The 144,179-nt window shown below is 44.0% G+C and overlaps 1 protein-coding gene across 7 annotated transcripts; it reads left to right on the top strand.

Annotated features, from left to right (window-relative positions):
• The first annotated feature begins 74,054 nt into the window (after window positions 1-74,054).
• Window positions 74,055-138,395, top strand: SMCO4 (single-pass membrane protein with coiled-coil domains 4). Of its 7 annotated transcripts, none has more exons than XM_033119058.1 (4): window positions 74,055-74,389; window positions 92,843-92,998; window positions 115,244-115,321; window positions 137,667-138,395. In XM_033119058.1, exon 4 carries the CDS (start codon window positions 137,763-137,765, stop codon window positions 137,940-137,942), a length of 180 nt encoding a protein of 59 aa, XP_032974949.1. In that variant the 5' UTR covers window positions 74,055-74,389; window positions 92,843-92,998; window positions 115,244-115,321; window positions 137,667-137,762; the 3' UTR covers window positions 137,943-138,395. The 7 variants fall into 7 exon arrangements, with proteins under 7 accessions (XP_032974949.1, XP_032974954.1, XP_032974952.1 ...); XM_033119059.1 differs by having other exon boundaries at window positions 74,059-74,389; window positions 137,679-138,395; XM_033119063.1 differs by lacking the exon at window positions 92,843-92,998.
• The last annotated feature ends 5,784 nt before the right edge of the window (window positions 138,396-144,179 follow it).

Below are 144,179 nucleotides of genomic sequence, written 5' to 3'. Positions count from 1 at the left end.
GGCTCTGGTGTAGGCCCACATCAGCCACTGCCTGTGATCAGCCAGAGATTACCTGGTAAGAGCTACAAAGCAACCTGTAGTTGTTTGTTGCCTGTGCTAACACTGGAGGCCTACGTGAGAGGCCACGCTGTGAACTGAGGATATCTGCCATCAGTACCAGGCATGGGGTAGCTCTGCAAAATGCAAGGACACTCTGAGGCTTGCTGCTAGCTGCCAGCTCCCTTAAGGTTCAGCTACTGATATAGCCTCGTGTAGAATGCAAATTGGGTGAGGCAGAGTCTCAGGGAGTCACCAGAGTGGAAAAAGTTGTGATCACCAGGTTAATGTAAATTCTGGTTTGGTGCCAATGCTGAGCCTGGAGCTACTCAGCAAAAGTCTCAAAGCACACTGAAGCCAGTTGCTGCCTGCCTGGGATCTGCGTTGGGTGGCGTGGGGTCCCAGTGAGTCAGCAGGATGGAGCTGCAGAGCTCACCAGACCAATCAGATTTAGATTTGGCCATAAGTGTAGGGGGCAGGCTCAATATAGGAAAGATGGCACTAGCCTGCCGGCTGCACAGGAAGAGGACCCCTCCCAGGGAAAATGCTGACTGTCTTCCAGCCCTCAACCAGAAGCAACACAACTCAGTCTGCCCCCCATATGTCTCCGACACCCCCTAAGTTACTGTTCCTCTGCTGAAACCCAAAGTGAGTGCCTGGGAGTGAAAGACTCTGTATGCAGGCCATTCAAGAGGATGCCTGGGTTTCCTGCCACCTTCTGTCCCACCCAGATGGTTGGAATTCCCACTGTTTTTCAGAGCCAGATGTTGTGGGGGCTCCTCTTCCCAGCACCAGTACTCTGGGCTGGGAGACCAATATAAGTCTGAGGTCCTTTGCTCCTCTGTGGTGAACCTTCGCACTGAGATATTCCTTCCGGTTTTCAACCACCACACAAAGTTTTGAAGTTAGCCAGTTCTGCATCTCCACCCACTACCAGTCTCGACATGGCTTCTTCTTTATATCCTTAGTTATAAAACTTCTGTTCAGCCGGACTTCAGATGGTTCTCCAGGTTGATTGTTCTATAATTTATTTGTAATTTTAATTTGTTCATGGAAGGAAGCAGGCATAGTGTTTATATCCTCTGACATCTTGAATCTCCCCTAATACAAATTTTATACTACTGTTTCTTGTAATATCTTCCAATGTTGGCAGATGCTGTTACCTCCAACAACAATCCAGGAAAAAAATGCATTTTGGGGCAAAGGGGACAGTGGGCATCAATCACCCTTTGTTGGCCTTGCTTCAATCCTTCCAGTCCTTTGGAAAGGAAAGGAAAGCTTCCAATCCTTTATTCAATGCCTCTCAAGAAGTATTTATTAAGTACCTACTATGTATACTGTGCTAATTGCTAAGGACTTATACGTGAATAAGGTAGAGTTCTTGCACACATAGATCTGGCATGATATTAGAGACATTGATTAAGAGATTACAACTATGACCAAAAAACAAGCAAGCAAACAAACAAAAAACCACCTACTAGATGCCAGGCCTTCTTCTGGATGGACACTTTACATCCATTATCTCTGTTAAGTAGATCTCATTATGCCCATTTTACAGTACTGGTATTCAGAGAAATTAGGTTGTGCAGATTTGGGATTTGAATTCAAGTTTGCCTGATTTCATAGTGTAGAATCTTGTGCTATCAAATATGACAGCCACTAGCCATGTGTGGTTATTTAAGTTTCAATTTAAAGCATTACATATTAGATAAAATTTAGTTCCTCGGTCATGCTGGCCACATTTCACGTGCTCAGTAGCCACACGTGCTAGTGTCTACTGTATTGGTTAGTGCAGACATAGGATACTTCCATCATCCCAGAAAATTCTTTTGGTAAGCACTGGTCGGGAACCTTGAAGTGTGCGACTGACTCAAGCTCAACTTCAATATTCTATGCCCAAAGCAAATTTACAAAACCAAGAGTCACTATGACCAGCACTGTTACTTTTCCCTGAGCCGTCAGAAGAGAAGCTTCTGAACAGGGACCTACCCTGGCACCCTCTAAAATATTGCTCACCTTGGATGTAGACATTTGGAGGTGGATTAGTGGTTTTGCTTGTAATGGAATGTGTGGACGATTGAATGAGATAATAAATCACACCCCTTAATGTGAAGCCTGGGACGTAGTAGGAACTCAATAAATGCAATTATGATATTAAACAATGTGGAATGTGGGGTCACAAGGGCTGCATTTGAGTCCTAGTTTATCATTTTCTAACCACACGGCCTGTACAAATGAGTCAATTTCTCCGAACAGAGTTTCTTTAATTATAACATGGAGATTATATCTGAACTCCCTATCTTGGAGGATTGTGATGAAGACCATGAACTAATAGATATCAAAGCACTCTGTTAAGTGAAGTCTTTGAAAAGTAAGATATTATTTCTGCCCTCCTTTGTGGCCTGAAAAAATGATTAAAGTCATAATTTCCTGATGATAACTTGTTTACCTGTGATTTGCCTCTTTTTTCCTGAAAATGGAGTACAGAAGAGATATGGTTTATTGAGCACCAGAATTAGATAACATTCATCAGGCTTTATTGCAGTAGAAAGAGGAAAGAAAGAATTGGGGAGTAGTGCGAGCCAGAATAAACTTTCGTGATTCCCTGACTGTCAGGACCAGATCTTCTGAGACTGCCCAGGTGTGTGTGGAGTGATGCTCTCCTGTGTCTTGCATCAGTGAGTGCAGATAGGTGTCAGGGGAGGGCTCCAGGTGGACCGCATTGAACACCCATGACTGGCCAAGGGTCTCTACATGAGTCCTGGAGAGCAAATGCCTCTGTCCTCTCCTAAACAGAGTTGTCCCCTGAGAACCGCTAGGCATGCAGGAGAATCTATGCACCTTAAATCTAATTCTTTCTTTACCTTACGCAGAAAGACCAGGACACAGGGCTGTGGGGTGAGGGGCAAGGAAGGGAAGATGTGCGGGAAACAAAGAACGGAGGAGATGAGATCGTTCTTAAGAAAAGGTGCAGCTACAGCAAAGAGTCATAGATTATAATACTATTAGCATTACGAGCAGGGAAAAAAAAATCTCTATCCCCTCTGTTGCTATGACAGTTTCGACAAGAGCCAAGTAAAAACAAGGGAATTCCACCTTCCGATGGGAAAGAGTGGTCAGCGGAGACCCACCCTGTGAACGCCCCTGGAACGCCTGAGAGGCCACCCCTGAATATTTTGTGCCCTCATTTAAATATAATCAAGTTTCTTTGTTCTTTGGTGTAATTGCTCTCCTTCTGGGCCTGTCCACTCCCGCAGTTTAGGAGTGTATTCTCCTTCTTGCTTTCAGTAAATCCTCTGCTTGCTTGGTTGTGTTTGCATGGCTTAATTTGTTACGTCCTGGAATGCCTACCCGTGATGTTTACCAAGAACATCCGTTCTCTAGTAACACTTTACATTAAGGATAAAAAGCAATGATCATCCCAAGGGGCCTGAGGTACAGGATCACTTTATGAGGAAGTTTTAGCCCACTTTCAAATTGTTAGGGTAATTCCTCTCTATCCACCTGCAACTCACACTCGTAACCCCAAAGTCAAGCTCCTGCCCTGAATGTCACTTCCCTGCAGTCATGGCCCTGAGTCACCGGGATCATTTCTGTGTTGCCCACCCTGCTTCACTGCCTCCCAGCTCTGATGTAGGTCTCCGCTCATTTGTCTCTCTGCCTGCCCCTCCCCCAGGGCCCAGTCCTCCCGATAGGATGCTGCCCCTTTGTGTGGACAGCAATCAGCGGAGGGCTATGAGGGGGCCGTTTACACACCCTGTCCACTGTCCAAACCCTTTTCTACCGCAACATCTTCACCCAAGGGTCAATGAGTTGGTAGATCAGACGTGACCAAAGAGCTAGCGTAACGAAAGGGAATTATAATAAATGAGGCATGGGGGGGATGGGTCTTAAAAACTCCAAATGACTGTCCTCAAAGTCAATGGGGAGCAAGCGCTAAGTCCCTTCCTGAACAGGGGACCCCTCAGGACAGCACGCCAATTCCTAGCCAGATCTCCATCCTCAGGTGGAGCACATCCTCTTGGAGGGCATACTCATCTTAAAAGCTCCGAAGTGCAAAAACCCGTCACTCTTTAGGGAAAGCCTGCTCTCTACCCTTAGGGGTTTTTCTGGCCCTGAGGTCTATCCCCCATTCCTGGGACAAGCCAGGAACACAGAACTCTCATTAGATCATTTCACAAAGTCTGAGTGGTACAGTCTAGTCTCGAATTCCAGCAGAATTGTTTGGGATGGGCTTTAACTGTCCCCCTTCAAATTCTCTTAGCTGAGATGAGGTGCACTTAGGCCTCCTCAGCCTTCTGAGAGATCCTATGTGCAACTATTAGGGCACTTGGACACACTCACACAGTAACAATGCACAAGCACACTATATAATCTAAATTCATATTGAGGAAATAAAACATATTTCTAACGGCAACGTGGCCCACTGAGATGCTCTCGCTGGTGATGGAGGTGGAATATTATATTATTATGTAGAGTTTTTCAGTCTCTCTAAATTTCTTTTCCTGTGCCTTCTTGGTGTAGAAAAACACTGGACCCATTACGGCCATCTACTGCTTAAAAGCCACCACTTGGTTATTTAAATTACCTTGCCAGAGCTTGAAAATTAAAACTGTTCATTCAGTTGTTACTTTGGGGGATTTGTTAGTTTGCCAGGACTGTTATAACCAAGTACTATAGTCTGAGTGGCTTACACAGCAGACATTTATTTTCTCACAATTTTGGATGCCCCAAGTCTGAGATCAAGGTGTCAGCAGGGTTGGTTTCTTTCTTTCTTTTTTTTTTTTTAAATTAAAGTTTATTGGGGTGACAATTGTTAGTAAAGTTACATAGATTTCAGGTGTACAACTCTGTATTACATCATCTATGAATCCCATTGTGTGTTCACCAGGTTGGTTTCTTTTGATGCCTCTCTCCTTGGTTTGTGGATAGTTGTTTTCTCCTTGTGTCTTCACATCATTTTCTATTTGTTTATATCTGTGTCCTAATCTCTTCTTAAAAGGACACCAGTCATATTGGATTAGAGCCCATCCTAATGGCCTTATTTTAACTTAATTTCCTCTTTAAAGACTATCTGCAAGTACAGTCACATTCTGAGGTGCTGGGGATAGGACTTCACCACATGTATTTTGGGGAAGGAGATACAATTCAGCTCATAACAGGACAAGATTAAATTCTTGAGCTGGGTATTTTTCAGCATGTTGTAAAATCTTTGTACTCTGAAGAGAGGCAGCAGGAGGCACTGTCATCCTCCAATCCTACTGACCCTTGGGGGGGCACAGAAGAGCTGGAAAGGAAGCAGAATTACAAAGTAGGGGTCTACACAAACAGCTAATTCATTCTATATAGTGCGGAGGGACTAACCCTTGTTCCCACTGGCAGGGTGTCACTGATAACCTATTTTCCAAGAATGCAAGGAGATTCCCCATGACTTCTAACATCAATTTAAACCTGAATAATGAGTTTTCCTCTCGCTCTCTTTTGCTGAAACAATGTTCTGCATACTATGACTCCTTCATAAAAAGTTGGAAAGAGAAGCTATTGTGATAAGGCTTTGGAATTGAATGGAATGGACTGGGGCAAAACCTCCACCTCTTGCTCACTGTATACTCCGATCGTTTCACAGACATTTCCTATGCACAGACCATATGCTAGGCATTGTGGTAGGTAGAGACACAGAGATGAATAAGATAAAATTCCTCCCTCCAGGAATCTAGTAGAGGCTGACAGAAAAGGAAATGAATAATTACTGCGAAGCATATAATAGGGGCTATAGTAGTGTTAAATGCAGGCTGCTGTGGGAAGTTTCATTCTCAGAGGGTGGTAATGACTGAGTGAGCCCTAGAAGGTAGAGAGAATGTGACCAGAGGAAGTGAGCTGGGACTGGTCAGGGAGAAGAATGCTCATGGTGGAGGTGAAGTAATCACCTCATATCATGAGGCCAGGAACACCTAACTCAGAGGGCTGTTATAAGAATTAATGGTGAAAAGACATAGTATGTCTCAAGTGTCTAGCCCTGTTCATAATAGGTGCTGACCAAATGTGGTTCAGGAAACCCCTCTCAACCTCTCAACCCTGGTATTCTCTCCCCTAGTTTCCTCTTTGTGGCAAGACTGAGCTCTGCACATGGCAAGTCTCCCCAAGATCAGCGTGAGTTTAGAGTCTACAAAGATCATACTTTCTTTGCTATGGCAAAACTGCCCATATTTTGTGCATTGTAGTTTCAGAGATTGCAAGGGGTTTTGGTCACCTTCCAAAATTTTCCCCTTCCAAAATTTTACTGGAACATAAGGGAGTCCAGTAACACAAATTGAAGCACAATAGACAGCTTTGAGCATGCTGGTGCTTGCACTGAATTATTCTCTGCATAATAATTTCTATCACTGTAATTAGACTGTAATTAAAAAATCACTAATGTTTCATGAGAGCCCACCATTGGATTTGGGGCACAAAGGAAAATGTTGGGGTGTGCTGGTATGGGTGGGGATACCATACACAGGGATCTCTGTGCTGGGAAAAGGTGTCATCCTTCAGGGTGCCTCACTAATAAAAAGTCTTTTTATTTATATACAGAAATAATAAGGCAAAGGAATAACTTTAAGAAATGAAAAAGATAGTGAGGGAAGATAAGCAAAAAAAACCCCTACAGATCACTTAGAAAACCACAGTAGTTTACCTGCCTGCTTTCCTTTCCTGGTTAGATTTTTATCTCTGTATTGCCATGAATTACTAAGTAAAGCTGGAGTCAAAACTGGTTTTCAGTTAGTGCCACATGTGACCCCTGTGTAAACAAGAAGCCACACTGGATTTCCTCAGACTCTTAGCTGTGCATCAGCCCCAAGAAACTGCGGTTTCTCTTTCCAATCGACAGTGACTCTGGGTCTAACAGATCAGTGATGGCAGGGAATTAAAAGTAGGCCCCTGGTCCTGCCACAGAGGGAATCTCCGTATCTCCATGCTTCCCCCCAGGCCTGGCCACCTGCTGGGTTAAGCGGAGCCTGTCCTTGGTATCCCAGACACGTGCAAAGCAGCCAGGAAGGGAACCTGGGAAGAAATCTAGTTCCATTCTCACCCTTGTCAGAAAAGGATTTTTTCCTCCCTTCTCTGAGAAGTTCTGTGTCCTGTGAAAGTAAATTAGGTAGAAAATTACTTTTTGACAAACTTGACTGAAGCTGTGAAAGTCATTCTGCCTAAGTTTGAAAAGTGGTTGGAACGGAAGGGATTTTTTTTTTCTTTTTAAAATAATTATTTCTCTCTTCTTTCCTTTTTAAAAAACAGATTGCCCTGAGGGAAGAATAGGAATTCAGGGAGACTGAGTATTTTTCTGATTTTTGTCTGATTTTGATGGGGAGCTCTGGTCTTTACTTGCATGTCAATACCCAGGGCCCTCTTGGATTTTCTAGGCATTCTGGATAATATGTCAAATCTTCTATTTTGTCTCATTGCAAATGTATCATGTTTATGGATTACATACAAAGGCTTTCCTACTAGTCCTGGGGGAACATAAGCAGCATATTTAAGCTGTTGCATCTATGATTGTTTCTGTTACCTATTTCCAGGTAACAAAGTACCCCAAAACATAGTGTCTTAAAACAGTGGATTTTTATTTTCTTCATTTCTGTGGGTTTACTGGGCAGTTCTTCAGCCCCACGTGGTTCTGTCTGGGGTCACCCATGCAGCTGCATTCAGCTGGCAGATGGCCTGTGCTGGAAAGTCCATGAGGGCCTCTGGCACATGGCTGGCATCTGGGTGCTGATGTCAGCTAGGGTACCTCTGTTTTCCTCCATGTAGTCTATTTCTCCATAAGGGTCTCATCCTCTAGCAGCATAGCCTGGGCTTCCTTATAGCATGGCTGCTGGGGTCCAGCAGCATGAACTCAGAATGCCAGATCTCTTATATGCTTAAGGGAGAGCCCCAGAGCTGGCATAGTGTCACTTCCATCATATTTTGTTGGTCAAAGCAAGTGATGAAGCCAGCCCAATTCAAGAGAAAGGTGAACTGGCTCCACCTCTTGGTGGGAGAATCAACATGCACAACTGAGGGGGGAGGGGGCTGGAATTGCTTGTAGCCATCTTTGGAGACATCTACCACAACAGTAAAATACATCCTGAACGGATGCTTAAAACCTTATTCCAGTAAACTGAAGATTGCCAGTATTACTGAATGAATGAATCCTGGGTAAACAGATGATAATTAAGAATGATTAAAAAGTGTAGCTACTATTTATTAAGCACCTCCTTAATGTGTGCTAAGAGTAGTGTTAGGTGCATTATTGCTATCTTCTAGAAAATAACTCTGAAAAGGTCGTACTTTATACCCATCTTACATATGGGGAAACTGTGGCTTAGAGATCCTGTAAAGCAGGGGTTCCCAGCAGCAAGCTGTGAAAAATGCTGAATGGGGCTTGCCACCTTGCTTTGCTGCCTCCGCTTCCCCCAAGCCGTCCAGCTCGCCTTGACTCTTCACTAGCCTGAGCCACACCAGTCAGACCCCCTGCCTCATTTCCCTACCTGAAGGTCTCTTCTGAAAGTTTAGGCTCCCTCCAAGCCTGCTTTCTGCTCGGGAACAAAAGGTACTAAAGGGCTTTTAGTGAAACTTAGCCTATCAGATATGTTATTCCTTTAAGTTGTCAGGCTTGACTCACCCAGTATAATATTTTTCTTTAAAAGGAACCTAGCTCAGAAAAGTCAAGGGAATTTTGAAAAATTTAGAAGGGGACTGGCTATGTAGCTATTAAATCTTATTATAAAGCTACATTAATTGTAAAATGTGGTCTTAGTACCAGAGTAGCCAAGTGGGACAGAACAAAGAGCTCAGGGTCACTCCCACCTATATAGATGAGTGATTACACCTATAGAGCAGAGCACAAATCAATGGAGAAGGAATGGATCTTCAAAGAATGGTTGTGGACAACCAGCCATTCCCATGAAAAGGCATACAACTAGATCCCTACCTCACACAACACACAAAAACAAATTCCAGGTGGATGAATGGCCGAAATGTACACCGGTGGAGAAAATATGTGACAATATCTAGGACCTTAAGTGTAGAGAAGGATTCCTTAAATAAGACACAAAAGTTCTAACCATATTGAAGAAAATGATTAATTCAAATGACATTAAAATTTCTGACTTCCATGGCGTTGAAGATGCACCTACCCTAGAAGCCAGCAATTTGGGTTACGGGTAGGTCTAGATTAACTCTCATTCACAGGCATGAGGCGAATGCAAGAGGTTGTTACTGAGTCAATGGCTATGATAAAAAAAAAAAAGTTAGAAACAGCCCAATTGTTCCTCGGTAGGAGAATAGAAACAGAAACTGGTTTGTTCACTTAATGTAATAATATTTAGCAGTTAAAATGTATAAAGTAGATTTATATATAGCAAACATGGATGTCTCAAAATCATGGTGGGTGAAAAAAGCAAGGGCAGAAAGCTATGTACAGAATAATGCCTTTTATGAAAAGTTTTAAATGTAGGAAATGACACTGAACATTTTTAATATGACTATTTACTGATGTAGAAAAGCATCAGTACATTTACGGAAGGATACACCAACTTCCAAACAGTGGGAAGGAGGAAGGAAAATGGGATTATGTACTGGAGATTTCAACTGTCTCTTTCTGTTTCTAGATTTTTGTTTTTTCTTAAAAAGAATCTGAATTAAATAGGATGAAATATTAACATGTTCAATGTGGATGAGGGTAACATGTACTTTTCTTATATTACGTATTATATTTTTTATGTCTTAAAATGTTAATGTTTTTAGAAATCCTAAAGAATGTTAGCAAGCCTGTGAGGTGCAGGTCACTATGAAAGATACACTTTGAAGGATGTAGATTGCCTTGGAAGTTGGGGCTTGTGAAGTGCCTGGTGGTCTGTCAGCCTTTCATCCAAGGACCATTTCCTTCTCAGCCCCGGTCCAAAGGAGGCTCTAGCCGCTCTCCTGCTTTTCCCTGACCCACTCACCCAAGGTGCCTTTGGGGACACCCTATGCCAGCAGAAAATGTGCCGAGTCCTTATCTCTAGTTATCGATGCCAGCTACCCAAGTTCATATCTATCCTTTTTTCATTCTTAGACATTTGAAAGCCAGAGATGAATGATGATGATATTGTTGAAGAAGTGGAGGGAGACTAGAAGGCCTTAATCCTTGAAAAACTTTACGTTTTCTGAGGTTGTGTTATGTACATTATTTCAGTGGCTTTTCACATCAAATGTGTAGAGAGAGTAGGAGTTTTTATTTCCATGTTACGAATAAAGAAACTGAGTCATTGAAGAGCTAAAAAAAAACTTGGCCAGGGCATCAAAATAATCAGCGAGATGGCTGAAACTAGAACCTAGGCCGAAGTTCCAGCTGAAGGCTCTACAATAGAATGAATTGAGGGTGATGTGCGGGAATGTAATGCTATGGGTCCCCAAGGGAGCAATAAGAGGGTTCCATCACTGTAGAGGGTTGAATTGTATCCCCCTAAAAGTTACATTTAAGTCCTACCCCCCAGTACCTGTGAATGTGTCTTTGTTTCAAAATAAGATGTTTGCAGATATAATCAAGTTAAGATGAGGTCATACTGGATTAAGGTGGTCCTAAATCCAAGGACTGGTGTCCTTGCAGGAAGAAGAGAAGAGACATAGACACACACACGCAAGAGAGAAGGGTATGTGAGGACAGAGGCAGATTGAAGTGAGGCAGCTGGAGTCAGGGAACAGCAAGAATTACTGGGAGCTGCCAAAAGCTAGGAGAGAGCCATGAGGACAGTCTCTCCTTCAGAGCCTCTAGAACAGGAATGTCCAAACGTTTTTCAACGGTTTTCACCAAGGGTCATATGAGGTAAAATACACAAACAGCCGGGCCACTCACTCGAGGTGAAGTACGTATTGCCTCACCTGGTTTATTTAAGTAAACTAAATATATTTCTGGAATTTGCTGCGGGCCAATTAACAATGGATTGCGAGCCGCAGTTGGCCCGCGGGCCGCAGTTTGGACACCCCTGCTCTAGAAGAATCAATGGAAAAGCAATCAACCCTACTGACACCCTGAGTTTGGACTTCTGGCCTCTTGAACTGTGAGAGAATAAATTTATGCTGTTTTAAGCCACGTAGTTTATGGTAATTTGTTAGGGCTGCCCTAGAAAACTAATATAATAGCCAGGGTATGGGTGATCCCAATGGAGGTGAGAGCTCAGCTGAGACCTGAAGGGCTATGACAGGGACGGCATTGCTAATGTGTTCAGCTGCACATAATGGAAAACACATCCAAAGTGGCTTAAACAAAGAGAGTTTGTTTATTTTCACATAGCAAGAGGTGCAGAGATAAGCAGTCCAGGGCTTATGTAATGGCTCGGTGCCGTAGGGTGCCCAGGCCCTTCCCATATTTCCATTTTACCAGCTTTAACTTCTTGGATTTTTCTCCTCGTGCTTGTTGCTTCATGATTTCAACATGGCTGCTGAACCACTCAGCCACGCAACTGTGTTCCAGGCTGAGAGAAGAAGGAGGAAAAAGGGAGAGTCTTTTTCAAAAATTACTGGCAGGCTTCTATGTAGATTTCAATGGCCAGAATGGGCTTACATTTCATATGGTCCTTCCAGCTACAAGGAAGGGAAGTAGGTATTTGTATTTTCAGCTTTCCAGCCTCTGTAATAGAAGGACACAAATGAGAAGTTGATAAATGGTGTTAAGTGAGCGATTATACAATACGTCTAAAATGCCATCATTTTAGATCAAGTTTTAGGCAACAGACAGCAAGGGAACCCAAATACTAATAGTATAAACACATAAGAGTCTGGAGGTAGGCCATCTAGGGCTGGTATGGAGGCTTCACAAGCGTCAAGGAGGCAGATCCCTTTCATCTTGTCCCCCCCCACCCCCAGCCTTAGGATTAGCTTCCATCCTCATTGTGGGCTCAAAATCCAAAATGGCGGCTGAAGATCCAGACATTAGAGTTTCATTCCAGAAAGCAGGAGGGGTGAAGAGGGGAGACAAAAATAACCAATTGCCCTGCTTTTGAGGAGTCTTCCAATTGGTATCTCCTATTACATCTCATTAACCAGTATCAGAGAAAGGAAAAGGTGAAAAAGGTTGCTTTTATTGAATAAAAACGACGGTCTCAGTAAGGAAGAAGAGATGAATGATATAGAGTAGGCAATAAGCAGCTTCTGCCTCACAGAGCAAATACGTTTCATCTTACGTGGCATTTGTGGCTTATTTGTAGTGATTTCCTGGAGCATCGTGTTAAACATTTTTCTGAGGCAGTGTTCTGGGCTTAGTGGGTAGAGTGCGATGGTTGATTATAGATGTTGATCAATGTCATGAGATTGGGTCGGGGGGGCAATGATATTTATGCACATGACTTGAATTTGCTATTCCTGGATAGAATGAGTTAGCCAATGAACGTTGGGGTTAAGAAAAAACCAAAACAAAACGTGCCCTATATCCCTTCTCTTCCCTTTGTAGCTCCTGTGCCCAAGCATGACGCCTAGTGCCCTGTGGTTACTGTGCAACCACGGGTTGTTGAATGGGGCTCCTCTTCCTTTGGAAGGAGTGAGAGAAGCTCGTTTGATTGTGACAGGGGTGACTGGGGGAAGATGTATTTGTTTGCGAGGGATGGCATAACAACATACCACAGATTGGGTGGCTTAACAGAAGAAATGTATTGCCTCATGGTTCTGGAGGCTAGAAGTCTGAGATCAAGGTATCAGCAGGGTGGGTACCTACTGGGGCTGTGAGGGAAGGATCTGCTCCAGGCTCCTCTCCTTGGGTTGTAGATGGCTGTCTTCTTTCTGTGTCTTCACATGGCCTTCTCTCTGTCTGCCTATGTGCAAATCATCCTTTTCTTAGAATATAAAGACACCAGTCATATTGGACTAGGGCCCATCCTGGTGACCCCATTTTAAATTATTTAAGGCTTTAAAGGCCCAATCACTAAATGTAGGCACAGTGTGAGGTACTGAGCATTAGGACTTCAATATAGGAATTCTGGGGGAGGAGGGGAAGTATTGTTCCAGAAGATGTTTTTCCCCTCTGACTGAACCCTGTTCTGTCTGACCCTTTGCACTGCAAAATAGGGCTGTCTGCCTGGAGTAGCCAGTCTGTGTGTGTGCAGGCAATGCAATAGGTACCGATTGGGTAAGTGTTCACTCACCACAAAATTTCCTTAGTGGCCGAGGCTGTGGCTGTAGCTATGTATCCTCCCTCATTATTACTATTTATTTATTTACTTATTTTTTTAAAAATAGACCTTGCCCTACTGATCATGGAAACGTCATAAGCACACAACTCAGGCTGGGCCAGTTGTAATATACCATTCCCTTATCCTCAGAGATTGATCCATGTAGAGTCATGCAGGTCGAACTAAGCCAACCAGGGCCCTTCCCTGGAAATTTTCACCTACATCTGGAAGAGAGAAGTTCCCCTTCCTTTAGGATCAGTAAGCTAGAAGGCTGTAAGCCCAGAGCAGCCTGTGCCATGCCTTTGCCATGTGGAGAACTTCTACTTGCAAAAAAATGAATGAAGCTGAGATGCAGAAAGCAGGAGAGACAGAGGGTAGAGACAGAGTCCCTAGAGCAGGTGAATCCTCAAATATAGGCATCCCGAAGACCAGTTCCACCCTCACTCCTTCCATGACTGTAGGAGCCAATACGTCTCCTATCTTAGGATAGTGGAGTTGGGCACCTGTCCCTGGCAATCAAAGAACCCAGATAATTGCCCAGTAGATGCAATATAAATACTTTCAGTGAGCTTTCTATCTAATCAATGGGATAACTAACCACAGACCAAATAAACCTTTGATTTGTAGGTTTGTTTCTGTGGGCCCTTTTCAATTTACGTTTCCCCAATTTTTAGTGAGCCTGTTCAGAGCAGTAGCTAGCCGATAGCTCGTGTGTGGTGACTCTCAGAAGAAAGTATGGTACTTTCGCTGAGCAGATTTCTTAGGGAACAGAAAATGGTGTAGTACCAATATTAATTCATACAGAAAAATTTATTATGTAAGTTCCATTGAAATATTTCTAAAGTAAGTAACCTTCCTTTAGTAACCTTATAGCTTTGAAGTTTCTTTCTTTCTATACAGATGTGGCATTCCAGATGAGCTTCTAACAGTGTCCAGCTCATGACTTCCCTTTTTGCTTTCAACTATGTGATATTTAAAACACTTAAATAGCATTTACATTTGAGGGCTGATTGTTAGATATGGTGCCCAAATTATATTTTAAATAAAGCATCCCATGTAAATTAGCATACTTATATCTCTGCTCCCAATCATATTTATAGGAAAACTTCATATTGTGACAAAATGTGCAAATTCCATTCCGGTGAGGAGGTGACATTGCTAGTGGCAGAGGCCATGACCTGACCCGTCTCTTTTCTCACAGGAGATAATGTAGAAACACTTGCCATTGAGGTTTTGTTTGCCCTTTAAAGTTAATGAGTTGCATGATCTAATAATAACTAATTGTACCTTCCTTCTGCCATAAAGCTCTTAACGCATTTCACAATCAATTAGCAGTTCAAGGATGTCATTATTATTGGACATTTTGCAATATGAATATATTCAGTGTTAATACAGAGCTGACTTTCCTGCTGAGCAGCTCAGGATGGGGCTGGGTTGCGAGCCGACCAAGCAGGCTTTGACGTTTATAAGGAAAGCTTTCAATGTCTCAACAGATTACTGGCAAGGTTTCTTGGTCCCTTGCTTTTATTTTTCACATATTGCTTTTCTCATTACTTAAGCATATTGCCCATTAAATCCAGTGCTGGAGCTGAGGTCTGATGTTTTCTACTTTTCTAAGATGCATTGCTGCTTTGCTGCTCTTGATTAGATAAGCTAAATGTGTGTATCCAACCGAAGCAAAGTCCAATACTGCATAATTATCCAGTATATTTGGTTGGCACAGGCCAGCAAGCTAGGTGATTTAGATCAGAATGGATTTTAGGTTAAGGTCATGCTAGAAACCATGCAAGACTTATGGGCCACATCGAAACATTCAAATGCCACCAACCTTGAAAGGCTGTTGAAGCTCTATTCAATTAACTATTTGCTCATAACAATGGGTGACCTGAAAGGTGGCAAAATGATATGGTACAGTTTCCCTAGAACCTTTAGATGCAGACAATGCGCAAGACTGTTTTAGTTTACATGGTATGTTTGTTTGAATCAAACACGAGCCAAATTTAAACAGGTCTTTATGAATCCTCCTAAGGGGAATTTTAAGGTAGCTTGAAAAGTCTTATATAATTTACTTCTGTTATTTGGAGTCAGTGAACTTGACTGGAAACTGAGTATTCTGTCTTATTTGGTCATTTAAATCAGGGAGGGCCCTAGCAGCCTGGGCTGTCCTATAAGGGGTTCCAAGCTGGGATGGACCAGTCGGCTCTTTTCTCTTAGCCAAGCTCTGCCTTCAAGTGACAGAAAGTCATGTTTTAGCAATCAAAAACAGTGCAGCAGGCTAAGTGATGCTCTCCTCAGACCCCCTACAAAGAGATCCTTGTCGTTTACCTTAGAGAGCAAAACAACGACTTTGCAGATGGCATTAAATTAAGGATCTTGAGACAGGGACATTATCCTGGATTAACTGGGTGGGGATTAAATGTCATCATTTGCATCCTTACAAGAGGGAGGCAGAGGGAGATTTGACACCTGTTAAGAAGACATGGTGGCCACATAGCCAGAGATTACAGTGATGCCACCACAAGCCAAGGAATGCCAGCAACCACCAGACAACGGAGAAGCAAGGGATGGATCCTCCCTGAGGGCCCTCGAGGGGGCCAACACCTTGATTTTGAACTTCTGGCCTCCAGAACTGTGAGAGAATGAATTTCTGCTGTTTTAAGCCTCCAGTGTGTGGTAATTTGGGATAGCAGCCCTGGGAAAGTAGTACAGTGAGGTGAAGCGATGTCAGGGAACAGGGAGGAGGATCCACAGCCGAGCCTGGACCTGCCTCAGTCAGGAAGTCTAGAGAAAGCATCCGTCGTCTGGAGCTGGGCTCCCAGGATGTCCAAGACTGATTATTTGAGTCCAATAACGTGAATTGCTAAAGAAATTAAGGTGAATGTGAGACTGAGGTAGAAGTTTTGTGACTTCCTCAAACACGGCTTACACCCGACACTGCAGCCTGTACAGTCTCTCAAATCTGCTGTTGTGTTTGTATTAATATAAAAACCTTACATGCTAATGGTCTGTGGAGGCATGAATTGAATTAGGCTTTCCTTTATCTCAATTTCGCCTTTATCTAATGGAACTTCGTTTTGAGAGTTATTTTCTCTATTTCACTTTTTGGTAGGAGACTTTTTACAGGATGGCTCCTCAAACTGTACAACTGAATTATGAAACATGTGTTTGCAACCCGGCATGTCGCAGGTCATTGCAGGCAAAAAGGAAAGTTTGGCATGCTGGGGCTTTGCCTGGTAAACGTGGGCATACTCCCCCCATTGGGGGCGAGGGCAGCTGGAAGGGTGAGCCTGGAGCTCCACAGAGAGGAACCCCTTGCCTATCCCTGGGCTACATGTGTTTGGATATGAAATAACACGTCTATTGCACAGGGGCTCTACCTTCTGACAAGAAACCCTCAGGGAAGCATCAGGGGTGCTGCTCACCATCAGGAGCTGGAGGGAATTCAGCTGAACAGAACAAAGTGGTTCTGAGGACAAAATGGCTCAATCAAATGAAAAGCAATGTCAGAGCTGATTTCCGAGCGGGCCGCAGCCTGACAGTAACAACCAGGTTCTTATTATTATCTGCGTTTGAACCTTTAGTAGGAGAACTTGACTACCTTTGATACTGTGAGCACAATGTTTCATGTTTAAAGATTAAAGCAGCTTTCTGGCTTGTTAGAAAGAAATCACATGGGAATGGGTTTCACAGCCAGAAGCTGGGCTCCCTGAAAAGGATGTCACTCTGCAGCAAGATTATCTTCCCCTTTCATGAATATCAAAAAAGCCCATGATTAATTCTCTCCATTAGGAGTCCCATCTCCCACTACCGTTATGTTTAAGACTGAAACAATATAGTCTGATTTCCATTCTGTCCTGGGCAGTTTGGACTGTAAGTGCAAAATGTGAAATGTAAGATTTTTTTTTTTTCTTACACATCTTGTCACTCCAGAAGAGGTTATAGTTTGGACATGGCATTAGAAAAATGCGATGGTAATTAAAGACTGGTGTCTTCCCTGGGACTAAAACAGCTCACAGTGCCAAGATTTTGATTGGCAGTATGCAATTAAAAGTTGCTTTAAATGGTTACTAAACATAACAAGTTACAAAAAGGTGACAGAGAGGAACAATTTTAATATATGAGTTTTTAAAAAGTTAGACACATTTAGAATATGTGTAAAACACCTGATTAGACATTTAAAATTAAATCCGTGGGGTATATTGAAAGGGTTATACTCCAAAGTTTTTGTTTTCTTGTTTACATAAAGCAATAATTTAGTGTACTATGTATTTGCAAAAAATTACCAGTTAATATATATACATTTTTAGGGAAAAGGAGAAATTTCGGGACTATAGAAGGATGGTATTTTAGATGATAAATTCTAATATGCTTGAATTTATCCCTTTTTGTTGTACTTATTTAATACAATTAAAATAATTAAAAGTTTTAATTGTTTTAGTGTATGTAAATTATACCTCAATTAAAAAATGTAATTATTGCTCAAAGTGAGTACAATATTATGGTGGGGGAGGAGGAAACGTCTAAGAGAGGGGAAAGGTAACAGCACAAAATGCTTCCTCCTGCTCCCTAAGTAACATTTACACGAAGGCCCATTTATCTGCAAAACCACCTCAGTTGCAGTGTCTCTAGGGAGTTGCCAAAATGCAGAGAAGAGCTTGTTTTAAAGACTGAAAAAAATTAAATTGATTTAATATAGGTATTTAAGAGCGTAATTTAGTTCACACACAGTTTGTCACTGTGAGTTTTGTTTGTTTTTACTGGAAACATTACTCTTGATGGTCAAGTGTTGTCACACAGCAGCCTAGCGGACAGTCCCCCGGTGTCTTTCCTTGAGGAAAGAAAAGTCTGTGAGACTGTGCTTTTTTGGGACTTTGCTTATCTCAGTGTTTTACACCTTATGTCTCTTTGTCTGGTCCCCAAAAGATGGTTTGCAGCCAAAGACGGTAAGATATATCACGGGAGATACAACCTAAGCCAGGCAGAACCGAGTGGGGACCCCTGATGAGCTGCCTTAGAAGATCCGGGAAGGAGCCTTGCCTCCCCTTCCCCCTGCCTGGGAAAAGCCATTGCTGACTCTGGCTTTCCTCTCTTACCTGATTGTGAGAGAAGTCATGAGGACAATAAAGATCAGCTCTCTCCACTTATCTCAACGGAACTGTTACAGCATGAGAGAGACTTGCCCCCCAGGGAGGTGCATACCTCACCTAAGTCATCACAAGACTTTCTGCTCTGGCTGCTTGGGGACAAAGATAATTGGTTTGATTCACTTTTGTGACGTGATGTATGAGATTCACAGACCGTGGAAAAGATAACGCTATTTCCTTGTATGATTATCAATAAAAGCCACCAGTCGGCCCGTTCAGGGCTCCAGTCTCTGGTGACGGCGAGACCTCCTGGCCTTCTGAGATTTAACTGCATTAAGTCTCTGTTTCTTTCTTTCTTAACACCTAACCCAACGCCACCGCTTCCTGCACCCTCACTGCCCGTGTTGCGCTGGACGCGACAGTCAAGCCCAAGGCCACCTGGTTATCCATATCCAGGCCCACAGCTGGGAAAAAGCACTGATGGAATCAAAGAGCACGACTCCAAGTCCAGTAGGCCCTCCCAGGTCCCCTTAGGTGACCGGTCATTTTCTCACAACTGCACTTGCAATGCAGCAGACCCTGTTAACAATCCATGTAACCAGCCATGAACTTTCTTCTTTTTCTTCTTTTAGAACTTAAGGAAAAGATGGAACTTACTTGACAACAAATAAACAGGCATAGAAACTTGTGATTGGCATTATTAATTTCTAAAGGAAAACACAGCACGGCCCTTTGAAATGTCAGGTTGAGAACATTCGACAAATCTGAACAGCCCAAGCGAAAAAGGTTGCTAAATGAGTTCAAAGCCGGCCCCTCACGTCCCTGCCTTCCATTGTGAATTACTTTGCAACAGTGGGAGATGTGGAGAAGATTTTTATTCCTACTGGAAAAACGTGGGCTTTTTGTTCCATCTCGACTCTCAGATCAACTATGGTGACAATTTAGATTACTGTCCACAAGGGACTCGCTGTCTTTTTCAGCATTAGCAGGAAACTCTGTTGTCTCATCAAGCAGCCACGTCACCCATGGAAAAGGCTAGTACTGCTGGTAGATGTGAGGGGACAAAAATGTAAACCATGATCTCTACCTCAAGGAGCACTGAGGCTGCTGGGAAGATTATTCATGCACACGGTGCTTATTTGCCACTAGACGAAAGAAGGAAAGGAGGGATAATTTTGAATCAAACCCCATTGTTTTCCATGTGATCCCTGTTCATTATTTTTTTATGTTTTTATTTTTTTTTTTAAATTTCAGTGCTTTTCCTTTCCATGTCCAGCAGTTCTATTTATTTTCTCTAAGCTGCTGGTTTCTTTCTTGTGTCTTGTTCCTTGCATAAATGGCCATGCTTCTCATTTATTTCCTAATTCTTTTTAAACATTTGCCTGTATATTTCCAACCTGATCATTCTAATATCTAACGTATGGATCTCAGTCTTCTGTCTGCCGTTTCCACTAGCCCTCTCCACACAGGCCTATTTGTCTGTACGTGCTGTGATTTTTGATCGTGGGCTCAATGTTCCTTGGAACTTTATCTGTGGGATCTTTTTTTTTTTTTTTTTTTAAAGATTTTATTGGGGAAGGGGAACAGGGCTTTATTGGGGAACAGTGTGTACTTCCAGGACTTTTTTCCAAGTCAAGTTGTTGTCCTTTTCAATCTTAGTTGTGGAGGGTGCCATTCAGCTTCAAGTTGTTGAACTTTCAGTCTTAGTTGTGGAGGGCGCAGCTCAGCTCCAGGTCCAGTTGCCGTTGTTAGTTGCAGGGGGCCGGAGCCCACCATCACTTGCGGGACTCCAGGAATTGAACTGGCAACCTTGTGGTTGAGAGCCGACTGGCCCATGTGGGAATCGAACCGGCAGCCTTCGGAATTAGGAGCACAGAGCTCTAACCGCCTGAGCCACCGGGCCGGCCCCCTGTTCATTATTTTTAAATTGAGTTACTTAAGATTAATTTACTAGAGTTTCAATGCTTAATTTTTGAAAAAACGAATGACTTAGTATTTTAGTAAACAATAGTTAACTCTTTCACTGCATTAATGATTTCAAGTTTTTTTCAAAATGTGTCAAAAACCCACACACACACAAAAGTTGATATTTTGACTATTTTATGCATTTAATAACATTTGAAGCTTCTTTGTACATACGTGACATTATTTTTATTTTAAACCTTTGTTATAGGGTCATAAATTTACCATTCTATTGAATTTTAGCAAAAAATACTCAAAACATACTAAGTGGCATCAATTAGATTTAAGTATAGATAAATCAGAATCTAATGCCATTGATGACATAAAAAATTTATTACAAAATGTTCCACAATATGGCATAGAAAACATCTTTGTTGTTGATAGTGCAAGTCACAGGCAAACCTATCCAAACATCACAGGAAAAGAGTTTAATACCCCGTAATGAGGGTTTAGAACATCACACCACAAATATCTTCTTTTTTTCTTATTAGTTTTAGATGTACCAAACAACATAATGATTAGATATTTACACCCCTCACAAAGTGATAACCTCCCAAGTCTACTACCCCTCTGACATCGTACATAACAATTACAATATCATTGACTATATTCCCTATGCTGTACTTTACATTCCATGACTACATATGTATTTTTTAAATTATAGTTGACATTTAATATTGTTTTATATTTGTTTCAGATGTACAGCACAGTGGTTAGGCATTTATATAATTTATGAAGTGATCCCCTGATAAATCTAGTACCCATCTAAAACCATACATAGTTTTTCAACATTCTTGGCTGTATTCCCCATACTGTATTTTACATCTCCATGACTATTTTGTGACTACCAATTTGCACTTCCTAATTCCTTCACCTTTCTTTCCCATCCCCCTACACCCCTCCCATCTAGCAACCATCAGTTTGTTCTCTGTATCTATGAGTCTATTTCTTTTTTTTTTTTTTTTCCCCAAGTCAAGTTTTTGTCCTTTCAGTGTTAGTTGTGAGGGCGCAGCTCAGCTCCAAGTCCAGTTGCCGTTGATAGTTGCAGGGGGCGCAGCCCACCATCCCTTGCGGGAGTCGAACCGGCAACCTTGTGGTTGAGAGGATGCGCTCCAACCAACTGAGCCATCCGGGAGAAAAGTTTATGGAAATCTGTCACCTCTGTGTAGCTACTGTTTCTGTAGGTCTGTAGTCAGACATCTAGTGTTAACCATCAGGGTCAACATTGGAAAGAAAAGCTAAAGATCCAATAGGGGAGAGCAAAGATGTCTGAGATAAGAAAGAACGCATCTGCACCTCTGCATCTGTCACCACTTCTAATCTCAATGACCTTCAGAGACTAAGACTGCTAATTCATTCCACCTTGCAAAACTTGCACAAATTCTTTGTGTTATTCTAGGCCCTCTGGGAAGTAGAAGCCAACATGGAATTAACTTTGCAAGAGGCTTTTTAAGGGAAACATCTGTGAAGAAAAATGGAGAGAGAGCCAGGGTAGGAGGGTGGCTGAAAGAGCCATCAGACCATGATAATGCAGGTCTGAGCCTGGGTGAAGGAGAGAGGGAAGAAAGGAAGGTTGGGGAGATCAGTGCAGTTCTAAGAGGGTTCGGCAAGGCCGTCAGGGAGTCCTCAAGCCAAAGGAGGAAGTAGAGCCTCAGGGAAGAAATCACCCACAATATCAATGCTCCAGAGAGGCCAAGATGGAGGACACACTACAGTTTCCATTAGATTCAAAATTAGCAGGTCATTTGTGTTTTTGTGTCGTGTAATTTCCAGTAAGAGGTAGAGGTGAAAACAAATCTGTGCGCATTAAGAAATGAGTGGCAGGTTAAAAAAGATGTAGGTAAGCCAGTGGAGGAGTTTGACCAGCATCAAGAACAAGTGAATGATTTTCAAGAGGAGACAGATTTGAGCAGAATTATACGTCAAGAAGGAGGAGCCAGTGAGAAAAGTAGAGACTGACAATAATAAAAAGAACAAAATTCCTCAAAGATCCTGGAAGAGGTGGAATCAAGAGCTCAGAGGAAGGAGTGGTTAGTGTTAGAAAGAAGACACATATTCTTTTCACAAATACACACTCATCCCCTGCCCCAGGCAGAGGAAATCCTGGCTCCTGCTATAGAGGTCCTATACATTTTCCTTAGACTGATTAGCACCATGCATTTTTACTACTAACAATACCACATAGGCCAATCATATATTCACAAACTAAAAATATAAGTCACTTCACTTTTTACATAGCTTTTGCTCATCAAAACTAACTGCATGGAGCAATTAATGAAGAGAAATATCTTGCAACTCACTGGAGAAGGATCATCCATGGATGTCAGGGTTCTGGTGTTTTATTCCGACATTAAATTTAAGGACATGAAGGCTTGTTAAACTGGCTTTTTATTTGAGGATATGTGGAGTTAGCATATTCTGAATGTCTTCAGCAAGATAATTTAGGTAAGAAAGTTTGTGCATATCTCTCACGCAGGTGACAACATTCCAATGAAATATTTTACAGCATGTAGAACAAAGTCATTAATAACGCAACATCCTCAACAGTCACACATATTTCTTTTTTATAACAAGCATCTTGTTTGGTAATGGCAGGACAGCAGAGTGAATATCCTGCCACATTGAAATTCATGAAGTACAATCCATTTTATGAAATGCACATATAAAGACTTTCTGCTCTACTCTTCCTAAATTGCTCTCTATCCTTATGACTTAGGGATTTGGGAAATACTCGCCTGGTGATAATACTTTAAAATGCATCTCCCTTGCAGTATACCCATTATGTTGATTGAACTGCATAAGAAATTCTTAAAATATAGCCTGCCTTATCTCTATCAAGATAATTATCTGTGGTGGATGCCATGCTCAGAAGTAGGGGGAAATGACTAATGGCTCCAATGGAGGACTGTCCTGGGACTCAGCATCTTTGTAAGAGCAGCGAGGAGTATGTGCTGCCAAAACACATCAGGCAAATCAAAAGATTAGATTTCCTCTCCTTTTGTAAGATGAAAGGGAAAAATGAATAAAGTGCATACACACTATTGCTCTGGTTCAATTCTTTTCTCTGAGTTGCTCTGACAAACCTTGCTTATTGAGACTAACTGGGGAGAAGAAAAGTCTGATTTATGGAATGTTTTCAAAGAAATGCAATTTTAATACTCCTAAATACAAATAGTAACTCAAACCAGGTAGGAATTTGGCCAGGGGTGTATTCTGGGAGGGCCAGTTTCATGACTAGAGCTGACCATGATTTGGAATTAGCATAGTGACTATGTGTGCAGTAAATTGATGCTTTGAAAAGTGCTGTCCTTAAGCACATTTTTTTTTCAATCTTTGATGTTCTTCTTGCAACTTGGTTTATCCTAATAAGTAAACTTTCAGAAATAAACTTCAGTCATGTCCCTGTGTTATGAATTCAAATTTAGTAGGACCTTAATGAAGGAATTATGTGTGTGTGTGTGTGTGTGTGTGTGTGTGTGTGTGTGTGTGTGTGTGTTAAGGCATTTTATTTGTAACCAAGGAAGGAGAAAAAGAAAACACCAAGGTATAGGCCATAATGTCATATAAGTTTTGAGGATGGCAATAAGGGCATCATTTCAAGGGAAGTGAATTGATATATTTTCAATGTATACCATGTTGCAGAAATTGAATTAAACGATTTTTGTATTAGAAACCAGGATTTCTAAATCTCAGTCCAGAAATTCTTGTATTCTAATTTTCTAGTCACCTAATTCTTGAAATACCAAAATATGCTCCCACAAAAGACACAAAGAGGCTTGGGACTTGCCATTGAGATAGAAGAGTAATTGGGGTCACTTAGGGAGCAGACTAAACTAGCTGAAACAAAGTAGATGACCTAGAATAAAGCCAAAAATAAATAAATAAAATCTGCCTCTTTCAAACTAAAAACAACAAAAATCTCTGAAGAAAAATCAAATATTGAGCAAGTAAAACAGATGGCCTAAAATCAGCAAATTTAAAGTTATGCACTTTTCTTATAATACAGCTTCAAGACTCTTCACTCAGAATCGATTTACTCTTATAGTGGGCACAATTTTAACAGGCTTAAATGACTGGTTTCTTAGCCAGCTGGAGATTAGAAGCAATCTGTTCCATTAGGGTGCTGGTAGTGGCAGCTGTAATTGCTAAGAGAAGGAGGAGATATAGTCTACCTACTCTAGCAGACATCAAACTCAATGCCTGCCATTCCAGAGTCTCTGATCTAGAGGATAAAGTGCTTCAATAATTCCCAAGTATACAGAGGGTGGCAAAAAATGTATATATATTTTAAGAAAGGAAAAAAATATATTAAAATTGTAATACCCAATATATACCGATAACAAAAGATGAATACAAGTCTTGTGTATACATTTTTTTGGCACCCCCAGTATTTCTGTATTACAGCATAGAAAAACACGACTCTGAGTAGTCAAGCAAAGATTAATTTATGTCCCATGGACTCATGTTAAGGTGAGAAAAATATCTAAACTATTAAAATATTTTGGAGTAGATTTTCTGTACATTTAAATTTTATTGATAAGGGATATTTCATTTGTGGTGAAGCCAGAAAAAGTTTTCTTTTTCTTTTATTTCATTTATTCTTTTCCTCAATCATTTACTTGTTCATGATTTTTATCCATCCAACAAAATTTGATGTGGCCAAAGTGTTACGACCAGAAGACAATAAGGAAATACTATCATTTCAGATGTCCTGATTTACAATTGATCTGAAGTTACTTATACAGGTCATGAAAAACTCAGAATCCAAATACTGGGGGAATGTTTCTCTGATGAAAAGGAAATGAAAAATTTTAGAGTGTTAATGAAAACTGAACCACAACCCAAGGCAGTTCCTTGGAGAAAATATTGTGACTGAATGAATGTTCCTTGTCATTAGTGTAGATCTTCTGTATGTCAACAGAAAAAAACATTGAGGCAACGTTAAATATTCAAAAGAATAAAAGGGAAAAAGAACAGGGGAGATACAAAAAAAGAAAGAAAAGGAAGAAAACAGACTAAAACAAGAGACTGAGGCTACCACTCAGAGCAATGCAAGTACTTATCAAGCTCCTTCTCAGCTCAGGATGAAATAAACTCCTCAACTGTACCAAAATAATGCGCCAACCCAAGAAGTGCAGACCAGCCTGAACTATGTCTTAGGGCAAAGTTTAGTTTTGCTTGAAAGCTCTCTTTTGAAGTTCAGTTCCACATATACTTTCAGTTCTGTTCAGCGAATTTATCAGGCATTTATTGAGCCTTATGATATGGCAGGCCTATTGAATCTATGCAGTCTGTTAAAATGATCCCTTTTGGAGGGCTTTCTTCCTGGAACAAGTTACTGCTTATCAGCATGGCATACCCTCTAGGTAAACTTTTGTAATGGTTTCATGTAGGCCAGTGAACCTGACTTCTTTTGATACAGGCTTTAATTTGAGCTTCTATTCATTGAACTCCCTGGTTCCATCCAGTGTTATGCTCTTCCCTTTTCATCTCCCCTATCTTCTCCATACCCAGCCCTCTGACCCGATGGAGTGGATTTCCCTGGGCTGTGAGCTTTCTTGATTACTGACTGGTGCAGGTGAAAAGAAGACCTCGGAATCATTGACTCTGCACTCCTTAGTCTATCACTCAATGACCCTGGACAAGTTACTTAATTTCCTAAACCTCAGTTTCTTCAGCTATAAAGTGGGGCTCGCTAGTAACATCTGCTCCAAATGTCTCCGTGAGACTATGTACATGAAACTTTCAAATAATAACGAATATTTTTGAGCACTAGTAGAACGCCAGGCACTTTTCTACATACCTGACATATATTTATCTCAGTAAATCATTAAAACCAACATCAAGTAGAAACCCTTATTATTATCCTCCTTTTATAGAGATGGAAAGGGGGGAGGAGAGAAGGCAGAGATGCTTGAGGTCAGTGGTTATTTAGGTGCTAGAGCTGGGTTTGGGATCCAGTCTGTCAGTTTCCGGAGCTCTGGTTTATAACCACTGTCCAATTGGCAGCCAGCGCAGATTTCTATTCTCTCTTTGAGAGTTCCCTGATGCTTGCCTACTGGCTGCTGCCTCTCTCACAGTCATCCTCTCTGCCGACCCCTACTGGACACTAACATGACAGCACCAGTATTCCCTTTCGAGAGCGGAGGGCTCACTTTGAAGCTTGTGGCTCTGGCAGATGAAACCTGCCAAGAACCACCTCCTCGGGGGTGCCCCCTCTCTCTGCCCCATTGCACCAGAGTAACAATTTCCAGTCCCTGCTCGCAGACTAACCATCTGCAGAAAGGCCCCCAGTTCTGGAAAGCAAAAACGAAACTGTGCAGTGGTCTGGCATTCAGACCCTTCTCTTCCAGTTCTGACCCAACCCACGGAGTAGTCACTTACAGGCGGTGAAACTCTAAGTGGTTTGAAGAGTGATTTCCAGGCTCTAGGTTTGTTAGTTCCTAATAGCTGTTCTCAAGTATTTGAAGGCCTGTGGAGTGGAAAGAAACTTCCTCGGTGTAGTGCAATGAAAAGAAACCACTAGAGGCAAATTTTGGCTCGTTAGAAGGAATACTTTTTCAATTATACAATTAAGCTTGTTTCCATCTAGAGAACTCAGAAGGATGAGTTCTCTGTCCATGGAATTATTCAGGCCCAAGGAGGACTCCTTGTCAAGGGCAATGACGTGTCATCCTTAGAGGTAAGAGCAACATGGACTTTGAAATCAAACAGAGTTTGAATCCCCTCAACACCATCCTAACGGTGTGCATTGGGCGAGTCACTTCTTGCTGCTTTTCCTCATGTATGGAATGGAGTGAGGGCCGGGTAGAGGGTTAAAGGATACAACCTAAGTACAGGACCTTGATTGGTACCCACATTTAGAAGACACTCAACAAATGATGTTTATTTATTTAACCGACACTCATAAAGGCCTTATGTGCTATTCCAAGTGCTTTGCAAATATGAAGCCACTAATTCTCCTGCTAGTCTGAGGGTGTAGTACTACTATTGCATCTGAGTGGAATATTGGATGCAGTGATCTCTCGAGCCCCTTCCCATTCTGAGATTCTATGACCAAGTTCCTGTGATGGCAATGCTGATGACAGATCCAGCCAGGCAGCTCTTTGGGAACAGAACTGGTGTTTCATGGACTGTTTGATTATATTAGCTACCAGCTTTCCTGATTCTAAGGGTCAGGCATTTAGAGGAATGCAATCTCAAGTCTCATAGAGCTCAGGACCCATGAAAAATACTCCTAATCAAGCATTTTTCACCCTTACAGATATGTCCATTGACAAATTCTTCCATTATCCTTGCAAGCACACTCTGGATGCTCTCTTCCTCTTCCACCTCTTGCTCTTTCTCCTCCTCTGTCTCCTCCTCCTCAAAATTAATTGCTGCCAATTACAATTAAATAAGTATTCATTTAATACTTATCTGTGCCAAGATCCACATTAAACTACACGTGTATGTGTGTATATACATACATGTATACACATGCATACATACACACGTTTGAGTCGGAGAGTGACAGGATCTAGTTACACTTTGGCAAATAATTAACTATAGGTCCAGCCTGATCTCACTCAGGCCTTATTTACATAGCTAGTCTAATGTGCCAGGGATCTACTCCTGTCCCTGAGGATCCCTTACTCCCTGTCTGCAAACCCCAGCTACAGCTAAGAAAATAGCAGAGCTGAGGTTTTCCATGTTGACTTCTCATTATTTATAAGCAAAAAAAATTCTATATAATGAAAGGTGATGAAAACCAGATTGAGGTAAAAAGACAAGATGATAAGAAGATAGAAAATAAACATGATATCTAAAGTGACAAATAAGGCCGTGAGAGACCAGGTCAGTACAAACTGGTAATTATGTGCTAAGACTGATGCAACATCTCTGAATTTCTTATACATTAACATTTTGTATGTTGGATTTTCTGTGAGAAAATGCAAGAGTATTTTTCTGGTTCCTATAGAGTTTTGTTTTTAAACCACAGAAACTCCTAGCCCAAAAGGAAAGAGGGAACAAAAGGAGAATCATTCCTTCTTTTATTCATATAATTATTCAATAGTCATGTATTAAATGTTTATTATGGTTAGTTTGGGTACCATAACATGAGAAACATTTGGAAAACTATAAAACAAATTGAAACAAGGGTAAATAAGTGGGCTTTGCTAAAAGGCTAAAGAAAGTTTGGTTGTTTGCTCAAGGAAAAAAATGAGAAATTTATCAGTCCATACCTTTAATTACATGAGTAGTTATTGTGAAGAATAGTGGTCAATTATTTTTTGTTGCCAGGTAAAAAAAATAAGAAAAATAGGTTTCACCTATAGCAAGGAGAGTTTAGAGGCTATAATGACACCTCATTATAGAATTATTAAGAATCCATGTGACTAGGCTGTATTAACAAAGGGCACGGCCTCCGCATGGCTACAAGGTAAGGAAAATGAAAATGAACACCTTGCTTTCTGTTGCCATTACCCACCAGACACCCACACACACTCAATCTCTGTTCCAGCAAGACAGATTATTGGAACTACCTCTGCCAAGTGCCTAATCAGCATTGCTGGACAGTCTCTGCTGAATCTAGATTTGACTCCCAACAGCACACTTCCCAGGCCCCCACTGAGGCAGTGGACAAAGCAACAGACTTGCTATTAGGAGACCTGGCTGGCAGGTCCCACTCCACATGTTGTTTTCCTTCTTTGAACCTCAGTTTTCTCATCTGTAAAATGAGCAAGTTGGTCTTAATGCCAGTGGCTCTCAATCTTCAGTGTAGATGAGAATCTTTATTATTATTGGATTTTTTTTTTTTGGAGGGGTGGTAGAGGGTGCTTGTTGAAAATGCAGATTTCTACCTCCTTCCCCACAGAAATTCTTATTTAGTCTGGAGTGGGGCACAGGACCCAAGAGAGTGTTTATTAGTAAGTATCTGATGTGAGTGATCCTGGGCTAGTGTTTTTATTTGCTTGGGCCGCCATAACAAAATAACAGAGACTGGGTGGCTTAAACAACAGACTTATTTTCTCACAGTTCTGCAGGGTAGAAGTCCAAGATCAAGGTGTTGGCAGGTTGGGTTTCTCCTGAGACCTCACTCCCGGGCTTGCAGATGGCTGCCTTCTCGCTGTGCTCTCACAGGCCTTACTTCTGTGGTCACATCCCTGGTGTCTCTCCTGTGTCCTAGTCTCCTTTTCTTAGAAGGACACCAGTCAGATTGGATTAGGGCCCACCCTAATGACCTCATTTTAACTTAGTCACTTACTTAAAGACCTTTTCGCTAAATACAGTCACATTCTGAGATACTGGGGATTAGGGCTTCAACATACGAATTTTGGTAGATTCAAAATTCATGCCCTAAAAGCCAGGTAATCTCTAAAACTCTATGACCAATGAAAGCTAGATCCTACCTCTTTGCAGGCTCAGCCTCCATTTTGAGACTTCTTCTAGAACCAACGTGAGATTGCTAAACTCCTATTTTTATAGTCTCTACACTTCTCCAGCCAAAGTTACCAACCCTAATCTGGTGACATCTGGCCTTCATCTCCTTGCACTAATTGGTATTACCACACTAGTTATGGCACCTGCCACCCTTCTTCCCCTCTTACATTGATTTCCCATCTGTTATGGCCTTATTTATTTGTTTCCTTATTTCCTAGCTTTCTCCCCTGCTAGACTGCAGAGCCAACCTGTATAGTATATTTTGTTCCCAGCACCACACACAGTGCCTTGCACATAGTAGGCACTCACTAAATATTGATGCATGAATAAATGACTGAACAAGTGAGATGAGATGACCTCAAAGGACCATTCCAACTGTAGAATTCAATCACTTTTTCCCTCTTTATTCTTCAACTGGGATAGTGTTTAAGAGACTTCTTCCCAGCCAGAGAAAATACATAAAATATGTGGAATACTGAACCACAATGATATCTACCTAGAGGCCTGAGAGAGGGGAAGGTTATGCTCACTTGTCATCCTGCCAATGTCTTAATACTGTCCTGGACCAAGAGAGCCTGAACTGTACTACTCAGAGATAGGTCAGGGACAAGGGAGGCGGCTAATCAGCCAAGAACAAATGTCACACGCCACCCATGATGTCTAAAGTCCTGCAGCTGTATCTGCGTGGGCCCACAGCTGGAGTCTGGGTGTGATTATCAAGCTTCCTGCAGATGGCCAAAAGTTCTCATTTATAAACTTTGGGCCTGAGACATTTGCTAGCGCAATGTAAGCAGTTAAGCTTTTTAAATGATAGAATTCTTTTAGGTTGATGGAAAGATGCTGGACTGTGTCAATAAAAGCAATAATAATAATGCAATGAAACTAATGTAATAATGGAAAAATTAAAATATCAATAATAGTTTAAACACAGACTGAGGTAACAGGCAAATTATAATCTCTGATTGGGTTGGATCTACGTACAAGAAAACTAGGTCATATCTTAAGGTTATAGAAAGCAATATTTATAGATAGCTCTCATGTATATTTTCATTGAGGTCCTTGAACCCAGGCTGAGTCTATTGCTTTTTCCTTATATTTTTAAATTTGAGAGCAAGTATTTGTTTCTATATCTGTTCCCTCTACGGGTGGTTCCTTGAAAACAATGATCACATGTTATTTATTTCTGCATCGCTTGCACCTGCTGCACGGCCCTCAAAAATTGTTTACAGAATGAATCACTAACAAGGAGATTTAAATATTATTAACTAGTAGATATTGACAAATGTTTTATGGCAGTCTAGACTGGGACTCACTAATTCTGCTGTGATCATTCTAAAATACCTCATTCTCAATAATTTTATTTCTAAAATTTAAAAAATCTGATATTTGGTCTAAGACCAAAATGTCTTAGAAGGGGGAATGTCAAGCATGTTTGGGAAAATAAAGAAGCCATGAGAAGATACCTGCATGGCCCACCTCTGGGAATGAAAAATGATTTTCAAATTATCCCAAGTCAGGCATAATCAAGAAAGTAAATATATTGAAGGAAAGTCAAATACCTGTAACACCATGCAAAGCATTTTTAAAAATCGTCTCTTGTTCCAAATTATATACACTGTTGCACTGCTCGATAGTGTACATAATAGTAAATTGACTCTAATTATTAATTCCAATAGTCCCATTCACTGAAAAATCAGTTTACAATACAGAGTTATTTAGCTTCCAAGCTCCTGGGGCTATAGCCAAGGACGCGTCAGAAAGGCAGTCATGGGGGATTATTATTAATTATCTGTCTAATTATTCCTCTCTCCCTTCGGAACAGCAACAATATATGCTCCACAACGAATGAGGGCAGGAAGTACTCACTTGTGCCTACCTCACTATTTCAGGGTCCTTCTAACAGAGAGAGTGTCCTGGGTTGGTACTGAGGACTGCTCAGCAGATAACACAGCTCCTTAAGACGTCTTCAGAGCTGCATATAAATTTATGCCAAAGAGGGAGACCAACAGACGTTTTCTGTACAGGAGAAATTGTTCCTCTGTTCTTCACTGTCCCTTCTTCTGGCTACCCTTTCCCCAACTACCCAGAGAAAATATCTCAGGAAAACCTTCCCTCAGCACGAGCTAGTCTTTCCCGTTTTGCTATCAACCAAACTTTTTGTGTGTGCGTGTGGTTGTTTATTTGTTCTGAAACAGCTGGGGGGAGATGTCAAAGGGCTATGAAGCATCCTTAAGTTGAACAAGGTTTTTTAAAAACTGCGGTAAAATGCACATAAAATTCACCATTTTAATCAAAGTGGATAAATTTATGGCATTTAGTACATCTGCAATGTTGTGCAACCGTCACCACTGTCTAGTTCCAGAACATTTTTATCACTCTAACAGGAAACCTCATATCCATTAAGTAGGTCACTACCCATTTCCTCTTCCCCCCAGCCGCTGGCAACCAGTAATCTACTTGTGTCTCTATGGATTTGCCTATTCTGAATATTTCATATTCAATCTGTGGCCTTTTGTGACTTAGCTAGATCCATCCACTTTGTAGTACATATCAGTGCTCCATTCCTTTTTATGACTGAATAATATTTCACTGTGTGGATATATCACATTTAGTCCATTAGTTAATAAGCATTTGGGCTGTTTTCATCAACCAAACTTTTTAAGGGTATCCCCTATACATTATCTCCACTTCCTTAATCTAATGGTATCCGCCTCTGCCCTTATGTTCTGTCAACAACCAGTAATGATGACAGCGATGGTGATGGAGAACTTGGTCTGTTCCAAGCATTGTGCACAGCGGTTTACAAGCATAACTCCATTTACTCCTCATGGTAAAAGGTTTGTGCAGGGTGGAGTAACACAAGAAAGCCAAGCAGAGTGGTTGGGAGCTGAAATCCAGCCCAGACTCCACTGGCTGTACCTGTCCTGAGGGAGAGGCACCGGGCTTCAGTGTGCATAAAAGCAGCACTTCAACAGTGCTTCGGGATAAATATTATCATCATCCCCAATCTACACCTGAGGATAGTGAGAATTAGAATCGGAAAGTATTCCAGATTATACAAGGTCTGACAACTACGCTCGCAGACTCATCCTAGAAAAAGTGCTGCATACCTCATTGCTGAATATCACTACGGTCACCTTCGAAGCACGCCTCTTGGGAAGCTATGCACTCACGCCAGTGCCTAGTCCACCCTTCAAAGCAATTTTGGAACTCTTTTTCTGGAATAGCCATCAGAGCTGTCATTGTATTACCCTTGATGTCCTGAATGTCATCAAAATGTCTTCCTTTCAATATTTCCTTTATCTTTGGGTAAAGAAAGAAGTCATTGGGGCCCAGACCAGGTGAGTAGTGAGTGTTCCAATACAGTTATTTGTTTACCGGCTAAAATCTCCTTCACAGACAGTGCCGTGTGAGCTGGTGCATTGTTGTGAAGCAAGAGCCATGAATTGTTGGCGAAAATTTCAGGTAGTTGTCGTCTAACTTTTTCACACAACCTTTACAGCACTTCCAAATAGTAAACTTGGTTAACTGTTTGCCCCGTTGGTACAAATTCATAATGAATAATCCCTCTGATATCAAAAAAGTTAGTGACATTGTTTTGACTCTTGATTTGAGGGAACTTTTTTGGTCGTGGAGAATTGGCTGACTTCCATTGTGCATTTTAACGCTTTGTTTCAGGGTCGTATTGATACACCCATGTTTCATCACCAGTGATAACAAGGACCAAAACATCATCTTGCCTCTCCGAAAGGTCTTGGCAAACTTCAACTCTCCTTTGCTTTTGTTCATCGGTGAGCTCCTTCAGGACCATTTTTGCACACACTTTTCTCATGCCAAGATTTTCAATTAAGATTTTCCTAACTGTTTCTCTATAGATGTTTATGTGGTCTGCTATGCTTCTCACAGTCAGCTGATGATTTTGATGCACAATTCAACAAAATTTTGCAATATTTTCATAAGTTCTGCTCGTTACTGGCCACACTGACCTCTCTCCATCAGTGGTGTGTTCTCTCCCTTCAGAAAAACATTTGATCCATTTGTACACTGCCGTTTTCTTCATGGCATTATCCCCATAAACTTGGACTAACATGTCCATGATTTCACTCCCACTCTTGCCAAGTTTAACAATCAATTTAGTGTTTGTTCATTGCTCTAATTCCTTCCTTCCTTCCTTCCTTCCTTCCTTCCTTCCTTCTTTCCTCTCACAAATATTCTTTGGGAAGAGGCAGGCATTTAACTCACATGCAGAGCCATTCATAAGTTGGTCGCTCTCAAGGATCATTTTAGTCACTTTGAACTTTCAAAACTCTAAACCTTTATACACTTTGTATCTGTCACTTGTTTTGCCCTTGCTTCTCTGTCTTCCTATTTATTTCTATTTCTTAGAGATTTTCTCCTCTGTGAAGCTTTTCCCCATGAACCCAGGAAGACACAGATGTCTCAAAACCTTTTATTTAAGCCTAACTAGTATTGACCGGTTATCACTTCATTGTGTCTATGAAGTCCGTTCCCCTTTCTAGACTGTGAATGATCTAATGTTATAGACTCCGCCACAGTCATACATGTACCTTGAACAACTAACATGATGGGGCTTAATAAATGTTTACTGAATTCAAAGAAACAGACACATACATTGTCCACATTTCTGTTTATGATGAAGTTAACAAAAATTAATTTAAAAATTCTCCTGCTAGAATTTTTTCCTCTACTATCCTTCTATAATCTTTTATCAATGTCTCATATCACTTACTTTTCCCCCACTAGACTGTAAACTTTAAAATATTTTTGAAATACTTTAAGCACTTGTAAAAATATAGAGAACAATAAAATAAACTGCCATTCTTGTCAAATTTTAGCATTTTTGCTCTATTTGCTTCAGATGTTTTGAAAAATAGATATAACATTTATAGATACAGTGGAAAGCTCCCAAGTACCCCTTCCAAATGCCATTCCCTTTCCTCCATTTCAAAGGCAATAATTCTCTTAAATTTGGTGTTTATTTGCATATTAAAATTGTTTAAATGTTCAATTTCACTAGCTATTAGGGAAATGCAAATCAAAACCACGATGAGATATCAATTCAAACCTGTTAGAATGGCTATCATCAACAAAGCAAACAATAACATGTGTTGGAGAGGCTGTGGAGAAAAAGAAACCCTCATACACTGTTGGCGGGAATGCAGACTGATGAAGCCGCTATGGAAGGCAGTGTGGGGGTTCCTCAAAAAATTAAGAATAGAAGTACGATATGACCCGGCAATCCCTCTCCTGGGTATCTACCCAAAAATTCTGAAAACATTTATCCATAAAGACATTTGTGCTCCAATGATTGTTCCAGCTTTATTTACAGTGGTCAAGACATGGAAACAACCAAAGTGTCCTTTGATGGATGATTGGATAAAAAAGACATGGGGCGGGGACCTGCAGCTGAAGTCGGTGAAGATCTTCTGAGCTCTTGCAGGGATGGAATCCCTGGCCAAATGGCAAATAAAGTTATAGCCCCTTCTCTGGGTGCAAAAAAAAAAAGATGTGGTATATATGCACAATGGAATATTTCTCTGCCATAAGAAAAGATGAAATACTGCCATTTGGGACAACATGGGTGGATCTTGAGATTATTATGCTAAGTGAAATAAATCAGACAGAAAAAGTCGAGAACCATATGACTTCACTCAAATGTGGGATATAAAACTGAAGGTAACAAAGGAACAAGACAAACAAAGAGACAAAAACTCATAGACACAGACAACAGGTTAGTGGTTACCAGAGGATAAGGCGGGGGGAGCGTGGTGGTAGAAGAGGGTAAAGAGTAATGGTGATGGAAGGAGAACTGACCCTGGGTGGTGAACACATAATGCAATATATAGGTGATGTATTATAGAATTGTAAACTTGAAACCTATGTAGTTTTGTTGACCATTGTCACCCCAATAAACTTCAATTAAAAAAAAATCCAGAGCAAGAAAAACAATGCCACACTTCTTAGTAATTTTTTTGTTTTTTCTTTTGTTATCATAAAACTATCTTATTCATGTTAATATATAATGGCTTTATTATTGTTATATTTAAATGAATTAATAAATACATACTTTTTAAAGTTCTCAAAAAAATTACAGTTGACATACAATATTATGTTCGTTTCAGGTGTACAACATAATAATTAGACATTTATATAACTTACAAAGTGATCACCCAATAAATTTAGTACTCATCTGACACCATACATAGTTATTACAATATTATTTATTATATTCTTCATGCTATGCTTTACATACCCATGACTATTTTGTAACTATCAACTGTACTTCTTAATACCTTCCACTTTTTCACCCACCTTCCCCAAACCCCTCTTGTCTGGCAACCGTCAAAATGTTTTCTGTATCTATGAGTTTGTTTCTGCTTTGTTTATCTTGTTCTTTAGATTCCACATATAAGTGAATTCATATGGCATTTGTCTTTCTCTGTCTGACTTACTGCATTCAGCAAAATACCATCTAGGTCCACCCATGTTGTTGCAGAAGGCAAGATTTCATTCTTTTCTATGGCTGAATAATATTCCATTGTATATATATACCACCTCTTCTTTATCCATTCATCCTTTCAGGGACACCCAGCTTGCCTCCATATCTTGAGTACAGTAAATAATGCTGCAATAAACACATGGATGCACATGTCCCTTCAAAGTGGTATTCTGGGTTTCTTCAAATAAATACCCAGAAGTAGGATTACTGGGTCCTTCTTTGTCTCTTGTTATAGCCTTTGTTTTAAAGTCTTTTTTGTCTGGTATAAGTATTACTATCCCAGTTTTTTTTTTCTTTCTGCTATTATTTCCATTTTCCTTAAATAACTTTTCCCTATCCTTTTACTTTCAGTCTGTGTGTCTTTATATATGAAGTGAGTCTCTTGTAGGCAGCATAGGTAGGGGTTCTTTTTTCTTATCCATTCAGCCACCATTTTTTTTGGAGCATTTAATCCATTTTGTATTGAAAGTAATTGTTGATAGATAAGTAGTTATTGCCATTTTATTATTCATGTTTTTTTTATCTTTCCCCCCCTTCTCCTCCTCCTCTTCTCCTCCTCTTCCTCCTTCTTCTTTCTCTAACATTTCTTGTAGTACTAGTTTGGTGGTGATGAACTTTACCTTTTTCTCATCTGGGAAGTGCTTTATCTGTTCTTTCATTCTAAATAATAGCTTTGCTGAGTAGAGTAATCTTGGTTATAGGTACTTACTTTTCATCACTTTGAATATTTTGTGCCAATCTCTTCTGGCCTGCAAAGTTTCTGTTGAGAAATCAGCTGACAGTCTTATGCAAGCTCCTTTGTAGGTTACTAACTGCTTTTCTCTTGCTGCTTCTAAGATTCTCTCTTTGTCTTTAACCTTTGGCATTTTAATTATGATGTGTCTTGGTGTGGGTCTCTTTAGGTTCATTTTGTTTAGGACTCTCTGTGCTTCCTGGGCTTATATGTCTATTTCCTTTGCCAAATTAGAGACGTTTTCAGTCATTATTTATTCAAATAGATTTTCAATACCTTGCTCTCTCTCTTCTGCTTCTGGTACCCTGATGATGTAAATGTTGGTACTCTTGATATTGTCCTGCAGGCCCCTTAAACTCTTCTGAATTTTTTAGATTCTTTTTTCTTTTTGTTGTTGTAATTGGGTGTTTTCTGATACCTTACTTCTAAATCTCTGATTCTATCCTCTGCTTCATCTAATCTGCTGTTGATTCTGTTGATTCCCTGTGATGTACTTTTTATTTCAGTTCTTACATTCTTTAATTCTGGTTCGTCCTTTTTATGTTTTCTATCTCCATTTTTATGTTTCCTATCTCTTTGTAAAGTTCTCCCTGAGAGCATTTAGCATCCTTATAACCAGTGTTTTGAACTCTGCATCTGGTAGATTGTTTGTCTCCATTTTGTTTAGTTCTTTTTCTGGAGCTTTGTTCTGTTTTTTCACTTGGGACATGTTTCTTTGTCTCCCTATTTGGCTGCCTCCCTGTGTTTGTTTCTGTCTATTAGGTAGGGCTGCTATGGCTCCCTGTCTTAGTAGAGTGGCCTTATGTATTAATAGTAGGTGTCTTGTGGGGCCCAGTGGTGCAGTCTCCCTAGTCACTTGAGCCAAGTGCTCCAGGTGTGTACCTTGTGTGTGTTGTGTGTGCCTTCCTCTTGTAGTTGAGCCTTGGTTGCTGTTTGCACATCAATAGGAGATTGATTGGTTTATAGGACTGGCCATGACTACAGTGTGGGCACTGTTGTGCAGGGGCTGACCCTACAAAGCAGGATTCACTTTAGCAGGTTTCTGGTAAAAAAAGAAAGGCCTGCCCACTGTGCCTTTTGGGTGTGTTGTCTGTGGAGGCAACTGAGTGGTGCTCCAGCTCGGTCTGATCCAAAATGGACCACTGGATGTGCTGGTCCCAGGGCCTCCAGGGAGGGGCTCACTGCCGCAGACTGTGCTCTGCCTAGGACCACCTGGCATGAGCCACAAAGCAATCTGCACATGGCAGCCACCTGCACTAAGCTTGGAGGTGCTTAAAGAGACCTACCCACAAACTGAGGCTAGTTGCCACTGATATTGGACTTGGGCTGCTCAGCAAGAGGTATGGGTCCCACCAAGATCAGATGCTGCTTCTTTGGGTTTTGTGAACCTTTGAGAGATTTTAGGAAAGTCCACAGCATGAGCCAAGATAGGCTGTTTGTATGGAAAAGCCGTTGGAAGTGGCTTGGGTTGGTCCTCTATTTGGGTGACACAGGGTCTCAAGGAATCATCATGGTGGGATGATCCATGTTAGCCAGGTTGATGGAAACTCATACAGGGTTTGCATGCTGGGAGTGAGGAGGGCTAAACAAAGAAACAATGGCTTCTTCCAGCACTTCTCTCTGGGAGAAAGCTGCCCCTCCAGACCTCACCTGACGCCAGACAACTCAGTTCCTCCCTATGTAGCCCTGGCACCTTTTGAGTTGCTACCCAAGCACTGAAGCTCAGAGTGAGTGAGTCTGTCAGTGAGTAAGTTTGTGTGCGGGCCCTATAAGCAGAACTCCTGGGACTCTATCCATGTCCCTCTCATTCAGCCATAATCTCCACTGGTTTCCATAGCAAAAAGCTATGGAGACTTCTCTTCCCAGCACTGGAACCCTGGGCCAGGGAGCTTGCTATGGGGCTGGGACCCCTCACTCCTCCAGAGGGACCCCTGTAGCTGAGATATGCCTCCAAATTTTTAATTGCCACATGCGGGTGTGGGATCAGCCCATTCCATGTCTCTGCCTCTCCTAACAGTCTGGATGTGGCTTTTTCTATATATTCTTAGTTATAGGACTTTAGTTCAGCTAGATTTCAGGTGATTCTCAATGATGGTTGTTCTGTCATTTAGTTGTAATTTTGATGTGGTCGTGAGAGGAGGCAAACACAGTGTTTACCCACTCTGCCATCTTGACCAGAAAGGTATTTACATATTTTAAAACCATATATGTATGAATTCATAAACAATTCATAGTACTGTTTTACATATTTTAAAAGTTTATAATACTGCAGATATTTTTCTGCAAATTCGTTTTTGTTTTGGTAAGCATTATATTTTTAGATTTATCCATGTTACATGTAACTCTAATTTAAATGAGTGAGTTAAAGAATATGTACCTTCATAAATGTTCAAGTAGGTGTAGTCCAACTCTGTGTAAGCAGATAAGATGTTATATTGCACAACTAGGATTCTCATAATTTCCCTGCCACATTATATGACATTCCATAATTAGGTTTCCTTCTTTGGCTATCATACAGGAGGCTATGCCACAATACAATTACAGATATTCCTGAAGAGACAATTAAGAATCAGGATTGGAAAACATCTTTCATAAGCTATAGAGGTGGACTAAATCTACAAATTTGAAATTTAACAAGAACAAATATAAGGTACTGCGTTTTGATAAAAAAAAAATTCAATGGTACAAATATAGGATGAAGAGACATGGCTTCGAAGCAGAACATGAATAGGAAATGGGGTGGTTTTGTTGACAAGTAAGCAAGCGTGTGAAAGGAAGCTCCAGCAGAGAACCACTGAGATGGAGTCTGGAATGAGGAAGTTTGGTGATAAAGTGCACTCCACAGGCTGCTTGGACTATACCTGGAAAAGAGTCTTCAATTTCTGAATGTGGAGCATGTTAAGAAAAAAGTAGTGAGACTAGTTGAAGGAAAACGTTACATATCACTTCAAGAAAAGTACTATCAGGTCTTGGCTAGACAACTACAATAGTCTCCTAATTGGTCTTCCTACGTATTGTCTGGCAACCTCTTTCACTCCTTCTCTACACAGCTGTTAGGTTATCTTTCCAAAGGGTATATTTGATGACATCAGATATGAACCTGATCTTAGAACCCTTGAACACACTTATTATTCTTAAGAGAAGGATCAAATACTTAACTAGACCCTGAAAGCCCTCTCTGGTCTGGCTTTGCCCAGCTCTCAGCTCCCCTCTCACCACACTGCCTCTGCTCTCCAGGCTCTCAGTCTCTCCTGTGTCCCAGCCTTTGCATGGAGATCTCTTTGTCACCCTCCTCACTCCTTACTCTGCACTCCTCAGTCTAGGTCAGTTTCCCTTATTATCCACTCTTAAAAAATCTTATTTTTTTCTCCTGAGTCTATTGGCCAATAGTTAGTATCATGTATTCACTTGTGTGATTGATTTGATTGATTAATATCTAGCTTTTGGCTAGATTCTGACTTCATGCAGGCCTGGAGCAGGTATGTCTGTGTTTGCTTTTCCATGTATCTGGACCTTGCTCATAGCAAGTTGTTCAATAAGTATTTGTTAAAGAGTGAATGGACCCCTGGGAAATGGATTAAAGAAATAGATCTATAGGATGATGCAAGTGCCTTTAAGTCTTGGGTCAGAGAAATATTTTCTTTGAACAAGCAAGATTCAAGGACACCATAAATTGCAGAGGTATATGTCCTGTTAGGCCAGGAAACATATCCTTCCCCAAAGGTTAGGACTTGGCAATTCCTGAATCCCATGCAGAAAGCCAGCTGGCTGCCCACACTTTTGAAAACACGGTGATATATTAACCCTCGAAGGCAAAGTCCAAGGACACGACTTTGCTGTCAGGGCTCTCTGCCTGACTGCAGCGTTAATAGCCTGTTCTCCAAATGTGCATTGATGTCAGTGGGAGTTTCTTGTGCTCAGCGAGTCTGACTCAGCCTTCACAGTGCAATTTGGGGAGAAGGATTTGGCCTGAAGACATTTCACCTTTTTGGGGGCTTAAAGTGAAATTTAACCTTTATACTTTTTTTTTTTTTTTTTTTGGTCCTGATGTAATTTAACCTTCATTGCTGTTTCATTTGTATTTCTTCCTATTATTTACAAACTATTAAATAAAAATCTGAATGTGGAGCTGGGACTGGGGGAGGGGAGCCAAATCAAGTACTTTTTAGTCTTTCAACAAAGTTCCAAAGTAGCATAAAGACACAAGGAGAAATATTTTGTCACTTTAGGATACAATAGAGGCTGCAGAATTTAAAATATTTTATGCTGAGAGTGACATCAGAAACATGGCTGTATGAGGGGTCTCCCTTGATCTCTTCCCTTGAAGTTACAACTTGAACAGCTATAATTCAACAAAGGATTCCTTACAAAACACACAAACATATCTGAAGGATTCTTGCAACCAAACATCTGAAGGTGGGAAAATCAGTGTGAACAGGAGAGTAGGGAAGGGAGAAGTGAAGAGACAGGGACCATGGGACAGTGGGGTGCATCCTGGAGCTCACTGTGGTCCCAGGAGAGGGGAAGATTGAGACTGCAGGTGCACTCTCTGTGGCCCCAGCAATCCTGCCTGTCTGATCAACAAATAATACAACTGAACCCAGCTATTGGAGCAGAGACCTCGGGGCAAAGACCAAATACAGAAGTGCTACAACTGTAGTCTAATAGCACCCACTGCCAGGCAGAAAACAGAGCCACAGAGCACAGCCACTTACCACCCCCCCAGAGTTTGCCTCCCCCACACACTCATAGTTCTACCAGTGGGCCCCAGAAAAAAATGATAGCAGTGTCGGATTAAAGAGCAGAATATCTACAGCCCTGAGAACTGGAGAGACAGTCCCTGAGCAGCAGATGCACACTGCAGCTAATTCCAGTGACAAGGGAGGAGCTATATGAGTGAGGTAGTTATAGGTTGTCTGGCCATCGCCATCACTTGGAGCACAACAAAGACACAAACAGATCAGCCACCTCTTTCAGCACACATCACCCCCACCTTTCTCAGCTGATCCCAGAGGGAGCATCCAGGGCTGCTGAGGTGCACCGCTCTGCATCTGGTTGCAGAGGCAACACTGGGATTTCAGAAGCTCAGAACCCCATCACCCACCACAACCTCCCATGGTGCAGTGTGCTGTGACTGAGGTGACCTGGTTACCCACCTTACCAGGAAACCTTCCACTGTGAGAAGCTGGAACAGGGCAAGAGAAAATAAAACACTCCAGTGTTACATTCTGGAAAATGAAAGAAAGACCTTTTCATATCAACCTGCTGCATAATTCACTCCTGTAGGTGCCCAGGAAGAGAAATAATTCATTAATTGCCATGAATAATCAAGGTAAGAAGGCATCTGAAAAAGAAAATAATCTCCAGAAAATAGAGTTAATGACATGGAAATGTGTGACTTAAATGACAGAGAATTCAAGATTTCAGTTCTGAAAAATGTCAACAAGATGCAAGAAAACTAAGATAGCCAGGTTAAGGAACTCAGAAATAAAATCAGTGCACAAAATGAATGTTTTACTGAAGAGATTGAAAAATTTTAAAAAGAACCAAATAGAAATTCTGGAGCTAAAGAACTCAATAAAAGAGAATAAGAATGAAATAGCCAGCTTAGGAAATAGAGCTGACCAGATGCAATAAAGAATTAGTGATATCGAAGGTAGAAATCAGAAAACGATGCAGACTGAATAAAAGAGAGACTTGAGAGTCAAAAGAAATGAAAGAACTATACAAGAACTTTCTGACTCCATCAGTAAGAGCAATATAAGAATAATGGGCATATCAGAAGGAGAAAACAGGGAGAAAGGCACAGAGAGCCTATTCAAACAAATATTCAGAACTTCCCAAACCTATGGAAAGAACTGGATCCTCGAATCCAAGAAGCAAACAGAGCACCTAATTACCTCAATCCTAGCAGGCCTTCTCCAAGGCACATTATATCGAAGCTGTCAAAAATTAATGACCAAGAAAGAGTTCTCAAGGAAGCCAGGGATAAGAAGGCAGTAACCTATAAAGGAAAGCCCATTAGACTATCATGAGACTTTTTAACAGAAACTCTACAAGCCAGGAGGGACTGAAATAAAATATTCAAACTACTGAAAGAGAGAAATTACCAGCCAAGAATAATATATCCTGCAAAGTTATCCTTTAGATATGAAGGAGGAATAAAGACCTTTCCAGATATGTAGAAATTCAGGGAATTTTCCACCACAAGGCCTTCATTACAGGAAGCACCAAAACATATAAAGCTACTACCAATAGAACTAAAGGGAGAAACTGACAAAAACAGAATTATAGTAGGGGACCTAAATACACCATTGACAGCTATGGATAGATAATCCAAACAGATGAGGAAATATCAACCAATAAGGAAATATCAACCAATAAGGAAAATTTCCAATAAGGAAATATCAACCTTAAATGACACCTTAGACTAAACGGACATAAGTGACATTTACAAAGCCTTTCATCCTAGACACCAGATTATGTATTCTTTGCTAGTGCACATGGAACATTCTCAAGGATAGACCATATGTTGGGACACAAAACTAGCCTCAGCAAATTTAAGAAGATTAAAAACAAAATAAGTAGGAAAGTAGGAAAAACACACACATGTGGAGATTAAACAATATGCTACTAAAGAACGACTAGGTCAAGGAAGAAATAAAAAATAAAAAAATACATAGAAACAAATGAGAATGAAAATACATCATATCAAAATTATTGGGATGTAGCAAAAACAATATTAAGAGGGAAACTTATATCATTACAGGCCTATCTCAAAAACAAGAAAAATTCCAAATAAACAACCTAACATTACAACTTAAAGAACTAGAAAAAGAAGAAAAAATGAAACCCATAGTCAGCAGAAAGAAGGAAATAATAAAAATTAGAGGAGAATTAAATGAAGTAAAGAACAAAAAGACAATAGAAAAATTGAATGCAGTAAGGAGCTGGTTCTTTGAAAAGATTCTTAAAATTGACGGACAAACCCCTGGATAGTCTTACTAAAAAAAAAAAAAAAAAGAGAGAGAGAGAGAGAAAATACACACACCAATAAAAGCAGAAATGAAAGAGGAGAAGTTACTATGGATACCACAGAAATACAAAGAATCATACAGGAATACTGTGAAGGACTATATGCCACCAAATTCATTAACTTAGAAGAAATGGAGAAGTTCTTAGAAATACCGGGGGAGCCAAAAAAATGTATACACATGACTTGTATTCATCTTTTGTTATTGGTATATATTGTCTTACAATTTTAATACAGTTTATTCCTTTTCTAAAATGTATATGCATTTTTTTTGGCACCATCTGTATATACCTTCTTAGACTGAATCACAAACTAAAAAACCTAAATATATCAATCAACAGTAAGGAAATTGAAACAGTCATCCAAGACCTCCCCAAAAGTAAAAGTCCAGGACTGGATGGCTTCACTAATAAATTCTACCAAACATTCAAAGATGATTTAATACCTGTCCTCCTCAAACTCTTCCAAAAAACTGAAGAAGAAGTAATACTTCCTCATTTTATGAGGCCAAAATTACGCTGATATCAAAACCTGGGAAGGGTAACACAAAAAAGAAAATTATAGACGAGTATCTCGGATGAATACAGATGCAAAAATCGTAAACAAAATGCCAGCAAATCAAATAAAACAATATGTTAAAAAAGATACATCATGATCAAGTGGGGTTCATTCCAGGGGCAGAAGGATGGTTCAACATATGCATATTGATCAATGTGATACACCATATAAACAAAATAAAGGATAAAAATCATATGATTATATCAATAGATGAAGAAAAAGCATTCGACAAGTTACAACATTCATTTATGATTAAAACACTTAATAAAATGGATATAGAAGGAAAGTACCTCATAATAATAAAAGGACACACACAACAAATTCTCAGTATACTGAATGATGAAAAACTGAAAGCTTTTCCTCTAAAATCAGGAACAAGACAGGGATGCCCCTCTCACCACTGTTATTCAGCATAGTATTGGAAGTACTCGCCAGAGCAGTCAGGCAAGAGAAAGAAATAAAAGGCATCCAAATTGACAATGAAGGAGTTAAAAGGTCACTTTTTGCAGATGACATGACTCTTTATACAGAAAACCCTAAAGACTCTATCAAAAAAATATTAGAAAAAATAAACATATACAGAATCAATGTACAAAAATCCATTGCATTCCTATATACTAATAATAAAATTTCAGAAAAAGAAATGAAAAAAATCAAACAGAAACAATTCCTTTTGCAATGGCAATACAAAGAATAAAATTCAACAAAAAGAATAAATTTAACAAAGGCTGTGAAGGACCTATAGAATGAAAACTATAAGACGTTACTAAAAGAAATTGAAGAAGACACAAAGAAATGAAAAGACATTCCGTGCTAATGGACTGGAAGGATCAACATAGTTAAAATGGCCATATTACCCAAAGCAATATACAGATTTAATGCAAACCCCATCAAAATCCCAATGGCATTTTTTCAACAATAGAACAAAAAAATCATTAGATTTGTATGGAACCACAAAAGACTCTGAAAAGCCAAAGCAATCCTAAGAAAAAAGAACCAGTCTGGAGGTATCACACTCCCTGACTTCAGTTTATACTACAAAGTGACAATAATCTAAACTGCATGATTTTTGCAGAAAAACAGACACACAGACCAAAGTAATAGAATTGAGAGCCCAGAAAGAAACCCACAGATATCCGGGCAGATAATTTTTGACAAAGGAGCTGCAAACATACAATGGAGGAAAAAAAAAGCCCTTTCAATAAATGGTGTTGGGAAAATTGGAAAGCCATGGGCAAAAGAATGAAACTAGACTGCTATCTGTCATCATACACAAAAATTAACTCAAAATGGATCAAAGACCTAAGTATAAGACCTGAAATAATAAGTTGCATAGAAGCAACATACTACATTTATGGACCTTGGGTTTAGAAATTTTGTGAATTTGACATCAAAGGCAAGGAAAGTAAATGCAAAAATAAATGAATGGGACTATACCAAACCTTAAAGTTTCTGCACAGCAAAAGAAACCATTAACAAAACAAAGAGGCAACCCACCAAATGGGAGAAGATATTTGCAAACAACACCTCTGGTAAGGGGGTTATATCCAAAATATACGAAGAACTCATACAACTCAACAACAAAAAAACAAACAATCCAATTAAAAAATGGGAAAACACCTGGACAGACACTTCTCCCAAAAACACAAACAAACGGCCAGCAGATATATGAACAAATGCTCAACTTCAGTAGCTATTAGGGAAATACAAATCAAAACCGCAATGAGATACCACCTCACATCTGTTAGAATGGCTATTAACAACGAGACAACTAATAACAAGTGTTGGAGAGGTCGTGGAGAAAAAGGAACCCTCGTACACTGCTGGTGGGAATGTAAATTGGTACAGCCACTGTGGAAAACAGCATAGAGTTTCCTCAAAAAATTAAGAATAGAATTACTATACGACCCAGCAATCCCTCTCCTGGGTATCTACCCAAAAAATCTGAAAACACTTCTTCGTAAACATTATGTATTCCTATGTTTACTGCAGCATTATTCACGGTGGCCAAGACATGGAAGCAAGCAAAATTTCCTTTGATAGATGATTGGATGAAGATGATGTTATTCATATACACAATGGAATATTACTCGGTTATAAGGAAAGATGAAATACTGCCATTTGCAACAACATGGATGGATCTTGAGATTATCATACTAAGCAAAATAAGTCAGACAGAAAAAGCCGAGAACCATATGATTTCACTCATATGTGGGATATAAAATTGAAAGCAACAAACGAACAAGACAAACAAACAAACAAAAACTGATAGAGACAGAGAACAGTTTAGTGATTACCAGAGGGTAAGGGAATGGAGGTGGTAAAGAGGATAAAGGGGGTTAGTTACATGGTGATGGAGGGAGAATTGACTCTGGGTATCGAACACAGAACACAATATATAGATGATGTATTATAGAAATGTACACTTGAAACCTATATCATTTTACTAACCAATGTCATGTCAATAAATTTAATAAAAATTAAAAATGTTTTTCAACCTTTTATGTAAAACATATTAACCCATAGGATTCCAGAAAATCCTCACCAAATGAGTAATCAGAGCATCATACTTTAATACAAGAAATATGCTATTAACAGAAAAGATGTTCTACCAAGTGTTCATAAAAAGTTGTCACATGAAACCCTAAGTTTCATATGGGGTTCTTTAAAATACAATATAACAAGATATTACAATGTTGTCAGAAATGTTTGCAAAGCCCTCAGAATTAACTACTCCTACCTTAGTGCTCTCTCAATGTGTCTTAGGCACACCTCAGTGTAGTGCTTAGCAGGGTATCATTATACATTATTTAATCAGTTCTTTGCTGAGATTGTGAGCCCCTGGAGGCTGGAGTGCATCTCTTAGCTTTTGTGACAAGCCTAGCTTCCATCAGGGTGCCTGGCACATGGTGGGTGCAGAGAGAACAGGAATTGGAATCAGAGAGCCCTGTGCTCCAATCCTACTCTCATATTTTCAGATTCTTGGAATTTGGCAAATACCTAACCCCCCAGGTCCCATTATTCTGTAAAATGGGGAATCACACCTCCTCACAGATCAGCTGTGAGAATGAAATGAGATGTGTGGCCCACATGCAGTGGGTACTCAATAACCGTCTTATAAAGGACTTAAGAGCTGGGATGCTGGGCTCTGCCTTTTGCTAGCTGTGTGACCTTGGGCAAGTCCCATAACCTCTTTGAGCCTTGGCTTCTCATTTGTAAATGGGAATAATAAGATCTACTCATCAGAATTGTGGTGAGGAACAGATTTTAGACTGTTGGAGTTAATGGACCAAAATTAAACAAAGTCTAGTGACTAATACAGAGTTGCCAATCTTTTATTTTTCCAACTACGAATGTGCCAAAATAGAAACTGTCATCTATCATCACAACAGAAAGAGTATCTTAACACCCAAAAAGCAGGAAGGATCAATTTCTTTAAATGTATGTCTATCTTTTTAAAAAATGCTTTCCAATGTCTTTATTTTAGACTGGTGAAAACTTTCATCTTGTGCCAGAACTAGGCCATGTCCAGACTTTGAAAACTATTAATTAGGAGGATTAAATGAGATGATGTGTGTAAATAGCTGAGCTTAGACCCCGACGCACAGGAAACACTAAATATTAACTGCTGCTCTTTAATATTATTTTTGTCATCATCATAAATTAAAATACCTATTTCCATCAGAAAATTTGATGAATGAATGAACTAAATGCCTACGTTTATAATCTGTGGAACTAAATAAGTAAAAAAAAAAGGTAATGATACAAGTAACTAACCAAAGGCTTTGGAATGAGAATATTATTGGCAAACATTCACTGAGGGCTTCCCACATTTCAGGTGTTCCTCTAAGTATTTTACATGTATGACCTCATTTGCGCTTCCTAAAAATCCCCATTTTTTTTTTTTTAATTGGGGAAGGGGAACAGCACTTTATTGGGGAACAGTGTGCACTTCCAGGACTTTTTTCCAAGTCAAGTTATTGTCCTTTCAATCTTAGTTGTGGAGGGTGCCATTCAGCTTCAAGTTGTTGTCCTTTCAGTCTTAGTTGTGGAGGGCGCAGCTCAGCTCCAGGTCCAGTTGCCATTGCTAGTTGCAGGGGGCGCAGCTCACCATCCCCTGCGGGAGTCGAACCGGCAACCTTGTGGTCGAGAGGATGTGCTCCAACCAACTGAGGCATCCGGGAGCTCAGCGGCAGCTCAGCTCAAGGTGCTGTGTTCAATCTTAGTTGCAGGGGGCAGAGCCCACCATCCCTGTGGGAGTCGAACCGGCAACCTTTTGATTGAGAGGACGCACTCCAACCAACTGAGCCATCCGGGAGCTCAGCGGCAGCTCAGCTCAAGGTGCCGTGTTCAATCTTAGTTGCAGGGGGCGGAGCCCACCATCCCTTGCCGGGACTTGAGGAATTGAACTGGCAACCTTGTGGTTGAGAGCCCACTGGCCCATGTGGGAATCGAACCGGCAGCCTTCGGAGTTAGGAGCATGGAGCTCTAACCACCTGAGCCACCCGGCCGGCCCAAAATCCCCATTTTTATAGATAAGGCAACTGAGGCACGGAGTGGTAATGGAATCTGTCACAGGTCACCCATTAGTAAGTGGTGAGGCTTGAATTCCAGACCAGGCAGTCAGACTCCATCACCATGATCTTCTGCCTCCCAACAATAAAGATAAAATATATAATAAATTCCAATGTAAATGAAGATATTGTATAAATAGAAAGAAGTACAAGATAATTGAGAGAAAGAGCAACAGACTGTGTCATCGACCTAGACGTGAGGCAGCAAAGAGAAGCATTAGAAGATGGGCACACAGTCCCACAGTCATATCCAGTTTGACGTAGAAATGTCATGCTCTAGAAATGTGTCAGATACAATTTTAAGTGCCGCTGAAGAATTTGATGTGTCAAAGGCTTGGCACATCCCTTTATTTTTCTGCTGGGCTTCTCCGGTCGGGTTTTCTGAAGTGTGACATACCTCTGATAGTGATGGTTGGAAGGAGGAAGAAGGAAGAGTCTGAGTCTTGGTTCTGAGTCTTGTTTTCAATCCATGGTGTTGCCAAGGCAGCAAGGGAAAAGTGCTGGGAGAGCACTGTTCCAGCTGGAATAGAGGTGAGAGGCCAGGCAGACGAGGTAGCCTGCTTGCCACTAAATCACCTGCATGGAACCCCGGTTAATGAATCTACGTCCCTGTGAAGCAGCCATTGCTTTATTGCTCTGCCCCAGCTCCATGGCAGGGGCCAAAAGCCAGCTCTGGACATGGGCCTGGACAGAATATAATGAAACAAAAGGTCACATTTTCCCAGAGCCTCACTGCCAACACGTGGCCAGCGCCCAGCAGAAATTGGCAGTAGTGGCCACTCAAACCTCCCTCTAGCCAAAAGCAGAGTAACTCGCTTCTTGGAGATGGTTCAGCCACAGTCATGCCCTGGATTATTCCCAAGCTGTCTCTCCACAGCGGGGACCAGTGGAGGACCCATCAGGTTCCCGGTGTCATGGAAGGGGCTGCCAACTCAAGTTGCTCTGTTGAAGACTGGAGACCTCTCTGCCAGGTTGTTGAGGTTAAGCCTCCAAGGTTCACAGGATGCCAAATCACACAGGCTTTCCATCATCTCATTATTAATCTTGTTTCCTATTAACCCAAACAAACACTTTAGCCTTGGCTCCAGTGCCACTCAGCACAAAATGAGATTCTCTTTGGGGTTCAAAGTGATAGCATTTTCTGTGTTCCAGGCCTTGCTCTAAGCACGTTAGGTGGATTTTCTCCTTCTCACAACCACCCTTCACGGAACATGGCAGGCAAGCATAGAGAGGTGAAGTAACTCAGCAAGAGGCCACACAGTGAGTGTGCTTAGAGCTCAGGTTAATTCCAAGGCCTAAGAGTTTTAACCACAAAGCAGTACCTCTCTCCCATGAAGGCTGTGAAAAGAATTATTATTTAAGTGATAATGTCTCTGTTTTCTTCCCAAATAGATTACAAGCTCCTTGAGGGGAGGGACCAGGTGTTTCCAGAGTGTCTCAGTCAGCTCAGGCTGCTACAACAAATACCACAGACTGAGTGGGTTAAACAACAGGCATTTATTTCTCATGGATCTGGAGGCTGGAAGTCCAAGATCAGGCGCTAGCCTGGTCGGGTTCTTGGTGAGGGTCCTCTTATGTACTTGCATGGCCTCCCTTTGTGGGTGCATACAGAGAGAAATGGCTTCCTCTTCTTACAAGGACACTGTTAATTCCACCCAGGAGGGTTCCATCCTCATGACTTAATCATCTTCCCAAAGCCCCACCTCCTAATGCCATCATATGTGGGGTTAGGATTTCTACATACAAATTGGGGAGGGGACACATTCAGTATATAACACACAGTATTCATCCATGCCTTTGGGAAACATTTTCTGAGCACATATTATGTGCTAGGGACTGTGCTAAGCATCTGCCGGGACAAAGACAAAAACATCATCAGGCCTGTTCTGTGGGAGCTAAAGTCCTATGAGGATAATATCCAGGGAAGTTCATGAGTCATTACAAAAGAACCAAATCTAGCTGGCACCACATATGCTTCTCTAGCAGATCTTAGCAGTTATTAATAGATTATTAACATATTTTATTTTAGGTGCAAGGAACGATAGTGCTATTCTCAGATAAAATACTTAAATTAGCCCAATGGGGGGTGTGGCATAATCAGAAATACATATTTTGTCTTTGTCCTCAGTGCCTGACACAACTCCTAAATCCCTTGGAATTTCCTGCGTGACAGGAGTACTAAGAATGTTTTTTGTTCTAATGAGGTACTCCAGGGGAGCCCCCAGATAGCTTCAGGATGGGGCCTGTTGCCAGAAAGACCAAATGTTGATTAGAAGCCTGGAACTTTACCCCTCCCCCACCCCCATCCCCTCTACCACCCCCAGAGCGGGGAGATGTGCCGGAGATTCCAGTTAATAATCAGTCATGCTTATATGATGAAACCTCCGTAAAAACCCCTAAGTAACAGGTTTTTGGGAGAGCTTCCGCTTTGTTCTATGCATCTTTTCCATATGGCTGTTGCTGAGTTCTATCCTTTATAATAAAACAGTAATAGTAAGTAAAGTGTCTTCTTGAGTTCTGTGAGTCATTCTAGCAAATTATTAAACCTGAGCAGGGGGTTGTGGGAACTCCCGATTTATAGCTGGTCTGTCAGAAGTACAAGTGCCTTGGGATTTGTGATTGGCATTTGAAGCGAGGGCAGTTTGCTGGCACTGAGCCCTTTAACTTGTAGGATTTGATGCTAACACCAGATAGTTAGTGTCAGAATTGAATTGAACTGTAGGATATCCAGTTGGTGACTAGAGAATCAGAGAATTGGTCACTGGTTTTGGAAAATACCGCAGTGGCCTTCTTGAGAGAGCAACATAAATTTGTCCATCATTAAACATGGACCTCAGAAGATACAAACATCTGACTAAATGTGTAGCAGGCTCAAAAGTGCATAAAATTTCATTTTTTATAAATTGTATTAAGGTCAAAATAAGACAGGGGTGTTTATTTTATGTTTTTAAGTTTCTGTCCAGATTATTATAATGGCCTCCTAATTCATCTTCCTGCTTCTACTCTGGTCCTGCTTGAATCATTGATATACGGAGCATCCACTAAGACTTGAAACCCTTTCTCTCATTTAATCATTATGGCAGACCCAGCTCTCCTGCTTTCTCATTTACACAGTAGCCACACTCTTCGCTTTTCTGTTCCACATACTCACAGAGCCCTTTACCACCTGTGCACCTTTGCATTTTCTGTTCCCTGGGCCCAGGATGCTCTTCCTCAGGTGTCAGTGCAAACATCACCTCTTTGGAGAGGCTGTCCTTGACCACCCAATCTAAGCATCTCCCTCCGATCTGATACCTTTTCCTGCTGAGGAGTTCTTGCTGACTAGGACTTATTGAAGCCTGTTGTGCTTATTGCCAAGATACATAGTCATTTCTGATGCCTTCCTTAACTTGGTTCAGATAAAATCAATTGCTCTGTTCTGTACTCCTGTATCATTTGCATTGAAGTCTATTATATAAATATGTATTGGGGCACAATCTTGTGCTGATAAACCCAGGCAGACTCTAAAGCCAGACTGCCTGGGTTTGCTCTTGATTGACCACATAACTTACTGAACCGCTTTGGGCTTTAGTTTTCTCATCTGGAAAATGAAGATGTTAATAGTATTTCTGAAAATACTATCCATCTCACCAGGTTGTTGGAAGGATCTGATGAGCTGTTACATGTGAAATGTGGAGACAATCTCTGGCAGGTAGTAAGGCATTAAGTGTGTTAGCTATTTTCCTGCTCTACTGTGGGTTTCTGAGGGGAAAGGGTGTAGGTCCTTTTCATTTCTGTAATCCCAGAGCCTAGCCCAGTGCCTGGCCCACTCTGGTCCTCAGAGAGTGCTGCCAAGTGAATGGATTGCACAGATGAGGAAACTGAGGCTCAGCGCAGTTAAGAGACATGTCCATGGCCCCATTGGGACATGCAGCCACGGCTCTGTGAGCCCCAGGCCAGCGCTCTTAGGTTGGCCATTGAATTTCTCGGTCGTTGTGGAGTAAGCTATTCTGTCTGTGTGCCTTTATAAGGAAGACTCGGTACATTTAAACTCACTTTTAGGTTGTCTTTTATGACATCTATAAGAATGACATTTCCAGGGACAGAACATTAAAAAAAAAAAATGAATGTAAGTGTAAACTTCTGAAATTACTGTGATTTAGGGAATGGTAGGTGTTATTTTTTCACAAGTTTTATATAATGTGAGTGCATGTTATGGAATAATGTGAACAAAAGTTGTAAATAAACCTGATGAGTATTTATTTCTAAGATAGGGCACGATGGCAGTGCATGCCTTATCTTTCCAACATTTGCAAAATGTGTGGCATTTCTAGGAGCTTAAATGTGAGCTATTTTCTCACAATATTTATTGGCCTAAAGCATGATGAAACAGAGGCATACTCATGTTTCGGAGCTCTGATTTAGAATCTCAATTCCCCAAGTGTGTGTGCTACAGAGAGGCAGGAGGGCAAGGTAGGGTCCAATTTCCTTTGAACTAAAGCCTTTTGTCGTCCACCTGCACATGTCGACCATACCCTCCTTCCATTTGGGCTCAGTTGTAATTTGAGGGGGAATTTAAAGAGCTCACATACATTGCAAGTTAGCTCTGCTGTTGGGTCCACACGGATCTGGGTCCCAATGCCAGTTAAAGGAACCAACTTGTTGATTGCCCTCTCCATGTGAGGCTCTTACATGCTTTATCTCATTTAATCATCATAGGAATTTCACATGTGATGAAACAGATGACCAGAGAGGTTAAGTGACTTGACTTAACCAGATTCAAAACCTGGTGCATGGTGAAAATTCAAGTGCCCGTCAACTGGAGACTGGATAAATAAAAGGTGGTCTATCCATACAGTGGAATATTATTCAGCCATAAAAAGGAACAAAGTAATGAATGATACATGTTCCGTATTAGTCAGGATTCTCCAGAGAACCAAACCAATAGGAGATAGATATATATTAATACATAATATGTATTAATATATAGTATATTAATATTTAAATATTACATACAAGGTCTGACAATTAAGTTCATGAACTTGTGGCAATGATGTTGCTAACCTTTTTTTGATATCAGAGGGATTATTCATTATGAATTTCTACCAAACTGGACAAACAGTTAACCAAGTTTACTATTTGGAAGTGCTGAAAAGGCTGCATGAAAACGTTAGATGACCTGAACTTTTCACCAACAATTCATGGCTTTTGCATCACAATAATGCACCAGCTCACACAGCACTGCCTGTGAGGGAGTTTTTAGCCAGTAACCAAATAACTGTATTGGAACACCCTCCCTACTCACCTGATCTGGCCCCCAATGACTTCTTTCTTTTTCTTTTTCTTTTTTTTTTTAATTTATTCCCAATGACTTCTTTCTTTACCCAAAGATAAAAGAAATATTAAACTGAAGACACTTTGATGACATTCAGGACATCAAAGGTAATATGATGACAGCTCTGATGACCATTCCAGAAAAAGAGTTCCAAAATTGCTTTGAAGGGTGGACTAGGTATTGGCGTTAGTGCGTAGCTTCCCAAGGGGAGTACTTCAAAGGTGACCGTAGTGATATTCAGCAATGAGGTATGTAGCACTTTTTCTAGGATGAATTCGCGAACTTAATTGCCTGACCTCGTATATAAAATAAGGAATTAGCTCAGACAATTATGGAAGCTGAGAAATCCCAAGACCTACAGTCTGCAAGCTGGCAACTCAAGAGAGCCAATAGTGTAAGTTTCAGTCCAAGTCTGAGTCCAAAGGCAGGGAAAGAGTGACGTCCCAGCTTGAAAACAGGCAGAGAGAGACCAAAGTCTCCCTTACTCAGTTTTTTGTTCCACTTAGCCCTTCAATAATTAGATGAGGCCCACCCACACTGGGGAAGGCAATCAGCTTTATTCAATCCATCAGTTCAAATTTTAATCTCACCCAGAACTACCCTCACAGACACACCCAGAAATAATGTTTATCCAGATAACTGGGCACCATGTGGCCCAGTCCAGTTGACACATACAATTAACCATTATATGCTACGCCATGGATGAACCTCAAAAACATTATTCTAAGTGAAAGAAGCCAGATACAAAAGGTTACATTTTGCATGATTCCCTTTATATGAAACATCCAGAATAAGCAAATCCACAGAAACAGAAAGCAGATTAGTGGTTGCCAGGGACTGATGGGAAGGAGAACATGGAGAGTGACTGCTTACCGGTATGGAGTTTCCGTTTGAGGTGGTGAAACTAGATAGCAGCGATGGAGGCACAGCCCTGTGAATGTACTTAGCGCTACTGGATTGTAACACTTTAAACTGATTAAAATGATAAAGTTTATGTTATGTATATTTTGCCACAATTAAAGCCAAGCAGCCTGATGCATCTGCCTTTGAAGACCTTGTTTTTCTCATACAATAGGATGTGCTTCTACCTCGTTCCTGCTTCTCAATCCCTATCTTGTAACTGGATCTCTCTGTGGGGAAACTGCTTGGTCCCCCAGTCCCCCTGTTGCAGGGGATGCTTGCTTTTTAAAGCCACCGTTCCATTTCTCTTCCTTCTCAGAGGCTGTATTGGATTTTTGACTGACGGTGAGAAGCTATGATGTTACTCATCCCAATTTCTGCTTGCTTATGGCTATTGGCTGGCTGTTCCTTTATCTCTCTGTGGCTCCACCTGATATCAGCTGCTTGTCTAAACTCTCATCTTCAGCCTGTCATTGTAGGGGCTGGATTTTCATGGCCTGGTGCTGGGCTGGCTTCGGGTTGTCACATCTCAGGGAACTGGTCAGGCTGACCGGTGTCAAGTGCTGTCAGTGTCCTCTTCCCCACTCACATTCAATCCTTTCTCCCGTAGGCATTTCTTTACTCTCCTACCCTACTCCTGACTTACCTGTCCTACTTTTTGACTCCCTCTACCTGTCAAAGTATCCCCAAAGTGACAATTAGTCCTCTGCAGATACTGAGTGAAAGCTATTCATTCTAGCCTTCCTTGCCCTTCTCCAACTGGGTCTACCTTCCCAGAAAATATGTGGACATTAATCTTTCCAACCTGTGCATCTAGGAGAAATGGTGTAGCAGGGAAGAAGCCATATAATCTAAAACAGAGAAGAACTGAAATGATAGGAATTTTGAACACAGGAGGAAAGAAGAAGAAATCATTACAAATTCAAAGGAATCTGTTTGGGGTCTTACAGCATCTTTGAAATCACAGAATGCAGGAAGCTATGGCTTCCATCCATGTCCCCCATCCCAAGGCTCCTGTCCTCTCCTGTGGGTGCTTAATGCCATTGAACCCCTTCTTCCTGCCAACACCATCCACATACCACCCCGTCAGTAGTCTTCAGACACCTGGAGACAGGGTACAACCTGCTCATTTCTTGAAAAAGTAGCCAGATTTCATTTGCCTTGACATTTCCCAAAGTCCCTGTCTAAAAAGCATATTGTCATTAGATGTGTAAAAGGAAAACAGAGCCCTTTTTCTCTTCCAGCTACAAAGGAAGCAGGCTGCGTCTAGGACAAATGGTGTAACAGGGGAGAAGCCCTGAGTGAGGCTGGGCTCACCTGTGCAGGGCAGGCTGGACAGAATGAGTCGGAGCCCATTGGACTGCCCAGGGCGGCATGGGGTAGGGGGAAGAGAAGCACAGAAGCGGGGAAATGGGCTCAATACTTCATCCTGAAAGAAGTCAGTCTCTTGCTGATTGAGAGAATCAAGCGGTTTCCATCTGTCTACAATATGGATGAACCTTATAATTCAGTGGCATTTCGTACATTCACAGTGCTGTGCAACCATCACCTCTGTCTAGTTCCAATCACGTCTCAGTCCTACCAGGTCCTGCAGTAAATACAAAGAAAAACAAGACACAGTAGCTGCCCTCTGGGAGGATTTGCTTGACAGGGGAGGCAGGAGAGAAGACACAAGCTCCATGTGCAAACGTTCGATGAGCAGTGGTACAATAAATGGGGACTCGGAACAGGGGGAGCCCTAGGATCTGAGAAGGCCTCTTGGAAAAGCCCCACCTGAAAGAATGGGTGAAATTTGGAACGTGAAAGACAGAGGCATTCTAGGGGGAGGCCCCTTGTGACAAGTGGGGGACGGTGAGTAGACGAGCCTGAAGCAGAGTATAGAAATGACCGAGAAAATGTTGGAGAGGAAAGGGGCAGGGAAATGTGGTGAAGACTTGACTGCTTGTGTGACTTTGTATGACCTTGCACCTACTTTCCTCATTCCCCCAGATGGCCATAATAAGAGCCTGTAGTGCTGAAATTCAGTGAGACGCTTGACATGAAGACTTACCCCTATCCTCAGAACTCTTCGAGCCTCAAAAAATGTCGGTTTTGCTTCTGCTTTTCTGGGATGAGCTGCTTGGGCATGATGCTGCAGGCTGTGTGGAGCGGCAAAGGTTGATGAGCAGGGGAGGACTTTCAAAACTGTGACAGGGAGGGAATTATGAAGGTTGTGAAATGCACTTGTGGAAGGTTAATCCAAGCCTGCTCTGACGGAGTCGGGCATGGGCCAAAAGCTCTAATGGGATACACCGAGGTCCCGGGTGCTGGGCGAGTTACTGGAATAAGAAGCCTTTCAGTGATCTCTCAGACCCTGCTTGAGGCAATCAGATCATGTTTGAAATCTTTTCCCGAAAGCTCTCTAGGGCAGTAGGGGCTGCCAATTGCTAGTCCCCCAGGCGGGAGTAGAATGTGTGGGATAGAATGTGAGAAACTTTACCCTGCTCTATCAATCATCATTGCCAGCCATTTTGCGCTCCAGCTAAAATTTAGTGGATATATTAAAACACATCCAGGCACAATAAAATCTAGTTTGAGGTTTAAAATATAGCTTGTCAGATGAGTATTTAGTGCTGTGTTTTAATATGCATAAGTACAAACCAGAATTTAATGTGTAGGTTAAAGTACACGTTAGCAATTTCATAAGTGATCTAAAATCACCATATACACGAGCAACTTGAGGGGAAGAAGGGAATAACAGGAGGGGACAGAGGGAATCAAAATATCATAAAACCGCTGGATCATTTTTCTTTATTCCCCTAAGTAGGGCTTTAAATTCCCAGGTGAATTTACAATGAAATTTCTTCCTACTTGTTATTTTTTGTTATGTTTTATGGAGAGAGAATTCATATAACGTAAAATTAACCTTTTTACAGTGTATAATTCAGTAGCATTTAGTTCCTCAACAGTGCTGTGCATCTATCCCCTATGTCTAGTTCCAAAACATTTCTATCACCCAAAAAGGAAACCCTGCTCCATTGAGCAGTCATCCCCACCACGAAGCACTGCTCATCTCGCCTCCCTCCAGTCCCTCGTTACCTCTAATCTGCTTTCTGTCTCCATGGATTTACCTATTCTGGATCTCACTTTATTTTTAAAATTTATTTATTGTTTTGCTGTTTCTTTCCTGTAATTCATAGAAGCTGTGTGTTTCTCTGGACCACAGGCAACGCCTGTTGCTTTGGAAGAATTCAGAAATTGCAATGCTGGGAGCCAATATGTCAAATTGTTGAAAGGAAGGGAACTAGCTTTGCAGAACCAATACAGGTAAGCCTGGGAGACAGTCCCACCAAGTTTTTCTAAAGGGGCTGTTAATCATTTTGTATTATTCATCCTTTGGAAGTTTGATGAAAGTCTTGGACCTCTTCTCAGAATAATAATTTGAATAGAATGAAGCATACAGGATTACAAAGGAAACTAATTACATTGAGATGCAATTGTAAAATATTAAATTATTTGGTAATAAAATAATATATACATTTATCAATACATTGAATAATAAGATCTAGCTGTGGGTCTAATAACACTATAATTTTAGAATAGTGAGAGGTATAAACTGTATTTTGAGATATCTGTAACACTAATGTGATATGAAAATCCTGATTTCTATTGATGGCAAAGGCACAGGGATGGCTAATAGTATTGTGGTTTGGTGATTACATTAATAATGGAAAGGAACATGAACGGAAGTTAGTTAAAACAAAGATATAATTTTCCCTCATCCAAGTTCATCTACAGACCTTGATTAAGAACCTTTGTTCTAGGATCGATGGTTTCTAACCTATTTTTAGCCATGGATCCCTTTGAGAATCTAACAAAAGCTGTCTGTAGACCATCTCACCAAAAAAATCCCAACCAACCAACCAACCAAACAAACAAACAAACAACCAAACAACAACAACAACAAAACCCCAAACGCAAAAAGCATTTATCTATAAATACAAAAATTATATCATGTTTGTGGAACCCCTGATACTCATCCACGGACGATTTACAAGTCCATGGACCTCAGGTTAAGAACTTCAGTTCTAGATATACCAACAGTCAAGGACCCTATACCATTTAGCATTTTTTGGCTGTAAATAACAGAAACGAACTCTGGGACCAGTTTTAGAAGGTCTTTGTAGCGGAAACTTCTGAATAGTCTTATCTATATCCCATAGTTCAGAAACTCTGAACAGTCTTATCTGTTTCTGGAACAAGTAAGCTCCATCCATGGCCAGGATTTTGATCCTCATCATTCAAATGTCTGAGTGGCCTAGGTTGGGTCAAGTGCCCATTCCCTCACTAGGGGAAAATGGAAACCTTCACGAAATACCTCAGCATACACCTGTATCTAATGAGGGAGAACAATTACTCAGAAAGAATTTGAGGTGCTATTCCAAAAAAAAAAAAAAAAAAAGAAAGAAAAGAAAGAAAAAGGAAAAAAATGGTATGAAAATGATGCAGGCAAAGGAGAAAATAAAGTTTATTTTAGGTCCCATGAAAAGTACTGATGAGTACTGACTTTTTTTTTTTAATTAGAAGATGTACTTTCAGGGAACATTTAAGGATTTCTAAAATCAGGATATGGCTCTCAATATATGTGCTAAAAGCAGCCCTCCATCCTCTCCCCTCCCAGAAAAGTAAACTGTTGTTAAGTCAGTGTTGCATCCTCCAAGTTGAGGAGTCTTAGAACTTGAGGAAATGTGGCCTCACAGAATCAGTCAAAGCCATACAAGCCAGACTCCTTGAAGCTTCGGGAAGCGCTTCCATATGTATGCTCTTCATGGCATTTTCTTTTCTTTTTTTCTTTTTTAAGATTTTTATTAAAATATAACTAACATGCAACATTATGGTAGTTTCAGGTACTCCATAGTTATTCAATATTTGTATACCTAAAGAAGTGATCACCATAAGTCCAGCAACCATCTGACGTCATACCATGCTATCACAATATTATTGGCTATATTCCCCATACTGTACATTATATCCCATGACTTACCCTTTCACACCAGGTGCAAATTTAAACCTTTTATTCCCCTTCACCTTTTCCCCATTTCTAAAATTTTCAATTACAGATGACATTGAATATTAGTTTATATTAATTTCAGGTGTATAGCATAATGGATAGACATTTATATAATTTAAGAAGGGATCCCCTGACTAGTCTAGTACTTACCTGGCACTATGCATAGTTATCACCATATTACTGACGACATCCCCTGTGTTTTACTTTGCATCCCCATGACTGTTATGTAACTACCAATTTGTACTTCTTAATGCCTTTACCTTTTCACTCTGCCCCTCAACCCCCCTCCCGTCTATCACGCCAATAAATCTAGTACCCATCTGACACCGTACACAGTTATTACTGTAATCCTTATGTTATATCCTACATCCCCATGACTACTGTTTAACAACCAATTTGTACTTCTTTTTTTTTTTTTTTTAACATTTTTAAAATTAGTTTCAGGCGTATAAAACAATGTCATAGTTAAACATTTATCATTTATATCCTTCACACAGTGATAACTACCCTCTTCCCATCCACTACCCCTCTGACATCGCACACAGCCATTACATTTCTACTGCCTCTATTCCTAATGCAGTACTCCACTTCTTGTAACTGTGTATATATATATAATTGTAGTTGACATTCATTATCGTTCAGCTTCAGCTTCAGGTGTACAGTGCAGTGATCAGGCATCTACATCTTCCCTGAGGTGGTCTCCCTAATGAGACAAGTGTCCATCGGATACCCTACAAAATCTTTACAACATTATTAATGATTACATTCCCCAAATGGACTTTCGTATCACTGTGGCCACCTTGTGGTTACCGATTGTGCTTTCTAATCCCTTCACCTTCCCCCTTATCCCCACACCCCCTCCCATCTAGCAACTCTCAGTTTTTCCTCTGTGTCTCTGAGACTGTTTCTGATTAGTTCATTCATTTATTATTTTCTCTAGATTCCACATATAAGTGAGATCATATGGTATTTGTCTTTCTCTGACTTATTTCACTTAGCATAATGTTCTCTAGGTCCATCCATGTTGTTGTAAATGGTAAGATTTCATTCTTCTTTATGGCCGAGTAATACTCCATTGTATAAATGTACCACAGTTTCTTAATCCAGTCGTCTACCGATGGGCATTTCAGTTGTTTCCATGTCTTGGCTATTGTGTATAGTGCTGCAGCAAACATGCATAAGCATGCATAGAGGTGCATAAATTTTTTCAAATTAGAGTTTTGGATTTCTCCGGATAGATACTGTGGGGACAGAGCCCCAGAAAGCAGTTTCCAGGCTCTCAGCCTCACATAGATCACATAGAAAGGTGCTGGCTCAGGTAGTAAATGGCCATCGACTGTGATCAAATGGCCAGCAGCTGTGGCTAGTTGGCCGTCAGCTTTAACCAGTGAGCCATTGGCCATGAATATAACTGCCGTGGCTACGCTAGAAAAAAAGGGGGAGCTAGCAAGAAGATGGTGGCTGAGTCTGCAAGCGGCACAGTGAGGGTTGAGAATTGTGTGGCTCCTGGTTCCTGTGTCTCCAACCCAGCCGCCAGTAAGAGTATAGAGATATGACTCCCCTACCTATGGCTCCGTGGGTGTTCCTTTTTGGCCTAGCCATATCCTGCGTTCTTGTGTGGGGAGCGGGACCAGAGACCCTGCCGGGCGCCCCGCACGACACATGGCGTAGTTGGCAGGATATGGTGTCGGCCGAAACTCTCCGGAATGTACTGGAGCAGTTTACACGTATAAAAGCTCAGTTTCGTAAGCAGCGTGTGGTGCAGGCCAAAACCTACCAAAGCATGGTGGAGCGGTTTGTGCATGTGAGAGCCCAGCTTCGGGAGGCCTGTGAGGAGCGACACAGGGAACGGGAGGCGCGGTCTGCCTGGGAGACTCAAGACTCCAGCTGGCACACCACCTTCTTGGCCATGGAAGGCGTTGCCTTAATTTTGGTGATCTGCTGCGGCCTTAGGATCCGAGGGTTGTGGACATCTTATAAGGAGGCCTCCACCCACTCAGACACTTGTCACGGTGAGCAAGATTCCGACCAGGTAGGAATGGAGTCTGACTCTGGGTAGGAGGACGTGTGGCCCCCACACAGTGTGTGGTGTCCGGTGGCCACTGTTCTCAGGAGTTGGACCCCCAAGGAGAGAGAGGAGAGAGGAGGAGACTGAAGGAGAGTGGAGTAGAGTGGAGGAGAGTCGGTTGGTTGGCAGCAAAGTGGACAGCAGGTCGCACGTCGTGTAAACCCAGCGTCCAGTGAGACCATAGTGGTATGACTTCCCTACCTATGGCTCCGTGGGTGTTCCTTTTTGGCCTAGCCATATCCTGCGTTCTTGTATGGGGAGTGGGACCAGAGACCCCTCATGCCGCCCTGCAGGCCGCCCCGCCTGACACCCCGCATGACACATGGCGTAGTCGGCAGATCACAGTCGATGGCCATTTACTACCTGAGCCAGCACCTTTCTATGTGAGGCCGAGAGCCTGGAAACTGCTTTTGGGGCTCTGTCCCCACAGATACCTAGGAGTAGAATTGCTGGGTCGTAGTTCCATTTTCAGATCAATTTGTACTTCTTAATCCTTTCCCCCTATTTTTTTTTAATCTTTTTACTGGGGAAGGGGAACAGGACTTTATTGGGGAACAGTGTGTACTTCCAGGACTTTTTTCCAAGTCAAGTTGTTGTCCTTTCAATCTTAGTTGTGGAGGGTGCCGTTCAGCTTCAAGTTGTTGTCCTTTCAGTCTTTGTTGTGGAGGGCGCAGCTCAACTCCAGGTCTAGCTGCCGTTGCTAGTTGCAGGGGGCACAGCCCACCATCCCTTGTGGGAGTCGAACCGGCAACCTTATGGTTGAGAGGACGCACTCCAACCAACTGAGCCATCCAGGAGCTCAGCGGCAGCTCAGCTCAAGGTGCCGTGTTCAATCTTAGTTGTAGGGAGTGCAGCCCACCATCCCTTGCGGGACTCGAAGAGTTGAACCGGCAACCATGTGGTTGAGAGCCCACTGGCCCATGTGGGAATCGAACCGGCAGCCTTCGGAGTTAGGAGCACGGAGCTCTAACCACCTGAGCCACCGGGCCGGTCCCTTTCCCCTTTTTCATCCACCCTCCCAACCCCTCTTCCATCTGGCAACCATCAAAATGTTCTCTGTATCTGAGTTTGTTTCAGTTTTGTTTGTTTATTTTGTTTTTTAGATTCCATATATTATAAGTGAAATCTCATTGCATCTGTCTTTCTCTGTCTGACGTACTTCACTCAGCACAATGCCCTCCAGGTCCATCCATGCCACCACAAATGGCAAGGACCCATTCCCTTCCTTGGCTGAGCAACATTCCATTGTATATAGGTACTACCTACTCTTTAGCCACTCATCCACTGATGGACACCCAGGCTGCGTCCACATCTTGGCTATTGTAAACAATGCTGCAATAAAAATATGAATGTACATGTTCCCTCAAAGTAGCATTTTGGGTTTCTTTGGATAAATACCCAGAAGTGGGATGACTGAGTCCTCCTATGTCTCTTGTTATAGCCTTTGTTTTAAAATCTGTTTTGTCTGGGATAGGTATTGCTACCCGAGCTTTTTTTCTTTGTTTGTTTCCAATTTCAGGAAATATCTTTTTCCCATCCCTTTACTTTCAGTCTGTGTGTGTCTTCTGATCTGAAATGGGTCTTTATAGGCAGCACATGTAAAGGTCTTGTTTTCTTATCCATTCAGCCACCTTACTTTTTGATTGGAGTATTTAATGCATTTACATTGAAAGTAATTATTGATAGATATGTAGTCATAATATTTTATTATTTATATTTTTGATCTTTTCTTTCTTTCTTTTTTTTTTTCATTGTAAAGAAGTCTCTCTAAGATTCCTTATAATCCTGGTTTGGTGTTGATGAACTCCTTTAGCTTTTTCTTGCCTGGGAAGCTCTTTATTTGTCCTTTGATTCTAAATGATGGTTTTGCTGGGTAGAGTAATCTTGGAATTAGTTCCTTGCTTTTCATCACTTGGAATATTTTGTGCCAATCCCTTGTGGTCTGCAAAGTTTCTGTTGAGAAATCAGCTGACAGTCTTATGGGAACTCCCTTGTAGATAACTAACTGCTTTTCTCTTGCTGCTTTTAAGATTTTTTTCTTTGTCTGTAACCTTTGGCATTTTAATTATAATGTGTTTTGGTGAGTTCATTTTGTTTGGGATTCTCTATACTTTCTGGGTTTGCATGTCTATTTCCTTTGCCAGGTTAAGGAAGTTTTCTGTCATTATTTCTTCAAATATATTTTCAATTCCTTGCTCTCTTTCTTCTCCTTCTGGTACACCTATAATGCGAATGTTGGTATGCTTGATGTTGTCCCACACGCCCCTTAAACTATCCTCTTTTTTTGGACTATTTTTCCTTTTTGCTGTTCTCTTATCTTCTAAATCGCTGATTCAATCTTCTGTTTCATCTAATCTACTGTTGATTTCCTCTAACGTATTTTTCAATTCAGTTATTGTAGTTTTTATTTCTGACTGGTTCTTTTTTATGTTTCCTATCTCTTTGTTGAAATCCTCTCTGAGATCATTGAGCATCTTATAACCAGTGTTGTGAACTCTGCATCTGGTAGATTGCTTGTTCCATTTGGTTTAGTTCTTTTTCTGGAGATTTGTTCTGTTCTTGCATTTGGGACATGTTTTTTTGTCTCCCCATTTGGCTGCCTCCCTGTGTTTGTATCTATGTATCAGGTAGGCTGCTATGTCTCCTGGTCTTAGTAAACTGGCCTTATGTAGTAGGTGTCCTGTGAGGCCCAGTAACACAGTCTCCCTGGTCACCTGAGCCTGGTGCTCCAGTTGTGTCCCTTGTGTGGGTTGTGTGTGCCCTCTGTTGTAGTTGAGCCTTGGTTGCTGTTTGCACATCAATGGGAGGGATTGATCCTCAGGATAATTTGTTTTGAGTAGTGGCCCTGACTACTGTGGAGGAGCTGTGGTGTAGGAGCTGACCTTATGGAGCAGGATTCGCTTTAGCAGCGATCTGGTCCTGCCCAGTCTGTTCTTTGGAGCGTTGTCTCAGAGGTGGCTGGGTGATGCTCCAGCTGGGTCCAAAGCTGTGTGCCAGCCCTGGGGCCTCCTGGGAGGGGACCCACTGCAGGCCAAATTCAGCCACAGTCTGTGCCCTGCCCAGGGCTACCTAGCATGAGCCAGAAAGCAATCTGCAGATGGCCGACACCCACCCTTGGCTTGGAGGTGCCTCAGGAGGCCAAGGTGAGAACGGAAGCCAGCTTTCACTAGTGCCAGGCCTAGGGCTGCTCAGCCAGAGGTACAGGGCATGCCAAAGCCAGATGCTTCTTGTTTGGGTTTTGTGAATCTTTGAGAGATTTTAGGAAAGTCTGCAGCATGAGCCAAGACAGGCCATTTATACAGAAAAGCCACTGAAAGTGGCTTGGGTGGGCCCAAAATTTGGGTGGGACGGGGTCTCAGGGAATCAGGGTGAACAAATGGTGTTAGGCAGGTTGGTGGAGACTCAGATATGGCCCCCTCATGTGTCTGCGCACTGGGAGTGGGGAGGGCTCAAGAAAGAAACAATGGCTCCCACCAGCTCCTCTGTTAGTGAGAAAGCTGCCCCTCCAGCCATGGCCTAAAGCTAGACAATTCAGTCCCTCCCTATATGTCCCTGGTGCCTTTTGAGCTGCTGCCCCAGCACTGGAACTCAGAGCAAGTGCATCCATCAGCTAGTAAGTCCATGCATGGGCCCTTTAAGAGGAGTACCTGGGACTGCAGCCACCTCGTCTCACTCAGCCACAATCTCTACTTGTTTTCACAGCCAGAAGGTACAGAGACTTCTCTCTTCGGCACTGAAACCTTGGGCTGAGGAGCCTGATGTGGGGCTGAGACTCCTTGCTTTTCTGGGGGACCTCTGCAGCCAAGATGTCCCTCCCAGTTTTTAATGGTCACACACGGGTATAAGACTAACCTGTTCCATGTCTCTGCCCCTCCTCCTAGTCTTGAGGTGGCATCTTCTGTGTGTCCTTAGTTGTAGGGTTTTTGTTTAGCTAGACTTGAGGTGATTCTCAATGTTGGTTGTTCTGTAGTTTAGTTGTAATTATGATATGGTCATGAAAGGAGGTAAGCACACATTTACCTACTCTTTCATCTTCACCGGATCCTTGGCATTTTCTTTTAATCCCTGAACTTCTGAAGCCTACTTATTTTGACTAATTTGGCTCTTATTTCACATCAGATGTTTGACACAGTACTTAATGCAGAGATGAAATTCAATACCATTGAACAGGTGTTCATTGAACAGTAGCTAGTAGTCAAACTCTCTTCTAGGCACTGACAGCCTTCAAAAGGAGAATAAGACAGAGCCAGCTGCTTTCCAAGAGCTTACAGCTCAGGTGTAGAGACTGCACTCATGCAGAACCAGGTAAAATACTTACCTAGAGTGCTAATAAGAACTACAAGCAAGGGAGTTAGGAGTTCAAAGAGCAGAATGTAAGTTGAGTGGTAAGGAAAGAACCTGGGCATCCCTGTCCTGTGTCTGTACCTGTGGGGAAACAGGACTTTGAGGACCCCTCCCTGAAAGTAATGAGGCACTGAGAAGTTACAGTCCTGTCCTGGTCATTATTCAAAAGATATGGAAGCCTTGGGTGAGGAGGACCACCTGCCTAATGGGCTCCTCACTGGGTCAACACCCATTCAAGTCTCCGCTTCAAGATCACTTCCAGAAAGGTCTTCCCAGACTTTCCAATTTAAAACTGGGTCCCCTTATTAAACTTTCTAATAGTACCTTGCTTTATTTTCCTTCAAAACACTTAACATAATTTGTGATTATTTTTCTCTCCAATGGTCTGTGAGCTTCTTTAGGGAGAGAAAGAACTGTCTTTTTTGCTTGCCTCCGTATCCACAAAATTGAATACATTGCCTGCACATACACGGTGCTCAGTAAATAATATGTGTGGAGTGATTGAAGAATTAAGTTGAGGCTAGACACCATATCAGTGCTTTCTGATAATGATGAATCTCAGCTGGGACAAAGACACAGTTGATAGGAAACACCTTTTAATGTTAAAAATGTGCCAGACCAAAAGGGACAGCTAGCTGGTACATGAGTCACTGATGAAGATCTTAGGCGTTGTGGATCTGTGAGATAAGATAATTAAGAAGTGTGGCTTTTCACTTTGGAATTTAAAACCTGTAGAGACCTATTTACAACCTACAGAATAAAGGTGAAGCTCCCCAGCTCTGTTCCATCCATGCTGACTGGTCTGCCTTAATGGGACTCAAGGGAGCTTTGGTGGTCTTAGTGTGGTCTTATTTTCTCAAGCAAAACAAACAACAAACAAGCAAACAAACGAAAAAACCACAGAAAAAAAAAAACCAACAAAAAAACCCCAAAGCCCTGAAAGGAGTTAAACGAGCATGAAGACAGGCAAGTTAATGAAGTTCTTATTTCTCCTGAAATGGAAACTTAACATTTATCAGCAGGGAGTAAGAAGTAAAGAAATTAAATTGAAAGCATCCACTAGGGTCTTGGCTTGAGAGTTTGCTTTTAGGTGCTGGCAGCAGGGGTGGAATAGGCCTTTCTTCCCATCCTTTAGCTGAAGACTTAAATTTCACAAAACAGAGGCAGCGAGCATGAAGATCTTGGTTGAACTTTTCATTGTTGCTCTAGTGCTATTGTGCAAATGAAAGCAGAAATCTTAAAATATTTCTGTCATGGAACTTTATGGTTTTACGAAAATGGCAAGGCTACCTTTACTGTAATGTTGAGTAGGTATAATTTTGTTCAAAGTCTTTGTATAAAATATATATATATATATATATATATATATATATATATATATATATATATATATATATATGATATTAGTACCAGTGAGAAAAAGACATTTTTGTTATAATACTTGATGCTTATGCAGTAGTTTTCTCTGAGGAATTCAAATTCTAGTTAAGTGTATGAAATGGGTCGGCAAGCTTCTGGTGGAAATGTAAATGAATGGGACTTAATGCTTTACTACTTCTTAAACACAAGAAATTGAATATTTTCCACTCTCAGCTTAGGGAAGGTAAATTTCATCTTTTTCCTAGTTCTAGAAGAATCATTCCATAATGTTGACCTGGAATTTATATCAGATTTCACTTCAAGTAACACCAACTGAGCACCTGTTGAGGGAAGCATTGCCAAAGGACTTGTTTGACCTATGTATTCAGCTAGGCGTTGGGTGAATTGCTTAAATGTTCTAGGTCTCAGTTTCCCCATTGTGAATCAGGTATTAAAAACAAACAATATCTCCTGTTAGGGTTAAGTAGCTCCCTGTGGTAGAACAGTGTTGGTGACTTAATAAAGATTCACCTTGCCACAAGAACACACACATGCACACATATGTGTGTGTATACGAGGTGTGATAACAAAATACAGTGAATATTTAAATAAAAAAGTTTATTACAGTAAAAGACACATTGCCATTAATCCCCCACAAAGTACTTCCCCTCGCTTCAAACACACTTATCCACTTTCTGAAGCAGTTCTGTAAGTCCTCTTTCATGAGTGTCTTTAGCCGCTATCATGGCTGCCTACATGTCATGAATTGTTTAAAAATGTTTACCTTTCGTGGTCCCTTAGACAATGTGGAAGATCCAGAAGTCGCATGGTGTCAGATCCAGTGAATAAGGTGGTTGAGGACACACCATAATATTTTCATTTGACAGAAATTGCCATACCAGAAGCGATGTGTGACATGGAGCCTTTTCGTTGATCAACAAATACAGTAAATGCTGCTGCCGAGTGCCATCCAAAGGAAAAGCAGGGATCTTCAAAATGGAAAGCAGCATGTGGAACCTTAGCAACAGTGTGTGACAAGTTTCAACTTGTTCAGTGCAGTTAGTCGGGTATGAGCTATGGTTGAGAGAAGGTGTGTTTTAAAGTGTGCCATAAATCATCCTCCGTCGTGACAATGCTTCATGTCACACATTGCTTCTGGTATATGGCAATTTCTGTCAAACGAAAATATCACAGTGTGTCCTCACCCACCTTATTCACTGGATTTGGCACCGTGTGACTTCTGGCTCTTCCCCAAAGTGAAAATGATTCAGGACATCGACGCAGCCACAACAGCGCAACTAAAGACACTCACGAAAGAGGACTTCCAGAACTGCTTCAGAAAGTGGTAAGAATGATGGGATAAGTGTGTTCGAAGCAAGGAGGAGTATTTTGAGGGGGATTAATGGCAATGTGTCTTTTACTGTAATACATTTTTAAAAATTCAAACATTCACCATATTGTTTGATCACAACTCATACATACACACACATACTTGGTCATCGACCAGACCTCAAGCCCAGGGCTTCATTTCCAACAGGACATGTCTAGAGCCATGGCCGGCTCTGTCCTGACCCACAACCAGAATGCAGTCCTGAGCGAAGCTTCTTTAGCTCCATGTTCTGGTCAGTGGAGCTAAAGTGACTGTCAAGAAGGCATGAGGCAGAAAAGGAAACAGAGTCTGGGTGGATGTGACTGAAACAATTGTAAGAACAGTGCGTTGAGGGCTGGTCTACCGAGTCTGAGGCACCCTAGTCGGGACTGCCCAGGTCTATGAGACTGTAAAGTGGCGATTCCTGAGGCCTTCAGATTGCATGGACCAGTAACATCACAAAACCATTTAGGGGAGAAACTGAGGTAGCAAATTTTTTATTTCACCAAAAAAAAAACACAAAGAACAAAACACCAAAAAACTGATCAATTACAATATAATTGATCACAAATATAATATTCACTGGTACAAAAATGGAATCCATTTGCTTTACATTGCTCTAATAAGCTCTCGTTTTGGACCTGACTGGCAGAAACCCCTCCATGGACCTGTGGCCCCAGGCAATGAGCCTGAGACTTCTGCTGTAGAGGCTACACAGCCGGGCACAGGCTGGCCGGGGAGCGGGCTTATGGACGTGCGCCATGATCTTTTCTTCTGACAGCTGCAGCCAGGCTACAAACCCAGTTTCAGTTTTGAGGGTTCCTACTTCAGCAAATGCTCTGAGGCACTCAGCCTTCCCTATTCTAGATTCCTCCGTCCCCTGGCCCCACCCCACCTTGCTTCACTGACTAAATAATTTATCCGTCAAGACCAGCCCAGCGCAGCATAGCACAACATGGCACATCTCTGAAGTACAAGGTAGTGTTTCCTCATTTATCCTGAGTGTGAGAACTTGTTCTTCTCACAGCATCACACAGGGACCCAGCATGGCATGTCTTCCACAAACCTATACTCGTCATATTCTTTGTCTTTTCTCGCCTGTTTCTACAAAGCTAATGTCAAATGGATGAGTCAGAAGAATGACTAAGCCCATATCATTCATTCATTCAATAGATATTTATTGAGAGCCGATTATGTCTCAGTCTCTATACCAGGTGACAAGGATACAGTGGTGGACAAACAAACAATGTCCTGTTTCTCATGCAGGGAGAACAGGAAAGAAACAAACAAATAAATATGTAATTACAAAATGTGATAAGAACAGGAAAAAACTAGGAGTGTCATGACAGAGCATAACAGAAGGAACCTTTAAGAAAAGCTTTCCTGAGAAAGCTAAGGCCTGAGGGGTAATGGAGTGACATTCATTGGTTTTGTCACCTTAGATCCACTTTCTCTTCTGGTTACAATGCCCCGATGATTATCTTTGGGGTCCTACATTCAAGGAGTCCCATTCTTCTCTGGCTCGGGTTGGGCAGGTGACTAAGCTAGGTCACGCTGACTTTCTTTCAGGGCTTGGAATCTTGAGTAGAGTTACACAAAAAAAGAAAATACCGCAGTGGGCAATGTGCTGAGGGAGGGTTAGAGTAGAACCACCCTGCACCAGACCTCGCGGGGCCAGACTGAGTTTGGATTTTGTCTTAAATGTAAAGGGAGGTTGTAAAGATACTTTGAGCTTGGCAGACTATTTTTAGTAGCAACAAATGTCACAAAGGAAAAGCAGAACAATCCAATGAACAGCATGAAGTGCTTTGAATTGTCCACCCCAGTTCTACTCTGAGCAGGCTCCAGGAACGTAGGAATTTGTCAGGATCTTCTAATCTCTCTTAGCTCAGTTTCCTCATCTATAAAATGAGGTAGTGGATTAGCTGACCTCTAACTTCCCTTCTTTATGTAATGTTTCATATCTATGGTGAAACCTTGTCAAACTGGACAAGGTGTCCATCAGAAGTAGTTGATGAAAAAATGGGAGAAATAAACACAACCAATCTGTACAACAATTGTTGTGTTTCAAGGATTTATAAAATTTAAAGAGGCTTAAAAGCCAATATCACTAGCTCATTATCATGTTGGCTGCCAAATAGTACTTGGTTCAGCAACCAATTCAAGGAAGAACTTTGAAAGAAGGCATTCCATAATGTGTGATACTCCCCTAATCTGAGACACAGTAACTTCAAGTGGATGCTTCTTGACAGAAAACACTAATGAGAGTATTGACTCTTGAGTGAATTTCACCGAGTCCTTGCAACTTCCAAAATGCCTACGTGTGATGTGCGTATCAGTCATCTATTTCTGTATAACAAACCACCCAACACTTAATGGCTTAAAACAACCACCATTTTATTTTTCACACTTCTTGGGTTGGCTGGGCTCACTCATGTGGCTGCATTCAGCTGGTGGGTTGGCTGGGGACTGCCGCAGCTGGGATGGCAAGCCTCTCTCTGACTGGGTCTTTCATCTTCAAGGAAGTTAGATCACATTGCTTTACTTTATATACTGCGTTCCAAAACAGGAAGGAGTACTGTACAAGTGCTCATCAAACATCCCTACTTTTGCTATGTTCTGATGTCCCAGTGGCCAATGCATGTGACATGGCCAAGAACAGGGTCAATATGGGAGGGGGCTACCCTAAGGGCGTGGGTACCGACATATGATTCATTTGAGGCCATTAGTGTAACAATATGTGAACTTTCCCTCTTAGACATGGATTGCAAGATATGCAACTTTAACTTATATAAATGATAGTGCGTTCACAAAGGTACAATATACACATTATTATTAATATAAGGAAGCATTTGAAGTCACCTTATTAAGGGACTGAATCCGACATTAAATGGCTCTGCTTGCCTCATAAAATTATTCATTAATTTTTAGTAGTGGCCTTGGGAAGTTACGTACATAATATTTAGAGGAAAATGGCATTTATAATGATAATGAATTAAAGTAATTCACACTGCAATTCTGTCCCAATTTGGAACTTGAGGCTTGCTAATTTCATACTTGCACCCATCCATGCACCCATGCACCCCCAATTCCTCTGCTCTAACAGGTACTTGCCTATCTCATCTGCTAGACCTCAAACTTTTGAGGATAGGAATCTGACCTCATCCAGGTTTATTTCCCTTACTTTCACAGCACCTACAACACTCAGGAGATGTGCCCCAAGTGCTTGTTAAATCAACTAATCAATAGCTTCCTTGTATTAAACACATACACAGTCCAGGGACTTCACTCACAGACTGGATCACCAATTCCCTCTCAATACCACTGATAAATGTTATTCTCCACAGTTTACAATCGAGGGGGCTGAGGTACAGAAAGCCCAAGGTGGATGGACTGAAATTCCAGCCCAGTCCCACCTGATGCCACTTCACTGCTGCTTTATGTGTGGAGCAGGAAGGAGACTGTCAGAACTGAAAAGATGGCCTAGAGAGAGGGGCAAGAAGAAACCAGTAAGAGGCCTGCAGGGGCCCCAAACCTGTTCACTGCCTTGCAATAAAATAAACACTTGTTAATTGAGAGATTGGCCACTGAAACCCTGGTGGAAAACCTGCAGGAGAGCCACTTCTACAGCTCTTACTAAAATCAAGACCAGTTCATTCTTGGGGGTGGGGAGAGGAGGGACTGAAGAGGTCTTGCTCCCAGGGCTGGCCCTGTTGGATAGGTGACAATACCACATATACAAAGAGGTATTATCGTTGTCCTCAGGTTTTGAAAATGTAGGTGGCCATTATTTTACATTTTGTCTATAGTTTTTATTATCTCCTAGGTCAGTAATGTACCAACAATAGCTACCATTTATATACAACAGTATATGCATGGGTGTGTGTGTGTGTGTGTGTGTGTGTGTGTGTGTGTGTGAAGTGCTTTACATACAATACATGATCTCAATTAAGGCTCCCAACAAAAGTAGATTTTACTATTCTTAATTTACAGATGAGGTAACCGTGCCCAGGGAGATCAGTTTTCCCAGCCTTTAAGTGGTAGATGTAAAACCGAAGTCTATTTGACTAAAATCCTGTAATATTTAGCTGTGGGTGTCTTGCGGCTTCGGGGCTAGTGTGAGGTGGGGAATTGTGAATCCCATTTATTCATGCAAAGCTGCGGGCGCGCGCGCGCGCGGTGTGTGTGTGTGTGTGTGTGTGTGTGTGTGTGTGTGTGTGTGATTTACAATAACACAAATCCACGTCAGGATATCTTGAGGCTTAAAAGCCTATTTGGGTGGGGAGAGGCAAAAATCTCTCCTCATTCATTCACTCTTTCGCTCCCTCAAGAAGTATTTATTGCGCATCTCAGGATACCAGGCGGGCGCTACTCTAGCCGCCCTAGGAGAGAGAATGGTGAGCACGAGAGACACGTTTGCTCCCCTAACCACCACCCCCTCCTGATTTTACTATTTTGTGGGCGAAGCAGAGAAACAGGAAATGTCTCAACCCGGGAGGATGACTTCTGCCCGGGCTGCACTGGAGCGGGAGGAAGCGCATCGAGTGGCTGGGTGGTCAGGGCAGACTCCCCGGAGGCGGCGGCGGGCCCGGGGCCGGGCTCGCAGGACGAGTCTCCTGGCTCCGCGGCCCACGCTCGGAAGCGAATTGGGACCGAGCCAGGGGCGGGGCTGGTAGGAGCAGGGGCGGCGGAGGCCGGGGCGGGGGCGGCCGCCGAGTTAGGGTTAGGGCGAGAGGATTCGACTTCCTGGCGGCAGAGGGCGCCTGGCGCTGCGGTCCGGCGTGGCGGAGCCGCCAGCACGGGCGCCGAGAGGACAGGCAAGGCGAGGCGAGGAGCGCGAGCGGCGGCGGCCACTGCCACGTATTCCCGGCAGTGGCGGCGGCGGCGCGGCAGGAGGTGAGCGGCGCCGGCGCCCGCGGGCAGGTGGGCAGGGAGCGGCGGAGCGGGCGGGCGGGCTGGGAGACCCGGCACCCGGCGGGAGTGCGGGCGCTGGGACAGCGCGGTTCCCGCCACGCCGGCTCCGCCTCCGCCTCCGCGCCGGGCTGACCGCTGAGGCCCGGGCGCCGAGCAGGTCCCAAGCGCAACTCGTGCCGGCTCGGCGGGCAGGGGCAGAGGGAATGCGAGCTCGCCCGCCCGCCCGTCGCGGCTCGGGACACGGAATCCCCGCGGCTGCGGGGCCCGGGCCGCGGCCGGGAAAAGTTGGGGCGGACCGGGAGCCTGCGTGTGGAGGGCGGGAAGTGCGGGTGCCGGGCGGATTCGGAGGTCGGAAGGACGCGGGGAGAGGGGGTCCCCGGCCGGAGGCAGGGCGGCCGGGAGGGCCCTATTTGGGGAGGTGGCAGGCACGGGTCCTCTGTGGGCGGGGAGGAAGGGGTGCACGCAGGATCTAGGGCGGGAGTGGACAAGTGTCCAGCCGGGGGCTCTGCGGGTGAGAAGGGAGGGAGGAAAGGAGGGCCCACGAGGGACGAGCCTGGGGGCCGGAGGCCAGCCGGCTGCTGCATAGAGCACTGGGGCTTTGCCTCCTCCCGCCTCTTTCGCTGTAGACCCTTGGAGGGGCCAGGCTCAGAGTTGGGGACACCTCTGGTGTCTGAAGACCCAATTGGGAGTTCCTGTAAGAGGTGGGGGGAGAGATTCAATCGTTGCTTCCTCTGCTGCTTGGGTCGAATACCGCTCCTCCCCGTCTGCCACATTCACCTCCCAGACTGCATGCTTTTGTCCTGCGGAAGTTGAGGAGGGACCCCATCAATGAATGAGATATTTAAGGGTACCAAGGTGAGTCGGAATGGGCTGATATCATAACCGTCGCCTGGAAATGTCTGAAACACACAACTCGGACCACCTACACCCACGCCATTCCCTCTCCAGTACTGCCAGTGTCCGCTTCCCTGGGTTGGGCTAGCGGGTCCCTGAAGCCCAGTCGCACCTTTGCTTACAGGATCTTGGTTATCCTGAAGGGGGTATAAAACATGGCCTTTTATTCTCTGGCTGAGGTTGGTTATTTCCGAAACAAGTGGTTCTGGAGATGCTGACTGCATTATTCGAACAACCTGTAGGGTGCCACTTGACTGGAGATGACTCATGTTGGCTTCCCCCCCGCCACCCCAATAAACTTTGTATTCAAGACACAAGTTTGTCACGTCATGTGCAACAGTGTTAAGCTGGAGACCTACACTGGGGGCCTCTTTGAGCCATAGTTCTAGTCTTAAATATATTAGCAAGGAGTATGACCTTGGATGAATCACTTGCCCTCTCTGGACTCAGTTTCCTTATCTGTGAAATGGGATATAAAGATAGAGCTAGACAGTCTGATAGAGGCAGGAGTAGGTTTCTGAGAGAGACAGATCTATTTCCTTGTGAGATTGGATCAGCCACACTAAATCAACCTCAGCCTATTCTTATGAAGAAATTAGGATGGACTTAAAGGAAAACATATGAGAAGCAAGAATGATTGCAAAAAGCAACAGAAAACCAAAAACTAATAATTGGTACTAGACTTAGAGTATGAATACTAGTTTCATGCAGGCAATTAGTGTACATGGCTGTCCAGCTATTTTTATTATAAAGTTAACTGTGCTTAAAAAAATTACATTTATCTCACCTGTGGACCTGAATGTTTTTTCTTTAAACCAGCAAGCATGGAGTGGATGCTCAGTTGGATGGGTCTTGGTGTAGCCTTGCTTGGAGAATGTCCCCAGAATCTCTCATTGCCAAAGTATTGTCGATTTCCTTCTGTCTGACTGACGTTGCAATCCTTCTACCACCACACTTCTGTCATCTTTTTCATTCTGGCTTAAGTGGTGAACTGATTCCTGTTGCATAAGACATTTCTGAACTTCCCAGGTTTCTTTTTCCAGTGAGTGTAATTAATAGACAAACAATGCATGAGTCGCAGCACATTAAAAATAGCTCAAGGTAATAACTGTCCACTCACGCCTTTTCCCCTGACCTCCTGGGCAGCCTCTTACTTGAACTTCCAGGTCACCTGATGGCCGTCCCGTTTTGGATACTAAGGATTATCACAGAGTCGAAATGACACGGTCAGGTCAAATCGCACATTAATGATCAAGCCATGATGTTGGAAGGAGAGGACGATTTTTTTGTATTTAACTGAATGCTCCTGTCCTGTTTTCTTCCATTAGTAGCTTTCAAAATCCATATTGGGTTCAACCACATAATTTTCAGTAATCTTTTTTGGTCAGTTTTTTGAAAGCTGCTGTTAGTGGCTATCTCTGAGTTTGAGGTAGTGGTAAAATTATATCCTCTCTGACAAGTAAATGCTTGACTAATTAGGTTGAATCTTTAATATATCTGTAGTGTGTGTGTGTGTGTGTGTGTGTGTGTGAGTGTGTTTAAATTTTACTTTAAGGGATACTCAATAAAAGTCATGATGCTAATAATAGTTAATCATCTGAACCCCTTCCATTTATCAGGCGTTGTGAGGTGAGAAAACAGAGTTCAGAAAGGGCACAACTCTGTAAGTGTTACAGCTGGCTTGCACAAGTCACTGATGATCTCTGAAACCAGACAGCCTTCTATAATAGTAAAAAGGAATTCGTAGCTCTTCGACAGGGTTGTGAGGTTAAATGAGGTAAAGTAATGGAAAGGAACATGTACACTGTAAAGTGCCCTCCAGTCCAGGACAGTGTTTTAACGTAAGCAGTTGACGCTTATGAGTCCATGGGTCTTGGTGTCCAGTGGGCCAGGGGGTCCATCCTGAGCCCATTGCCTGACCCCTCTGAGCCTGGCTTCTGCATATGTAAGATCAGAATATTATCGGCCTTATATTATCTGTGAATTGCAGTGGGTACTCAGTGAAGGTTGGCATCTGCCCCTTTCTTTCCTTTTGCCCACAGGCACTTGGAATAATGGCATTGATTAAGTTTTCCAATAGGAATTGTCCTCAAGGGGAGAATGTTTTTAAAATACCCTTCTGTACTTATGAATAATTCTTCCTGCTTTTGCCTTCCCGCTCCAGCCCCCGACACCCAGCGTGAGGATTCCAGGCCCTGCCATCATCTATCAGGTTGGTGCAAAAGTCGTTGCGCTTTTTGCAATTATTTTGACCCTTTAAAACCGCAATTACTTTTGCACCAACCTAATGAAAAGTCTGGAATTGAACGAAACTAGAAGCTAGAAAGGACAGGTCTCTGACAGGAAGGTGAAGATGGAGGAGGTAGCTCGTTTCCCTTCGCCCATTTTTGCCCGGTTTTATTCATCTTGTGGACAAGGAAAAGATACTGAATTTAGGGGGTTTCTAGCTGGAAGGAGGAATTGGGAAAAGTTATAATGCAAGGTGGGAGGACAGGGCAACCATGGTTTGGGAAGAAGATGGAAGAGTTGAATCTGACAGTAAAAGCTGGAAAATGTGGTGTGGGAGAAATCTGTTAGATACAGTATTTGGCTAAGTATAGGCCAATTTCCATCAAGTCCTATAAGGTTCTCTTGTGGGGCTTTGAACTTTCTTTGCTCCGGGCAGATTTTGACTGGTTGTGGTGGCATTATAAATGAGTTTCCATAGTAAGTTGTATGCTGAAAAGGAAATTGAATTCCAAGAGGGTGTTTGTTGTGACTGGTGCCAGAATTTCTCTGAGAATTTTAAGATTCAGTCTATAAAAGTACCACTTAGGTTTTCTGAAGATATTAATTAAATAGGTTTAAAAAATGGAAGTATATCCTCTATGAGCTTTTGAAATGTAATCTTTCTAAATCTTTGGAACAAATGAAGTCCAAAAAATCGTGGAACTATATATTTTAAAAGCATTTCTTCCCAAAGTAATGTTTTCCTTCTCCTTCCAAGTAATGTTTTCCTTCTCCTTCCCTTCCCTCCCTCCTTTTGTATTATTTTCCAAATGAGTTGATTTTGGTGTCTTTCACATTTTGGAAGCCTAATTTTTATGTTTATGACCCTTAATTTTTAGATCTTGAATGTGCCTTCTTTTCTCTTGAGTTACTTCGCATTCATTCCACATGAAGTGGTAGTGCAGCCAGGTGGTGAAGTGCACAGCTGCCCGAGCCAGGTTGGGGATAGGTAGCGAGGTGCTCTGAGAGCTAGACTCTCTACAACTTAGATTTAATCTTCACAGCAGCTCTGGAGGTTGAATTCCCAGTGTAATGGTGTAATTCCCAGTGCACAGAGGAGGAAGTGGGCACAGAAACACATGTGCGCCCACGTCGCCAGCAAGTGGTTAGTCTGAGTGTCAGCCAAGATCTGTGCGACTCCAAAACCTGCGCAGGCAGAGGCCTCACACTCCCTGCCAGGGTTGGACTCTGTCCTCTGGGCTGGGAGTTTTCATTAAGGGAGAGAAGGTTTAGAAAGCTGGCTCCCTGGGCTGTGTGGAGGGTGAAATTAGGAGTAGAGAAATGAGTCCATTAGAGTAATTGACACGAGAGATGACGAAGGCTTGAACTTAAGACATTGAGATAGTGGCAGTGGTGACGGAGAAAGCAGATGTGTCAGGATAGGTAGTGGTTAGTGTCTGCCCCCCAACCCCCGTATTGCAGATGCAAACTGTAGATGGAAAGCAGTCTTTGCAGAAAACAAAATTGTTTCCTTTGGTCTCTTCTGACAGGTAGAGAAGGTAAAACCCGAAAGCGCCTTCCCCTCACTTTGTCTACCCCATGGCCTCCTCATTTCTACCTTTCTAGGAGCATCTAAGAGGATGGAATTCAGGTTCCTCAGACTCCGTTTAGGGAAATGCTGGTTTGAGCATTCAAAGTGGAAACTGTTGAAGGGGAAAAGCCCCCAGAGAAGGAAGCTTCCCTGGGGTGTAGTCTATACCCTGCTGTTTCCTGGTGGACCCAGGAGGTATGGGCCTCAGTTCTGACTGTTCCCCCAAAATTGATCCACCTCTAGGTGTGGGTGACTTGTAGTCACCAAACAGAGGGGCTGGCTGGGAAGTGGGAAGGGTGGTGGGTGAGTTCACAGCAGTGGCCAGGCCTTCCAGGAGGAGGGACCACCTTATCCTGAAAGGTGCAGTCTCAGTAGGGAGCCGGTTCATACTTGGGTGAACTGCGTTCAGAGCAAACGGAGACGACTGGTCCTGATGGCTAGTGTCCGCGTGTCCCTGTCGTAGGATATACTGTTGCCATGTCAATAATATGCTTGTCTCATGCCCTCTCCCCTAGTTAGTGCCAGACTCTGTAATAAACTTGCTTGGGTTTTTGTTTTCCAGATGGCATAATGCCCATGCCCTTCAGATAGTATGTTTTTGCGTGGGTCAGGCCAGTTGATCAGGTTCTGGCTTTATTTGGGCCGCGTCCTCATTGCAAGGAGGGTTTACCTTTACTCTGAGGGTTACCTTTATTGGAATGCCTGCTCCCTGGCTTGCTCGAAAGCCATCTCTGCGCTGAGTCACTGCAGAAGACTCAGCTCCCCTACTTCCTGCTTGATGGTACCCCTTTCCCTGCAAGATGTCACCTCTTTTTCTTGACCTAAGGGCACTTCTTGGCAGCCCGCTAGCTTGCAGGCTGTTAAAGTGCCCAGTGAGTTTGTCTGGCACTAACAGGATACCTGTTTTAATGGAGAGAATTTTTGCCTGGGGATGTTAGCAGTCATGCCTACCTCTTGAACATTACGTCCTAAGCAAAGCCCCTTGTTTTTTTTTTTTTTCTTTTTTCTTTTTGCCTCATGTTTAGCTGCGTGTATGTGCGCATATGTGTGTGTATTTTAATTATTACTGGGAAGCAAAAAAGTCTACAGAAGTGTTACTGCGGGCAAGCAGAAAGAATATATATATATATGTGTGTGTGTGTGTGTATATATATATATATATATATATATATATATATATATACAACCATGGATTTATCTCTCCTTTTTCCACATGTTGCTGTTTTGTTGGCAGAACCATCTGATTTGTGTACTGGTTCAGTTTGGATTTCAGTAGTGAGTGTGAAAAGATGCCTGGGCTGTTTGCCAAAGTGGCGGGACTCGAATGAGTGGTCTTCGGGGCTGCCAGACTTTGCTCTCCCCACACTCTGAGGAGCCTGGCACATGCGCCTTTGTCGGGAAGGTGGAGTTTGGCCAGGCCTTTTCCTTGGCTTCCCCTGGGAGCAGCACTGTTAGTGACAGCAGGTGGCTTTCCCTCTGCTGTGGGAAAGGGATTTCTCTCTTAATCCTGGTTTTTGGTTTTTTTGCATCCTATGGGGGTGAGAGGGAAGAAAGTCCCAGAATAAGTTTAGAACTGGGCAGCTGAAGGGTAGGACAGGTTTGTAACTTCCACAGATTTTTTTTCCAACAGTTTTCCTCACATCCCACCTTTGCCTTCATCCCTGTTAATCCTTCTGTCATCATTGGCTTAGGAATTGGACTTGAACTTTGTCAGTCACTCTTGGGAAGACCTGGGAGTGTGGCACCAAAACTTGTTCGAAACTGGTGCAGCAATTTCCCACCAGAATAAGAACCCTGTTTTGGTGATGGTGGTGGCAGTTTTTAATCAGTTCAATTGCTTTTTTCTTAAATGATGTAGGTAATACGTGTTCTTGCACCCACCCTTCCATTTAAATAGTACATTGTAGTACATAGCAGAAGATGTAAAGTCCTCTTTTACCCACCTCCCTGCTGGGTCCTCAGAGGTAACCAGTTTTAACAGTTGGATGCATATTCTGAAATTGTTCATCAGCCTGTGTAGACACAAATACCGTGTTTCCCCGAAAATAAGACCGGGTCTTATATTAACTTTTGCTCCAAAAGATTCATTAGGGCTTATGTTCAGGGGATGTCATCCTGAAAAATCATGCAAGGGCTTATTTTCCGGTGAGGTCTTATTTTCGGGGAAACATGGTACATACAGTTTTGTTTCGTTTGTAAGCATCAAGCTGGTCGCATCATATATATTGTTTCATTATTTTGTTTTCTCTTTGCACACAATGTATCTTGTAGATGTTTTCATGCATGTACCTCTTCTCTCTTAATTTGTCCACAAAATATTCTATAGTATAGCTAGATCATGATTTATGAGGCTGCCCCCATTGATAGACATATGAACTGATTCCTTGGCTTTACTGCTATATCTTCATATATACATATTGTTCTGCACATATGCACGTGCTTCTCAGGAGTGGAATTGGTGTGTCAAAGGTTCTAAGCTGTTATAGCAATACCCACACTGTGCTTTCCAAGGCTGTAGTGGTTTAAACTAACGGGACTGGATGAGGCTGCCCATGTCCCCATGGGCTGACGTTCTTCTAGGTGAAAGACATGGAGAGCGTTTAGTAGGCATTTCATCGATTACTAGTGAGGCTGTGAAACTCCTCATTTGGCTTCTGGATCTTAGTGGGCGGGTCCGCAGTAACCCTGGAGGATGAGGGAGCCGAGCCCTCCAGGACCAAGCTGTGAGCGTCCTGTCGCCGGGGGTGGCACCATGGCACTGGAAGCAAGTGCTCCTGCTTTCTCATTCTGTCCACTTCTCCCAGAGGTGAGGTACTGCAATACAGCACTTTAATTTTGGGGTGACCTGCCGGAGTATTTCTGCCAACGTCTCCCCCGAGGAAGCAAGCGTGTGTAACCAGCACATTGACACCAGGCTGCTCTGCTCTGCCCTGCCAAGGCAGGGATTCAAGACCGGGGAGAGCTGAGCTGGGAGAACAGTGAAAGATTTCCTGCCGGAAAGTCAGACACTCCTGCTTCTGGAATAGCCTCTGGGAATTTGGTGAATGAAACAAGATTCTGTGTGTGGCGCGCCTTTCCTGTAGCGGTGTGGTTTCCCCTCTTACCTGGCTTGTGGGAAGGGTGTGATGGTTTGTCCCTTAGCCTGGGAGCTTTGGCGAGAAGCCACGGTTTCTGAGAAGGTATCACAGGGGCCTGACGAGGTAGAGGAGGCATCTGGAGGCCCTCACAGATCGGCTTACCTGGGCCGGCCCTGCAGGCTGAGCTGCCCAGTGGGTTTGGGGAAGCTCTGGCTTATTGGATGACAGTGTCCTTTATGTGCTGTTCAGGGGAGACCAGGGAGAAGAGTGACAGAGGAGGCCGGCAGTGTGGGGTGGTGAAGAGACTCTAGGGTCAGGTCCAGCAGGGTTCCCGCTCGCACTCGGCCCCTTATGACTTGGGACTTAGGCAAAGTTATTTTACCGTGTTTCCCCGAAAATAAGACCGGGTCTTATATTAATTTTTGCTCCATGAGGGCTTATTTTCATCGGAAGTCTTATGTTTTTCATGTACAACAATCTACATTCATTCAAATACAGTCATGTCACCTTCTGGAACGCAGTCATAAGGTACTGAATGCGTCCGTCTGGCTGACGGTCTTAACTGGGGCTTATTTTCAGGGAAACACGGTATCTCCCTGGGCTTGTTCCCTCATCTGTAAACCAGGAATCATATTAGTACCTGCCTCACAGGCTGTTGTGAAGACTCAGAGGGTCATGTTTGTGAAGCGCTCAGCACATGACCGAGTAAGGACTCAGTAATTGTAAGTAACTACTACAACCATTTGTGTCCCCTTTTCCTTAATAAATGCTTTTAAACGCATGAATGCACATTACATTTGCTAAATATAAAAATGCACATAATCTAGTAATGTTAAGTGGGGAGGCCAGGAGATAAGGAAGTGTCTTGAGGCAGATTTGGATTTGTTGGGGTGATGGGAGTGAAGAAGGGGTGCAGGCCGGGAACCTGGTGGGGAGCCTCCTGCAGGGAGGAGAGCAGGTGTGATGTGATGTGCTCTCCTCATACCAGTCCTCCTGCTGTGAAATGCCCCCCGGCCCCAAATGCAGAGGACTTTCCCCGCTTTTTAGATGGACTGACTGCTGGGGGTCCGTAGTACAGCCTCTCCCTTTTGTTTCTGGGGAGGCTGAGTGAGGCCCTGCAGGGTGAAGTGCTCCCACCGCCACATGACCAGCTGTCACAGAGCAGAGATGAGGTCCAGATCTCCTCATTCTGCGGCTGTGAGTCTTTCCGTCTTCTCCACATTGCCGTGTGCTGCCCACTTCGAGATACTAGAAAAGAGGACTGCAGAGTGTTAGGTGTTTTGCTAAGGTCTGTCCTCAGGCCTTTGTGAAAGGTCACAGAGGTGAGATCGCAGAGATGTGAGTCAGGCGCAGTCCAAGGTGACGCAGGGCTGGGATTCAGACTCACGCCTGCCCGGGTCCAAAGCTCACGTTCATACCTTCTAACTGGTTATGTTCCTATCAGTGCTGGCCCTGGGGTTGATGTCTGTGCTGATTTCATACACCTGGTCGTTTGTAATTGCACCGCTCAGAGAGCAAGGTCCACACCTGTGTGTGTGTGCGTGCACGTTCGTGGATGACACCCAGTTCATTTGAAGTCCCTAATTTGCTGGTGATTTACCCAAACTGGAGGGCTGAGACCTGCAGGTTGCGTGTGGGGAAGGCTGTCCCCACGACCTGTAAAGCATCCCAGGTCCCCGAGGTCCAGATGGGGAGAAGGAAACCTTGCTCTTGGGAGCTAAGCTTGGTGTGTGAGCCTGTTGTCTGCAGGCCTGGGAGGTGCAGAGCTACTCAGCGAGGATGCAGGCGGCACCTGGGCAGCCTGTATGGCTTGCAGAGAGGCCTGTAACATGAGTCCAGATAATGTGTGTGAAAATTAGCCATGCAAATGTGATAATAGTGGCCTGTGGTGTGAGAAAGATTGCAAAGTCGTGTGTGGAAAGTGCCAAATGCATTGCCCTAAATGTAAGTCAGCGGAACGGAGACTCCACCTTGGCTCCAGAGGTCTTAGAAGCAGCACACATTAACACAAGCCTTGTTTGCCCCTTGGAGAGCAGGTAGACTTGGCTTCTCATCCAGCCTTCACTTCGCAAATGAGGACCCTGAGACCCAGAGGTGAGCTCCCTTGTTCAAGGTCATGGCCCTCATTGAGGGAGAGCTGAGGCTAGAGCCTGCCCTTCCTGTCCCTCCCCGTACACCTGTGGATAGTGAGTAACACCTTATCCTGAGGGCTGGCGTGGCACTTTGCAACTAGAGGAACTCAGTATTATAATGTTTATCAAATGAACAAAGTCCCAGTTCAGTTCTGGTCTTGGCTCTTTTGTCTCTGAGCAAAGTTAGGACATCTCGGTTTTGCCCTCTGTAGGATGGTTGTAGCACCCCTGCCTCTGTCCTCAGCTCATCTTCGTTCACTCAGAATTCATTCTGCATATGTTCATTGAGTGCCTATTTGGTGCCAGACACTTCTATGTGTGGGCATCTCGCACTGAGCAAAAGAAGCTAAAATCCTGTTTCTCCTGGGGTTTAGTTTCTACTGAAGGATGACAGACAATAAATGATTATCATCCATCGTATGTGTGTTTGTTTCCAAGGGCTGCTGTCACAAAGGACCATAAACTGAAGTTTATTCTCTCACAGTTCTGGAGGTTCTGAGGGAATCTGTTCCATGCTTCTTTCCTAGCTTCTGGTGTTCTTAGCTTATGCCAGCCCAGCTCTGGTCTCTGCCTCTGTCGTCACACGGCCTTCTCCCTGTGTCTGTCTCTCTTATAAGGACACGAGGCCTTGGATTAGGGCTCACTTGACTCCAGTGTGTCCTCATCTTAACTAATTACATCTCTAACGACCCTGTTTCCAAATGAGGTCACATTCTTTGGTTCCAGGTAGACATAGATGTTGGGGGGACACTGTTCAACCCAGGACAGTATGTGAGGTGGTGATGACGGCTGAAAAGCAGGGGGAGTGCCAGGGACAGAGGTGGATTTGGGAGGTGTTGCAAGGTGATCGGGGCAGGCCTTGCTGAGAACTAGTGTTTGAGCTTCCTGCTGGAGGACGGGAGTGGTGAAGGAGCTAATGTGGGAGGGAGAGGACTCTAGGCAGAGGGAACCGCAAATGCAGAGGCCCTGCGGTTGGCATGTGCACCTGCTGGAATAGTGACAGGGCATCGTGGTTAAGCTCCTGTGTGTGTGTGTGTGTGTGTGTGAGAGAGAGAGAGAGAGAGAGAGAGAGAGAGAGAGAGAGAGAGCAGGAGGACGTGAGGCCCGAGTGTGTGAGGAGACCAAGCATCAAGTATGTCCTTGCCAGTCTGCGGACTTGGGCCTTTTGCTCCCGGGAGATGGGAGCCGCTGTGTGGCTGTGAGCATGAATGAAAGCAGGACTGGCATGGACTACCCCATTCAGGACTCTGTTCCAAGTTCAGATGGCCATTGCAGAGCTGTGAGCCTAGATACTTTGTAGCAACTGCTTCTCTGCATTTTCTTTTTCAAACATCACTGCTTTGTTGACCCTCCATCCACTGCCCTTTGCTCTGTTCTCTCCTCTAGATGCCTTTTCACCCATCCACCTCTCCACACTTAAACCACAAGTGTGAAAAAGAGAAAGCAGGCAGACAAGCCTGGGGTGGCTGGAACTGCCAGGTTACTCAGCGTGTGCAGCAGCCCTACTGGGAGCTGCATGTTCTCCTCTGGCCATGGGCCTGCCTGGTGAACGCTACACCTATGGTTAAGGAGTTTATCACCCCGCCTGATTTAGAAAATGCTGAGGTCAGTGTGCGAGCTCAGAGTGCTCAGCTCCCTGGGTCCTTCTGTGGATAAAGTCACTGTGCCGTGAAAAGATTCGAGTCAGCTCCCTTGGGCCACGGGCTCCATTTGGCCTTGAAAATCCAGGGCAGGGAGGGCTGTCCAGAAGTACCTGTGCAGAGACTGAGTGAGCTGTTCTGGGGTCCCTGTGCACAGGCCCGTTTGGTAACTGGCCTGCAGAGTTCTATGCTGTGTTGTTCTCTTTTGCCATAAAAACACTTCGGCCTGCGATCTGAGTATCAGTCATTGAAAAGAAGGGACTCGAGACGGTGGCTTGTCCTCAGCGTGGCAGGCCTCATGGTCTGAGAGGCCTGTGCTGCTGTGGTGTGCGTGGTTGCTGTGGGAATTGTAACTTCAGATTCCTTGGCGTGTCAGGGCTGAAGGGAACTCTCCTTATCCGGCTGACATTTAATTTCCTCTTTGGGCCTGGAAAGGAAAGGGCCTGGCGTGTTAGTGATTAGAGCGCTGGAGAAGTGGGCCGTGGGTGGGCTTGCTTTCAGCCTGTCTTCCCTACCTCCACCTCCTATGGTAGTGCCAGGAGCAGCCCCCTGAGGGCGGTTATCTGGGAGGACACTGGCACTGTCATCCTCTGGGGAGCACCGCTTCAGAAGATAAATTATGTGTAAGTGGAGATGGAAATAGAATTCCCCAGCGCCAGGAGCAGCTGCTCTTCTGTGGGATTTCAGGAGTTGCCGTTGGATGCCACTCGCTTATTCCCCCACCCTCCCCACACGAAACACACACCCCTACCAAGTGAAAGTTGTGAAGACTATTCCTAGCTAGAAAGTGAGCATTCAAAATGTGTTTGTGGGGGTGCTTCCCTCTGCACATCAAAAGCGCTTCCTGAGAGGAGCTGCCGTTGGAGCTGCGCAGCCTTCTCTGCCTATGACAAGGAAGTTCTGACGTGGGGAGCCTCCCCAGGAGTCTGTGCAGTCTGATCTTGGGAGAGGCAGAGAGGCCTTGCCCAAGGGGGAGAGCCAGACAGTGCCAAGTGTTCCGTATGACGGCCTCCACGCCTGTGCTTGGGATGGCCCTGGTCTCTGCGCTCACATGCCTGAGCACTTAGTAAATAAATACTTGTTGATGGGCAGGAGCTACTGGATGAGGGCCCTGGCAGCTTTCTGCGGGGCTCCGGAGCAGGCAGCATGTTGTGTGTTAGCTCAGAGCCATGAGAGCTCAGTCTTCTGGCCCCTTGGTGGGGCCAGGCTCATCGTTGTGGCCTGGGGGAGGTCCTGGGCCTCCCTGGGCCTCAGTGACCTCGTCTTTCACCTGGGGGTTGGATGAGCTGGTTCCCCCACCACACCCACGCTCCCCTGCTCATAGTAGGAGCTCCTTGAGGGCAGTGGGACTATGAGGTCTCTGTGCTGTGGAGCCTGACACAAGCAGAGGTTCCACAGAGCTTCCCGGTGGCCATTGTCCTCCTGGGCCAGACACCCCCACCCCACCCCAGCCCACCCCGCAGAGTGCCTATGCCTACTTTCTGCATGAACTTTGATGAGGAAAGGAGGAACAGCAGGTGGTGGGGTATTTGGCATAAATCTGCATCCTGGGCTGGAGGCAGGTGTCTCCAGTTGTTCAACGTGAGTTCCTTGTCCCTGTCTCAAGTTTCATGCAACTTTTTATCCTTGCCTTGAACCAAGTCCGTTTCTTTCTGGATGTTGCTGTGAGAATTGTTTTTGCAATTACTGGTAAGGCAGAAAAGAATGGATCATGATTACAAAATGGTATATCTATTACATTCCAAATTTGAGCACTGCCTATGCATGGGAAAAATACTATAAAGCATTTAATTTCAGTGATTATCTCTGGGTTTCGATATCACAGGAGATTTTATCTTTATATTTTCAGCATTTTCTATATTGATCACGTATTGTCTTTATAATAGAAATTATTATAAGTACTATAAATAATAAATATTTATTAGAATTTAATATGTGCTAGGTATTGTGGGAACTTGCCGTTATGATATCTTATTTAATCCTCGCTATGAATCTGTGAGATCCTTTTTTAAAATACGAATGTTAACTTATTTTTTATTATGGTAAAATATGTATAACAAAATTTACCTTTTTAACCATTCTATATAGTTCTGTGCATTAAGTAAGTTCACTGTGAGATCTTTTTTTTTTTTTTTAACTCCTTGTTCTATAAGTGAGGAAGTTGAGACTTAGAAAAACAAAGTTGCTTGCCTAAGGCCACAGAGAGTGAAGTAGTTCCAGAGGTAGGATTTGAACCCAGGACACCGAGGCTCAGAGAGCAGGGTTCTCTGGTTTGTGGTGGTTGGAGTCATGAGTACACACTGCCCTGAGCTCACCACTTGATTGCAGAAGGGCGGTTACTAGTGTCTGTCTCTCCTTGGAAAATTCTAGGGTCGGGCTTTGTGTATTTGTCAGGGGGGGCGGGGAATGGCCTGGCTAAGGGCATGTGTGGCTGACAATGGGTGCGGCCTGTTGATGGACACCAGGGTTGATGATTTGTGTGCTCTTGTTTGTCTTTATTAGGAGGGTGGAAGTGTGTGGGCTGCTGTGTTGGGAAGCGTTGTGTGTTAGAACTCTCTCCCTAAGGGACTCAGCAGCGGGACGCAGTGGAAAGAGCAGTGACGTGGAGCTCAGATACTCGGCCTTGTTACATCTGTGAGTGCCCGCCCTGCTGGGTGATTCTGCAGGAAGGGTATGTATGAGCTTGGAGTTAGAAGGTTGTGGTTTAGTCCTGGTTTTACCATGTGGTAGACATGCTTTGGCCTCAGTTTCCTCATTTCTAAGTGGGTGATAAAAACGGTTGTGGATGATTACATGCCATGATGTAGGAGAAAAGGGCTAAGTAAACTAAAGGGCTGTCAAGTATATGTCTGGGAGGGGAATGTTGAGTGTGCGGGGGGTGGGTTGTGGAGGAAGCGTCCGAGGCTGACCTTAGAGACTTGAGGAGAATGCGCTTGGATGTGAAGAGTAGCAGATTTGCTTTGTTTTCTTTCATTTTGGCCATCAGCTTGTTTCCTAGCTGGTGAAGTACTCTGTTCCATTGTCCACCTAGTTCTGTCTGTTGGGATGCTCTGGGATTTACTGGAATGTGTCTCTGCCAAGGTCTTTGGATTCACCCTCCCTAAGAGTCTTATCTCCCCGGGGAAATGAATTGTAATGTAGGCAACCGTTGTGTAGCAGGGTGGTAGGTGCAAGTGTGCAGCGACTTTCCCTGGTCTTGTCTCTCTGTTCCTTGTCTTCACAGCAAGTATCAGTCTGTCTGTTTCTATTGTCCGATCTTGAGCAGCCAGGTGTGCGAGTAGGCTGAGCCCTGGGGGACTCGCTGATGAGGGCAGGAGCTCACCTTCTCGAGTGGTAGACACAGTGCTTGCTTCTCTTTGCACTGAGACACTGTGCGCTGTGCAAGACACTGCTGTGCAAGACACTGTGCGTGGAAGACAATGTGCGTGCAAGACACTGTATACTGCACAAGATGCAGCGCTGTGCAGTGCTAGACGCTGTGTGGAATGTCAAGATTAAGAAGACAGAGTCTCCGCTCTCAAAGAACCCACTGTTACGTGGGGAAGATACATGTACTCGGGAACAATTTGGAGGGCGAAGGATAGGTAACCTGAAAAGTGACTGTCACGAGAGGGGTAGCCTTTAGTCTCAATGAATGAAAATGAATCATTGGGGGCTAGTCAGAGGTAATGAATTGTTAGCATGAGTTCCGTGACCCTTTGCTTTTTTAAAACCATGGGAACCAGCTGTTTGAAAGCTAGGATTTCTGTCTAGCTACTCCTAAGATAATTTTTGAGTCATCGCTGTTTTAGTGCACATTTCATCTGACAAAGAAGGCCAGGGGTTCTGTGCAGGGTCCTGCTGGAGTCAGCGGCCCTGCCTCACCATCCGCTTGTTTTTGGCTTTGAGAACGGTACTCGAAGACTAAGTAGGTCATGGATATCTATTTTGAACCGAGTGTGGCTGGGCTGCATGGCCATTTAATTTCCGGATCAAATCCTGTTGGACTTGTTTGCCCAGGAGGTTGGCAGCAAGCACTCTCTGATTGGTTGTGTGGTATATTTATAAAGTGTGAAGAGTGTGGCGGTAACAAGACACTCCTCTATTCCTGTAGGAAAGCCAGTGGTGGAGAGGTTTCAGAAATCTCTGGGAAGCGCGGGAGAGTAGTTTTTCCACTCTGCTTCCTTGAATTTTCTGAAAATTGTTGATCCTCGCTAACTTCATGAAACCTGTTTCTTTTTTAAGGAATCAAATTTAAGTTTTACCCAGAGGCAGTAGGCTTCTGCTTGTGTTAAGGGATAGCTGCCAGTTGCTGATTTACTGTGTGTTGAGCCTTTTCTGTACATTTCTCATTTGAGCCTCACAACCTTGGAAATGGGTGCTGTGTCCGTTTTATAGGTCAAGAAACAGAGTCAAAGTGGTGCAGTAATTTGCCCATAGACCGAGTGTGTAAGTAGCAGGGGCAGCATTTGAACTCAGGTCCTCCTGACGGGACTCTGCCTTTTGTACCATAGCACACTGGTCTTAGGAGCCCTGGAATGGAAGATGTCCCAGACTGGGAATGGGGAGCATGGTGGCAGCTCCTGAGTACGTTCTGAGGTGCGGTGTGGGTGTTGGGGATGCAGACCCCCGACTCACAGGGGCTGGCTTCTGTGTGGAATTGGAGTTGTGTTTTAGGCTCTCACTCTGAGGTAATTGGACCACGGAATTCTCATTTTTCACTCTTCGTTGGATTTTCTCATTTCGCTACTTTTCTGTAGGTGTTCTTGCCTAAGACCTTGGGTGAGTGCAGTGCAGTGAGATAACGTAGGCGGTGATGGAATTATTTTAACCACCACCTCTGTGTGCACCGGCTGTTGACCCGAATATTCCTCCATATTCCGTACACTGTGCCTGCCCTACATTTTTGAGGAGTAAACATAAGCTTTTAGGTGGGCGTTGGCTTTGTCTGCAGTTTCTCCCCCTAAGCTCTTTACAGAGTACTGGCAGTAATACTGCTGCTCACAGTCCTTTCTGTTTGCTAGTGTGTCAGAGTTTTCAGGTGTTTTGCACAGACATTGCCTCACCCAGTACTCCCAGTGAACCGTTGTAACCCCCGTTTTGCAGGTGGGGATTCTTAAGGGATGTCACATCCCTGAGACTTTTAGGTAGCACACCTCAGAGCTTCCTCTGAAAGTTTCATAAAAAACATTGGAGGAGGTGTTTATTTATTGGAAGAGGAGTTGTATTCTGAAAATGAGAGAATGCCTTCTTCAAACCGCTGTCTCTGCTGGCTAGTACGCAGTGGGTTCGCATCAGGAGAGCCCGGACCCATCCTAGTTTCCCTCCAGCCAGTGCCTGACTTTTTACGTAACCTTCCTGAATCTACATCCTATAAAGTGGGGATAACAATAATATCTAAAAGAGCTGTGGTGAGATGTGAATGAGACGATGTGCATAAAATCACCTAGGACTCAATGAATGGGTTACTACTTTCTGTCTTTATTTGAAAACACTGTGACTTGGGGAAAGCATGGATCTCAGCTATAGAAGCAGAGGCCTGAGGAACTCAGCCTTGTTCCTCAGCTTTCGTAACTGATGACCCCTACTGCAAATGCTTCCCCAAAGCAAGAGGCAGAGGATGAAGCCCAGAGAACTCTAAATAATCCTTATTTTAGCTAGAATCTTTCCAAGATTTTCCCACTCTTTTTGCTTTTGGGGTGGGGTAGCGGATGTTTGTCTCCTTTGCTGGGAACCAGAGCCCTGGGAAGTCTGTGTTATCCATGTAACCACTCTCAAGTGCCCAGGTCCAGTAATTTAAAAAATGAAGAAATGTTAAAACAGGATTTTAGAAACAGAGGTATTTTAAACGTGCACATTGGACACATCAGTACTTTTTAGTACACACATGTAGAATGACTATATAATTATCTTGAGATGACTTTTAAAGTCAATTTTGAGGCCTTCTGGCCTTGCCTTTCGGAAGGCCTTTTGGAAAGCATCTGGCAGACTCAGTCTTACATTTTGACCACCGAATGGGAGTCCCTCCAGCCCACCTTCCCTCTCTCTCTTGTTAGTTTGAGACTAAACAAGTAGTTTAGGGCAAGTTCCAGAGGAACCAGGATTTTGTGACCAGTGATTTTGGAATTCCAATTATGTGTGTATTTGTTGTGTGATCTTGAGCAATCAGCTTTACTTCTGGCCTCAAGGAACTGACAGTCTCGTCAGGCCTGGCTAGACCTGGAGTTGTGAGAGTCCTTATATGGACACAGGTGCAGACAAGGGCGCTGTTCTTCAGGACTCGAGGCTTAGCGTGGTGGTGCTGGTGGTGCTGGTGCTGGTGCTGGTGCCAGTGGTGCTGGTGGTGCTGGTGGTGGTGCTGGTGGTGGTGCTGGTGGTGCTGGTGGTGGTGCTGGTGCCAGTGGTGCTGGTGGTGCTGGTGGTGCTGGTGGTGGTGCTGGTGCCAGTGGTGCTGGTGGTGCTGGTGGTGGTGCTGGTGCCAGTGGTGCTGGTGGTGCTGGTGGTGGTGCTGGTCTTGGCCTCTGAATCTTATTGCATTATAAATTAGAAATTTGCAAGCTGTGGTTTTTCCTACTAAAAGAATTGCAAATAGGATTGAGAACTAGGCTTTCTAGTATGAGCTGCTCTCGCCTTGTGCTTCCAGAGTTTAGTTATGCTGTCGGGCACAGTGAGTTTTAAAAGGTACCTGTTTCCCTGTGCGTCTGCCTAGCTTGACGGTAAGCTCTGCAAGGGCAGGGATGTGGTTTATGCCCTGTCATAGCTTTGGCATCTACATGTTGTAGTTTTACGTGGAACACAATTGATACCTACATAAAAAATTTGAAGGAGTTGGGATCACTTAACACGGTGGAAAGAAGGCTGTAGGTGGATTGTAGTGGCAACGGCAGCCATATTTATTTATCTTTTTTTTGCAGAATTGGCTCTTACCTACCAGGGAGCGTTGGGAGCTGTATGGGTCTAGGGAGGCTGAAAGTCCTCTGCTGCAGGCCTATCCCACAAACCAGGCTTGTCTCCCTTACCCATCCCATGCCCCTAGCACCTCTTTTGATGAAAACAGAACCAGGTACCAGGTAGGTGCTTTGTAACAAGCTCAAGGGGTGAATGGTATCATCTCCTATTTTATAAGCCAAGATCTAGAGATCTATTTTATAAGCCAAGATCCACCTAACATGCAGGTTAGTCAGTCAACATTCGAACACACGTCTGCCGATTCCAGGTTCCAAGCCCTTAACTAATCTGATACACTGTCACCTCTGCCCTCAGGACATATCTGGCTATACAAATTTAACTAACCTGACAGGCAAGACACTTAAATTAGATCTAAGGACGAACTTCCTGGCATACGGATATTTTTTGTTTTAATTAGAGCTAAAATGGGGTATTCTAGAGCAGGGCTCTTCAAGCTGTCATCCACAATCCATAGTCATACAGAATCAATTTAGTAGGTTGACACCTTTAAAAAAAGAAAAGAAAAAAAAATATTAGTGCACAACACGTGGTAAGGCTTAGTGTGTGTGTGTGTGTGTGTGTGTGTGTCCCAGATCATGATGGAAATACATTTCTGACCCTGCGTCATGGTCGGAGATGTCCTAGAGAGATAGGGATTATGGTTTAGATCAATGGTCTAGATTGTCAAGTCCTTTGGGGGGCAGGGGTCTGTTTTCCTTTTTATGTTCCCTCTGCCCTTAACCCAGTGCTGAGTACATAGTTGGCCCATGGGTCTGTCTGGGACAACCTTAGACTGGAAGAAGTCAGAACATATCCTGCACTGTCCTCACGAAGCAATGACAGTGGTGGCCCTTCCCATGCTTTGAATGTGAGGACAGCAGAGACAGCAGAGAGACAACAGATGTGATAGTTGTGGGCTCAGAAGTCTGAGGTCCCTGGGTTTGAATTCTGTGCGTGCAGCCTCCCGGTGTGGGGCTTTGGGTAACTTCCTTAGCCCTACCTGCTAAGCTTCACTTTCTGCATCTTTAAGCTGGGTTAAAAAGGGCACCTACCTCAGGGGTACTGCGAGGATTAGAAGAGATAACTCGAGTTAAGTGCCTTGAGCACAGTGCTTGGCATCTGATAAGGGGTCAGGAAGCGTTATCTGCCGCTGCTGTTTTTATGGTTAATAGTCAGAGAGATTGAGTGACTCATGCCGGGTCCACTGTGGGAGGCGCCTTCTGCAGCTCCAGTTCTGTGGTGGTTGTAGATCTCGAACTGCACCAGAAGCTCGAACCTGTGGTTTGGTTATGTGGTGCAAGGAAGTGGATGTTGCAATGGAGCAGGTGTTTGTGCTGCAGAGATGTTCTGGCTTTGTAGGTGAGAGAAAACAAAGCACCTTCCACTTCCAACGACAGAGTACTATCGTTGTGGAATCTGAGGATATGAATGGCAGTGCTTAGAAAAGCCAGGTGCTTTTTATTTAATCACAAACCAACAGTTTCAGTTTAATGCGAAGTTTTTTGTTTTTCGCTTTTTTTTTTTTTTTTTTTTTTTTACCACGATTGAAAAAGAAAAGCACACTTTCCTGAAACTGAGCATAGCCATGTGTGTGATGAAACGGATGATTTTGGGTCCAGCACCGTAATGTTTTTAGTGGAAGCTCCAATATCTGGTAAATACTGATTTCTGAAATCACCACCTGGGCCTGGTAGCACTGCTGTCCAGTCAAAATGAACTACATGAAAATAAGTATGTGACGTGTTGAAGAAGCAAGACCCTGGACACTAGACACTGGACAAAATCCCAGAGGGACTTGGTTTTGGCATTAGCATCTCATTTTTCAAGTCTGAGTCTGTGCAGTTCTGTTGCCAAGGCTGGAGAGTCTGGAGCCTTATTTCTCCCCAGTTAACAATTTTTTGTTGTTGTTGTTATTTATATCCCTTAGTGCTGATTGTTTTTGTATCTTGGGAGGGGAAGGTGGTCGACACTGAAAATTATCCCATGAAAGAAAGTTTCTGGTTCATACATTAGTCGAAAATGTGACTTTCTCCCTTGTTTGGAAGCTGTCAAGTATAATGGTTAAGAGCATAGACTTTAGCTGTCTCTTGGTTTCCATCCTGCCTGTGCTGCATTTTTTCCCCCTTTTATTTATTTTTTTCCAGATTTATTGAGGTATAATGATCAAATACAAATGGTAAAGAATACAGTGTGATGATGTGATGTATGTATACATTGTGCAATGATTACCACTATCAATTAATTAACACATGCATCATCTGACATAGTCACCACTTTGTGTGTGTGTGGTGAAAGTGCTTACGATCTACTCTCTCAGCAAATTCCAAGTGTACAGCACAGTATTATTAACTATAGTCATCACATTGTACGTTACATCCCCAGAAATTGTTCATCGTATAACTGCAAGTTTGTGCTGCTTGACCATCATCTTGTCATTCCTGCCCCACTACCCCCCCACCGCCAGCCCCTGGCAACCACCATTCTGTCTGTTCTCTGCTTCTATGAGTTTGACTTTTTTAGATTCCACGTATAAGTGAGGTTATACCATATTTGTTTTTCGGTGTCTGGCTTATTTCGCTTAGCATAACGCCCTCCGTGTAGTTGCAGATCTGCCTGTGCTTCTAATAAGCTGTGTGACTCGGGGCAAGTAGCTTAACCTCTCTGCACCCCATCTGTGAGATGGGCTCATAAGGGTACTAGTTACTACCTCATAGTTTGTTGAGGATTAAACTATATGTAAAACCCTCATTGTAATACCTGCTCATAAGCTCTTCAGCACAGAGGAGCTCTCATCATCATCGCTCATGTTAGTGGAAGGCCCGAGAGACTAGGATTATTGACCTAGGGCTGCCCTTGGTAACACTTGGTCCTGGATATGTTGCTGTACCTCTGAACCTTAGTACTATTATCTTTAAAAAAGGGAGTGGCCCAGATGCTCAGCTTCCTCCTTGCTCAAAGGCTCTGCTTTGCGTGCCAAGTGTTCTGTTTCTTCTCAGGTCCAAGGGATGTGATGCTGGCTGCCGGGAGCGTGAGATCCCACTTTCTGTCAAGAACCTGTAGCCCTCTACCCGATGTTGGTCCTGATAACCTTTGTTTTTCTTTCCTTGATTTTATATTCCTAGTGTATCTTCCTTTCCCAAGCCTGTACCAAATGGTTCCTTGTGCTTCTATGTATTTTTTTTTTTTTTTTTTAGTGTATTCAGAGCCTGGTGGGCTGGAGTTAAGTCTCAGCTTGCCTAGCGTTGCATATAGGGGGATGACTTTTGTGATTTATAATAAGCTGCCTTCTCACTTTGTTTCCTTCCTGGCCTTTGGTTTTAGTTTGAACTTTAAGGGCTTACCAGAGCTAATCTCGGTGTAATTTCATATTTTGTGTATGCATCTTTATTTGTCACCACTTTTGCAAAAAGTGAGCTGTGAGTTAATGTCTGGCCTGCTGACGGTATTTCAGGGTTATCTTCTTGTTCTCTGGGACAGGCACACACAGTGAATTAATTGAGTTGTTTTCAGCCCCATTTCTTGCCTAACTGAACACCTGCCCAGTGAATCCTGCCAACACACCTGTCTGTGACCTGATTTGCCAGCCGTCCCTGTCATGTCACTGCCTTGCTTATGTCAGGAGAGGCAGTTTTGTCATTTGCAGTTAACTTACTATGTCCTTCAGAGAACTGTGTTCTTCACTTCATTTAAAGGTGCCGATGTGTCCTCTTTCAGTACAGTCCCTCCGCATTCCCATCTTGTCCCTGTCCTCCCAGAGAACAGCAGCGTTGGTGATGGTCAGTCTCCTAAAAACTGCTGGAACCAGGTGCAGAGAGAGGGCACGTGTGCACCCTGGCTCGGGTCTCCTGTTCGCCTCGCTCTCCCTTGGGCCTAGACCAGGTTTCTCTAGCAAGTCATTCTTAAAGTAGTGCTCACGATTTAGAGCTGATCAGAAATATTATTTTAAGGGGTGGGACATAAGATTTTTTTAATTAAGATTTTACTTTTTTAGAACATTTTTAGGTTCACAGTCATATTGAGGAGAAGGTGCAGAGATTTTGCGTACACCCCTGCCATTCCCCCATTATCAATGTTCCCCATTCCAGGGGTACAGTTGTTACATTTCATGAACCTACACTGATATATCATTGCCCTTAGAGTCCATAGTTTATATTAGGGTTCACTCTCGGGGTTGTCCGTTCTACGGGTTTGGACAAATGTGTGATGACATGTATCCACCATTATGGTATCAGTATTTTCACTGCCCTAAAAATCCTCTGTGCTCTGTCTATTCGTTCTTCTCTCGCCCAACCCCTGGCTACCGCTGATATTTTTACTGTCTCCATAGTTTTGACTTGTCCAGAATGTCATAGAGTTGGAATCATACAGTACGTAGCCTTCTTAGATTGGCTTCTTCCACTTAGTAATATACAGTTAAGATTCCTCCATGTTTTTTCATGGCTTGATCGCTCATTTCCTTTTAGTGCTAAATAATATTCCATTGTCTGGACGGAGCACAGTGCATCTATCCATCCTCCTCCGGAAGGACATCGTGGTTGCATCCAAGCTGTGGCAATCATGAACAAAGCTGCTGTAAACATTTGTGTACAGGTTTTTGTATGGGCATACATTTTCAGATCTTCTGGATAAATACCGAGGAGCACAATTGTTGGATCATATGCTAAGAGTATGTTTAGTTTTGTAAGAAACTGCCGAACTGTCTTCTGTCTTCCAATGCCAAACTATTTTATTTTCCCACCAGCAATGAATGAGAATACCTGTTGTTCCATACCCTCACCAGTATTTGTTGTTGTCAGTGTTCCAGATTTTGGCCATTCTCATAGGTGTATAATAGTATCTCATTGTTGTTTTAATTCACATTTTTCTGATGACATATAATGCTAGGGGGAGCTTATGTCTTTCCAAAGAGGAAAATGGTTTTACTACAAACGAGGGCCAGAGCAGAGAATCCAGTCTTCTCAGGTGACAGAAAGCTGTCCTGGTTGGGGCCTTCTCAGCTGTTCTCTTTGGTTCAAAAGTCTCACAGCCAACCATATGGTTTTTAGGGAACCTGGCTTGGGTGTGATTTTGTTTTTAAAAATATTGTGGAGACACAGCAACTCTTGTAAATTATTTGGTAGAATTGCATATCTTAATTTTCTCTTCTTAGTGTTCTTGGCCTTTAAAAAAACAAAACAAAACTGTAGTGTTTGGGTTCCTTCTGCCCAGATTTGAACTTATTCCAAATTGGTTGAGATTAGAGAAACATTTTTTTAACTTCCTTGAGCTCACTTTGGTTTTGCATTTTGCTTTCAGTTTCCTTTTGGATTTTCTTTGTAGAGTTTCATATTTTAAAATATTTTAAAGAGTTCATCAAAAAATTAAACGTAGAATTATCATAGGACCTAGCAATTCCACCCTAGGTATATACGTGAAAGAATTTAAAACAGGGACACAAATCTTTATATACAGATGTTCATAGCGGCACTGTTCACAGCACCTGAATTGAAACAAACCACATGTCCATCAGTAGATGACTGGATAAGCAAAAGGTGTATACACACAATGGAATACTATTCTGCTGTAAAAAGGAATGAAGTACAGATATATGAGGTGTGATCAAACAATATGGTGAATGTTTAAATAAAAGAAATTTATTACAGTAAAGCACACATTGCCATTAATCCCCTTCAAAATACTCCCCCTCGCTTCAGACACACTTATCCCATCCTTCTTGCCACTTTCTGAAGCAGTTCTGGAAGTGCTCTTTTGTGAGTGTCTTTAGTTGTGCTGTTGTGGCTTCCTTGATGTCCTGAATCATTTTGACTTTGGGGAAGAGCCAGAAGTCACACGGTGCCAGATCTGGTAAGTAAGGTGGATGAGGACACACCGTAATGTTTTTATTTGACAGAAATTGCCATATGCCAAAAGTGATGTGTGACATGGAGTGTTGTCATGATGGAAGATGATTTATGGCACACTTTAAAACACACATTCTCTCTCAACCATAGCTCACACCCGATTGACTGCACTGAACAAGTTGAAACTTGTCACACACTGTTACTAAGATTCGATGCACCGCTTCCCATATTGAAGACCCGGCCTTTCCATTGGATGGCACTCGGCAGCAGCATTCACCATATGTTTTGATCACACCTCGTATGCTGTAACCTGCATAAACCTAGAAAACATCATGCTATAGGTGAAAGAAGCCAAACACAGAGGCCACCTATTGTATGATTCCATTTACATGGAATATCCAGAGTAAGTAAATCCATAGAGACAAAGCAAATGGGTGGTTGCCAGGAGCTGGGGGAGGGGAGCATGGGATTGACCACTTCATGGTATGCGTTTTCTTTTGGTGTCATGAACAGTTTTGGAACTAGATAGAGGCAGTGGTTGCACGACATTGGGAATGTCCGAAATGCCACTGAATTGAGCACTTTACGATGGTTTATATTTGTTAGGGAATTTCACCTCAATTATGAAAATGTTTTGAAGGGGCAGCCCATATGTGTCTTGCCAAGGGTGGCCCTTCCAGTGACACCATACAGGAGTTGTTCTCCAGAGGGGCGGCCGGATGGCTCAGTGGTTAGAGTGCAAGCTCTCAACAACAAAGTTGCCGGTTCAATTCCCACATGGGATGGTGTGCTGTGACCCCTACAACTAAAGATTGAAAAAGGCGACTAGACTTGGAGCTGAGCTGCGCCCTCTACAACTAGATCGAAGGACAACGACTTGGAGCTGACGGGCCCTGGAGAAACACACTGTTCCCCAATATTCCCCAATAAAATTTATTTTAAAAAAAAGAGTTGTTCTCCAGAGAGGCACTTAAGTGTGACTACAAATGGGGGGTGTGCAGTCGCCCTTCCTGCGGCCGGGATCTGTCCTTGCCAGTTGCGAGCAGGAAAGTTGGCCCGGAGAGTTGCCTCTTCTCACTTAGCCTGTTCCCTCTTCTGTGAAGAGGCCTTACCTTACAGGTTTGCTGTGAGAATCAGGTGAGATCATGGATAAAAAGTGCTTGGCATACTGTAAGTGCTTAATAACTATTAACCTTTATCTCTGGTCTGTGGAAGGAGAGAATGAAGTAGACTCAGGGAGAGAAGCAAAATCCTGGAACCAGAGAAATGGGGGTTGATTTCAGCCATCTAGGTTTAGGTGAGACCTTTGAGAAAAGGATAAATAATCCTGTTTCATGGATTCCATTTAGAAGTCACCATAACCATATGCAGCCAGTGAAACTAGTGAAAGCTAACTTCTACCAGCTAAAGCAAACAATATTTGTAAAGCACTTAGAACAGTGCCCAGCAGGTCATGAGGGCAGTAGAAGTATTTGATTAAAGAAGAATGAAAAAAACCAACCCAAGTGAGTTGTAGCAGTCTTAACAAGGCAGTGATGGGATGGGTAGGCGCCCTGTCCACTTTCCTTCTTTGCCCCCTGCTTCCTCATACTGGGGTGGGCTGGCTCTCTCGGAGCACCAAGCATACCCTGAGGTGTGCCTGTATTTTTTGTCCTCTAGTCTTTGCAGGGAATTGAGCTAGTGGCTTTATTTTTGTAGACTGGTTTTGTGTTTTCTGATTTCTGTTTTCCTCCTCAGAAGAAGGGACTTTAGTCATCGCTGGGGTCTGGATGACCCCTCTGGCAGAGTAGAGGACTGAGAAGACAGAGACGGAAGGAGAGACTCCTGTCACTCAGGTGACTCAGCTGTAAGGGCCAGAGGGCGGCCAGAGGCTGGGAAGGCTAGTCTGACTTTCACTGATGAAGAAGTAGCCTTCCCAGCCTTTTGTACTTTCACTGATGAAGAAGTACAGTTTGCATTTTTTCTTAGCGCAGAATGGTGGTGTGGAGAGCTCTAATTTGAGCGTATTACTTATATGTAAATGGGGACATTGATCTCTCTTCTCATTCTGGTTGCACTAAATATCTTTACTGCACAATTAGTACCTTATTACGTATGTACTGGCTGTTTTTTTTTTTTTTTTTTTTTACTGTTGAGACTTTACATTTTAGTGCCCAAATAATGTCAGTTGTGGTGTAGAAAGAAAAAAGATCATTGGACTTGGCATCTGAAAAGCAGGGACTTAGCAGTTGTGCATACAGAATTTCTACTTATTTTTATTATTTAATCTGTCTGGCCCTCTTTTTTTTTTTGAAACTGGGATCCCCTTCTTGTGGGGAATTGCTTTTCCTCTGTCCACTCTTGGGTCCTGCCAGGTATGGTTCCTGATTGGTCCTCTGTGCCAAAGGTGAACCCGTGACCTGACTGGACTAGTCGGGGCTCTCCCTGAATTTTTTTTTTTTTGGGAAAGGGAAGAATTTATTATGAGGCCCCAGGTGTCTCAGTGACTCCAAAGCAGTAATTGCAGCCATGTAATAGGATGTTAAACTGGGGCTTTTTCCCTGCTTCTGTTTCTACAGAGCTGCCATTACAGGTATATCCTGTATATACCAAAGTGAAGATGAGTCAGCCTCCTTTGTGGAAATTACAGAGGAAAAGCCTAGAGCTGCTGTTACCACTTTTGGACCTCTCAGCCACTGTGGAGAGGGGTGAGGATTTATTGGAGAGATGTCTTTGGAGAAACTTCCTTCTGCCTGTCCCATTGCTCCGACCATTCTGTCACTAACACAGAGCTGGGGAGCGATTAGAGAGGCACAGTGGGAGTCATCTCAAGCCCATCTCCCTGAAGTTTTGAACTTGAAGCCCAAGAGCCTTTTCCTCTGAGGTGGTGAAGCTGGCCTAATGGGGACCTGGAACTCTGGTGGCCCTGGTTTTCTGTCTGGAAAAGAAAGCTGGGCTGCCGTGGGGTAGGAGGAGGCCTCAGGCTCCTCAGAGAGAAGCAGAGAGAGGGGATTTGTGCACCACGAATCCTCCGCTGCCCAGCTCCCTTGCTGGTGGTGAAGTTTCTCTTTGCCTGGGCTAACTGGAAGTGCTGTGTTCTGTACAACCAAGGGTCCTAAGTGACAGATGTCGGGACCCTCAGCTGTCACTGAACTCTTTGTCTTTTTCTGTTTTTCATGTGTACAATGGGGTAACAATAATTGTCTCATAGTTACTGAGATGTCCAGATGAAATAATGTGTGTGTGGAAGCTTTGGGGACACTGTAACATAGGAGATGACGGTAAAATAATCCTACAATTATTTTACCAACTACCTGACACTAATGATTTGATTGTTCTGGACGTTGTTGGTTTCTTAGTTGAAGTTAAACATTCTTACAGGAACAAATGATGCTATTAGCACTTTCCTTTTTTTTTTTTTTAGGAATTAAAATAAGCCTGACTTGTCCTGTGTATTTGTAGGAAATGAATGAACGGGTCTTGATAAATTGTGGCCTTTTCAAGCCTAGAAAAGGCTTTCTCTGAGTTGAGCCCTAATTATGTCTTGGTGAGCGTTGAGTACAGATTTCATATCAGATGGGCTGTACTCCATGCCTCCAGGCCACGGTAAATCGTGCTAAAATTTTAGAGTGATGGCACATTTATTTGACTTGGGAGTTAACTAGCCTTGGGTTTGAGTATCCGGGTGTTGTCACTTACTAAATAAACTATGTCGTCTTTGAGCCACAATCTTGTATCTGTTACAGGGGAATAATAGTTCCAACCCTGCAGATGGAGGATTAAGGAGATGAGGTATTTCAGGTCCTTAGCTGTGTCTCGAATGTGGTAGGTGCTAAATAAATACAGCTGTTACTATTAAGCATGGCAGCTTTAGTAACAGTTGCAACTAAGGAGGTAAGACTAGAAAATACGAATCTGAATTTGGTGTTTTATGGCAAAATCAATCAATCAGTATAAAAAGCACTTACTCAACTACTATTTGGTATCTTGTCTGTGTAAGAGATGGCGTGGAGTTGGTAAGACGTTGTGTCACATCATTCCTGTCTACTGGGGGAACAAAACAGGTAATACACAAGGAGCTGGGCTTTGGGGGACAGCAGCGGATTGGAAAGGGAGAGGCATCCCAGAGAAGGTCTACAGGTGATGGAAAAATGCAGCAAGGGAAGCGATGCAGAGAATGACACGTTTAGGATGATTTTTGGAACAGTCTATATGATAGGTGCACATTACGCCTCACTTTCCGGTTTTGTTTTTCCTTTGACTTCCGGATTCCATCCCAGATGTGCTTAGTGTTTCTGATCATTCTGATGAAGACCCATAACCATTATACATTCCAGAGTTGACCATTTTTTTTTTTGCAGACTCGTTTTCTGTGTGAACAGTGGTTTTTTGTTGGCTCACACCCTTAAATCATCAGAATACTCCCAGCATGTTTTGCCTCCCCGCTCCATTTTGCTCTGCCTTATTTTAGTTTCCTGTGCTGTAAGTGGCCTTTTCCGAGTTGCAGCACGTTGAATCTTGGCTGTCAATGAAGCAGATGTTTGTTGAGAACCTACTACAGGCAGCAGGCAGGGCAGTGGGCGCAGGAGGCATGGGCAGCAGAAAGATTGGTGAGGTAGGTGGTCCCTGCCTTGAAGCTGCTCGCTTAGTAGAGGAAACAAATGGGCAGACGGACTCTAATTAAAGGTGATTAGTGCTTTACTTTGGTCCCATAAGGAAAGGCATTTGGTAGGAGTCCTCCGTCAGCCACTTATGCCGGGCTCGGTTCACGAAGGCTGCCCACCTCCTTGAGCACAGTCTGGAGACATATATTCTTTATCAGCAGCTACAGTTCTGATGTGAAATCTCTGTACATGGTTCCCTGCTTGGTAAAACACTGACATTCCTTTTGTCACCCCCACCCAAATCCCCCTCCAGGCAGAAAGTCTAGACAGAAAGTCTAGATCTAGGAGTTTGATGTCTTCCTCTCCTCCCGCCGACTCAGGCCTGCTCCTCCCCTGGGTTTTCCGTCTCATCCACCCAGAGACCAGAGAGTACCTTGGACACCTCCCTCCTCTCACCCTGTGTCTAATTATTCACTAAGTCCTGTCAGTTCTGTCTCCTTGTACTTCTCATTACCATCTCTCAGGTTCAAGCTGTCATCTCCAGCTGTAGGTCACGACCCAGGTTACTGGGTTCTGAAAGTAATGTAGAGGGTCGTCACCAGCCTTAAAAAAAGAAAAGAAAAAGAAGTAGAATGGAAGACATTAGGGTGAAGTGCATGTAGTAAGGTTAAGTTTGATTTTGTAAGACTTGTGTTTGTGTATAATAATTTTACAGAAAAAGGTTAATGTTATGAAGGGCTTTACATATATTGACTTATTTAGCCCCCACACAACCGGTGCAGTAGGTGTCATTAATAGTATCCCTGTTTTACAGATGGGGAGACTGAGGCTCAGGGCAATTGGGAAACTGGCCCAAGGTCACAGAATGCCAGGGTTCCAGCCCGCCAGCCCAGGCTGGTAGCCTGCCTCTCATAGTGTGAGGGACTGTGTGTGTGTGTGTGTGTGTGTGTGTGTGTGTGTGTACTGGGCTGCAAAGTAAAGTGTCTTTCTTATTCTGCAAGTTGTGGTAAAAAAAAAATCAAAAAACAAAGTCGGAATGGTTTTGTTTGACAGATACCTGTACCTTCGCTCTTATCCCCCTCCAGATTTCCGAGCTGCAGCCACAGTCCCCTTTCACAACGCAAACTGGATGATGCTTCTCCTCTATAGCAGGGTCCCATACCCTTTGGAGCACGTGCAGTGTGTGTGGTGACACGTCTGTACAGCCTGGTCCCCGCCGGCCTCTTGCGCCTCACAGCTCATCTTGTCTCACGGGCTTTGAGACCCCTTGGGTCCGCTGCATGTGCTCGCATGACTTCAGACTCGGCGAGGCCGTTCAGGACCCGCTCCCATGGTACCCTGGACTGCGAGTTCACAGCACATACTATGTCCGTGAAATAATAGTTTCTTGTTCACTTGATGTCTGTCTGGGGTAGGGACGCATAGGCCGGCTCACACCCCCAGCCCCGAGGGCCGCGTAGGGCATGTCAATCAATGAATGTTTCCTGGTTGTTCCGGTAGCTGTGGAGGGTGAAGGAGGGCAGGAGTCTCATTTTTGGCTGAATTGACTCCCTCTATTAAAATATTCCTTACTCTCTTCTTTTCCTCCTGTCTGACCTTTCTAGAAAACATTTCTTAAATTAGCCATGTTTATTTCTATAAATGGGTCAAAATCTTTTGAGTCTGGGTTTTTCAGAATTTAATTTTATTTGTGTGTGTGTGTGTGTGTGTAATCCAGTGGATTCCCAGTGTACTGTTCTAACTGGATGAAGAGCTGCTGTCCCACACCTATTTGGCGGGCCCTCAAATCCCTGTGGGGGTGGGCACTGTGGTCTAGTGAGAGTCCTGGACGCCTCTGCCTACACCACTTCTTCACAATTCAGCCGTGAGACAGCTTCCTGGTCCATGAAATGGTAGTGATGGCAGTGCACCCACGTGCCTCTGGGCTGATCGTGACAATCAGAGGACATCAATTGTGTGTGAAAGGTGCATGCCATATAGTGGTGTGGGCTGTTCAGGAAGGTGGTGGTTTGGTTTTTTTCCTCTTCTTGCTTGGGTCTCCTTGAGCTTGACAATGATCCGTTGTGATTGGAGAGGCCCTGTAAGCTCAGTGGTATCAGGCCCAACCAAAGTCAAGCACAGTTCTCGCTTCTGTTGAATGAGTATAGCCCTGGGCCAAAGCCATTCAAATTCTTCTCTAGGTTCACATATTGGTGGTTTTTAAAAACTTGATATTTGCCTTGGGGAGCTTTCTGGCCTACGTTAGTACGATGACAACTCAGTGTTCCACTTTGTCCCTGAAATCATAACTACAGTGATAATGAGTATAGCTTTTATTTTTGGGGCATCTGCCCTGTGCCAGAGATGTACTCAGAGTCTCTGTGATGCATTACCTCCTCCCACCGACTTTGTGAAGTAGATGGTGGACTCCACATTTTGCAGAAGAGGAAACTGAGGCCCAGTAAAACTTGCCAATTTCTACCAGGTGGCATTCTTTGTAGGATACTTTTAACATTTTAGTTACAACTACCCGACTAATTTTTTTTTTTTGACTTAGAATCTAAGCATTCTGTATAGTCTGTGTTCTTGATTGCGGCAATCCAGCTTTTCCTGGGTGAGATACCTGCTCAGGAGATCTGGTTGTCCAGGCCAAGAGATCCCGTGCTGGACTCTGTTGGGGTCCCTAGAAATGCTTCCTGCCCCATCCGTTCCCTCCCGCAGCGGTGGGGGGCATGCTGATTGGATGGAGCACACACGCTGGACGCAGGAGCTGATTTCCTCTCTTCACTACTCCTTTTTACTTCTAAATGCTCCTGTTTGTCTCCTCTGGCTGCATGTGTTTTCCCTCTTTACTACTGCAGCTTATTGGTCTTTGCTGGCTCCTTTATTTTTATTTTCTGGACTTGGCCTGAAATGCATCTTGATTTTGACATCTTTAGATGTTTAAAGCCCTGCACTTTGTTACTGATGATTTCCCACATTTCGCAGAATTCCACCTGGTGGCAAGTCTATTTTGCAAGACCCTGCTTCTTTCCCTTCCATCATTAAATTTTAACATTTTTCTGTGCCTGCTCTTTCATATCAATTTATATTTTTATTTTATGGATTGTAAGAACGGACCTTCGGTGTCCTACAGTTTGACTTGCAATCATATGTTGATGGAGCACAGGGTGCCTTTCTATGTCCTTGCTCTTTCTAAAAGGCAAGTCTGTATCGCTTTGGTGTTCCACGCCCTTCGTCGGCTCTTGTAAGATCGGTTCTGAACCCCTCATCACCGTGTGGGTGACTGTGGGGTCCCTTTCCCTGCACCTCACCTGCCACGACTCCCCGCTCCCCCTGCACTAGACCAGCAGTCCTCAAACTTGTCATGTCAAGACCCCTTTAAAAATTCTTAAAAATTAGTGAGATCCCCAAAGAACTTGCAATTATGTGGATGATATCTGACAAGATTTACTCTAATAGAAGTTGAGATTGAAAGTTTTAAAACTATTTATTGAATACAGCCATCATAAACCCATTACATGATAATATAAATAATATTTTTAATGAAAAGAACTATTTCCAAAACATAAACATTTAATGAGAAGAATGACAATGCTTTACTTTTTTCCAGATCTCTTTAATGTCTGCCTTAATGGAAGACACCTGGATTCTTCTAAATACTTTTGCATTCATTCTGTTGCAGTTTGTTGTGTTGATTGAACTATATGAAGAAAATGCAGCCTTACACAGATACGTAATTCGAAAAGGTGGGGGAGTGTTTTAATAACCTTTTCAGTTAATTGCAGATAGTCTTTGAAACTTGACAAGTGGTAGTTTCTTAAAGGTTTGTTGTAGTATAGAATCTGAAATCATATCAACGGATTTTTCATACTGTCTTACATTAAAATCTGTTGTTCTATCTTGCACTTTGAAAGGCTCTTTTATGCATTTAGTAACATGAATTGGTCATTTGGAAAACACCACATTTGATAATGTTATTACCAAGCACATCTGAAGTCTTTAAGTATTGGGATGCGCTAAAGCTCACAGTGGCCAATATAAGTTTTCCAAAATTTTAAGTTTTGCTTACAAGCTCAATTTCTTTCTTGAGCAACAAATGCCATCCATTTTCCTTGAAATAATAAGCTCATGTTATTCATTTTTGAGAACATGTCTACAAATACCCTAATCTGAATAACCATAGTTTTTCGGTCTGTCATCTTTCAAGTAAAAATGGTGTTCCAGGAAGAAGAGTGGCTAATTCAGCTCGCAGCTCAGTCACACAAGTGCTTTTTCTTCCTGACAACTGTCATACTTTGGCTTGCAGCAGAAGTGCTTTATGAGTGCTTCCCATTCTGTCACATGGGACATTAAAAAGATGTGTACTCAAGGGTCGATATTTAATAAAATTAATATTTTTTCCTGCTTCTTCAAGGACATTCTTAGGTCCTTTTTTTAAACCGTGAATGTGTGGCGGTGGGGCATCCGGTGACCATCAGATGCCACTGCCTTGCTTCTTGTGAAGGCACCCACCACTGCCATTGCACCATCAGTGCAAACCTCTGCACACTTGAGGATGGTGTTGACCTTGTAGCACCCCCGGAGAGGGTCTTGGACCATACTTTGAAAACCACAGGACAAGAGCAAACGGTCTTCATCCATCTGCACGCACTAGACTCTCTTGCTTCCCGTCTTCCTGGAACACTCATCTTCACCATCTCTCATTCTTGTGTGTGAGTGTGCATAGTATATACACATAGATACATATGTATGTATCTGTGCACATCTGCACATATCTCTGTGCCTCTGTGTCTGTCACTGCAGTTAATGGTTAATCACCTGGGTCTTTCCCATAGTTTCCATTAGTTAATCACCTGGGTCTTTCCCATAAGGCTAGACTGTGAGCTGGGTTTCACGTGTATCTTGGTGTTAGTAGGTACTACCAAGTACCATGCCTGTTCAATGTTAAGTTGTTAAATGTTGGCTGTGCCTATCACCGTTGTACCATTATTGCAAGGACTCAGTAAATGTTCTTTGCACAGATGAAGAGTTTGGGTTAGTGTTCCCTGGGTCTCCTTAGAACATTGGTTCTATGTGATGTCGCTAAGCGTTAAGTGTATCCCTGGTAAACTAGATTTGAGAATGTGCAGACAGGCTTTTAATCAAAGGATTTCCCAGATCCTTTATTGTATAATGTGCACCGTGAATCTTTTTCAGGAGGATGGGAGGCTACAGAATGTAGTATTTCCCAAATTGAATCACATGTGAACCTTTTTTTTTTTTTTTTGGCATATCACATAGATTCTTCGGAATTTTCTTTGGGAAATCATCTTGGGGCTTGGCTTTTCTGTTTTAGCAGATGATGAAATTGATTACCTGTGTTCATGCATTAATTTATACCTCAGATATTTAATGAATACCTCTCAGGGTTAGACTCTGGTAGAATTAAGTATACAAGGGTAAGCAAAAAACAAAACCACCCCTCTACCTCCCCCCTCCCCCCAAAAAAAAGACTTGGAGTTAATGTACTATTTGTATAGAGTGGGTGGCTAAGTGGGAGAGAGATTGAAGTTTTCATCAGCTCATCACCCGAAATTACAAGTATTATGTCAGTGTTATGTAGGAAGGTACACAGTGCTGAACCATTTGCTGTTTGTTTTTTCCATTTTCAAAGCTCTGCCGAGTTGTGTAGGTATTCTTCTCAATACTTGGCCACCGCTGGCATCCCTGTGAGCCACACCACTGGGGAAGGGCAGTAAAGACGTGGACCATTGGCTCAAGCATATCATCCGAGAGGACCGCATGTTAGAGACAGGATCTTTAAAATGTGAGCCAGCCTCCTCTTAGTGCCTGGCACATAGTAGGTGCTTGTATATGTTGATTGGTTGAACGAAGAATGAATAAACATGCTCAGAAAAATCTGAGACTAAAGGACAAACACCACACCATGGTCTCATCACCCCAGTACCCATACTCACTGTGCTGTCCAGGGTGGGCTGAATAAAACCATATAACATTGCTCTGACCTGGCCCATTTTGGAGGGAACCAGTCACTCTTCCCTTCCCTTCCATGGAAAACAAAACACAGAACACACCCTATTTCTATTTTGATCCTGTACTGCCCATCCAGTGGTGGGGAATGTTAATATACTCTTTTTATGAATATATTTAATCAAAGGATGTGATGTGGACATAGTAAAATTGGCCTTTAGTCTTCTTACAAACTGGACAGATGATAAAGGAGGGTTTTGGAGTCAGGACTTCAGTAAGAAGATTAAGCCAGTGTTTAATTTGATGTTTCATTCTGTGAAGTCACCTATAGAGAAAGCAAACATTTACATAAACCAGTGCTTTTGGTTCTTGGCGTGTGGCCCGCAGCTCTCACTTTGGGCCGGTGAGCTCTGGGAATGCATAAAAATCTCCCCTTCCTCACCCCACCACCACATGTGGATAGACGGACAGGAAAACATTGACCAGCTCAGATTATCCTCTTGTTTCAAAGCCTGAGACATCTTCAGCCACATCATGTTCCTGCCAGAGTCTAAAAACTGACAGGCGTTGTTAGAGAGGGTTGAGTGAAGTCACTTAGAGAATAGCATGCATCTGGCTTGCTGGTTTTTCAGGTGTTGCTGTGAGACTGAATTAAGAAGATTCTTAGGGAGTTTTTTTGGTCCTCTTGATTTCCAATTTTTGTGTTTGAGTTAGAGTTGCAGAAATATCACGAGTTGCTAATTAAAAGAAATTTTTTTTCTTTGTAAAAGTAATTCACACTGTAGAAATTTGGAAAAATATCAAAAGGCGTAATGCTGAAAATTACCCATAATTCTAGTTTCAGAGATAATCGCTTACAAAACATTTTGTTGTTTTTGCATGCATTTTATATGCATAATTAAGATCACTCTGTATAAATTTTGATATCTACTTTTCCCATTTAACAAATATTTTCTCTTGCATTGTGAGCAGTACAGCATAGGAACTTGTATGAGTTTCCTCCGGCTGCTGTAATAAATTTCCACCAAGTAGAGGGCTTAAAACAACAGAAAAATAACAGTTCTGGAGGCCAGAAGTCTGAATCAAGGGAGAGGCAGGACTGTGCGCCCCCTGGAGGCTCTAGGGGAGATTCACTTTCTTTGCCCTCCCAATTTCTGGTGGCTGCTGGCATTCCTTGGCATGTACCCCATCTCTCCAATGTCTGCCTCTGTTTTCACACACCTTTTGTGTCCGAGTGCGTGCGTGTGTGTGTGAAATCTTTCTCTGCCTCTCTTCTGAGGACACTGGTGATGGCATCTAGGGCCTACACAGATAATCAAGGCTCTCTCTTCAAACTTAAGATTCTTAGCTGAATCACACATCTGCAGAGACCTCTTTTCTATATAAAGTGACATTTACAAGTTCTAGCGTTGGCACCTAGTATCTCTGGCTGTTATTCAGCCTACTGTAGGCCTGAAGTGCATGGACGTTGGAGCCAGACTGGGTGGGCTCAAATCCCGGTGCTGTCTCTTTTCGGCAGAATGACATTGGCCAAGTGTCTTAATTCTTGGTGCCTCCATTTTGGGATCTGTAACATGAAACTAGCAACAACACCTACCTCCTTGAGTTGATATACTGATTAGGAGGATTAATGTATGTGAAGCACCTAATAACTTCGGATGATGCCTGGCCCATGTAAGGATTGGCTGCTATTATTGGAGTTGTTATTTTTGTTAAAAATTCTTCGTACAATGTCATTGTAACGGCTGCACAAAACTTGATGAATCTACCATAATTTATCTAATCATTTCCTTTTCTTGGCTGTTAAGTTTATTTCCAATTCTTTATCTTACATGTGACACTACCATAGATGCCTTGGAGAATTCAGTTTTGTCCCCATTTCAGATGATTCCCTAGGGAAGAGTTCTGAAGGTGGAATCACATCAAAGGAGATGTACAATCTTTTTCATTTAATTAAATTTTTAAATTAAATTTATTGGGGTGACATTGGTTAGTAAAATTACATAGGTTTCAAGTGTGCAATTCTATAATACATCATCTGTATATCGCACTGTGTGTTCACCACCCAGAGTCAGTTCTTCCATCACCATATATTTGATCATTTACCCTCCTCCACCACCCCTCTCCCCCCGTTACCCTCTGGTAACCACTAAACTGTTGTCTTTGTCTTTGAGGTTTTGTTTGTCTTGTTTGTTGCTTGCAGTTGTATATCCCACATATGAGTGAAGTCATATGGTTCTTGATTTTTTTCTGATTTATTTCACTTAGCATGATAATCTCAAGATCCATCCACGTTGTGGCAAATACAGTATTTCATCTTTTCTTATGGCCGAGTAGTATTCCATTGTGTATATGTATCACATTTTCTTTATCCAATCATCTATCAAAGGATACTTTGCTTAGTTCCATGTCTTGGCCACCGTGAATAATACTTCAATGAATATCAGTGTACATATATCTTTATGGATAACTGTTTTCAGATTTTTTTGGGAAGATACCCAGAAGGGGGATTCCTGGGTTGTATGGTCATTCTATGCTTAATTTTTTGATGACCCTCCATACTATTTTCAGTGTCTGTACCAATTTACACTGAGGGTGTACAGTTTAAACCACTTAATAAGAGGTTGCCAAACTGCTTTCCAGAAAGAGTGTGCCTTTTATACTCCTACCAGTAGTTGAACAATAAGAGTGCCCAGTTTTCTGTGGCCGTACCTGTATTGCGTGTTACCATTTTAAATATTCTCCGGTGTTTTGACATGGTTTGCTTTTAAGGCTGAAATGTAACATAGCAAAGGGACTCAACATAGTGGTTCCTTTAGCACGGAGTATTCGTGCAAGGCGAGAAAACTTCTAATGAGAAATGAAATCCTTGCTTTGTCAAGTCTCCCAAGTGTTTTGTCCATTCCGTTATGAAGCTAGGAAACTTCCTGATTGTTCTTGAGGGTACAGGGAGAGGTGTTGGGGGAGAGAATATGTTAATAGTACGGCAGTGCTAGGTACACAAGGATTTTAATTAAAAAGTTTTGTGTCTGTTCTCAAACTCGGACATTGAAAACTCTGAACATTTTATGGGACGAGGGAGGCACACTTGAACAGAAAACAGATCAATTTAATCACTTTACAACTAAAGCCATCTGAGAGACAGGAATCTGGGGTCGGGGGTGGGGGGGGCCGCTCCTGCACTGCTTGCTAGATGGAGACCAGCCTGGGGAAGGGCTGAGGGAACCGTCTGCACCTGCTGTTTACACCCCTATCGCCTGGTAGCCTCCTTTCCTGCCCATTGCAGTCTGGTCCTGCCCAGCCCCAGCCTCTGGGCTGTAGAGGAAGATCAGGTGCTAGCGGAGTGAGAAACAGGGTGGTGGTGATTTTTTTTTTCCTCCCTGGTGAACTGATATGAGTGTACGGTGTGTGCCCCCTGTACAACTGGTCACACATGAATTCAACAATATCCAAAGCAGTAGCAGTGGACTAAATGGTAGCTCCAAAGACGTGTCCAAATACTGTTGCCTTATTTGGCAAAAGGGTCCTTTTAGATGTAATTAAGATAAGGATTTTGAGATGAGATCAACTTGGATTATAGAGGTGGGCCCCGAATGGCATCACAAGTGGCCTTAGGAGAGAGAGGAAGAGGGAGATTACACACACACACACACACCTGGCAGTGAAGTAGAAGAGTGATGTGGCCACAAACCAAGGAATGCCAACAGCCACGAGAAACCGTAAAAGGCAAGGAACAGATTCTCCCATAGAACCTCTGGAGGGAGTGTGACGTTGCCCACACTTTGATTTCAGGCTTCTGGCCCCCAGAATGTGAAAGAATATATTTCTGTTGTTTTATGCCACCCAGTTTGTGGTCATTTATTATGGCAGCTGCAGGGAACTCAGGTACCAGTCTGTGCTCTGTTTAATAAGTCAGTTCCACTGACCGTGTGCTTGGCTATGCAGCAATATCATATGCTCCAAACGCTTCTGAGGGTCTCTTAATTTCTGCGCTTATCTTGTGAACAGAAGCAGAGTTGGTGGATGGTACCAGTTTGCAGACCACCCTTTGAATGCCATCCGTGTGGTCTTCCTCCCTTGTGTTACAGATGAGGGCACTGAGGCCCAGAGAGGAAGTGGTAGGGCTGGTATTGGAGCACAGGTGCCTCTGCTGCTTGGAATGGATAGATGGCTGTGGCGCCAGCCTCCTGGGGGCTAGGTCTGGGATGAGCGGACAGGAGACCTGCCTTCTAGCCTGTTCTGCAGGCCAGCAGGTGTCCCTGTTGCTATTCTGTACCCCGCGTGAAAGCTGATGCTCCAGTGAGCCCCTGGGGCACGGAGCTGCTTAGAAGGCCCAGAAGCCAGAGGAAACTTGTAAAACCTTTGCTGCAGCTAATGAGCCAACAGCAGCAGGCAAAGGATCCTGTCAAGGGGAAAAGGTCAACTTAATTGCTGTCGACTGAATTTCCAGCCCACTGCTTCAGTCCTTGTGGTTTGGGTCATATTTTCCCTCTGTAGCCCAATTTTACCTTTCTTCATTTGGTGAGTGATAATTATCGCTTAGAGAATGTGGAATTAGACTACAGTCATCTTGACTCTTATGCTGCTTGGATAATGTCCAGCCCACTTACCTTGGCGTTCAGGGGCCCGTGAAGAAGTTCTCCTTTCCAGCCCTGCCTCCCACCCCTCCCTTTCATACACCTGAACCTCGGAACGTCACTAAAGTCATCGTTCCCTGGTAGAGGGGACTTTGAAGAGGTTAGACTCTTGAAGCCCTACAGGAGGTGAGTTCATGGTGGACCAACTCAAGAACCAATGGAAAAATGTGGCAAGGGCATAGAGGGCATAAATCTTTGAAGATCTCAGGAAAGAGATGTTCATGTTTACTAAAATAAACTATCAAGGCAGTACAAACAGCTAGTACTAGTCACTGGCCTGTGAACTGTGTCGTCTGCTCTACCGTCCAGCCCAGCTGAGCTGCCACATAAGCAAACTGAGCAAGACCAGAAGAAAAACCTCCTGGCTGAGCCCAGCACTCATTGCTGACGCACTAAACCATGAGCAAATAAAATATTTATTGTTTAAGACACACAAAAAGGCAGCATGATAAATCAAGCCTTATCTTTGAGTTATTACACTTCTTATTTTAGCAACAATGGGCATTGTATAGTTACTCAGTTATTCCTTGCTTGCTGTGGGTACTTTTCAGTACTTCTCACCTTTGTATTTTCAGTGTAATTCTTATTTATTTTGTTTTGTTATGGATAATGCTCATATTAAGAGTCCCTTTTGTCCAGTATCTGGGCTTCCATCTTAATATTTAATAGCGCTGGGGTTTTATGAATTATTTATTGGATCTATTCTCTGGGCCTCACACACATCTCTCTTCCTTTCCTCTCACCTATGGGACAGTAGTACAGAGGCCAAGATCACTTTCTCTCATCTTCTTCTATTTTTTTCCAAGGCTTTGTTTCCGAAGCCTCTTTCTTCACCCTCTACTGTTGTTTCTTTTTCTCGTCCCACCCCTGGATCTCTTCTTCTCATTTTTTTGGATCTCTGATTCTTAAATCAGTGATTTGTGGTTGCAAGGAACAGAAATGCTCTCATGCTATCTTAAGTTAGTATGGGGTTTGTTGTAGGAATCTCAGGAATTGCAGGGAGCAAAGCCTGACCCGCCTGCTGGGAAGTGAAGCAGGAAGGTCTCTCTAACTTGGCTGCGTGGCCCTGCTCACCTCCTATCTGTGTGTGTGTGTGTGTCTGTTTCTCTGGTTTGGGGCTCACCACTTCCTGCCCGGTTTGATGTCTTTATTTTCAAACGAGCGAAGCAGGGATGGAGGGAGACAGTATGTCTGACAGTGACAAGTGTCCATCTCCAGTCAGTCAGTTGGGGGAGGAGAGCCACGTAAGAGCCTTCTCAGCGTCGACTGGTGGTGGTGGGGTGTCCCAAAAAGGGGTGTGTGGAGAAGTAGCTCCCCCAAACCTATTAATACCTCTTCTTCTGATTTCTCAACAGAAAAAACTCAAGTCACCTCTACTGGAAATCCGTTTGCTTGAAACTATTGAAACAGCAGTTCCTGAAGTTGAAGAAAAGGTAAGTAGAAGTCAATTTGTGTCTGAACTAAAGTTCTCTAATCAGGGAACCTATGCTTGGGGAGGGATCACCGTCCCTGTGTTGCTGCAGACGTGCCTGGTTCTGCATGTATTATTCTACCCCTCCTCTCTGCCTGGCCATGTTCCTCTTCATCTTGCAAGGCCTTTCTCAAATGCTGCCTCCTTGGGGATGAAGCCTTTGGGAGTCCCTCCCTCTGGCGGTGATTTCTCCTGCCTTCGAAGCCGTACGATACTGTCTGCGTCTTACCGACCTGTGTCATATGGGCTTTACTGACTGACCTCGTGCTCTCCTGACTGATCTTCTCCCGTGGCTGTACTGAGTGTGGGGGCTCCTTCTCCAGGATCTCCCCTTCTTAGCATTTCCACACTTGATCATCGTTGCTTGATTGTGTGTTTTCCCAGTAAGCTCCTCGAGGGTGTATCTGAATTGTGCCTGGGATACAGTCAGTGTTCCATAAACGTTGATTGAATAAACAGTAAATCAGCCTCCCCCACTAGACCGTCAGTTCCTGTGTTGGTTCCGTTGGTACCTCCACTACTCCATCCTTATAGGGCCTGTACCATAAATCATTCTCAAATCGATTCTGTTCCTTGAGCATTCGTCAGAAATCGCTCATCTCTAGTTCTCCTTTGCGTCTTGGCTTTTGGTGAAATGAAGCTAATAGCAAAGCTTTTGTTTCTGATTTTTCTTTTTCATGGGCAATTTGGGCCGATGTAAAGAGCAATAATCCAGAAGCTGGAAGGGAAGGGAGGTGACAGGCGGGTCAGGAAACTGGTGACATGGGAGCATAGCTCCCAGCCTGCCTCTGCCTCCCTGTGGCTGGTGTTGAATGGGGGTTGCATGAGGTTGGGGGTTGGGTCATGCCGTGGTTGTGGTCCCTCCTTTTCGCCAGATGGCATCCATCTGGGTGATCTTCCAAGCTGCTTTGTCAAAGGACAGTTGCAACTTAACCCGCCTCCCTACTTCAGATCTTTTTGCTTTAAGTGCGTAAGTCAGCAGGTTCCTTTTTTCAGACTGTTTGTTGCACCTGTTAAGTATCCCGAAGACATTCCTTACTGATTCTACCAGTTTTGTTGGTCACCGCCCTCTTAGAGGACTTGCCCCAGCTTTTCCTACCTAACGGTAACCAGCAGTTTTCTCTTCCAGGTGCAGAGTTCTTCCCCTTTTACAGGGTGCTCCTATGCATGTCGCCAGATTTCCTTCTCCCACCAATTCTAGCACACAGGCAGGGGCCCATGGTAACATTTCCTTTTCAGTCAGGAAACAGACTTAGCATTTGGGTGTCTCACATGGCGTCACATTGCCAATGTGAATGGCGTCTTCTCCCCTGCACCACCTCGGTCCTTTCCCTTGGAAGCCAGTGCTGCCATCACAAAAACCCGGGGGCTCTGTCTCTCCCCTGTCTCTTACCCACCCGAGTGCTCCTTTCAGGGAGGGGAGCCTTGACCTTCTGTTGAGAGACGCATTCTGACCCTGGTGTTTCCCTCCACCCACAGCCAGGCCAAGTTCTTGAAAAAATAGGGATCTGTAGATGTCTTCCTCCTGAGACCTTCCAGTTAGTCTTGTACGTTTTTTTTTTTTTTTTTTTTGGTGGGGGGTGCTTATTTAAATGCAGGAAATGTAATTAGTTTCCATTAACGCTGCACTGTCTTACTCTGTGAGTAAACTGGAGGACACTAAGAAGGGTTTGTTCAGCTTAATCTAGCTGTTACCTAATGATGTTCTCTCCCTCCCTTTTCCTTTAAATAATTGCAAATGGTTCTATCAATCAAGGAGGCAGAGCACAGTGCTTTATTACCATGTGGAATTGTTTAGTTAAATGTGATTTTTTTTAAATGGCTCAACTTTTAATTAGAAAGCAGATTGTCGATGACATTTTGATTTGTCCTTTGCTGGGGGAATTGGAAAATATACTCATCATGATAGGAAACCAGGTGTAGTCCAGGAGGCATATTAACTTAAGAACAGGATGTGATTTCAGTGAGTCATTGTTTTTCTAAAATAGGCCGTCTCCTCTGGTCTTTTTGTTGAGAGACCTTCCTCTGCATCTGATGCCACCTTAGAGCCACATTTTCCTAGGGGAGACTCTGACTTGGAACCCCCTAAAGAGGGTGGTACTGACGGTATACCGTCAGGGCACAAGACCAGATACGAAGAGCCTTCTACTGGCACTTCTGGAAAACTCCAGTATCAAGAAATCAGCAAACCTATTATGTGACACTTGTAATCTATTATGTGACACTTGTAATCGAAGAAAATAGGCTACATACTTTACTTGCCATGGTGGTGTGATGCAAATACCATTTTACTGTTCAAAGTTACTGTTTTCTTAACCCCAGTGTGGTATCCGTGTTACTACTGAGGGTCATCATTGAAGCAGCCTGTATGTATGTGTCTTGGCTGAGTTTGGCCCCCTAGGCTCCTCATGTGGTGCACGTCACCTTGGCTGGCACGGAGGTGGACATCGGAGCACCCTAAGAGGAGGGCATGAAGGGTCACCAGTGTGAATGACTCCAGGCGTCCCTCATTCCATGGGACGCCTCTGTACTTTGTAGCACTTTGTATCCCTTTTATAGCAGTTAGCGAACTTGGGTATTAGCTCTTGGGCACCTCAACCTTAATGGTCCAAATATTCACTCTTGGTCTCCTTCTACCACAGCCCCTTTCCAGACCTCCCTTCCCCCATCTCGTTAAGGTGCACAGCTGTTAACTTGCTTTTTCAAGCCAGAAACTGGGGAGTCACTCACCTTTCTCTTCCTCCAAATCACCAAGTCCTAGCGATGCTTCTCCTAAAGTGGATCTTGAATTCACTCGCCGCCTACCACATCCACCTCCAAGTCCACTGACAATGTCATTTGCCTCTGTTACTGCAAAGGCCTTTGAACCGGCTGCCCTGCTTCCACTTCCCCTCCGTTCTGTTCATCACTTTGGACCCAGAGTGAGCTTTGTAAATACTTGTCATATAGTTCACTCCCTTGCGTAAACCTGTAACGATCTCCTCCTGCACTTGAATGAATCCCATACTCCCAGCGTGGTCCATGCAGAGGCTGTGCCACCAGGGCCCCAGACCTGGCTAGAGGTCCCACAGCAATGTTATCACATTGAAGCGGCTTGTAAGACACTTCTCCCTTTCGCTGTTGACTTCCTTGGCAGATTGCAATGGCTTTGATTTTCCAAGGGCAGTAAAATAACTGTCAGACTCACAAAGGTGTGCTTAAAATGGATGTCGTGTTCTGGAAAATGGTCCAGGGAGTGATTTCTTTCTCCAAACTCCAGAATATCAACTCTGACAACACAGAGGTAGACCACGATTTCATTTGGAACCTTAATAAGTAAATAACCAATATGTAATCGACTAAAATTCTAATGCCCAGGCTCCTTTCCAAGTAGACCCCTCACCAAATATTTTGATATAAAAGAATGTGTGCAACATTTTAGCTCAGGAAATAACAAATGAAACTTGATTCCAGATTGTAGACGAAAAGACTGACTTTCTACAGGGAAAAAAGAAACACACTGAGTATTGGTACCCAGCTTTCCTTTCGAAACACATTTTAGAAGGAAATGTGTTTATAAGGAACGTGCTTTTTTTCCCTTACCCTTGAGCTTTACTTTTGTGTGTATGTTTGTAAAACCATGTACACATACAAACACACGCCTGAAACGGAAGTTCTGTCCTAGTTGAGTGATCCTCTCCATTCTCCTCAGGACTTCCGTTCTAGGTAGTCAACAGGAATACCGGAATTCTAACTTTATCTTCGGTGTACTATAACCTCAAATGAAGACAACTTCTCTATGATCTTGAATTTGAGATTTTTTTTTTATGGTACCAGTTTGGTGGGTCAGTCTGATGAGTTACAAGCAAAGGCTGTAATGGGAACACCAGACAATTGGGTGACCTTAATACAGTGTGACGCGTACTGTGGAGGATTCGATGACCAGGATTCATGGGGCACAGAGATGGGCCCTCACTCACTCTGGGGGCTGGAAAGTCGTGAAATGCTTTCAAGAGTATGTGACCTTTGAGATGGGTCTTGAAAGAGGAGTTTGCCAAGTGGAAGGAGTGACTGGGAGAAAAGAGGTGGAAGACCGCATTTTAGACAGTGGCGTGGACGGAGGTCTGGGAGGCCAGCAAGAGCATGGCGTGACCGTGGGTCTGCACGAGGACTGCTGTGGCCGCACCACGGAAGGCCTCGGGCGGGGAGGGTGGGGCTGAAAGGCGGGCAGTGGAACACCCCCGTGGAGCCTCACACGGTGGGGTAACTGGATCAGATTTGTCTTTTAACGCAGGGATTCCCTAGGTTCAGTCTCTACTTCTAAGGTGTCTCCGAATGGGAAGAGAATGGTGACTCGAGTCTAACACACAAGTTCTTTTTATCAGACTTCCAAGTTTTAAGGTACGACTACGGGCTCCCTACCAGTAATCACGAAGACCTTATGGAAGGTTCCTGAAATGTGATTGGTGTTAAATCACTGCCCTTGCTGGAGTTTATGGATGGCTGTTTCATAGCTCACCGGGAGTTCGCTGCCGTGCCAGGCTCAGCAGTGGTGCGTTTCAGGCTCCGGTGGAGCGAGGGCTTACACAGGCCATTGGACCTCCTGTCGATCTTGGAAATGACGCTCTAACAGCACCGTGTCGGTGCCGTCTTGAATCTGTGACACTCTTTTATTGCCAGGAATCGAGATAGTACTTATCAGTTACCGTTAGCTTGGCTTTCTCATGACCAGTTTAGTGTGATTGGTTGGTTGGTTACCTTGAAGTGTGAAGTGATGCATATGTACATCAGGGATGTGTTTTGGCTTAAGAGTTTCCAACAACTAGTCCTTCAACATATGAGGTTCACATGAGTCCTCTCTACCCCTTTGCTCACGATGTATATGTGTCTCTCGCATCTGCCTCTGTAGTGATTCTTTGCGGTCGTTGCCACGGTAGGTTGTGCTGGTGAGGGGAACACGTGGGATGGGTAAGTTGTAGCGCCCTTCGCCCTGCATGCACGGGCACTGATCTTAGAAGGAGTTAGAAGTGTTTATACTACCTAGGGCTCAAGAGAGCGGTAAGGTGCGGTACGGCAGGGAAGCGCAGGGTAGGAGGCTGGTGCAGCATCCTGTGCACGGAGATGAGGGCCTGACCTAGGGGTCGTGGGGGTGGGGCAGGGGGCAGATGTTTGGGAGGTGTTAGGATAAGGGACCGGGAGGACTTGGGAAACAGTTTGATGTAGGGAATGGGAGAGAGGGAGGCATCCAGTAAAACCCCCAAACTTCTGGCTTGTGCAACACTAGTAGGAGGAACAGGCTTGTACCATTCAGCAAAGACTTACTGAACCCCTGGTGGGAAAGGCGTACAAAAATGATTAGCTCTTTAAAAAGGCAGAACAGAAGAAGGGTTCTTTTAAAGGCATAAGAGTAGGTCAAAGGGTAATTCGTTTTGACTAAGGGAATCAGGGAAGATGTCTCCGTGGTGGGTAGGTAAAGCTGGCCAAGATGAGGAGACTTGGGTGTAGGCACATGTTGGCTTGTTCTCCCGCTGCCTGCAGAGGGACAGAGAGGTATGACTGCTTGACGTGATGGAGGGCCGGGTTGGGCTTGGCACCCAGGACCTGGAAGGCCAGGCCAAGTGTGCGCTGTGTTTGGTGGCACTGGCGATCCCTGAAGGCTTGTTAGTTAGGGGACTAATATCAGACCTTGGCTTAAGTGACATCATTCTGTCTGGAGATTGAAGAATCAGAAGGTTGGAGGCAGGAGGACGTGTGCGTGAGACAGAGAGACATGAGGACCTCAGTGTCGCCAGGGAGAACATGCAGGCTCAGAGTGTGGGGTGTATCCCTGTGTCTGTGCTGTGTTCATTTCATTTGGATCTGGGATGGATATAGAACCGAAAGTCAGTGCAGAAGGAGAATAATCTGCTCCTAAGTCAGCAGTGAAACAAGATGGGGGTAGGGGTGGTGAGGGAAGGCGTTTGAAGATGGCGTGGAGACCCCTCCCTCACTTAGGTGACTGGGTTTGCCTTAGTTAACAGTGACCCGCCGTGGTCTGTGGGGACTGAGCTCATTGCTGGCCTGGGGCACTCTGCAGATAGGCCACTGGCAAAATCAGCAAACCTTGTCCTCAGTGCTTGAAAGCCTTGTTTTGGGCGCTTTGCCCAAACCATCCTCATCAACTGCTCTGTTTGGTAAACCAGTGTACAGTTCAGCAAAAAAGGTGGCATTTAGGTTAAAGATTAAAGGTGTATCACTTAGTGACAGATTCAACTTCAACAGCTGCGTTCGTTGTCCGATGGAGTCATTCTCCTTCCCCCCACCCCCAAAACCCGCCCTGCGGAGACTCCCGAGAATATTGACACGGTGCTGTGTAAATATTTGATAGCAACACAGTTTACTGCCTGCCTTTCAGAGACTATTTGAATTTTGGTAGCAATCAAAGCCTACGGTGAAGCACAAACAATAGGCTTAGAGACCTTTGCCAGTGGGTTTGTAGAGTCCTTTTTGGATTGATCTTCTGGCTTCTGCTCTTCTCTCTAACTGGACCTTAGCTGCGTGCCCTAGTCGGCAGTGGTTCCCAAAAACCTTTCAGGCCTGGCCCTTCCTCAGGGGCTCCGCCCTCCCCGTTCCCTGCCAGGGTCCTTTCTCCTCCTAATTCTGCTCTAGGCCTGTTCTTGCTTTTCCTTCAGGCCTCTGCTCTCTAATCAGAGATGTGGTCCCTTGTTACACTCTCTGTATGACAGCACACCCCCTCCTCCCTGTCACCTTATGCTGCTTTGTCTTTCTTCGTAGCACTTCACTCCTTGACATATTACGTACTGACTCATCTCTGTCTGTCTCCTACTTTATTAGGGTGTGTGTTCTGTCAGATCAAGAATTTTGTCTTGTTCATTATTCCATCCCCACTGCCAGGACAGTGCCCAGCAGCACCTCAGGGTTGTCCTGTGTGTGGTGAATCAGTGACTGGTCGGAAGGAGCAGACAGTTAATCACCCTGCATATTCACAACAGTTCACCTGTGCCTGGCATGTAATAGGCACGCAGTAAGTGACTGAACGAATGAATTGGCGAGTGAACGGCTGTGCAATTGGCTAGTCTCCAGCACTGAGGTGCTCAGCAAGTGTTTGCTGAACAAACGAATGGATGAGCGAGCTTGTCCCCTTCTAGCGGAGGCTGACCCTCTGGATGGACTGAGCTCCCAGCTTCCTGATTTGAGAAGGCCCAGATGCGTGGTGTTGGGTGCGCGCGGTGGCTTGTGTGTATTTGCTAATTCAGTCAATGCCTCGCTCTTTCTCAGTATGTCTGCCGTCAGCTGGGCTCTGTCATTAACTTGCTGTAATGTAGCATAGAGATGAATTTTTCATTGTAAACATGCCATAAACAACCGGCGCTTGTGATATCTTGGTTGTTAATGAAGTTCATGCCTAACAGAACATGAGAACTGTCACACGTCGAGGGAGACAAGGGGCTGCCACGCGTGAGGACGGGCTGATGAATCCGGGCAGAGCTGTGGTCCTCTCCTCCCAGGGTACGCCACAGAGTGAGGGCTGCGCTGGGGCTGAGTGTGTGCAGCTTCCTCTACGGTCATGTTTTACCCACAGATTTGGCGGAAATAACACTTAAAGAATATTAAAGCAAATACGGATGTTGGTTGGAGGAAAACTCCACATAGCTTAGTGGTGAAGAGCAAGGCTCCAGAACCAGACTGTCGGGGTTTCTGTCTGTTCACCACTGGCTTGCTCTGTGGTCCTGGGCAAGTTACACAACCTCTCCAAACCTCATTTCTTGCCTAAGATGTGACACAGGAGAGCCTGTGGCAGGAGATGTTGTCAGCAATGAGTGAGAGCCACAGAGGCTTCGTCACAATGCCAATTGCATTGTAAGTAAACAAGGGCTAATGTTATGTATGATTGCTTGACATTTTAAGACAAAAGAGGAGACAAATGAGATTTTATTCTTGCAGCGAATCTACCCCAGACCTGGCCTCCAGGGATGAGGGTTCACTCACCTCTGCCGCATTTGAAATGGAAAAGTTAACAAAGCACTGCTGTAAACAACCCATCGCGTACAGTTGGCTGGTATGCATGTTTCTACAAAAAGTTCCCCAACCGTGCCTTAATCTCGAGCTGTCACAGAGCTGAGCTGGCATTCACAACGTGATAAATTAAGGATGCTTACTTTTTTAGTATCTGTTGTCTTCAAGTACCTAATTGAATAGCAGATGAAGTTGAAGAAATGTACCGGTTTGGATTAAGAATTGCCATTTAAGGACGGAGAGTACTTAGAAGAGCTTGTAACTTTTTTGAGGGCTTTCACACACGTTATTTCCATTTCATTCTCCTAACATCCGCCTGTTATTCATCAAGGTAGAGAAGACTGCGGGGTAGAGAGAAACTCCAGTAACTCTTGGGTGCATCTCTTTCATCTAATTCCCGAATCCCTTTTGCAGCATCCCGTCAGCCTTTTGGTTTCTCCAGAGATAGAGAGCTGCCTGCGCCCAAAGCAGTCCAGTCTGGCTCCCTGTAACTTCTACCCACTGGTTCAGGTTCTGTCTTGAAGCGCACAGCTATTCCTAGCACTTCTCCAACATGGAGCGCATGTTCTTTTTGGTATACAGACCTCTTGACTTAGTGTTTCCACAAGTTCTCCCGGGAACATGATTTCACCATGGAGTCGCCCTCACTGGTGGGAGATGTTCTTAATCCAGTGCAGGTCATAGCCCATTAACTGATTGTGAAATCTTTCTTAGTGGATTGTAACTGGCATTTTTTTCTAATGAAATAAAAAAAAAAAAGAAATTACCAGAGTGTGTTGTACCTAGTAAGCTTATGTATCACCTTGTAAAACCTTGGTTTCAGTTTGTGTGGTGTGCACTGCTCTTAACTCTAGTTCTGTGCATTATAACTTCTCAAAAGCCATTGTTTTGGGCCCTCTTAGAGGAATTTCAGGTTCCTTCTTTTCTGTTTAGCCGTCGTCTTTGTCCTTTCCATGGTTCACTTGGCTCCAGATCAGCCGGTTAATACAAACGTGTGGTGCTGGAGGTTGGGTCACTATTAATTTGACTTTAAAACTCCTCTGTAAAGAAGGGCGGTGGGCTGTCCAGGGTTAAATAACTGGTACTCCGTGACCAAATCACAGATCCTCACAAGGCCCTGCTTCCAGCTGTTTCCTCACAGGTCTTCAGGGAGAAGAGTCGGTGATTGAGCACCTGCAGAGCTTTGTGTAATCCGGGGGCAGGTCCTGGAAAGCCAGGGTTTCCTCAAGGTGGCAAGAGCCTCCTTTGCTCCTGGTTCTTGGAGGGAGCATGTGTGGACCAGCCTGCACTCACATGGGCTTGTTTGTTCTCTGATACGAGCAGGAGAGGTGTGTCATCGTGTCACATCTTGACCTGAGAAATGTGACAGCAACTAGAACTGAAAGGGGAGAGGCATGGTTTAGTGGAAGGAGCAGAACTGAGACTCCAGCCGAATTTTCAGATCCTGAAGTGTGTGTGTGTGTGCTGGGGGCGTGGGGGGGAGGGGTGTTCCTCGGACAGGCCCCTGCAGCTCTTTGAACAACAGCAGCGCTCAGATGCCAGGTCCTGTGCCAAGTGCTTTGCTTTTGTAACCTCGCGGAATCCTCACACTGTCTTTCTCCCCCTTGTAACACTGGCCTGACAAAACCCCTGCACTGGTTAAATCTGCCCTCACCCACACCCCTGTACCTGCACCTGCGCAGTTGGTGCCACGCTGGCTCTCCTTGCTGTAAGATCTGTGACCTCTGACCACAGGAGGGCCCTGTGCTGCTGGTGGGTACATGGCAGCCCTCTGATGCATTTGTTCTCCCCTCCTGGACAGCTGGGGTAGAGCTTCTCTCTCTTCAGACTTCCAGTATGTCCATCTTCCTGCCTCCTATGCTGATAACCTTCTTTCCACTTCACGGAGACCCGGTGAGAACTTGCACAGACTCCCACTGCCCCCTCGGGCCCCTGTGCAGGGTCAACCCCGATGGGTACTCCGGAACCGGCTCCATCAGTTCCTTTTCCTGCCTTCTCTGGGTCCATTCCCCCCCCCCCCCCGTAGTGCACACATTCTGTAACTGCATCAACAACCAAACAAAACGAAACACATCCTCATACCCTCTTCCAATTCTGACCCTGTTTTGGTAGTACAGTCATGTATGACCTAATAGCATTTCCATCAACAATGGACCACATATGCTTCGGTGGTCCTGTGAGATGATAATGGAGCTGGCAATTTTCTGTTGCCTAGTGATGTTGTCAGGCATTGTAGTGTCGTACAGTGTTCAGTACAGTAACCTGCGTACAGGCTTGTAGCCTAGGAGTGGTAGGCTCGGTCATACAGCCGAGGTGTGTAGTGGGCTGTGCTATCTAGGGGTATGTAAGTGCACCCGGTGATATTTGCACAACGAAATCGCCTAATGACACGTTTCTCAGAACATATTCCCATCATTAACTGACACATAACTAATGACGATGAAGATGAATGAGGATGCTAGCTAATACTTACGTAGTATTTAGTATGTTCCAAGCATTATTCTCATACATGAATTCCTCAGGTTACCGTCCCCCGTTTTTCAGCTGAGAAATCTGAGGCACAGAAAGATTAAGTCACTTGCCTGAGGTCACAGGGCTGATAGATGGCAGAACGGGCATTTCAGCGCAGACGCTCGGCCTCCAAGCCCTGTCTGGAGCGGCGTTGCCTGCCTGTGGCCTCCAGCCTCTCTGCTCCATTCCGCTCTGGGACCTCCTCAGATCTCTGCCCCTCCCCACCTCTCCACCAAAACCCTTCTCTCAAGTCACCGATTACCTAAACGTGACCAAATCAAATGATCAGCGTCTTCTTCCTTAGGGCACTTTCTGCACTTGCCTTCCAAGACACCACACTCCTCCTGCTTGTCTTCCGTTCACACCGTTTGAGTCTCTTTTTCTTGCTGCTCTTTAGCTCCCCGTGACCTAAACATTAGATTGCACGAGGGCTCAGTCCTCAGCCGCCTTCTCTGTGTGCGCTCAGTGACCAGCCGCCAGGCTTTCTGTGCCGACGGCTCCGACCTTCCTATGACTCCAGCCCAGCTCTCGCCCTAAACCAGACTCATGCCTCCAACAGCCTGCTCCCTGCAGGCTGCTCCACTAGGAACCTCTGATGGGATCTCACATTTGACCCGTCCAAACCTCCCCCACCCCCACCCCAGGCCCCCTGTATCTTCCCTGCCTCCCTAAGTGGCACCTCCATGCTTCCAGTTGCTCAGGCCACAGCGCCTGAGTCCATTTCCTTTTTTCACACTGTGGTTCTCATCTGCTGGTAAATCATGTTGACTCTACCTTCTCAGTGCCCTTGGGATCTGACCACTTTTTACCACATTTGGCTCTATCCTGGACCAAGCCGCCATGGCTGCCCTGAATAATTCACTAGCATCTTCAGTGATGGCCTGCCTCAGCCCTCACCCTCTGCAGTCAGTTGTCCCTCAGTACTCATTTTAAATACAAGCAGAGCCCTCACAAAGTGACAACCCTAATAATTAAAAAAAAGTGAATGTATAACTAACTAATACAGGCAGAGCCCTCTGATGGCCACCTTCCAGCCCTCGACCTGCTCCCACTCTGACCTCACCCCTAAGTGCTCCTTTCTGCCCTCTTCGGCCACACTGGCCACTGTGCTGCTTCTCAGACCTGCTGGGAGTGGGGGTGGGGGGCTACCTCAGGGCCTTTGCACATGCCCCGCCCTGCCCAGAAGATCTTCCCAGGAATCTGCATGGGTCACTTCTCACTTCCTTTGAGTCTCTGGTCCAGTGTCACTTTCTCATGAAGCCTTCTGGGATTGGTTACTCTAAATGTACAGCCTCTGTACGCCGCCACCCCCCCCTTTATTTTCTCTACAACACATAGCATGATCTGACACATATTCTGTTCATTTGTTAGCTGTCTCTGCACATTCCCTGTAAATTACATGAAGGTAACATTTTGCCTGTCTTACTGCTGTAACTCCAAAATGTCCCCTGACGTATAGCAGATGCTCAAAAAGTATTTGAAGCACAGGTATTTTCATCCCTGTTTTACAGAGTAATTGAAGGTCTGGGAGGTTAGTTGCTCAGGACCACACACCCTGGAAGTGCCAGGATAGGGATTGAAACCCTGACATGAGCTTAATTGCTCTGTATTCTCCTTTTTCCTGTTGAAGAAGAACAGCAATACACAACATTCAGAGTTATTTTGCAGATCAAGTGAGTGATGCACAGGAAAGTACTCTGTAAACTGCATTGTGCCGAAGGAATGTTCCTGATCTAATTTATCGAGAACGCTAGCTTCTTATGTCAGTATTATTCAGTGACCCACCCAAAGGTTCTTACATGTTCTCAGGGTTTTACTTAGGAATAGCTGATACCGCCGCCACCAAATTACCTATTTTCTTCTTCCTTCTGCCTTTGAGGAGAGAGGTGAGTGCTTATGTGTTTGTGTCTGTCGGCTTGTCTGTCTGTCTGTAGCTCTGATTCCCCCACTGGCCGCCAGGTGGTCACGTGGAGAGCTCCCCCGACCTCTGTGGCTGTTCAGCAGTGGGAGGTGCTGGAGCTGGCATGTGTGTGCGTGTGTGTGGGGAGGACTGTCATTGTTTGTTCACGTCTGTGTTCCTGGGGAAGGCACTCATGTGATCAGCAGGTGCTTAGCGGTGTCAGGAGTCCCATCTTGCACAGTTCTGGCAGCCTGCCCGCCCCCTGCCCCCACTCTGCGACAGACTGGAGTGAAGTGATCACAGGCCCATTATGGCTAAATACCAGGGACATAAAATGAAGCAAGACACTTGCTGAACCTCAGAGCTGCTGCTCTCTCTCAGTTTATGTTTCCGTGAACCCAGGGCAGCTTCCCAGGGTTGTGGCAGAGCGCGTGGAGCCGGTCATCCCTTCTAATGCTCATGGTACGTACGATAAAGACGCAGCTATGAGGAGAGATGGTGGAGATCCCCCCACAGACACCTTTCTTGTGTGTTGTTCATTCATTTGCATTTCTGATTATGAAGTAGGAGAAAAATACAGCCGTTTTCTTAGTGAGCACCATAACTGCTTGTTCTGAAGACTGGAGCGCTGTGGCACTTTAGAAAAGGCGGATGGCATGGAGAGGCAGCTGGGTCTTTGGCCTCCATCCCTGAGTGTGATCTTCCAGGAGGAGCTGCCGCCTGGGCCTGGTGTCTGTGTTCACATTGATTGTGCGGGGAGGTGGGCATGCAGTTGGCACAGTTTGCAGCCACTTAACATTGTCGCCAGGCCAGGCCACGCTGTGCTCAGCCGCCCTGCTCCAACAGCCTGGAACATCCCGGGGCCTTTGGAGCAGCCTGGCCCACCTGTGAATTCAAGCAGGATGTGGGCATCTTTAAACCCAGGATGACTGTCCCGCCTGGGGAGGGCAGGCAGACATAACCTTCCAGGAATCAGGGCAGCCCTGGCTGTAAGGAGCAAGCTTCATGGGCTGCCAAGTGAGAACGGGCGGGCCTGGACTCCCTCTCGCACACGCTTCCTGTGTCCTCAGCCTCCGGAGCTGATCGTCAGGAACCAGGCGTGGACCCTTGATTCTGTGTCCTGTCATCCCATGAGCCTGGCCACCTGGAAGCAGCTGTGTGGGGTGGGAGGGGCAGTTTCTGTGCTAGGTTTGAATCCCAGCTGCACTGCTGACTTGCTCTCTGGGGCCTTCCCTAAGCCTCAGTCCCCTTGTCTGAAAAATGGGATCAAGGCCACCGTCAGGTTTGTGTGTTTGTAGAGGGTTTTTGTGCGGTAGCCTGATAGCCTTCAGGAAGGGATATCTACTGTTCTTAATTGTGGGGTGACCGGGAGGCACTGTGGGGTCACACAGAGAGGACTGCTGGGCTTGGGAATTAGCTCTGAGTTTAAATCCTCACTCAGTTCATTCATTACGTACTTAGTGAGTGCTTGTTACAGCTTTTACACTGGGCTTGAGACTGCACTGGGTTTTTAATAGTCTTTGATCTTGGGCAAGTCACCATACTTTTCTGACTCTCAATTTCTTTTGTAAAATACGGGGGAAAATACCTATCTTGCAAGACTGTGTTGACAGTGAAATTAGCACTGATAAGTGGTAGCTAGCTCATTTATTATTTTCTACTACAACTTTTTCTACTGTAGAATATCTATACTGGAACTATGGTGGGTATGTAAGATGCGTTGCTTGTCTTAAACTCTTCCAGCTTTGATATTCAATCCAGCAGGTATTTGTTGAGCACCTGTTATGTGAGAGGCACCTTGCCTGCTCGGAAGACTGTTATTACTAGCAAGACACATTTGCCATCCCCGAGAAGCACATAATCCAGTGGGGAACATCAGAGACCCAGCTAGCTACGCAGTAGCCACGGGTCAGTGTGGCAGTAAAAGTGTAAACTGAGCGCTGAGACAGCACCTAGGAGGGAGCCATTGCTTCTGCCTGGGGCGGCTGAAGCTGAGGGCCATGCACCGGGGTTGACCAAGGATGAGAGACTCAAACCGGATGATGACGGTGCAAGGGGAGGGGGGCATTTCAGCAGAGGTATGAGCGAGCAGGGTGGGAGCTCAGGTGTGTTGGTAGCTGTGGGTCACGTGGGGTGTGATGAGGCTGGAGAGAGATCTACTCCAGCTGGGTTGTAAAGGCTCGGAAGTCCTGCCGTTGAGAATTGATGCTGTGATGTGTAAAGCTTATAAGAGGGCAGAACGCGTTGCTTCTTCTTGCGTGGGGCAAGCATAGCACTGTCCAGTAAAAGCGTAATGTGAGCTGCTCATGGAATTTAAAATTTTCTAGTAATCACATTAGAAGAGTAAAAAGAGATATCACCACACAACTGTCAGAATGGCTGTCATCAATAAGTCAACAAATAACAAGTGCTGGTGAGGATGTAGAGAAAAGGAACCTTCGTACACTGTTGGTGGGATTGTAAATTAGTGCAGCCACTATGGAAATGCTTCAAAAAGTTAAAAATAGCTTTGCCATACGGTCCAGCGATTCCACTTCTGGGCATTTGAAGAAAACAAAAACACTAATTTGAAAAGATATATGCACTCCTACGTTCATTGCAGCATTACTAGTAATAGCCAAGATATGGTAGCAACCTAGATGTCCATCAATAGATGAATGAATAAAGGAGATGTGATGCATGCATACGAGTACAATGGAATATTATTCAGCAATAAACAAGAATGAAGTCTTGCCATTTGTGGCAGTATAGATAGACCTAGAGGATATTATGCTAAGTGAAATAGGTCAGACAGAGAAAGACAAATACTGTATGATCTCACTTATATGTGGAATCTAAAAAGCAAAATAAATGTATAAAGAAAACAAAACAGTAACAGACCCATAGATACAGAGAGCAAACTGATGGTTGCCGGGGGGAGGAGGTGGGGGGATGGGAATTAAAAAAAAGAATTACCTAGTGATCCAGCAATTTTACTTCTGGTTGAAAGCAGGGCCTCCACAACACATTTATTTACCCATTAAAAAAAGTGAACAGGTTTGGAATGAGATTTTTTTTTTAGATTTTCATCTCAGCTCCATTATTTGCTAGCCTGGTGACTTTGGAAAGTTAGACTTTATTGTTGCTTAGTTTCTCTCTGCACAAAGTGGGGAAAAGTTTAAAAAATAAAACAGTAAAAAGAAAATAGATGAAATTAATTTTGACAATATATTTTATCTAGTACTCGTATATCCAAAATATTCTTATTATTTGAACATGTAATTAGTATAAAAAAAATGAAGGAGGTATTTGACATTCTCTCTTTTGGGAGTAAGTCTTCAAAATCCGTTGTGTATTTTTACCGCCGTACAGCCCGCTGTACAGCTCACTTAGACCGTAGCCACATTTTGCATGCGAGTAGCCCCGTGTGGCTTGTGGCTCATGGCTACGCTATTGGGCAGCACTGGTGTAGCAGGTTTGGGATGTGGGAGATGGGACTGAGCTGTGTAATCCTGAACCTTCTTCCCGCAACAGCTTGAACCAACTTCCTTCTGCCATCAAACCTTTGGACAAACCTGCCCAGCAGCAGATTGGTAACTCTGTAGTTTTTAGCAAGAAAAAGAGAAACACCTGGGAGGATTTCATCAGCTATGGGTTATATTGTGTATCTTCACTGGACAAACCTCCCTGGACAGCAAGTTACTATGTGCTGATTTGTTTGTTTGTTTACTTATTTACTTTTCAATTAGAGTTGGCATACAATATGATACTAGTTTCAGGTGTACAACACAGTGGTTAGACATTTATGTACCTTACGGAGTGATCCCCCGGATAAGTCCAGTCCCCATCCGCTGCCATCTATGTGCCATTTATTGAGCATCTGGTACAGCCTGTTCCACAGATACACTAGGTATTTCAGATCATGCATTTTTTTCCCCTCAAATTTTCAGTAACTCTACAAAGCAGGTTTTCTTATCCCATTTCACAGGGGAGGAAAGTCAGGACATAAGAGATTCAGTGCCTTGCCCAAGGTCGTATAACTAGACCTGGCAGAGCTGATGCTCAAACCTGCATTTAAACCCTTGTACTTAACCTCTGTTCCTGCTGTTCCCCTAATCGGGTCCAACACTGTATGTACATTATGACCTCTAAATTGGAAAACAAAATATACATCAAGAATTTAATGCGTGCACATATATAGAAACACGGGCAAGGTATAATCAGAGAAAACTTGTCAACTTAAAACAATTCTGTCTGAAAGAATGTTCCCCTCTTTCTCTCTGCCTCTGCCCCCTTCCCCCACATGCTGGGGACCAGCTGGATTGTCCAGTGCTGACCAGTTGCCATTAGGGTTGGTGGGGGAGGGGGCAGAGCAGATGGAACTCAAGTGTTTGTGAAGTCTTCTGTTGCCCTGGTTAGGGGAGCTAGAGGCAGCGGGGTGCCCAGGTGGCAGCTGCAGTCGTAGAGCTGGAACTTGGCGAGTGGCTTCTCCATCCTGCCTGGGCCGCCGTGTGAGCTTCATCTTTGAGTTCCTCTCTGCCAGGGCCTCCTGAGCAAAGAGATGCCTCCAAAGTGGGTAAAGGGCCCGGACGACATGTGGGGCAGGCACAGAAGGACGGGACTGTTTAGTCTTTGGGGTTAGGCAGATGTGGGTTTGACCTTTGACTCTGCCACGCCCTAATCGTGTGACAGTGGCAAGGCTTTGGATATCCCCTTTGCAAAACCGGAGTAATCACTTTAACCAGGGCTCTTTTCGATGGAAGATACGGAGACTCACTAGAGCCAGTTCAAGTGAAAAGAGGTGTCTGTCATAAGATACAGAAACACGGCAGCGTAACATAGGAGCCCTGATAGAGCTGGGCCTCGCAAGGGCTACACTAGAAAGACGGGAGCAGAATACCCTCTCTCCGAGTCTCAATGGTCCGTCATCCTCTCTGCTTCCATCTTTTCTCCCCCAGCTGGCTTCCTCTGTTGTCTTCTGCGGATGGCTTCCATGGTGCCTACATCTGTGTGATTGTCCAACTTTAGTGTCCCTTTGTGTTTCTTAGTTTAGATTTCTGAAATAGAGGCTGATTGGCCCAGCTTATCTTTTCAAGGCATAGCACATGTTTTAAAGGTTCTGGCAGTCTGGGTGAGCCAGCCCTGGCCCAGCAGGCCCCCTGGTCCATTGCGCTGAGCCCAGACCATGTGGCAGGTGGTCCTCAGCCCACCCAGGAGGAGGCTGGGCCTGGATGGTAAGCATTTAAGAACCTCAACCATAAGGGCTGGTGTTTCCATGCTAAGCTTGCTTTGCCACCCTCCGAGATGGTTATTTCAGGCCTTCTTTTTTACTCAAGCCTGCTTCCCAACTCCCCAGACTTGGAGCAGAAGCCCTTTCCTGTTTGCTGAGAAAACAGAAACTTCTTAATCCCACCACACAGTCCAGGCAGACCTGCCTCATCCTGTATCCATCTTCCCCACCTTGCTTTCCCTCCCGTTGGATTCAGACTTGAGCCTTTGCTTCTCTGAAAGGTGAAGCTGTCCTTTTGTGCCCTTTACCTTGCTCCTACAGCTGTCCCCTATTTTTTTCAGCATTAGGGTTTTCTCTCATTCTGCTGGATGTTTCACACATCCTCTAGTCTCTCTCTTGGCTCCACGTGCTCTTCCAGGAGAACTTCAGTTGTCTCTCCGAGTGCTAGGCAAAGTGTTGGCGTGTGAACCATTTATCACAAGTTGTCATGAGGCGTTTACTCCAGAATGTGAATCAGCTGTGTACTACGCATAATTTAGTTCAGTTGACATTTTTTATTTTCATGGCAAAACTTTCTCAATGGAGAAAGCAGTGTGTTCATGTACATTCTGGCATGAGCTTCTGTCTCAGACAAGTAACAGTTGTAGTAGCCCTGATCTGAACTCTCACTCCTCTGAAGTTACTTAGGTCACGTCTCCACATTGCCAAAATCCGGTCTATGCTTCTTTATCTTCACTTTGTCTCTCAAGAGCGTGTCGAAGCAGTGCCCTTCTTGACTCTCTCGGTCCCCAGGACTTCGCATTCTCTTCTTCCCTGGCCTCTTCTCCCCAGGCTCCTTTGCTTGCTTTCCTCCACCTGTCCTCTGTCAGGTGCCACAAGGCCCTCTCTGGACCCTTTTCTCCACCTACCTGGCCCTTCGTGAGCTCACCTCATCCAGTAGCTGATGACTTCCAAATATAGATCTTCAGCCCAGACGGAGCTCCTGACTCATTTCTTCATCCGCCTCCTTGATATCTCCATGGTGATGTCTAATAGGCATCCTCACACATGGATAGGTGTGAACAGATTACTGAATGTTCTTTCTCAAATCCACCTCCCCACCCCCCACACCCCCATTCTCCCACATCTCATGAGGCAGAATCACCACCCAGCCAGTTGCTCAAACTGCGAACCTCAGGTCCACCTGTCATTCCGCCCTTCCCTCATGTGCCATGTCTAATCTGTCAGTAGGTCCTGTCAGTTGTACCCCAAATGTAACCCAACTGTATCCTGCTCTCCATCCACACTGACCTTCCCCCTGTGAGCCGCCCCCTCCCTCCTTGGCCGGCTCTAAGAGCCTCCCCTTTCATTCCCTGTGTCCCACTCTCCACGGACTGGACTGCTCTAGCCAGAGGGAGCTTTTTAAAACATTCGCCTCCATGGGTGAAGCCCTTCAGTGCCTCATGATGCTCTTAGAATAAAACCTGACTTTTTAGCATGGTCTGTGAGCCCCTGGATGACCTGACCTCTGCCGTGCTCTCCAGCTTCATGCTGTCACTCTCCTCGTGGTTCCTTCCACTCCCTCTGCCTGCTGTGCTGCCCCACTTTTGTCCCAGCTGGTCCCTTTCCCTCTCCTCCTGAGTTGTCATCTCTGAGAGCTTTCCCTGACTCTTTAGGCCCAGGGAGAGAGCTGGGCTGTGGTGTGAGATCTGCGCTGCAGGTAAGTGAAAGCAGGGAGGCTACCCCTTAGCCTAACAGAGAACCCAGAATTCAGAGCAGTGTGTTTGTCCCTTCAATCCTGACCAAACCTGTACTGCTGCCCGCAACGTGAAGCTTTTTTTCTGAGCCTCCAGGAACTTCTGAATATATCTCACAAATGTCAAGAGCTGGTCCATCACGGAGGCTGGTGCCTCTGAATGTCAACTGCACGTATGTGTGACAAGATGCAGACAGCAGCTAATGGAGCAGGATGAAAGTCAGGGCCTGTGCCGTTAGCCAGAGTGGCTGGGGCCCCTCTTAACCCTGGGGTCCCTGCTGCTTCCTGCCTGTGGCCAGTCCTGTGAGGGGCCACTGCGGGGCCCTCTTTTTTTTCCACAGGTCCGACAGGCCATTTACTCCACGGGAACATGGCTGCAAATTTGAGTGCTGCTAATGGCTTGTCTCTTTTAAAACCGTTTTGTGAGAATGTGTCAGAGAGAAAATGGACCGTGGCTCATAGCTTTGGACGAGAGATGCTGTCTACTGCTCTGTTAGAAGCCACTGAGAGTATTTACAGGCTGGGCGACTGGTGACATTTTCCCTCTTGCTCCTTAGTTTCCTCATCTCTAAAGTAGGGGTAATTAGCCTGCTCCGTCTGACGCACGGGCTGCGGGGGTAAGTTCCAGTAGTGTCAGCTGCCATGAATCGAGTGCCTTCTCTACACCAAGTCCTGTGTTCCCCAGATCCTTGTCTCTCCTCACCAGGGGGGCCGCTGCCATTGTTACCACTTCCCCAGTGGTAGGTGAGGCTTCGAGAAGCTCCCTGAGCTCTTCCCAGGGTCGCAGAGGGGGTGAGTGGTGGGGTGAGAGTAAGTGGGCTCTGTCTGGCTCAGCCAACGTGGACCGCTTCCCTGTGGGCGGGCGGGCGGGCGGGCGGAACGCCCCACACCTGTGCGTGTTCAAATCCTCACGGTCGTCCTTTATGAGAGAAGCTGTGCTCGTTGTTCTGATGATGACGTGGCGACCTAGTGAGGTGCCCCAACCATTCAGCCAGTAAGTGAAAATTTCTTGGATTCGGTTTGAACCCGGGTCTGTCTGAAGCTCTTTGAAAGATTTGAAAAGGGGAACTTGGTAAATCCAGGTGTTCCTGCACCTGTCAGGTCTTAAGAAAGTGACAGTGGGTATTTTTTAAAAGCCAAGTGGACATTTGCCCAAATGGGGTTTCCCTGAATTTTAATAGTTGCTTTTGGCTGGCATTCTGTCATCCCAGTGCGACAATATTAGACATCTTGCCTCAAAAGAAGCTTTGTCTGACGTGGCTAATACAAAAAAAAAGTTCTGGGGGACCCATATGAGATGAAAGGCGTAGAAAGATATGAGGATCTTTCTGCCAACAGGAAGATATCATACAAGACCTTTCCCAGCTCAATTCACATTTCACATTATGCCACTTACCATGGTCACTTAGGTGTAAATGTCGTCTTCCTCATCAGTTGGTGACAAACCACCCACTGCCCTGGGACAAAACTGGAAACACGATATCGTTACAAAAGCCTCTTTGTTAGAGGAATATAGGCGTACACTGCTCCTCTGCCTCCAAGAGCGTCTGGATCCATGCTAGTCTCCCAGGATATTATGATGGACATTATTATTATTATTATTATTATTTAATTTCTCTGCTCCATATCCAACCCTATGTTTAGAAAATACTTCACCTATTATGGGTGTTGGAAGACTGGCCTGTGGGCATACTGGGCCACAGCGTGGCGAGTCAATGCATATGGGGGAGCTGGTGACCCAGAAAAGCCAGGGAGGATGCTGGAGAATTCATCCTGGAGGACGTGACAGCAGCTTTGTCTAATTCCTAGGGGCAGTGGCCTCAGGGTCTCCTGCTCCAGCAGCAATGTCCAGGTGATACAACCTGTGACATCCTCGTGTCCTGTGGTATGAGTTGGGGCTCTGGTGATGGCTACACAGCTCCCCTGTCCTGCGCACTTCCTGAGTCTGGTCCTCTGGCTTTTCTGGGGATCCTGTGAGATGCCAGGGGCTCTTGAGTAAACTCCTTCTCAATTGAAATCAGCCAAAGTCTGTTTCTGTTGCTTGAAGCTAAGAATCAGACGTGTTTGGAGCTGTTGCACTGTAGGTGTCCACAGGTTTGATCCAGCCCCAGGCTCCTGACAGCACTGCTTCACCTCCTGAGCACCCTCCATGGGCCACAGAACTTACCAGACTCCTAGGCTGAGTGGGTGGCAGCACCACAGGCTCAGCCTGTCTCCATTCATTGTCTGACCCAGATTCCACTTTGCCTGCAACCCGTTGTGCCCCTGGGCTTGTGAAGACAGACCCAAGTCTTCCACCTCTTCCTCAGCTCCATGAGTAGAGCCCGGCACACAGTGGGTGCTCAGAAAGGTTGGGATGGATGGGTAAAGAAACCAATGGAAGACGAGAGGAGTTTGTGCCCTCTGGGCTCTCTTCAGTCCCAGTGAGTCCGCCCCCAGGCTCAGGAAGGAGGAGAGCCCCCGCGCCTGGAATCTGCAGGTTGCCTGTAGTTCGGACACTGGAACTTGGCTCGGCAGATTGTGTAATTTGGAACAGCCGAATGAGTAGGTGGAGCCTTGGAAGGGAGAAGTGTGCTCCCCTCTCCTAGTGGAGGCAGTGAAGTGAGCACTTTCCAGTCCTTCGATGTCATGGCGTGCACAGAAGGTGATTATGTTTATATGCAACCCAGGGCCTTGTCCAGCTGCCCGTGTAGCTGAGGTGCTATCTCAGCATGCCGGTGACCCGTTCACAGCACAGCCATGCATGCCGGCTGGGACACACTGGTGGAGGAGGAACCCTGGGGTGTATATCCAGCTCGTCCCCACTGCCCACCACTTAGAGGGGCTGACCTCTGCTGTATGACCTCTGCTGTTCTTAACCCCTTGTCTTATTAGTTGCGGATACTTTTCCTGGTTTAGCATTTGCCTTTAACTTGACGATTGTTTTTTCCTTTCCCTCTGTTGATTCCTGATCATAGTTCTCTCTACAGGAGGTTCTGCACCCCATCCGGTGGAGTGTGACCCTTCCTCCAGAACCCCCTCTGGACACGCCCTCCCAGTCTCCCCGAGGGAAGATGCGGCAGCTCAAAGGGAAGCCCAAGAAGGAGACGTCCCGGGACAAGAAGGAGCGGAAGCAGGCCATGCAGGAAGCCCGGCAGCAGATCACCACGGTGGTGCTGCCCACGCTGGCCGTGGTCGTGCTCCTGATTGTCGTGTTTGTGTATGTGGCCACGCGCCCCACTGTCACTGAATGATCGCCAGGGGACTGGGAAAGCCAAAGAAAAATGGCTTTCCTACTCAGAGATTTCCCCGAAGCTGAGCTCTGAGCAGGAGCGCCCTGTCTTCTCTGGTCTTTGACTTGATTAAAGTTTTTCCACTTTTCTTGGGCGGGAATAGGGAGCATTTTATCAGTGAACGTGCCATATACCTTATGGTCCACTTCATGTGCCTTTCAGACTTCCAAGCCGTGTGTCTGTGTTTCTTTTTCTCTCCTAAAATCTGTATGTAACGCCACCTGGTGAGAGGAAGAACCTCTGGATCATGACTCAGTTGGAATCCGCACTCATCCCATCCCCACTGATTCGAACATGACTTTTCCTACATGTGTTCACAATTTCCAAAGGGACTGTATTTCTTCTCGTTGCTTAATGTGATTTGAAATATGTCGACTCAAAAGTGAAATATTTATTTTTTGAATAAAGGAGATAATAGCCTTAAACTGGGTGTTTATCTTGTTTTTGCCAGGAGGCGGCTTTGGTCTTTGTAAAGTGCAGGGATGCCCCGGCTGTCTCTGGGGCTTCCTCTCAGGACTCTGGCCTCTTTCCCTCCACTCCCTCCTTCCTGAGGCTTTCTCCACCGCACCCCTCCCCACCCCCGTCACTGCCTGCTGTGACTCACTTCCAGGAAAAGGGTGCTTTTTGACTGGATCATTTTAAGATTGAGAAAATCTTGAGAGGGGTAGAAAGGGTGTGTGCATTGGTCTGTCTTAGCAAAGTGAGAGTTTTAATTGGAATATCTGTGAGTGCTTTTTACACCAGTTAGCAAACAGCAACATAGAAGTGGCCCTGGCGGTAAAGGTCAGATTCACTTCTGTTCCTGCTGAAAGGATGCAAATTGGCCATGCCGGCAGGGTTGCTTCATTGTATTCTAAAGACATTGTTAGCCGTGTCCCAGGTCCTGATGAAGAGGCCCCTTTTTGGAAGTCAGATGCGTGGTAACTGTTCTGTCATTGCTGATTACAGAGAAATTTGTGAGGGGAGAAGAGGTTTTCTAATCAGGAGGCTGCATGATTCGCTTACTGATGGCCAGGCGGTTACTGGGGACTTGGGGGCTCTTGGAGTGAGTCTCTCAGGAAGACAAGCAGCTGCTGAAAGGAGAGACTCCAGCTGATGCTCAGAGATCCCGGGACTCGCAGTGCTGACAGGGCTCCGTGGGCCGCTCCGTGAGAGCGGGTCTCAGCGGGAGACACCACGCATCTTGTGCTCACTCAAGTGCCCCTGGCCCTGGAAAGAGATTTACTAAGAAATTTGTCAAATGCAGAGGCTGCTCATGTAACGTTCCTCTCAGGTTTCGATTTTCTTCCCCCTTATGTGGTTCTCTTAGGAGCCTCAGTGCTTGTTGGGCTCATTCAGGGCGGAGGGAGGAAGAAGATTCTGCGTAAATCCCTGCTCTTCACAGTGGCTGAAATACAGCTTTTACATAAACCCACCGAGCCTCAGTTTCCCCATCTGTAAATAACCGGCAAAGTCACTTTTAGGGAAGTGGAATATCTAGCAGAAAACAAAGCTGTGAAAGCAAACGTGAGTTTTTATGTGGATTTCGCCCTGGCACCCCTCTGAGGCCACATCGTCGTGTGAAAATGGAGGTTGTCTTGCATCATAGGATTGTCGGGAGGAAGCCGTTGAAATAATGTATTTGTTTTGCCAAGTCTGGCACCTAGTAGTTACTCTATAACTAGCAATGGCTCAGCATTTTACATGTATTAGCTCGTTTATTTCTCATATAAACCTATGAAGCTAGGTACTGTTGGTACTGAATTTTACAGATGAAGAAACTGAGGTCAAGAAGCTTGTTAATGTCACACAACTAAGAAGTGGAGGACCTCGTGTTTGTTTATTTGTCTGCTTTTGTCATGTGAGATTTCAAACACAAAAGGTGAATAATACAGGATATCTCATGTACCCATTGGCCAGTGTCAGCAAACCCCAAACATGGCCCCTCCTGCTCATCATCTCTACTGCCCCCGCCCCACCCAGACCCCCTCACGTGCACACTCACACATTGGATTATTTGGCAGCAAAATGGGAGGTGGGATTTAAACCCAGACAGTCTGGCTCCAGAGTTCATGCTCTTCCTCACTAAGATCTATTACCTCTTAAACGAATTTAGCTCCTTTTCACTCTCCCAGTCTAAAGAAACCTTTCCTGCCCAGGTGTGAGTGAACAGTCCTCACCTGGTGAGAATTCCCATGAACAACCTGAGATGCCATTTTTATTTATTTATTATTTTTTTAAATTTATTGGGGTGACAATTGTTAGTAAAATTACATAGATTTCAGGTGTACAATTCTGTATCATGAGATGCCATTTTTAGATCCACAGGATGTGACGTCAGCTTTACCCACTGGGTATCTTAACACCCCACTCAGTCGCTCACATGTTTCTTGGTGGGAGAGGAGCCACACCCCATGGCCACCAAGGAGAAATACCTGTCCGGTATCCTTGCTTAGGACATTTTGGGGATGGTGTGAGAAGAGTGTGAGCTTTGGGAAGTAAAGACATAGGTGAATCCTAACTCAGACTCTTTCTAGCCAAACAACCTCAGGTCCCATAACGTGAGCTGCAGTTGCCCCACATCTATCAAGTTAAGGTTCATTTGACTATGTAGAGGATGTTGGGAGGATAACGTGAAATAAGAAAAGGACATGACATCATACCTAGTTCATTGTAGGTGCTCAATAAATGGCCGTTCCCTTCCTTCACCCACAGGACATACATCAAGGCCTGCCTCCCAAGACTTTTACTTGCCAGGCTGACACAACACCACATACCATACAACAGATCTGTTAGGTGCTTCTAGCTCTCATTTTCACCTACTGTTTTCCTCTCTGTTGTCTGTCAGGAGGCCTAGTAGATTTGAACTGGATTTTCAGGAGAAGGCAATTACTAGACGGGCTTGGTGAAAGCAGGCTGAAAATGGACTTGAAAAAGTTAACCCAACTTGGATGTGAGCTACCTCCTGGCAGGGAGGGACAAAATGCCAATTTCCTGTGGACTTGCTGGGTGGAGTTTAACAATCCTCAGGGTAAATAGTATTCCCATGTGGGCGCACTGGGTAAATTTTTTTTTTTTGAGACACCAGCTTCTAAATTATCAGTTATTCAATGGCTTCAAGGCAAAACTGAACAATTTATTGCCAGTTCACAGAAAGTCATGCTGGGGTTTTGCAGTAGGATCTGGGGCTCTTGGCTTTCAGAGTCCTCATTACCAAGCCTGATATTTGGTGAAGAGCAAATTTCAAAAGAGGAATCCATCACATTAGAAACAGGAATAGGAGCCATTGTCATTGATTTAAAAGGTGTCCTGTGATGTGTTTTAAAAAAGTATGGTACCAAGATGTGTTTGTATATCTGCTGGTTCTAAAGCCACTAGCTTTAATTCCTTCTAATCAGTTCAAGAACAGAGTCACACCCTCCCATCCTTCCTGCATCTTTCATGAGGTGATAGGAGGGAAACCTACAGCCAGACTCATCTGTAAATTGGAGATGGTAACACTTGCCTTAGGGTTGTTAGGAAGATTAAAGAGATAATGGTCCTTTCCTTTTCCCCCAAAGGATCTCACACCGTTATTTACTTGCTGCAGATAGAAAAAGAAGGAAATCTCTTGAAAATATGGCTCTTAGATTTCTTTGTGAAAGTCTATCATCATTTGTATACAAATATATTTGTATGTGTATGTACACATATATATCCAGCCTTTATAGCTCTGTATTGAAAATGTCCTACATGATCTGTCACCTGAAGATGTCTGCAGTTGAATGACATTTGTTTTTCTGGGATCATGTCTAATACTGTTCTCTACACCATTTGCCACAGACTTGCTTAAGCATTAAAAATGAGGTACAGCATCTTTGAATCAGGGAAATATATGAGTGGCTTCCTCGTAATCCTTCCAGAACATCTGTACTAGAATCAATAAGCGTTTGCACATCCTCTGCATTCCGGCCCTACTCTCCCCCATGCTTCAAAGGCCAAGGAAGAACAGTCGTGCACTTCAGTTTTGCCTCACTCACTCTATCAGGCCTAATTTTTTATTATGGGTCTTTTTGTAGTTCAGGAGCCAGTCTGTCCTCCTCTATTTTCAGTATTTTCTCATTACTGTACAAGGTTTATGTCTCTGACTTGAGTGTATTTCTGTTGGGTCATCTGTGCTATCTCTCTGCCTGCCAGTTCTGTGGAAAGGAGCCAGTCTTTACAAAACGCTTTTAATCCCTTGAGCTGTTGGGTAATGACTTAAGGAATGTAGACCAGAGCGAGCATTTGGATGCTCAGTAATACTGTGGTTAAGGATCTCTGTGCTTCCTTTGTCATTCTTCCCCATCGTCATGTGAAGGTTCTCTTTGAACCCTCCTAGGATGGAAACTTGTCTCCAACCTGTGAGTATTCTTTTTCCAATTGAAATAAGGCACAGCTGGACACAGGCTGATCACCTCAGCTTTTTCAGAAAGCATATTAAGCCTTTTGGGATTAGGCCTAACTCCCAAGGCATCAACTTGTTTGGATTGGAATAAGTTAACAAAGTCCATTACGAACTCCTTTTGCAAGCCCCTCCACCTTGAAATACGTCTACCTACGGCTGTATTATTGGCTCAGTTGAAGGTCTGCCCATCTTTTTCATCCACTCATACTCTCCATAGACACTGAAATTCCCAGCCTCCCCATATCCTCCCAGGTTGGGTTTTAAAATATGTAGCAAAATATATATATATATATATATACATATATATATATATACACACACATATATATATATACACATTTATATGTATATATATATGTATATAAAAGATATATTGGAAGCAAAAATATATTAAAGATTGAAAATTAAAAAGAGGGAGGAGGATGTCAGAAACATGGTGGCAAGGGGTGCTCCCTAATATCTCTCCTTGAAGTTACAACAAATTGAAGAGCAATAATTCAACAAAGGATTCCCTATACAATACAGAAACATGTCTGAAAGATCTGCTCATTGAAACATCTGAAGGTGGGAGAATCGTTGCAGACAGGAGAGAAGGAGGAAGTGCAGAGACGGGTGCTGCTGGATGCAGCCAGAGTTCACTGTCTTCCTGGAAGAGGGGAGAATTGAGACTGCAGGTGCACTCTGTGGCCCCAGCAATTCTGCCTGAGGGATCAGCATATAATACAGCTGAACTCAGTAGTCAGGGCAGAGACCTCAGGGCAAAGATCAAATGCAGAAGTGTGATAACTGGTATCTAAGAGCCCTCACTGCTAGGCAGTAAACAAAGCCACAGTCCAGTCACCTCCCACCAACCTCCCAGAGCTTGCCTCCCTGACACCCTCCCAGTGTTAGCAGAAGGCCTCAGAAAAAAAAGGTAGCACTGTCAGGTTAAAGAGCAGAATATCTACAGCGCTGAGACCTGGAGAGACAGTTCCTGAGTGGCAGACACACAGCGCAACTAATTCCAGTGACAAGGGAGGAGCTATAGGAGCAAGGCAGCTGAGGTCTGGCAGTCGTCATTACTTGGAAGAGAACAAAGCCGCAAACACCCCAGCCACCTCTCCCAGCCCACCCTGCCACCACCGTTCATAGCTGATTCCAGTAGGGGCACCCAGGGCTGATGAGGTGCACAGCTCTGAATCTGGCTGCAGGAGCAGCACTGGGATCTCAGGCTCAGAACCCCTTCACCCACCACATCCTCGCCCTGAAACCAAGGTGACCTAGACACTGAGGAGAAGCTTGCCACCCCAAGAAATGTCCCAGTGTGTGAGAAGCCGGAACAGAGAAACAAGCCAGAACAAGAGAAAATAAAATCCTCCAGTGCTACCTAATGGAAAGCAAAAGAAAGACCTCTTCATATCAACCTGCTACAGAATTCACTCTCATAGATGCCCAGGAAGAGAAATAATCTATTAATTGCCATGAATAACCAAAGTAACAATGCAGCTCATAAAGAAAATGAAACATCTCCAGGAAACAAAGACATGGAAATATGTGACTTAAATGACAGATAATTCAAGATTGCAGTTCTGAAAAAAGTCAACAAGATGTAAGAAAACTCAGATAGGCAGAAATGAACTCAGAAATAAAATCAATGAACAAAATGAACAATTTACCAAAGATTGAAATTAAAAAAAAAAAGTCAAATAGGAATTCTCGAGCTGAGGAACTCAATAAAAGAGATGAAGAATGAAATAGCCAGCTTAGTAAAAAGAGCTGACCAGATGGAGGATATCGAAGATAGAAATCTGGAA

The sequence above is a fragment of the Rhinolophus ferrumequinum genome, chromosome 11 (genome assembly GCF_004115265.2).
Source record: "Rhinolophus ferrumequinum isolate MPI-CBG mRhiFer1 chromosome 11, mRhiFer1_v1.p, whole genome shotgun sequence".
Classification (NCBI taxonomy): domain Eukaryota; kingdom Metazoa; phylum Chordata; class Mammalia; order Chiroptera; family Rhinolophidae; genus Rhinolophus; species Rhinolophus ferrumequinum.
This window is presented reverse-complemented; position numbering and strand designations above follow the sequence as displayed.

Excerpts from the sequence above, each read along its gene's own strand:
- SMCO4 (XM_033119063.1), top strand. The coding sequence starts at position 137,763 with ATGCGGCAGCTCAAAGGGAAGCCCAAGAAGGAGACGTCCCGGGACAAG.